The sequence below is a fragment of the Lissotriton helveticus genome, chromosome 9 (genome assembly GCF_964261635.1).
Source record: "Lissotriton helveticus chromosome 9, aLisHel1.1, whole genome shotgun sequence".
Classification (NCBI taxonomy): domain Eukaryota; kingdom Metazoa; phylum Chordata; class Amphibia; order Caudata; family Salamandridae; genus Lissotriton; species Lissotriton helveticus.
The window spans coordinates 686272344-686376869 of NC_136070.1; the positions used below are offsets into that span (position 1 = coordinate 686272344).

A 104526-nucleotide genomic window follows, 5' to 3' on the forward strand; every position below is an offset into this window, starting at 1 on the left:
GGTTTGTGTTGTTCCTGCCCCATTAAGTTGCCTTTGGATATATTAACTGTTTTGGCCCTATGCAATGGAAAATCATTTTCCAGTGCCTTTCAGGAAAAATGTTGATCGATGCCCTTGTGCTTCAAATGAGCGGTGGCACAAAAGAATAATAAATCTGAGTGATAGTTTGAAATCAGATCAGTCACAGTGGCGTTTGAGGAGGTGCATTCCTGATTGTACTGCATCATTAAAGTGACAGTTGTTTCTGTTGGCTTGTGAATCTCATAGCTCAATGTGTTAAAGAATCAGAGCAGTGGCTCCATATTTTTACTACAAATGGAGAAACAAATTTACAAAGTTTGTCTTTTAGGTAAACTTGGCAGCTCTTGAGATAAGAATTTCCAAGTTGCATTGGTTTTTGCATGCTGTCCTGGGTGAATCTGCTTGCCATAAGCTTACTTAAGTTGACAATTTTCATTCCACACCTGCATAGCTGCCACGGCTCCTATTGTCCGGTCTTCATGTCTACTGATGACTTCCATCAATGGCAATAGAGCTTCACTGACGCAGAGCAAGCAACAAAGCAAGACAGTCCTCCCAGGGACTTGCACACATGCTGGCCTCAACGAGGGTCAGATGAGCTGCGGCACCCAGTCTCGCAGATGGTGGATCTGTGGCCTTGCAACTGCTTATTGGGATACTCTGAGGCATGCAGTTAATGCCAAGCCTTGAATACAGGCATCCTACTAAGTGATGTAGCAGAAAGAATTTGGACAATCCAATGCAAAAACTTATTAAAGGAACAAGAAAAAAGCTGAGCTATTCTATTTAAATGCAATTTTATTATTTTACACAGATGGACATTTGGAATTTTAAGTCAATGTTAAAGAGTTCAGTCACTATGTTCATGTCATCTTCAGCTTTCAGAGCTCATTGGCACTCAACAAACAAAGTTTGTACATTTCCACATGCACAGATCCTAGGTGTCCCTTTACCAAGTGCAAACCAATGGGAACTAGCTTGCAGCCACTCTTGGATTTCAAGAATTTATGCAGATTCAAACACAGAAGAGGGAGAACAAAGTCTTGCATTTTAAGAAACTTGTACATCAACTGGCTGGAGGCCACAAACGAAATGAGTCAATTGGTCAGGAGATTGTCTCTAGGAAGGAATACGAGGGCATACGAAGGTATCCATGTAAGACAGGTACAGACTGTAGTTGCTCTCAGCATGACCAATTTAAAAGCCCTTGTCCATAAGCCAGCACTTCAGCTCCACATCAAAGTGACCCTTGATTCGAATGGTCCTGGTGACCTCATGCACCTGGGTGAGCGGTGTTTTTCCAGATGTCTGCGTCAGGTATTCCTTCACCTCTTTCTCTAGAGCCTAGGAGGATAGGAAATGGAGAGTCAAGAACGTGTAAACAGTGGCAGGGCAAAGAAGTTTCCCTTCAGTGACAAGTAATAGATTCCAAAGTGTGCACGCTGCAGCAGCACAAAAAATGCAATATGGGTCATGGAGGATTCTGCCTTAGTAATCTTTGTCTCCATAACTGAGGGGCAGAAAACATAGTTAGGATTACACACAGCAGCACCAGTGCCAATCAAGTAAGATGGGTCACAAAAAAGGCTCTCTTCATAGCATGGATCTCTTCATGACATGATGGAACTAGGGTCAGAAGCATAAATGAGTTAAGAATCAGCAAAGCGGCACAGCAATAAACAAAATAAATTGTTGGAGAAGGTTTGACAACATGCTCATCAAGGATCTTGGAGGGCAGATAGGTGGGCTAGAAATGTTCTTAAATACCTGGTTGTAATCAATATGGACAGCCCTACTTATAAAACGTAACAATAATGAATTTTAAAGCCTATGGCGCCAGATTGTAGAAGGTGTTAATCCATAAATTTACATAATGAGCCGAAGTAAACGGTCTGAAGATAGTTGCATCACTTCCATTTTAGGTTAAACTTGACAGCAAAGTCATCTTGAAGCCTTATTATTATCAATTGTTAAAAATATACATTGACTGGGTTTTGACTCCTTCCAAAGGAGTACTTCTCCTTCACTTCATTCTACTGACAGGTGCATTCTTGTGTTTCCTTTGAAGTGCCCAGGTTGAATGCATGAGGAACAATTTTACATCAAACTGCGAATTCTCTCATAAACTTGATATACAGGGAAATTGTTTTTTGTTTCGTGTTTTCACTACACCACATTTTTTAAAAGTTTTAATCAGGGCTCAAAATTCAAAGCCAGGCCTATTGGCTGTGGCAACTATTGTTTTGGTCTGGGCATTTACAGCTTTCTAGTCGTCATATTAGCAATGGTCTTACAAAGGTATAATGAGAAGAAGCAGAGAGAGAGTGGGCTTTGAGTCAGCCCCGTTCAGCCAACGGCTTCCATGCTTTACCACTGCTTGTAAAGACTGTCCATCCAGGCTATGGCATTTCGTAGATCGTTATATTGGTCAATTTGTGTTCCTATTAGGTTTTGGTGATTTGCATCAAACAGTCATTTTGTTAGACTGTGGATGCAACATGGCAGTCAGTGTGGGTTCCTTGACATACTCGGATTTGTTGACTCTATAACATTTTAATTTCTGATTTAGCGCTTTTTTGTTTATATCTGTACAGGATTCTCCTAAGAGTAGCTCATGAGCTAGTGGTAGCTCTCAGCAATCTGCAAGAAGCTCCTCAAGTGTAGACAACCTAGTAAATGAAAAGCTTGTTTTTTGTTTAATTGGGTATGTTTTAAAAATTTAAACCGAATACATTTAAAAGCAAAATGTGTTTATTTTCAGAACTGGTAGGCTGCTGTTTGGCAAAAACAAATATTGTAATTGTAACTGTAATTGTATTTATATAGCGCTTACTAGCCCTCACAAAGCATTGAAGCGCTTTTCGGCAAGTAGCATGCTACTCTGAAACCCAAAGGATTAGTTGTGGATTAGTATAGGGAAATATAAGTCGTTAATTTGAGCGAAAGACACGTGAGTCTGTTCGTTTGATTAAATAGAATAAAGGAGGGACAGAGGAGAGAAGAGTGATGTGGTGGTGTCACTGGGTGATGTGATGGTGCCCCTGAGTGATGTGGTGGTGTCCCCCAGTGATGTGGTGGCGTCCCCCAGTGATGTGGTGGCGTTCCCCCAGTGATGTGGTGGCGTTCCCCCAGTGATGTGGTGGCGTTCCCCCAGTGATGTGGTGGCGTTCCCCAAGTGATGTGGTGGCGCCCCCGAGTGATGTGGTGGCGTCCCCGAGTGATGTGGTGGCGTCCCCGAGTGATGTGGTGGCGCCCCTGAGTGATGTGGTGGTGCCCCTAAGTGATGTGGTGGTGTCCCAGAGTGATGTGTGGTGTCCCCGAGTGATGTGGTGGTGTCCCCGAGTGATGTGGTGGTGTCCCCGAGTGATGTGGTGGTGCCCCTGAGTGGTACCCCTGAGTGAGGTGGTGGTGTTCCTGAGTGATGTGGTGATGTCCCTGAGTGAGGTGGTGGTGTTCCTGAGTGATGTGGTGGTGTCCCCGAGTGATGTGGTGGTGTCCCCGAGTGATGTGGTGGTGTCCCCGAGTGATGTGGTGGTGTCCCCGAGTGATGTGGTGGTGTCCCCGAGTGATGTGGTGGTGTCCCCGAGTGATGTGGTGGTGTCCCCGAGTGATATGGTGGTGTCCCCGAGTGATATGGTGGTGTCCCCGAGTGATATGGTGGTGTCCCCGAGTGATATGGTGGTGTCCCCGAGTGATATGGTGGTGCCCCCGAGTGATGTGGTGGTGCCCCCGAGTGATGTGGTGGTGCCCCCGAGTGATGTGGTGGTGCCCCCGAGTGATGTGGTGGTGCCCCAGAGTGATGTGGTGGTGCCCCAGAGTGATGTGGTGGTGCCCCCGAGTGATGTGGTGGTGCCCCCGAGTGATGTGGTGGTGCCCCCGAGTGATGTGGTGGTGTCCCCGAGTGATGTGGTGGTGTCCCCGAGTGATGTGGTGGTGTCCCCGAGTGATGTGGTGGTGTCCCTGAGTGAGGTGGTGGTGTCCCTGAGTGAGGTGGTGGTGTCCCTGAGTGAGGTGGTGGTGTCCCTGAGTGAGGTGGTGGTGTTCCTTAGTGATGTGGTGGTGTTCCTTAGTGATGTGGTGGTGTCCCCGAGTAATGTGGTGGTGTCCCCGAGTGATGTGGTGGTGTCCCCGAGTGATGTGGTGGTGCCCCTGAGTGATGTGGTGGTGCCCCTGAGTGATGTGGTGGTGCCCCTGAGTGATGTGGTGGTGCCCCTGAGTGATGTGGTGGTGCCCCTGAGTGATGTGGTGGTGCCCCTGAGTGATGTGGTGGTGCCCCTGAGTGATGTGGTGGTGCCCCTGAGTGATGTGGTGGTGCCCCTAAGTGATGTGGTGGTGTCCCAGAGTGATGTGTGGTGTCCCAGAGTGATGTGGTGGTGTCCCCGAGTGATGTGGTGGTGTCCCCGAGTGATGTGGTGGTGCCCCTGAGTGGTACCCCTGAGTGAGGTGGTGGTGTTCCTGAGTGATGTGGTGATGTCCCTGAGTGAGGTGGTGGTGTTCCTGAGTGATGTGGTGGTGTCCCCGAGTGATGTGGTGGTGTCCCCGAGTGATGTGGTGGTGTCCCCGAGTGATGTGGTGGTGTCCCCGAGTGATGTGGTGGTGTCCCCGAGTGATGTGGTGGTGTCCCCGAGTGATATGGTGGTGTCCCCGAGTGATATGGTGGTGTCCCCGAGTGATATGGTGGTGTCCCCGAGTGATATGGTGGTGTCCCCGAGTGATATGGTGGTGCCCCCGAGTGATGTGGTGGTGCCCCCGAGTGATGTGGTGGTGCCCCCGAGTGATGTGGTGGTGCCCCCGAGTGATGTGGTGGTGCCCCAGAGTGATGTGGTGGTGCCCCCGAGTGATGTGGTGGTGCCCCCGAGTGATGTGGTGGTGCCCCCGAGTGATGTGGTGGTGCCCCCGAGTGATGTGGTGGTGTCCCCGAGTGATGTGGTGGTGTCCCCGAGTGATGTGGTGGTGTCCCCGAGTGATGTGGTGGTGTCCCCGAGTGATGTGGTGGTGTCCCTGAGTGAGGTGGTGGTGTCCCTGAGTGAGGTGGTGGTGTCCCTGAGTGAGGTGGTGGTGTCCCTGAGTGAGGTGGTGGTGTTCCTTAGTGATGTGGTGGTGTTCCTTAGTGATGTGGTGGTGTCCCCGAGTAATGTGGTGGTGTCCCCGAGTGATGTGGTGGTGTCCCCGAGTGATGTGGTGGTGCCCCTGAGTGATGTGGTGGTGCCCCTGAGTGATGTGGTGGTGCCCCTGAGTGATGTGGTGGTGCCCCTGAGTGATGTGGTGGTGCCCCTGAGTGATGTGGTGGTGCCCCTGAGTGATGTGGTGGTGCCCCTGAGTGATGTGGTGGTGCCCCTGAGTGATGTGGTGGTGCCCCCGAGTGATGTGGTGGTGCCCCCGAGTGATGTGGTGGTGCCCCCGAGTGATGTGGTGGTGCCCCCGAGTGATGTGGTGGTGCCCCCGAGTGATGTGGTGGTGCCCCCGAGTGATGTGGTAGTGCCCCCAAGTGATGTGGTGGTGTCCCCGAGTGGTATCCCAGAGTGATGTGGTGGTGCCCCCGAGTGAGGTGGTGGTGTTCCTTAGTGATGTGGTGGTGTCCCCGAGTAATGTGGTGGTGTCCCTGAGTGATGTGGTGGTGTCCCTGAGTGATGTGGTGGTGCCCCTGAGTGATGTGGTGGTGCCCCTGAGTGATGTGGTGGTGCCCCTGAGTGATGTGGTGGTGCCCCTGAGTGATGTGGTGGTGCCCCTGAGTGATGTGGTGGTGCCCCTGAGTGATGTGGTGGTGCCCCTGAGTGATGTGGTGGTGCCCCTGAGTGATGTGGTGGTGCCCCTGAGTGATGTGGTGGTCCCCTGAGTGATGTGGTGGTGCCCCCGAGTGATGTGGTGGTGCCCCCGAGTGATGTGGTGGTGCCCCCGAGTGATGTGGTGGTGCCCCCGAGTGATGTGGTGGTGCCCCCGAGTGATGTGGTGGTGCCCCCGAGTGATGTGGTAGTGCCCCCAAGTGATGTGGTGGTGTCCCCGAGTGGTATCCCAGAGTGATGTGGTGGTGCCCCCGAGTGATGTGGTGGTGCCCCCGAGTGATGTGGTGGTGTCCCCTCAGTGATGTGGTGGTGTCCCCTCAGTGATGTGGTGGTGTCCCCTCAGTGATGTGGTGGTGTCCCCCAGTGATGTGGTGGTGTCCCCCAGTGATGTGGTGGTGTCCCTGAGTGATGTGGTGGTGACCCTGAGTGATGTGGTGGTGTCCCTGAGTGATGTGGTGGTGCCCCTGAGTGGTACCCCCGAGTGATGTGGTGGTGCCCCTGAGTGGTGCCCCCGAGTGATGTGGTGGTGTTCCTGAGTGATGTGGTGGTGTCCCTGAGTGATGTGGTGGTGTCCCTGAGTGATGTGGTGGTGCCCCCGAGTGATGTGGTGGTGCCCCCGAGTGATGTGGTGGTGCCCCTGAGTAGTGCCCCTGAGTGATGTGGTGGTGTCCCTGAGTGATGTGGTGGTGTCCCCGAGTGATGTGGTAGTGTCCCCGAGTGATGTGGTGGTGTCCCCGAGTGATGTGGTGGTGTCCCCGAGTGATGTGGTGGTGTCCCCGAGTGATGTGGTGGTGTTCCTTAGTGATGTGGTGGTGTCCCCGAGTAATGTGGTGGTGTCCCCGAGTGATGTGGTGGTGTCCCTGAGTGATGTGGTGGTGCCCCTGAGTGATGTGGTGGTGCCCCTGAGTGATGTGGTGGTGCCCCTGAGTGATGTGGTGGTGCCCCTGAGTGATGTGGTGGTGCCCCTGAGTGATGTGGTGGTGCCCCTGAGTGATGTGGTGGTGCCCCTGAGTGATGTGGTGGTGCCCCTGAGTGATGTGGTGGTGCCCCTGAGTGATGTGGTGGTGCCCCTGAGTGATGTGGTGGTGCCCCTGAGTGATGTGGTGGTGCCCCTGAGTGATGTGGTGGGCCCCCGAGTGATGTGGTGGTGCCCCCGAGTGATGTGGTGGTGCCCCCGAGTGATGTGGTGGTGCCCCCGAGTGATGTGGTGGTGCCCCCGAGTGATGTGGTGGTGCCCCCGAGTGATGTGGTGGTGCCCCCGAGTGATGTGGTGGTGCCCCCGAGTGATGTGGTGGTGCCCCCGAGTGATGTGGTGGTGCCCCCGAGTGATGTGGTGGTGCCCCCGAGTGATGTGGTAGTGCCCCCGAGTGATGTGGTAGTGCCCCCAAGTGATGTGGTGGTGTCCCCGAGTGGTATCCCAGAGTGATGTGGTGGTGCCCCCGAGTGAGGTGGTGGTGTTCCTTAGTGATGTGGTGGTGTCCCCGAGTAATGTGGTGGTGTCCCTGAGTGATGTGGTGGTGTCCCTGAGTGATGTGGTGGTGCCCCTGAGTGATGTGGTGGTGCCCCTGAGTGATGTGGTGGTGCCCCTGAGTGATGTGGTGGTGCCCCTGAGTGATGTGGTGGTGCCCCTGAGTGATGTGGTGGTGCCCCTGAGTGATGTGGTGGTGCCCCTGAGTGATGTGGTGGTGCCCCTGAGTGATGTGGTGGTGCCCCTGAGTGATGTGGTGGTGCCCCCGAGTGATGTGGTGGTGCCCCCGAGTGATGTGGTGGTGCCCCCGAGTGATGTGGTGGTGTCCCCTCAGTGATGTGGTGGTGTCCCCTCAGTGATGTGGTGGTGTCCCCTCAGTGATGTGGTGGTGTCCCCTCAGTGATGTGGTGGTGTCCCCCAGTGATGTGGTGGTGTCCCCCAGTGATGTGGTGGTGTCCCTGAGTGATGTGGTGGTGACCCTGAGTGATGTGGTGGTGTCCCTGAGTGATGTGGTGGTGCCCCTGAGTGGTACCCCCGAGTGATGTGGTGGTGCCCCTGAGTGGTGCCCCCGAGTGATGTGGTGGTGTTCCTGAGTGATGTGGTGGTGTCCCTGAGTGATGTGGTGGTGTCCCTGAGTGATGTGGTGGTGTCCCTGAGTGATGTGGTGGTGCCCCCGAGTGATGTGGTGGTGCCCCTGAGTGATGTGGTGGTGCCCCTGAGTGATGTGGTGGTGCCCCTGAGTAGTGCCCCTGAGTGATGTGGTGGTGTCCCTGAGTGATGTGGTGGTGCCCCCGAGTGATGTGGTGGTGCCCCCGAGTGATGTGGTGGTGCCCCTGAGTGATGTGGTGGTGCCCCTAGTGATGTGGTGGTGCCCCTGAGTAGTGCCCCTGAGTGATGTGGTGGTGTCCCTGAGTGATGTGGTGGTGTTCCAGAGTGATGTGGTGGTGTTCCAGAGTGATGTGGTGGTGTTCCAGAGTGATGTGGTGGTGTTCCAGAGTGATGTGGTGGTGTTCCAGAGTGATGTGGTGGTGTTCCAGAGTGATGTGGTGGTGTTCCAGAGTGATGTGGTGGTGTTCCAGAGTGATGTGGTGGTGTTCCAGAGTGATGTGGTGGTGTTCCAGAGTGATGTGGTGGTGTACCAGAGTGATGTGGTGGTGTACCAGAGTGATGTGGTGGTGTACCAGAGTGATGTGGTGGTGTACCAGAGTGATGTGGTGGTGTACCAGAGTGATGTGGTGGTGTCCCCGAGTGATGTGGTGATGTCCCCGAGTGATGTGGTGGTGTCCCCGAGTGATGTGGTGGTGTCCCCGAGTGATGTGGTGGTGTCCTTGAGTGATGTGGTGGTGTCCTTAAGTGATGAGGTGGTGCCCCCCGAGTGATGATGGACGGAGCGTCACTCCGTCCATCATCCCCTTTTGTATCGCTTTGTTCGCCCTAAGTGTGGCAGGGTATGCTCAGACGTGAGTCCCTTGTTCACTTGGCCACTGGATTCAAGATAGCCTGGCTGATGAGGATTATGAATCCGAAACCGGTCCCAGGATGCTTGTTTCCGGTCCAGGGAAGACATGGCTTGGCAGTTCGGGCTGGACTGTTCCCATGAGGCACAGGGTCAGACTGATTTGCATATAGCCATGTCTGAACTGGGGTGGCTGAGTGAACTAAAGAATGGTGATGGATTAAACCCAGATCAGTTGACTGGGGGTGAGTGTTTGATTTGTTCAAACGCTCCGTCCATCATCCCCTTTTGTATCCCTTTGTTCGCCCTAAGTGTGGCAGGGTATGCTCAGACGTGAGTCCCTTGTTCACTTGGCCACTGGATTCAAGATAGCCTGGCTGATGAGGATTATGAATCCGAAACCGGTCCCAGGATGCTTGTTTCCAGTCCAGGGAAGACATGGCTTGGCAGTTCGGGCTGGACTGTTCCCATGAGGCACAGGGTCAGACTGAGTTGCATATAGCCATGTCTGAACTGGGGTGGCTGAGTGAACTAAAGAATGGTGATGGATTAAACCCAGATCAGTTGACTGGGGGTGAGTGTTTGATTTGTTCAAACGCTCCGTCCATCATCCCCTTTTGTATCGCTCTCTTTAAATGGACTCCATGTACTATAGGTACATAACCAAATTGGTACTGGACACCTTGTCAGCACCTGTACAGTGCACTATAGGTGCCCAGGGCATAGGTGCATCCAAGGCCTACCAGGGGCTGCAGCATATCTTTTGCCACCCCTGGCTGCTACTTAAATCGACACAACTGGCTGTTTACACAGCTGGGGCAAGGTGGTGTACTCACCCCTTGCTTAGATATAGTATACCTATGTCTAAACCTATATCTGGACACATATATACCTATCAGTCACTCCTATGGCAGGCCTTTACAATCCTGGAGGCAGAGTGCTTGGCTTTATGTGAGATGGTGCTCTAGCATGAGCTGAGCCTGTCTGCAGTGTTCGGAACCATTTCCTTACTGCTGTTCCAGTGATACTGCCATACCATATATAATCCTCGCGGTTAATGCTAACTTTGGTTTGGCTTTATCAAAACATGTCGTGTTTGGTGTCATACATTTTGGGATACTACCCCCTCGCCAGTTCTGGCGACGGGGGTAGCATTCCACCCTTCTAGAGGGAGAAGACATGTTACTTACTGCAAATGTGGTTAATCCTAACCAGAGCCCCAGCATCACAAAATGGATGCTGCTGCCACAGACACATGTCTGGCCTCCTGCTGCTGACCAAAACTCGGCAGAGGACGCCTGGACAAAGGGTTTCCTGTCACAGGGAGGTGTCACACCACCCCAGACAGGAGATAGTGGATTGTAGCAGGGAGGGTTGAATGAAACTAGACACTGCCTGGGGCGCACAAGGTGTCTCTGGGCAGATTCCAGTCAAACCGGTTCTGGGGCCATCCAGCCCCAGTCCTGGCGCGAAACTGGACAAAGGGAAAGGGGTGTAACCACCCCCTTCCCAGGTCCCACCCATAGGAGGGACCTAGCAGGTAATCCAGCCCCCAGATTTGGAATATAGGTGTGGGCAGTGCCAATGCACATCAGATTATCCGGACTGAAACTTATGAAACGAAACTCTGGACCCTTCGACATCCCACTCCTCGTGGAAGACTGAAGAATCTCCCTTGTGGTCAAGGAGTGACCACCCTGTGCAAACAGGCACCATCCAGCACCTCGATGTTTGCTTTGTTGCAGTTCCCGCCGGAACTCGAGCGACAGAGACCGACAAGAGCCAGCTATCCTGACTTCCAACAGCCCGATCCACAGTCCATGCAGAGCTGGGACCCGTGGAGGCGACCTGAAGTGTGGGAGCGGCCATCTTGAATAAACCACGAAGCGCTGACCGTGCAGCACCCGAGGCACCCTCGAAGCTGTGCATTGGAGTTTGAGAAGCTCCAGCCCCGAGCAGCTTTTGCACCGAAGCTCACCCCTCCACACTCGAAGAGTGCTGCGTGGGGCCCTTTTGCATTTTTCTGCTCGACGCGTTGGTCCGGTCGCTTGCCCCTTGGCTAGTGGCCCCAGAACCGACGAACCTTCAAACTTGAACAGCTAGTCTGGTTGCTCCAGACTGGCACTAGCTCCCCTGAAAAGGAGCACCCGCTCAGACCTTGCTGGTCCGAGTGTTAAGCCATCTTCGAATCCTGCGTGGGTTGCATTTGCCAAGGCCTGTTGACTCCGATTTTGTAGCCGACACCGCCGACAGCGAGAGCCTTCGTGGGACAGCTCGTGATTCACTCCAGGACATCCCAAGTGCCCCAGAGACCACGTGGCAGCGGAGAAAAGCTACACGACATCGACCTGATTGCGCCCGACATTGCCTGGTTCCTTCCTGGTCACTGGATAGTGACCCAGACTCTGTCCCCTCTGCTTTCAGGTACTCTACAACTTCGATCCACCCTTGGATCGCACCGGACACTTCTCTTCTGGACGCCTGCAGCATCTTCATCTCCAGGCACCCTAGATCTTCGTGACGAAACCCGACACATCTTTGCACCTGTGCACCCGCTTCCTGTGGGTGAGGTAACACTTGAACGCCGATGCTCCTGTAGAGGTTTACACCTCTAGTGTCTAACTCTAAAGTTTTGTCCTTCTAGTCCAGTTGGAAGACTCTTAAAACTGTAACTCGATAACTTTTACGCACCATTGACTTTGCATTGGTGCATGCCTGTGCTTTCTGCACTGCACCCGAATCCCGCGGGCTACTCCCGTCCTAACTGTGGTTAGTCCAGTGTAGTCCAAGCGATTCACAAGGCCCTAGGCCTTACCCCCGATCGATTAGTGATTGTTTGTTATACCACTTTTTTTATATATGGTTTGAGTGGCCACCGGCCTCATCCAAAACTTGCAACTTGTCTATGTTTAACTGTGCTTTTATTTAAACGCTTGTGCTTCATTGCTCATAAAGAGTAGTGGGGATTATTCTAAAGAATAAATACATATATTTTGATAATATATAACTTGTGTGGTGTCCTTTCATTTGATATTACAGGATTGCATATGGTAAAACAGCTGGCTTCACATGTCCTTTGGAGTTAAGCCTTTAAGGCTGCTTAGTCCATGCTACCCCTAGGATAGTTTGTCTATAAGGTTGACTTACAACCACCACCATAAGGGATTATTTGGACTGATACAAGGTGCCCACAGAACTGTGGACATCATATACCAGGCCAACTTCTCACATTGGTGAGCAGCGGTACGGATTTGAGCTTGCTGTTGTTTTACCTTTGCAATCTTTTATCAAATTGAAAGATCACATTAAGTACCATAGGTACATATAAATAAAAGATTAGCATATTTAAGTTCTACTGAACTTAGTAGTTGTAGGTAGAAGGGCTTAGCACACCCTGACTACAACTCACTAGCAAGGTACAGTAGGAAAACACAGTGTAGGTAGGTGCATCACTTACACCACACTAGAGTCATGTCTGGCACAGGTGAAGCTACAGGCTCTCTACCTGTGACGGTTGACCCTCCACAGGCAACCTCCAACTATGACACATTCAGCCACAGAGACTTGAGTGCCTTGTGCACTGCAAGGAAGCTGAGAAAGGGTCACAACCCTACCATTCCTATCATGATAGCCATCCTAGAAAGGGATGACCTTGAGAAAGCTAGAGTAGCTCCCTCAGGATCAGGAGATGGAGTGAACCCCATAGATACTGAGAACACCTCCCCAGAAGCAGAAAATTAGGAGGCAGACCCTGAATCAGAAGGTGAAGAGTCAGATCATGGTCAAGGGGTTAACCAGGTACCAGTGGTAAGGCTTAGCCAAGCCAGCTTGGACCTACATGGAAATGGAGAGGGCCAGCACCTCCCCAGAGTACATAACAGGATTCGCCCAGGCAATAGGAGAGAGAGAAGCCCTTCCAGGGATTCTCACATTTCTAGTGCCTCAAGAGAATCACAGAGAGGAATGACTTCCCCTCAAAGAAGAGAGCATAAGGCCAGGATCACAGCAGTGAATCTTGTGAGAAGTTGGCCTGATACATGATGCTCACTAGTTCTAGTGATCACCTTGTATCATGCCAAGCAACCCTTATGGTGCAGGTTGTAAAGTCAACCTTATAGACAAGCTATCCTAGGGGTAGCATGGACTAAGCAGTCTTAGGCTAAACTCTGTAAAGGCATGTGAAGCAAGCTGTTTTACCATACACAATCCCTTGAATACCAAATGAAAGGACACCACACAGATATATATTGAAAATATATATAGATTTATTACTACAAATATCCCTGATACTCTTTATGAGCACAGAAGCAAATGCGTTAAAACAAAACACAGTTTAAATACACAAAAGTTGCACAATATGGATGAGCCCTAGGGGCCACCTAAACCATATACTAAAATAGTGGTATAAGAACCACTATGGGGAAAGTGAAGAGGCCTAGGTCCTGGGGAATCGCTGGAGCTGTTCGGGACTAGCAGTGAAGAAGTCGGGAAAGGCCCGCGGGACTCGGGAGCAGTGCGGAAAGTGCACGCTTTACCAATGCAATGTCAATGGTGCGTAAAAAGTACAAAGTTAGTTAGGAAGGAACCTTCCGAGTGACCTAGAAAGCTGAAACTTGAGACACAGACACTAGAGGTGTGTACCAGTGTGGGAACACCGGCGGAGCTGAGTTACCTCACCCACAGGAAGCGGGTGCATAGGGTCGAAGTAGTGTCGGGTTTCGTCACGCAGGTCGATGGTGCTTGGAGCTGAAGATGCTGCAGGCGGCTCGATGTGAAGAGTTCCGGTGGATCCAAGGGTGGATCTGAAGAGGTGAATACCTGAAAGCAGAGGGGACAATGTTCAAAGTCACTAGCCAGTGACTACCGTGTAACCAGAGTGGAACCAGGCGATGGCGGGTGCAAACAGGCGTCGAGGTGTAGCTTCTCTCTGCAGCCACGTGGACACGAAGGGTCGAAGACGTCCCGGAGTCGGTCACGAGCTGTCCCACGCAGGCTTCTCGCTGTTGGCGGTGTCGGCGACTTGATAGAAGCAAACAGGCCTTGGCTAAGGCAAGCCACGCAGGAATCAAGAAAGGCTTGTCACTCGGACCAGCAAGGTCAGAGCGGGTGCTCCTTTTCACAGTAGCAAGGGCAAGTCTGGAGCAACCAGACCCGCAGTGAAAGTTGTAGATTTCGTCGCCAAGATGGCCACTAGCCGCGTGGCAAGTGGACGGTTAGGCGCGTCGAGTGGCACGATGCAAAAGGGCCCCACGCAGATCGTGGAGATGCTGGGGGGCTGATCTTTGGTGCAAGGGCTGCTCGAGGTTAGGGCTTCTCAAACCCCAAAGCACAGCGTCGAGGGTGCCTCTGATGCTGCGCAGTCAGCGTCTCGGGGGTCTTCCAAGATGTCCGGTCCCACGTCTCTTGGTGCCTCCACGGGTCCCTTCTTTGCAGGGACTGTGGATCGGGCGGTGAGAAGTCTGGGAGTTTGGGTCTTGTCAGGCTCTGGGCTCGGGCTCCGGCGGCGGCAAAGCAGACGTCGAGTTGCTGGTTGGTGCCTGTGTTCACAGGGTGGTCACTCCTTGGCCACAAGGGAGATTCTCTTCCGTCTTCTGTGCAGCAGAATGTCGAAGTCCAGTCTTCTTCTTTATTTAAAGTTGATTCAGGATGATCTGAAGTCTCAGGACACAGCTCCCACTCTTATTCGAATCTGGGGGGCCGGATCACCTACTAGGTCCCTCCTCTGGGTGGAACCAGGAAGGGGGGTGGTTACACCCCCTTTCCTTTGTCCAGTTTCGCGCCAGGACTGGGGCTGGAAAGCCCCAGCACCGGTTTGAACTGGCCTATGCACAGGGACACCTTGTGTGCCCCAGGCATGTCTGATTCTATTCAGCCCTGTCCTACCCAATACACAAAATCCTGTCTGGAGTGGTGCTAGCACCTCCCCAGGCAGGAAACCCTTTGTCCAAGCTGCCCTCGCTGGAAGGACTCCCAGCAGCAGGAGGTCAGACTTGTGTCTGTGGTGGCAGCATCCATTTTGGGATGCTAAGGCTCTGTTTAACTTTAACCGGGGTTCAGGCTAGGTACATGTCGTGTCCCTCTAGAAGGGTGGAATGCTACCCCCGTCGCCAGAACTGGCGAGGGGGTAGTATTCCAATTCGTATGACACCTTACTCGACATGTTTTGATAAAGCCAAACCTAAGATAGCATTTAACCGCGAGGATTATGATGCACTTAAGAGTATATGGTATGGCAATATCATGGAACAGCTAAAGGACATGGTTCCGAGAGCTGCAGACAGGCTCAGCTCATGCCAGAGCACCATCTCACATATTTCCAAGCACTCTGCCTCCAGGATTGATGAGGCCTTCCATAGGAGTGACTGACAGGAACATATGTGTCCATTTTAGGTTAGGTATAGGCATACTACACCTAAGTAAGGGGTGGTTACACCGACTTACCCCAGCTGAGTGATCAGCCAGTTGTGTCAAATATGGAGGCCAGGCCAGGGGTGGCACAATACATGCTGCAGCCCCTGGTAGGCCTTGGAAGCACCTATGCCCTGGGTACCTGGGTACACTGTTACAGGGGCCAATAAGGTGAACCAGTTCCAATTTCGTTATGCACCTAAGGTACATGAAGTCCATTTTAAGGAGAGAGCAATTAGCCTGGGGCCCTGAATAGCAGGATCCCAGGCCAACTATGTCAAAAACCAGCTAAACACCAGGCAAAAAGTTTGGGGGTAACCATAGTCAGATATCCACCTTCCTACAAATCTCCAAATAGAAAGAGAGGAATTAGCCCTGGCCCAAGCTAGACTAGCTTTTGCAAGAGAGCAGAAGTTAAGTGGGGAGATCCCCACTGGTGGCAGCATTATCCCAAGAGATAAGGACAGGTCCTATGATCATAGAAACCTGAGTAAGATTGTGCCCCCCTACAGAGATGGGGAGGATATCCACAAATGGATAACTGCTCTTGAGAGAGCCTGCATGGTACAGCAGGTTCCTGAAGATCAGTGGGCAGCAATCTTGTGGCTCTCCTTTTCTGAGAAAGGGAGAGATAAGCTCCTCACAGTTAGATCTGAGGATGCTAAAAATTACACTGTCCTGAAGAGTGCTCTTATTGATGGGTTTGGCTTAACCACTGAGAAATACAGGTTGTTGTTCAGAGATACCCAAAAAGCTCAGACTCAGGACTGGACTGATTTTGTAGATGGTGCTACTAAGGCTCTGGAAGGTTGGCTACATGGCAGCAAATTACATGACTATACAGGATTGTATAATTTGATTACGAGGGAGCAGATCCTAAGTAATTGTCAGAACCAGCTTTTACACCAGCACCTGGTGGACTCAGATCTGACATCTCCACAAGAATTGGGTAAGAGGGCAGACAAATGGGTCAGAACCAGGATTAGGCCTAAGAATCAGGGTAATGACCAAAAGAAGGATACTTCCAAGGCTCAAGAGAAGGGTCGGGATAAATCTAAAGACAAGTCTCCCACAGGGCCCCAAAACTCCAAGGGTGGGGGTGGGTCCCAAAACACTTCCTCTGACCAGAAGAAACCTTATTGCCATGTCTGTAAAGAGCCTGGCCACTGGAAAACTGACAGCAGTTGTCCCAGGAATAACAATAAGGAAAATATACCTCCAAGTAAAGCTCCAACACCTCCTGTTACTGTCAGCAGTAATCCCCCAGGTGGTGGGAGCACCCCCAAGAATTTGGGTGGGTTTACTTTTGGAGCTCAGGTGAATTCTGGCCTAACCAGGTCCCCTAGTCCAGATACTCTTGTCTATGAAAATGGCATGGGGTTTGCCAACTTCACTGATTGCCCAAACACTTTGAGCAAGTATAGACAGGAGCCCATCATCAATGGTCAAAAAGTTGAGGCCTACAGAGACACAGGGGCTAGTATCACTATGGTGACTGAGAACCTAGTCCCCTCAAGACAACTTTTACCTGGTGCCACATATCAGATTACTAACATTGATGGAGTTCAGAAAAATCATCCCATGGCAGTAGTAAATCTCAGCTGGGGAGGTGTCACTGGCCCAAAGAGAGTGGCAGTGTCAGCAAACTTGCCTGTAGATTGTCTACTTGGGAATGATTTGGAAATCTCAGCCTGGGCTGAGGTTGAACAAGAAACCCATTCTAAAATGGTAAATGTCCATGGAAAGGTTAGTGGGGCTGTGATGGCTACAGCCCCAATCCAAGATGTCCTTCCTGAAATAGGTTGGTAGGGCTGTGCAAGACTCAGCCCCATCTTCAGCAGAATGCCTTCCTGAACAGGTTAGCAGAGCTGTTATGGTAACAGCCCATACCCAAACTGAGTCCCTTCCTGAAACGGTTGGTGGGGCTGTGATGGCCACAGCCCAAGCTCAAACTGATTCATGTGTTGTGAAACCTGAAACTATGGATCACTCCACACAAACATGGAGGAGGAAGAGAAATCTCCCTCCCACCAGACACTAGGAAAGGATCAGCCTCCTCAGGGAACTGATCTTACCCCTTGTGAAGAAACTGCCCCAGAGGTAGTCAGGCATAGCCTGGCAGAGCCCCTGATGTCAGTGGACCCTTCCAAGGTGGGACCCAGTCTGGAGCAGGTAACCTGCCCCTCTCTACCCTGCCTCAGCCAGCCCAGGACTGCAGAGGTCAAGGAGGTCAGTGAGCCCCAAAGGGCCCCCTGTCAAATAAAACACCCCCATCAGCAGATTAGGGGCACCAAAGCTAGCAGCCCCAGCAAGGTAAAAACTTTAAAAGTTCCTGAGGGATCCCCCTTACAACTAGTTAAGGACCTCCCCCTCCAGTAAGCCAACAGAAGGGACCCCGCCTCCAGCTGTAGGCAGCCAGAGGTTGACCCTGAGAGCACAGTGCAACTCAGTCAAGGAAAGAAAGGCACACATGGTGGAAGAGGATTGGAGGAAGCTGAGCCCTACATTAGTGGAGCCTCACTTCAGTACTCCATCTCAACACCAGCCTTTTACTTTGCCAAAACACACCAAAGGTAGTGATTCCCTATGGTGGAGACCCTCTGATACCCCTATGGTGAGGGATTGCTTAGTGGACCATGAGACAGGGGGTACCCATGCTAGTGCAGGTACTTCCTTATATGGCCACTTAGGCAATATAGGCTTACCTGGTCAAGGATAGCCTTATCTCCTTTCGTTTGGGGGGGGGGGGGGGCTATGTAGGAAGGTGGATACCTGACTATGGTTACCCCAGATTTTTTGCCTTGTGTTTAGCTGGTTTTCGACTTAGTTGGCCTGGGATCCTGCTAATCAGGGCCCCAGGCTATTTGCTCTCTCTTTAAATGGACTCCATGTACTATAGGTACATAACCAAATTGGTACTGGACACCTTGTCAGCCCCTGTACAGTGCACTATAGGTGTACAGGGCATAGGTGCATCCAAGGCCTACCAGGGGCTGCAGCATATCTTTTGCCACCCCTGGCTGGTACTTAAATCGACACAACTGACTGTTCACACAGCTGGGGCAAGGTGGTGTACTCACCCCTTGCTTAGATATAGTATACCCATGTCTAAACCTATATCTGGACACATATATACCTATCAGTCACTCCTATGGCAGGCCTTTACAATCCTGGAGGCAGAGTGCTTGGCTTTATGTGAGATGGTGCTCTAGCATGAGCTGAGCCTGTCTGCAGTGTTCGGAACCATTTCCTTACTGCTGTTCCAGTGATACTGCCATACCATATATAATCCTCGCGGTTAATGCTAACTTTGGTTTGGCTTTATCAAAACATGTCGTGTTTGGGGGTCATACATTTTGGAATACTACCCCCTCGCCAGTTCTGGTGACGGGGGTAGCATTCCACCCTTCTAGAGGGAGAAGACATGTTACTTACTGCAAATGCGGGTAATCCTAACCAGAGCCCCAGCATCACAAAATGGATGCTGCTGCCACAGACACATGTCTGGCCTCCTGCTGCTGACCGAAACTCGGCAGAGGACGCCTGGACAAAGGGTTTCCTGTCACAGGGAGGTGTCACACCACCCCAGATTGGAGATAGTGGATTGTAGCAGGGAGGGTTGAATGAAACTAGACACTGCCTGGGGCGCACAAGGTGTCCCTGGGCAGATTCCAGTCAAACCGGTTCTGGGGCCATCCAGCCCCAGTCCTGGCGCGAAACTGGACAAAGGGAAAGGGGTGTAACCACCCCCTTCCCAGGTCCCACCCATAGGAGGGACCTAGCAGGTAATCCAGCCCCCAGATTTGGAATATAGGTGGGAGCAGTGCCAATGCACATCAGATTATCCGGACTGAAACTTATGAAACGAAACTCTGGACCCTTCGACATCCCACTCCTCGTGGAAGACTGAAGAATCTCCCTTGTGGTCAAGGAGTGACCACCCTGTGCAAACAGGCACCATCCAGCACCTAGACGTTTGCTTTGTTGCAGTTCCCGCCGGAACTCGAGCGACAGAGACCGACAAGAGCCAGCTATCCTGACTTCCAACACCCCGATCCACAGTCCATGCAGAGCTGGGACCCGTGGAGGCGACCTGAAGCGTGGGAGCGGCCATCTTTAATAAACCACGAAGCGCTGACCGTGCAGCACCCGAGGTACCCTCGAAGCTGTGCATTGGAGTTTGAGAAGCTCCAGCCCCGAGCAGCTTTTGCACCGAAGCTCACCCCTCCTCACTCGACGAGTGCTGCGTGGGGCCCTTTTGCATTTTTCTGCTCGACGCGTTGGTCCGGTCGCTTGCCCCTTAGCTAGTGGCCCCAGAACCGACGAACCTTCAAACTTGAACAGCTAGTCTGGTTGCTCCAGACTAGCACTAGCTCCCCTGAAAAGGAGCACCCGCTCAGACCTTGCTGGTCCGAGTGTTAAGCCATCTTCGAATCCTGTGTGGGTTGCATTTGCCAAGGCCTGTTGACTCCGATTTTGAAGCAGACACCGCCGACAGCGAGAGCCTTCGTGGGACAGCTCGTGATTCACTCCAGGACATCCCAAGTGCCCCAGAGACCACGTGGCAGTGGAGAGAAGCAACACGACATCGACCTGATTGCGCCCGACATTGCCTGGTTCCTTCCTGGTCACTGGCTAGTGACCCAGAGTCTGTCCCCTCTGCTTTCAGGTACTCTACAACTTCGATCCACCCTTGGATCGCACCGGACACTTCTCTTCTGGACGCCTGCAGCATCTTCATCTCCAGGCACCCTAGATCTTCGTGACGAAACCCGACACATCTTTGCACCTGTGCACCCGCTTCCTGTGGGTGAGGTAACACTTGAACGCCGATGCTCCTGTAGAGGTTTACACCTCTAGTGTCTAACTCTAAAGTTTTGTCCTTCTAGTCCAGTTGGAAGACTCTTAAAACTGTAACTCGATAACTTTTACGCACCATTGACTTTGCATTGGTGCATGCCTGTGCTTTCTGCACTGCACCCGAATCCCGTGGGCTACTCCTGTCCTAACTATGGTTAGTCCAGTGTAGTCCAAGCGATTCACAAGGCCCTAGGCCTTACCCCCGATCGATTAGTGATTGTTATACCACTTTTTTGATATATGGTTTGAGTGGCCACCGGCCTCATTCAAAACGTGCAACTTGTCTATGTTTAACTGTGCTTTTATTTAAACGCTTGTGCTTCATTGCTCATAAAGAGTAGTGGGGATTATTCTAAAGAAGAAATACATATATTTTGATAATATATAACTTGTGTGGTGTCCTTTCATTTGATATTACAGGACTGCATATGGTAAAACAGCTGGCTTCACATGTCCTTTGGAGTTAAGCCTTTAAGGCTGCTTAGTCCATGCTACCCCTAGGATAGCTTGTCTATAAGGTTGACTTACAACCACCACCATAAGGGATTGTTTGGACTGATAAAAGGTGCCCACAGAACTGTGGACATCATCTACCAGGCCAACTTCTCACAATATATAAAAGGAAAATAATAAAGAGATATAAATTTGGATTGCATAAAGTTCCATATGTGCAGGTACGGATAGATAGTTAGAAATTCAGACTTTCAGGTGCTCCTGCATGTAGAAACTCAATTTTCTGTGTGTGTATTTTATAAATATTTATATATATATTTGATTTTATTTTATTTCCCACAATATTTCAATAGTGAAGCACTCAAAGATACAATTGTTAAGATCATATGTACATATATTTATATATTAGAAGTAGATGCATGAATGTATTTCTTTCGAAACAAATCAATCTTGTTGCTTGCTCATACCAATATGTTAAAACATATGATGCTCTTCTGTTTGGAAAAGAACATCTTTTGGTTCAAAAATACTTTTGGGAGGTCTCTTGTCGCAAGACTCAAGGAGATTCAGGAAGAATCTTTAATGGAAGACGATGACCATTTGTACTTCCTGCGTACAAAGGGACCAACAGCCAAAGAAAAGGGTTTGGGAGGAAGTGCAAGAAGTGACTTTAGGTAAATGAGCTTCCACACCACAACATATTTGCTACCTCTCAACATACAATTAGTTCTCACGGGGTGAGCAGAGCGTGCTTCAGGTCCTTCCGTATGAATCTGTGTTCTGTCATGCTTAATTCCTAACAACATGGCTAGCTCTAAACATGATGCCCACACACGTGGCTTAGTATTTGTTTTAGTCATTTATTGCCAATACTCTACGAGGCCATGCTTTGCCCCCCATCCTTTCCTCGTCATAGATAATTGTATAACTTTAATGTGGTTTCCAACTGTTGTGCTAGGCAGTGTTGATATTTTGAAATCAGTTAATAATGAATGTAATTTTATTTTCTTGATATGAAGATGTTGTAAAGTTGTTTGCGGAGTGTTCTGTAGCGGCTTTCTTTCTATTTCATCATTTTACTGTAACTCTTTCTCATGAAGGGGAAATACATTAAATCAAGAGATTGTTTCAACCAGCTCTCTCTATTGTACAGCATGGGAATATCATTCTGAAACACCAAATGGGCCTAGTTACTTTTTCATAATTCTTATATTCTCCCTGATACACAATGTTGACAGTCCTTCTTACTTCGAACGTGCATGAAATATTTTAATATTTGCAACTGCAGCAATTCATTCGTCACCAAACTCATTGATCTGTCTAGACAACAGAAGAAGAGCCAACTAGGCTGACCTCCCACAGGGTAACAGTAGAGCAGCTGTCTGCCTGTCTAGATCTTCCCCCTCCAGTTGGCCTATCATCATTTTCAGAGGTCTGTTTATTATTCCTACAGTGGCTGCCTCTATGCAATCCCTCCTACCTATTTGAGATCATAGAGTGTGTTAAGTCTTGCCCTTCCAAGACAGAGAGAGGTTGCTCTAGCACTCGCAGCTCATTTTACGTGGAATGCATTATGCAAAACAACCATACTTAGTTCAATATCGTTTCTGCATTCAGTGAAATAGAGAAAAACATGTGCCAAAGGAAAGACATGGAAATTTGTTAAAATCGACTATTTTGTGGGGCATGCAAAACACTCAAAACTCCACAAAACGCCATGCTGCGTGTGTTCTTAACACCATTGCCTCAAGAGTATTACACCTACCCAAATGTCACCTTCGATTTTCCTGATCACTGTAGTTTTCCGGTTTCCGGTTGATATGTCATTGTAGACTGGCACATTATGCATTCGAGACCGTCTCACCATGTATGGGAGGTCTGGAGGTGGATCTGCAAAGAGACACATTTGGTAATTATGTCCGTCAGATAGGACAGTGATTGTAGGAAGAGAATACAACAGAAGGCATTAGCTAAATGGAAAAGTAACTGGCTGAATCAGAACTGGGTGTCATATGATGAGAACTCAGTAGAACGACAATAAAAGTGATGTTGCTATTTATGTTGTTTAAGGGTCAAGCTTTGATGATCTAAGGGATCTTAGAGTTAAATCTGCTGTACATAATCACTGAATTTTTATCATAATCTATACAATAAACCGGGACCTTTCATTCAAACCATTTAATACCAAATCATTTCAAACACCCAGTTCTGTGCAGAATTAAACATTATATTCCAGTGCTGGACTTTGCAACTACTGTCCAAGTATTAAAGTCCAAATGGGAGAGGTCCTATTTGGATCGTCGCAACAATAGACCAGCCAGTATACCATAATCAACTGAAGAGCATCTTGGATGCCACTGTCTACTTCAATAGTCTAAAGATGTATGACCACATGACTCCCACCCTGATTGTTCTGCAATGGTTGCACCCTTCTTTTCTCACATTATCTTCAAGTTAAACCTCACCAGCCTTTATGCATTAACAACCAGCTCACCTCCATACTGGCAGAACACCTAACCCTCTTAAGAAGTAAAATAAACACAAGACCTGCCTTATAACCAAAAAGTGCAAAATATTAGATCAGAAGACACATGTAATAAAGTGGTGCACCAAAGAATGTGGAACAAAATTCCCAGAAATACCAAGCTTGTCCAAATCAAAAGAACTCAGAGCAAACCTCTTCAAGAAGTACCTCATATTCCATCAATAATCTATCTGCTCTTCTGGACCAAAATCACCAGACTTCACTTTGACCACACATGGACATGATCTCCAATATTTACCACAATGTCTAAATCTCAATCCTGTGAAATGTGTGTAACACAAAGAGCAGTACTTCGTAGTCAGATGTTGCTGAAATAACAAGTCTGATGTATAGCTGTATTGTGCAAGGCTTGCACTAGTTTAACATTTCCGGCATCTTGGATGTCTGCGGTAAGAGCCTACAGAGTCTCAGTAAGGATAGATCTAGGCAATAAGCCATCTGTACAGCCTATGAAATGGGAAAACAAGTGGGTTATGTTTTTGATCCCTGTAGCAGCTTTCTACTTTGCAAGGAAGTATATTCTTAGAATTGGTGGAGATAAACCCATTGTGTAGTAAAATGCGTAAACGAATTTGCCTAATATTCCCCTGTATTCGGTGTACATTGTCACTGTTCCAATGACAGTGTGATCCTAGAGCCAACAGTGTTTTTAAGTCTTGTCAGTGACTTACACACCAACATCATTGACTCCAACCGGCTTTTATTTATTCCCATACTTGCCAGCCGCCCACTTGCTTTCCCTGGTGCATGTTAAAAACCACTCAGCCACCTTTTTTTTGTTTAAATCTCTTCATTGACATTAATGTTTTAACAGTACAGAACAAAAATATTCAAATAACCACAATTGCCAAGTGAGGATACAGCAGCAAACATATGACATGCCCCTAGCAGCGATGGCATGAGTGCACTGTGTCGGATATGGTATAGTGAGGTTATCCACAACATCGGATCACTTGAGAGGAAGTGTGAGCGAGTGCAGAACCCAAACGCTGCATATTGTGATGCTGTACTATGTGTGATATTGCAATTAACGGTGGGTGGAGGGTACAACTAAATGAGGACAAAATAACTTAACTAAGGGAAAGGGGGTAACCCAAGGCCCTGAAGTGTAGCAACAGCTAAGCAACTGCATGTGGAGTGCATGAAGACATAGTGCTTCGGCATGGCGTGTAAGGATTGCGTAAGGCAGCCCCCTTTATGGCGTCCCGTTAGTGGGAGTTGCGTACCCTCTTGGCTATGATGCGACTTCCGCCTCCTCCTGCGTGTCTGCTGTGGGTGTGGCTGACTTCTGCAATTCAATCACCATAGCTCCCCAATCTGCAGCAAGAGGTAGTCCCAGTAAGACCTCCCGCTGCAGCGCCATGCCCTCTGCCTTAGCCCAACTGAGCATAGAATGGTGCCAAGCCAGCACCTGAGGCGCCGCTGGAGTTTTCCATCTTTTGGTGATCAGGCGCTTTGCAGTGATTAAACCCAAATCTAAGAACCGTGCAGTAGCCTTGCGTTTCTTGCTTCTCTTGAAGAGATGTAATAAATACACCTCCCATTGGAAGGGAACTACACGCCTGTTGCAGCGGATCAAGGTGGCTGCCAAGTCTATCCAGTATTCCCCCTAGGGCAGGGCAATGCCAGAGCATGTGTAGGAGGTCTGCGTTGGTCAGACGACACCTGGAGCATACAGAGTCATCCCAGTGGAAGAACTTATTTATCTGGGCAGGGGAGAGGTATGCGCGATGGAGGATAAAATATTGGATCTGCCGGAAGCGCTGGTTGCGAGGGACACTTGTAGGACTTTCTAGTATAGCCATCCATTCCTTCTCCGATAGGGGGTGACCTAGGTCTTCCTCCCAGTATTGCCTCAGGGGGGACAGTGATATTGCAATATGTTGGCGGAGTGAGGAGGCGTACCAGCTTATCAAGTTTCCCCCTGTGCCATTACGTGTAGATATTGCAACAGGTGATGTGTGGAAGGTTCTGTTGCTAAATTGCCCCACCTAGCTGAAAGCGAGGCTATGAGTGGACTCTGAACTGTTATCCCACAAGTCTAGTTACCTAGTGGTGGTTTCCAGCCTGTCGGTGTCGGACCCTCATGTTTCGGAGGAGTAGGGATTCTGGTTGGTGGGATCAGCCTCTCCACAAACTTGTACTCTTCGGTTGACTCGACAATGCCTGGATACTCAGGAGGTATATTTTCAGCTTGGCCAACAGAGTGTCTCTGCAAAGGTAAAAATAATTACTGAGAAATGTGGAGGACCACCAAAATATCCGAATTGCAGTTTAGTGGTGAAACACAATAAACACATTGAAATATACAAATTTTCAAAACTCAAGTACAGGTCGTGGGATATGGCTGTGATGCACATCTCTCCAATGGACAACGTACGTGCAACTCCATATTGGAATCCACAAATACAGCCAATGCCTGGGAAACTCCTTTGTGTCTTCTACTATCCCAGCCTTATCCTGTCCTGCTTATAATGTCCAGTAAGCAACGGTAAAATAACTTAGCCAGTATTCAGTTTAGATTCGCTCAGTATTTGAGAACCTGCTAAGCATAACTTACAAGAAACAAAAACATTTATTATTATCTACAACATACAGAGATGGCAGCGAGTTTCTCCTGCGTGAGATAATCTAAATATCTCATGTTAGACTTAAACATTTTCATCACCAACATATATAATGTTTATGCATCATTGGGGCTTCCATTTTATGTAGGTCCTTACGGCATTGGAGACTGACAGACAATACTGTGAGTTCCACTCAGATAATGAAGAATGCTGTAGCAGCATGAAGACCAAAAGTGTGCATTTTGTGAGCGTTATAGGCTTTTCTGCCTATTGAGTTAATGAGAGAACACCTTACAGTCTCTGATAATAAAAGTGCATCAGGTAACAACATTTCAACTTGTCTTAAGTAATATGAAGCTCAAAATCAACATTTATATACATTTGTATTAGCTGCTAATATTGTTTCCTCTACTCATAAACACATTTTAAGGTGATGTTTATGTTCAAAGCCTGACTGACCACTATTCCATTGGGAGAAGCTTAATGTGCCTATGCTTCTATGGCAAAGAATACATACGATTGAATCAATCAAAACATATTTGAGAGATGTTTCCAGGTACAGCAAGGGACATGTCGCTCTGCTGAGATGCCATTAGACCAGGGAGTGCCTCAGGGCTCTGCTTTGAGCCCCACTCTTTTTAATCTTTATATGGCCTCTCTGGCGAAAGTGGTACAATCATTCGGGGTGGAATTGGTGTCGTACGCTGACGACACCCAGCTGCTGATCTCCCTATCACAGAACACCTCCAACACCCCGACCAATTTTAGAGCCTGCATGCAGGCACTGGGAGAGTGGATGGACTCCCATTGCTTAAAACTCAATGGCTCTAAAACAGAGGTGCTGGTGGTGGGGGGAAAAAGCGAAAATTGGTCAGCTGAGTGGTGGCCTTCATGCCTGGGTCCTACTCCTATCCCCTGTGAGGAGGCTAAGAACTTGGGAATCTGGATGAATCCCTCCCTCTCGTATGATGGCCACATAAGGCGTCTTGTGGGCAAATGTTTTGGAGTTCTAAAGACCCTAAATAAAACCTTAGACCTACTACCCCTAGCGGCCAGAAGGACACTAACACAGGCATTGGTGACTTCGCGGTTGGACTATGGAAACATTCTGTTCCTAGGGGCAACCGAGGGCAGCCTGGGCCGCCTACAAGTCATCCAGAACTCCGCCGCCAGGCTGGTGTTGAGAAGACCTAGGAGAGCTAACTCGCAGAAGGCGCTGGATGCGCTTCATTGGCTGCCTGTGAAGAAACGGGTGCGGTTCAAGTGCCTCCTCTTCTGTCATCGAATTGTTTGGGATAGGTCGCCCGCATACTTAAAGGATTTAGTCAGCCGATATGAACCTTCTAGGACCCTCCGCTCGGAGGGTGCCGGACTGCTGACAGTTCCCAGAATTAGGAAGGCCAGATTAGGTGGACGATCATTTGTGCTCCAAGCAGCTCAACAATGGAATAAACTTCCCTTGGCTATGAGACTGGAGAGTAGTGAAGCTCGGTTTAGGGCCTTGCTTAAAACACACTTATACACTGCATAGATCATAGGATCTCTTTCATGCTGTTTCACTGTTAGCTTTCAGCGCGGGGACATGCCGTGATGGCATTACTGAGCGCTTTACAAGCTCTTTATTATTATTATTATTTATTATTATTTTAATTACTGTAAAAATACCGAAAGAACAACATAAAAGGTGCTCCAAAAAATGTCGCACTGAAAATATGTGACAATGGTGCAAAAATTGTGGGGTGTTTCTAAAGAAGAACAACATTCCAAATGCATTGACAATGTAGTGCAATTATTCAATCCAAAATGACTCCCGATTCAAGTACAATCTCTTGACAGCACAAGGAATTAGTAATCAACAAGCTCACTAGGCAATGTTTCGACCCACCCATCAGTTCATACACTGGATTTCATCAGGACAAAAGGCGGGGGGACCCTAACAACAGAACATCCAAAACAAACTAAGTTAAAATCCCTTAACTATGTCTTACAGTAGAGGACGTCAGAGAGTAAACTATATAGTCTTGAAGGAATCTGTAAATACAAATATCAATACACATTCGTGGTTAGAAAAGTGGTCCAACAGCAAACTACGTATGCTATGGCTCACAAGTGAAAGTGTGCTGGAACTTACTCGGTAAAAGTGCATTTAGGTGAGTAAGTATCACAACCGACTATCTAAGAGAGGGCCACTTAAGAAGACTGTGGTGTGGTGCACCAGGAAGTAATATAGCCAGCTGGAAGAGAATTGTATGCTAGACAACTGACCAACCAGTGGCACCAAAATGTAACAAGCATTTGCAATGCACTAGGTCTCGCATTTGCGAGAGTTTAAGCTATTGGCATTGTAAATGGCAAGGCATTTTATTTATGTTTTAAAAACTAACACATAAATAAAAAGGCAGTCATTTACAATGCCAACAGCTGAAACACAAATGCGAGCCCCAAAATGCTTGTTTTAGGAATGTGCCCGCAAGCCCCATACATTTTTTTTTAACCATATTTTATTGCCGTTTGTGCTATAACAGTTTATACAATTGTACCTATACTGGTTCAGTCTTTGGCGTACTTTCATCCATAACCTTTTCGTAACAAACTATCCCCCCTTGAGTTGCTTGCTAATAGGCAAGATGTGGAAAGTGTGTGCAAAGAGGTGGTCAGGTTCAAGGGCCCAAGAAAACGGCTATTGTCTCGCTGTTTCCTTCAGGTGTGCGGGGCGAGTTGCTCCTTTTGCCCGTCGTCTGGGTTCGGTGTTGCCACCCTAGGAGTGTTCCCTTCGCAGCTAGCGTCTGCTGCCACTAGTTCCCCCACAAGATCCTCCCAGGCTCTGGCCTTCTCCATCTTGCTTATTCCCTTACTGGCCTCTCGGAGTAACAGTCTCCCTTCCGCCCCCGCCTATCTTTCGAGCTCCCTCCTCCAAGTAGTGAGTCTCGGCTCGCCCGGCGCCTTCCAGTTCCCAGCTATCACCCGTTTCGCTAAAATATAGCCAAGGTTTTGAAACTTCCATGTCACCCTGTTTCTAGCTATGTGAGGGAACCACCCTAAGAGGAAATGTTCTGGGGTCTGTGGGAGTTCTTTGTCAATCAGGTCACTTATTATATGTCTGATTTCCCACCAGAATGTTTGCAATATGAGGTAGCTCCAGAACATATGAAGTATGTGCGCCTTTCTTTCTCCGCACCTGGGGCAGGCTGTAGAGTCCGTGTCAAAATACCTTCGAATGCGAACCGGCGTTAAATATGCTCTATGCAGCACATAGTAGGTAATTAATTGAAGAGCGCATTCCGAGATACTTTCGGGGTGCGTTCCATGATTTTGTCCCCATCTTTCTCAGGTATTGGTTTACCGTTGTCCTCCTCCCACTGTGTTCGCAAGCGCTCTAGCGGTTGTTGCATTTTCCGCCGTATTACTTTATAGAGACAGGACACCATCTTGATCCTTCCTGGTGATAGTGCGGTGTTGCACTCCTTGGTTCCCCGGGAGGTCCTCTGGCACCGGCACCGTCTCCCCTCCCTGCTGGTCGTTCCGCAATCCCCTGCTAGCTCCGCTGCATTTGCCTCAATTCCTCGGTCTGGTTCGTGCCCAGGGGGCCGGAAGGGAAGCCCTGCACGTCTCAAGCCGCGCCACAGCAACTCCTCAGGCGCCTCCGCCTTTGCGCGCCGCCGGTTTGTCAAAATCCGGCTGCCGTCAGCAGTGCGTTCACTCTCCCTCTGCTAGCGCCTAGTGGGTCCCGCTAGACAGTACCTTGTGGCCGGTGCGGGGCCAGAGGGGGAACACGTCAGTCCTTCGCACTGGCTCCCTGCGCTCACTCCGTGTCCATCAGCGCCCGCCCGGCGCCACCATCTTGGCCGTGCCGTGAGGCGCGCTCGCCGCGTCCACCTCTCAGCGACCGCCCCCCACCAGCCTTACTTCTTGGGCTTCCAAGCCCTGTGCTGGATCTTGCTTGCAGGGGTGTGGAATTTATTAAAATATCTACTTGTCCATGGGGCAGGTCGATTCCTAAATCTACTTGTCCTGTAACAAAATCCACTTGTCCCTTTGGTGCCATGTTGTGCGGCGACAAATTATGGCAGCAATCTCATTATATAAGAGCTCTTGTATAGCCCCTATGAATATGCCAGGGATCATACCAAAGTAGTGTTTGAATACTAGCAATCCCTTTATGTTGCTACGTTTCCGCAGATCTACATGCTGGGACTGAAGGTAGTGGTAAACAATAGTTTCAGGATTGGAATGTCTTTTGAGTCTCTGCACACATACTAACTTGCATGTTTTAAGGGTTTTCAACAACTTTTCTCTAATCTTTTCCAATACTGAGAAATGTTGGAAATTTACTCTTGACAATGGTGTGATGTAAACCTTCTTCCAGAGTTGGGAAAAAAGTGGTTGGAGGGAAAATAAACTTGCCAACACTCAGGTTTTTGCATGAGCAAATCTACACATGCATATTTGCTCATGCTAAAATGCAGTTCCCAAATATTTTCTAGGAGTACTATTTCTTGCCCTACTTCTGTAAATTCTTGTGAATTCACGATAGCCATATAGCTGCCTTTAATGCAAGGACATATACCAAGGGGGCACTTTTGAGACTTTCTTTAATAATTGGGCTCATAATTTAGACTGGCGTTAACCATGACCTTTTGTGTTTATTAAAATTCTCTCTGTATCGGCTGGCTTCATGGTGAGTGACAGCATTCTGCTCTTTCACAAGGAGCATATCGGGACACAAAGTAGTTTTGTTCAGTGCCAGTAATTAATGTGGCAGGTGTGTGCATTTTGGAAACGAAAAACAATTTTTGCTTTTGCCAATGTTTATTATAATGGTGAGGGTCCGGCAGCTCTCACATCAATAAGGTTTTACAAAAACCATGCCAAAACAAGTCACACATTCCCAAAACTAAAAAGCAGACCACCATTTCAGACCTACTGGCTTTGCCAATGCTTGTTTATTTGTATGTTTTCCAAAATCTTATTGAAACTGGTTACACGGATTTTATGATATGAATATTTTGGGGAAATATTAGCATGCATCAACACATGTTACTAAATGATGCTGCAAAGAAATGGTACCTGAAATTTTACAGTAGTTTAGCAAAAAAAATGTTTTCCTACTTTCATTTTTTTGGAACATTTTATGTAGAAAGCAAAGAATCATTACTCTTGCTTTCAAGCTTCTGTAAATATTTGCATCTAGTCGGAGAGCATTTTGGGAGCATTATGCATAGCCTCATATTGCTAAACTTTGAAATCGTGTGTCCACATTTTTATACTGGAACCACTGTCAGTAGTGCAGACAGAACTTACATTTACCGATAGCGCTCAGCCTAATAACCAAAGGCTCTCAATTAATTAACCATGAATACAAGTTTAAACAGCATTAACATATGCACAGATATTAACTTAACTGCAGGCAGTGCCCTTCCCTGATCCTTAATGTGGTACTGCAAACTGGCAGCCAAAGGGTTTGTGCTGCAGGGGGTTGGGCCTGCTTGTCCCAAGGACAAAATGCACATTAAAACTTGTTGCCCTTGACCCCAAACAATATGTCCTGGGCGTCGGGCTATAGGAATTCCACATCCCTGTGCTTGGGGGCGGGAGGGAAGCACCACAGGCCCCTAGCCGCGCTGCAGAAGCCTCTCAGGCGCCGCCGTCCCGGCGTGCCACCATTTTGCCAGCTTCTGGGCGCTGCGAGCGCTGCGTTCGTTCCCTTTCCCTCTGCTAGCTCTCGGGGCGGGGGGTCCCTCCAGTTGGTAGCTTGATGTTGGCGCCGGGCTGAAGGGGTAGCCCGGCAGTCCTCCGCCTGAGGCATCAGCACTGGTTTTATTTTAAAGGCCCGGAGGCCAACATTATGCATATCCCTTTTATTCCTGCCCAAACACAGCAGCAACAACACTATAGAACTTAGAATATTACCAAAACATTCCAGAACTTAGAACATGTATAATACTCCAAGTAAAGCAGCCATCTTCCTCTTTTGTTGCTGCTCGAACATAAGATAAGTACTCTTTATAAATGCTGTTTATAAATTTGATTTAGATTAATATTTATACCCAGTGATAAATAAGGGTTTTGAATAAGATGATTTGAATCAGGATTTAAAGGAAATGTGTTATTAATGGGTATTTTATTTTATACGAAGGATTGTTTGAAAAAGGAAGAAAAAACGGATGTAAATCTTAAAAATATTTAGAATAATACAATGGTTTGATTAACAATTTAAACGTATGTTTTTCTAAACATAAGAATAAGTTTACCGTTTATTTGGTTCAGATGTTGACGGTTGATAAGCGCGTGGGTCCTCGAGCTCATATATGGGAGGCGTCGCATGACGGGAGGCACGCTCGAGCGCATCAGAAGAAATGTTGATGCAAAAGTTCTGACGCGATTAGAGACTCGCGCTGAAACTTAGGAAGTGTGTACTGTGGGGACCGCCGTACCTACGTTACGTGAGGCGGCCATTTTGTGTGTTTGGGAAACGTCAGGTTTTTAGAATGGGAAAGTGTTCGGCCATGATTTGGGGTGTTTTAATCGTCTGACTGATTATTGTCAGTTTCAGTCAGACGAAGTTCGTCGGTTCAAGTGGAGTGTGTCGCGTTGAGGTAGAAGTGTATTGGAGTTAAATTTGTGAAAAATTTTTGAGTATTGGTTAGGAATTCTTAAGGAAGATATAATTTATAATGGAGAAAGAGGAGTTAGGTTTCGAGGAAAGAATGAAAGGATACATGGAAAAGATGTTTGGCGAATTTAGTGCTTCCTTGGAAGAGAGGATAGAAAGCACTATTGGGAAGAGAAGTAAAGAGGGAGAGAAAAGCCAAAGGTCAGGAGAAGAGGATGGTTTTTATACCTCTGAGGAAGTGCAAGTAGTGGCAGGTACTTCTGGTGGTGCATCTAAGAGAAAGGAGAAGAGAAAAAATGTGATTAAAGGAAAGACATCTAAGGAGAAGGAGAATAGAGAGCAAAAGGAAACGGCTATAAAGGCCAAAGTGAGTGCTATAAAGGCACAAAGAAAAGGTCATAGCTCTGTGGCTTGCGATAATAGCTCTACTAGTGGGGATGTGGAGCTCACTTGTAGCTCAAGTTTGGAGGACTCGGATGTAGAAGAAGTAAAGGTTAAAAGGAGGAAGTTAGAAGACCAGATTAAGTTGGAATATGAGGATTTTGTTGACCCTCAAGGGGATCAAATGTTTGATCCTTTACTGATACAACATCCATTGTCACCTCAGTGGTCCCCAGTAGAGCATGTTGCTAAATATATTCGTTATTGGATAAGAAAAGAGATGCCAAAAGAGATAAGGACTCGACTGAGGTCTGAGTGCCCGAGACCATCCCTAAATAGTAAAGTGGCATTCACTCCGGAATTGGACCAAAAGATGCTGACATTTATTAATAACAAAGGGGGAAGAGACCCTAGAAGAGGCTTGGACAAAGGCCTGAAAAGTTGTCAGGATCGAATGCTAGATATTCTGGGTCCTTTGACAAAGATTTTTGATTTGTGCGAAGAAGCACATAGTAACAATACTGGTGTTGACGTAAGTGAAATGCGTCAATGGGTACAACGTGCAATTTGTTTGCTAGGGAATGCCAATACAGCTCTCTGTCAGGAGAGGAGAAAGAGTATCTTATTCAAGATCGATCCAAAACTTGCAGATTTGGCTGGCAAGGAGTTGGGTGAACAGAGCAATGGACTGCTGTTCGGTGACGATTTTGTCAAAGATATGGCAAAGTACGTAGGAACATTTAATTCTTTGCAGAAGGCTCAGAAAGATATGAGACGTGTTTTTGGTTCGGCCGGGAGGACAAGGGGTCGGTTCCCCGGCCGAGGTTTCGGATTTACCAGAGGATTTTATGGTAGAGGAAACAGACCCTTTGGATCAGGTTACGGATATGGATTTTTTTTTTTTTTTTTATTTTTTTTTTTTTTTTTAAAAACCTTTATTGAAAAAGAAGGGTAGAAGTACAAGCGCTGGCCTACAACCACAGGGGCCGGCCGCAAAGTCAGGAGAGTCAAAGAAGAAACATAGCAATGTATACGACAGGATGAATACAGGATGTATACAAAAATCACGACATCGCCAGCGCCAGGATATAGAGGTTTAATTTTACATTACTTAAAGGAGGTAGCAACCATATCTACTAGCGCGTCATGCAACATATATCGAAAAGAAAAACGGGGGGGGCGGGAGGAAGCAGCCCCCCACGCAAGCAAATGACACAGTTGGGCGGAGCCCAAAGACCACACGCGCCCACATCAGGAGCAAAATAGACAAAGGACACCAACAAACAAAGAAAGTGGACGCCATACGTACAGCCCACCCGCCCCGAAAAGGAGAAGGTGCAGACGCTGACGAATAAAGGAGCGAACAACAAGGGATACAGCCCACCCCCAAAGAAGGCAAAAAAGGGACCATAGAACAAAACAAACTAAAACAACAAACACCCCCCCCACCCTACATCACTGTAACGGCTACGGTCTACCCCATGGAACAGCGTGCCTGTCGCCCAGATGTACCCGAAATATAGAAAAAGAAAAAGAATAATAATGAGAAGAGAGAGGAATAAGAAAGGGAAGAGAGAGTAGAGATCCAGGAAGGCTGAGCACATAGAATTACATCACAGCGGGAGCAGGCAAGAGCGTATCAGGAAACCCAGCGTTAAAGCAATTCCAGGCAATATGGCGGGTACGAAGAAAACAACAAAGTCGCCAGTATAGCAATTCCACGCCAAGTACAGAGCAGCCCACTCCCTACACGTCCCTATCCTGGACCAGAGCAGAAATTAGATAAGAAAAGCGCAGAGAAATAATAAAAATAAGGCCCATAGAAACCAACATGAGAACTAAAACCTACCCCCCACCCTACACCATCGCAGAGGCTACGGCCTACCCCCCCCCGCAGTGTGTCTATCGCCCGCTAAAGAACCCGAAATATAGACAAAGAAAAATGAGAGGGAAAACCCTAAGAAAGAAAAAGAAAAAGGTCACGTTTGAAATTAGGGAGAAAGAATAGAAAATCCTAATCTATAACTCCCAAGAAAGAAAAAGGTGTGGGGAGGAGCCCATTAAACACCGAGTCTCTCGGACACCCCATCCATGTAGCAACTCCCATCCTATATAGCACCTAAGGAGTACAATTTGTGCAGTATGAAACAAAATAGGGAGAGATCACACGCAACATAGTAGTACGCATATAAAGGGCGTCTCATCCCGAGGCCCCACCCGCCTAACAAGTCCAGTCGTCCCATCCCCCATGTGTACCAACAAGAACAACGCAAGGAGAGTTACAGTCGCATAATGCAGGAATCATTGCAAACCGAGATGTAGTCAGCCAGGAAGACAAAGTCCACCAAGAAAGTCCGCTAACCCTGACCAGTACGTATTCGCCCCCACAGCCAAAACCCTCGCATGGCAGTCCAGACGGGCTGAACAAAGGGACAAGATGGCCGCTCTCGGCAGGAAGATGGTGTTCCACAACAAAATGGACGGGTCCGTCCACGATCAGTTCCATGTATCCCACTAGACAGCGCCAATGGTTGCTCACTGGTCAGCGAGAGAATGAATAGCAGCAACAGGGCCAGATGAACATGGGCAAGCAGATCTGCTAGCTGCCGCGCCCGCGACGGCATCACCAAGGGTAGCAAAGTCTCGAAGGAAATTGTGAGCACTGGTGGAGGTAGCAACATTGTAGCGCCGGTGAAATAAATAGGCATCAGTGTGCGTCCGCCAACACCGCCGGGAAGCTGAAGGAGAGAGCAATTGTTCGGCAACAAAGTAGCCTGGACAGGAGTAACGACAGACACAGCTTCCCAGCGAGAGAGGCAGACCGGTGACGTGCCGGTCACCACGGGCGCAGCAGCCCCAAGCCTCCCATACAGTGATAAAAAGCCTACACGCATCTCTGACCACAAGTCACGGATAGCAGCAAGAATGGAGCCATAAGTTGGGGCCGCCGGGGGTTCCATATGCGTCTCGATCACAGGCGCCGGATCCCAGACAAGACAGCGTCCAAGGGACCTTAACACAGTCCAAGGCTTATCCGAGGCAGCGTTAGCAGGAGATACAGCCAGGGTAGCCAGTGCATGAGCCCCGCCGGGGGAGCAAAGGGGCGCAGGGGCGCAAATGCCACAGAGAACACAGGGATGTAGGTCGCTGTCCGAACGCAGACATACGATCAGTGGGCGACCCGCGATGAAAGGCTCACGGTGGTCGGGATCAGGCTTGAGGGAGAGCTGCGGTGATTAAGTGTCCGCCATCATGGGGGTGACGCTGCGTACCTCACTTGCAGAGCTCGGCAGTGGAGGCGCCCGAGGATGTTCCCGGTCGGCAGGCACTCCGTGCATAAGTGAAGGGCAGGCGCAGATAATCGTAGGTAGAGGCGCCAGTCAGGGCGCTATAGGCACTCCGCCACCATAGCCTCGGCAGCTCCGGTAGTCGCCATGTCAGCGCGTCCGTCTGGGTCTCGGTCTCAGGGTAGAGATGGGCTCCGCAGTTCTCTAGGCCGTGCAGTGGGTTCCAGGCAGGCAGGAACCGCGGGAGAGCACCCGTCAATTCCGCACACCGTCTCCGTCCCCTCGTCAGCGTTTCGCAGCAGGATAACGTCAGGATTTCGGCGAGAGGAACAAAGGATCGGGGAGCCGAGAGACTTCACGTCCGTTCACATCGCCATCTTGGCTCCTCCTACGGATATGGATTTGGCTATGGAAGTGGAGGAGGATATGGATTTACAAGGTCCGATCAAGGAAGTTTCTTCCCGCAGAGACAGAGGGGGAGAGGAAGAGGTCCAAGGTCGGATAGGAGACAGAGAGGACTTTCAGGTAAGTCTCTTACAAGACCCTTTATTTATGGAAGTAAAATTGGGCGGCAGACTAGCCCAGTTTTTTTCCAGATGGCAGGAAATAACACAGGATCAATGGGTTTTAGAAACTGTGTTTGGTTACAGAATAGACTTCATCAGTACCCCGGTTCAAACGAGGGTTCCAAAGATATTAAGGTTTTCAGTGGAAATGGAAAGGTTGGTAACAAAAGAAGTATTAGAGTTGGAAAGAAAGGGTGCAATAGAGATTGCAGAGGAAGTACCGGGTTGCTTTATAAGCAACTTATTTCTTGTAGAGAAAAAAGACAAGAAGATGAGACCAGTAATCAATTTGAAGGAATTGAACGATTGGGTTGTTTACAACCATTTCAAAATGGAGGGGATTCATATGCTAAGGGATCTGTTGAGAAAGGGGGATTGGTTAACGAGACTGGATTTAAAGGATGCTTACTTAACAATTCCTATGTGCCAGAATCAAAGGGATTTCCTTCAGTTCAGGTGGTTGGGAAGGTGCTGGAGGTTCAAGAGTCTCCCTTTCGGTTTGACATCAGCTCCGTGGTGCTTCACCAAGGTGATGAGGCCGATTGCGGCTTGGTTGAGGTCCAGAGGTGTTCGTCTGATAGTCTATTTGGACGATATCTTGATAATGGCAGAGGACAGGAAGTTGGCAAAGGATCATACGGAATTTGCAGTGAGAGTAATAGAGGATTTGGGGTTTGTAGTGAACAAAGAGAAGTCGTGTGTGGATCCAAAACAGGAGATGACCTTTTTAGGTTTTCAGATACGGACGTTGGATTGTATGTTGAGGTTGCCAATGGAGAAGGTGAGGAAGATCAGGAAGGAAGTGAAGAGAGTAAAGTCGGCGGACTGGATTACTTTGAGACAGTTAGCACGACTGTTGGGTCTTCTATCTTCTTCAATTCAGGCGATATTCCCTGCTCCCCTACATTATCGTGCGTTACAGAGGTTGAAGGCAAGGTATTTGAGGAAGGATACGAGGTATTCTCAGAAGCTTGTGATAGATCAGGAGTCTCAGGAGGAGTTGGAATGGTGGTTGATGAGTCTGGATGCTTGGAACGGTCGAGCAATATTTGGGTCAATGCCAGAAATGGAGATAGAGTCGGATGCGAGTTTGAGCGGATGGGGAGCGAGATGTGGAGAGACATCAACAGGGGGGCAATGGTCGAAAGAAGAAGGATTAATGCACATAAATTGTTTGGAGTTGCTGGCGGGTTCCTTCGTAATAAAAAGTTTTGTGAAGGACAGAGTCAAATGTTGTGTACTTCTGAAGATGGACAATTTGTCGGCGGTTCAGTATGTAAACAAGATGGGTGGTCCTCGGTCAAAAGGATTAGCGGAACTTGCAAAGGAATTTTGGAAATTTTGTCTGGAGAGAGAGATTGTAGTTCAGGCTCAGTACATACCAGGGTTGAGCAACGTAGAAGCGGATTGGTATTCAAGATACCTGAGGGATGCGAGTTGTTGGAGGTTGAAGAAAGAAGTGTTTTTGAGTCTGGAGAGAATGTGGGGACCTTTGAGTGTGGATCTATTTGCAGACAGGTTGAACACTCAGTTGAAAGAGTTTTTCAGTTGGAGGCCGGATCCAGAGGCAAAGGGAGTAGATGCTTTTCTACAGACTTGGAAGGAAGGAAGGTGTTATGCGTTTCCCCCATTTTCTATGATTCAGAGAGTTTTGAACAAGGTCAGAAGGGAGGAGTCAGAGTTGGTTCTGATAACTCCTTTTTGGAAAGCTCAGGTGTGGTTCCCGGATGCGATGGATTTGTTGGTGGAGAACCCGATAATTCTCCCAGATTGCAGGGACATATTAATGGATGTTCAGGGGAACTTTCACGACCTGGTGGTCACAGGACAACTGAAGCTGATGGCTTGGTTGATTTCAGGAGAGTTTGGCAAGTGCAGGGTTTATCAAAAGAGGCTGAGGAGCTTGTCTCAAAGTCATGGTCTAAAGGGACATCTAGGGTGTATGAGTCGGCGTGGAGAAAGTGGAATGGTTGGTGTGTTGAGAGGGGTTTGGATCCCATTTCAGCACCTGTGGTAGAAGTAGCAAATTATTTGTCAGGTCTTTTTTGTAGTGGTTTGGCGTATAATTCAGTTAATCTAAGTAGATCTGCTATTTCAGCAGGGCATGGTCTGGTGGATGGAGTTCCAGTTGGACAGCATGTTCTGGTCAGGAGGTTGGTTAAAAGTGTTAGGGTGGTTATTCCACCGAAGGCTAAGTATGATTCACTTTGGGACGTCACTTTGGTGTTGAGGGAGCTTGAAAGTTGGGGGTCAAATTCAGGGTTGGATTTGAAATTCTTGACTTGGAAGATAACAATGCTGTTGTGTCTGATTTAGTTTAGGAGGGTGTCAGATATTAGGGCTTTGGATGTTAATTCTAGATTTTATCAACCAGAGGGAGTGTGTTTTGAGGTTAAAAGAAGGACGAAAACGATGTCAAAAACAATTTTTTATCCTCTTTTAGAGGGAGAGAGTGTTTTGTGTGTGGTTAGGTGCCTGAAGGAGTATGAAAAAAGGACTTCTGCTTTGAGGAAAACAGATTGTAAACAGTTATTGATTTCTTATGTTAATCCGTATAAGGCTGTGTCTACTCCTACTTTGGCGAGATGGGTGAGGAATGTGATGGTCAAGGCAGGGGTGGATACTACTGTTTTCGGGTCCCATTCGGTAAGAGGGGCTATGGCTAGTAAGGCCTTTGTTAAAGGTTTTAGTTTGGGCGAAATTTTGAAGGCAGCAGATTAGTCAAATGATTCGACTTTTCGCAAGTTTTACTTTAAGCCTGTGGAAAATGTTTTGAGTAAGGTTTTGGAAGAACTTTGAACATGCATAATGTTGGCCTCCTGGCCTTTGACATAAAATGCAGATTTTCCACAGTTTTAATGTAAAGAAAATCATGATTTTATTAAAAAAGGCACGGAGGCTAATATTATCCCTCCGCTATGCCCGCCCTGTATTTAATTATTGTTTGGTTTATTTTGAAGGATGAAGCAGAAGAAGTGGATGAAGAGGATGTTCCATGAGGAGAAGAAGTCGAAGATGAGTTTTAAGAAGTTTGGAGTCGGTGGAATTTATTTATGGACTTGTTATTTATTGTTTTTTACACATTCGCAGTCACAAAAGAGGAAGATGGCTGCTTTACTTGGAGTATTATACATGTTCTAAGTTCTGGAATGTTTTGGTAATATTCTAAGTTCTTTAGTGTTGTTGCTGCTGTGTTTGGGCAGGAATAAAAGGGATATGCATAATATTAGCCTCCGTGCCTTTTTTAATAAAATCATGATTTTCTTTACATTAAAACTGTGGAAAATCTGCATTTTCGGCGAGTTATCTGGGCTCATCAGCACCCGCTGGGCACCACCATCTTGGCTGCTCGCAGTGGCCGATTTTGCCCGATCTGGGCCGCAGGAGAGGCTTGTTTCACCTCCGGTATGTCCCTTCTGTGTTGGCTGTTGTGGGGATGCTTTGTGAGGGTTCGGGCTCCTCGTAGGGCATCAGGATGGCTGTGGATGGCGGCCGGCCGACGGGAGCTCCCGAGCAGTGCTGCTCACTCCATCGGCGTCAGGCCACGCCCAGTCCCTGCAAGGCCAATACATGTAGCTTGTTTCCAGTATTCAACCTCCCAAAAAATAATTGAGAGAGAACATATTTGCCATTTTTTTTTGTTGGGGTGGAAGTTGCTGAAAATATTCTCCATTGACGAAGGGAATGGCATTAAAAGTTTGAAGACCATTGGTCCAGGGCCTGTGGCTGTAAGTTATAAGTACACCAGTCAAGATTGTCAGGGGTACTCGTTTTCCTTAGGAGAGAGGTATATTGAGCGCCCCCTCCCGATGGCTTCTGATACACATGTACTCTGCTGGCTGCCGCAGCTCCTCCTACCTCACCGAGTTTGAGTCCTGAGTCGTTATCGTTCTTAACCGTTGCTAATGTGTCCTGACAGGTGCTCGGAATATGCGCTTCAGTCAGAGCTCCTCTTGTAGAGGGGGGGGGGGGGGGCATGGAGATTCATACGCACAAAAGGATTCGATATTTAGTGAAGATGATTGGGGGGGGGGGGTATTAGACCGGGGAGGGAACTCTGCGCTGACTTGCCGAGTGTTACCTCGGCCAGGTGTTTAACCACGGTCAGCGGCAAAGACCCCCGGTGGAGCTCTGATCTATACCGGTGAACATGGACGGGATTCCCCATCCCAGCCTGAAATCATGCTGGCTGATGAAAATTAACACACTTTTATATAGCGCTTAGTAGCAGCATTTAGCCTAGTTTCAAGCACCCGTAGTGTTCGCAGGTGAAATGTGTGTTTTTTTAGGATCACCATGTATTAAAGTATGAAAGCTGGGATCAAACTGCATGCCTCCTGGTTCGGATAAATATTTTGTGGTTTGTCAGCAGACAGGGGCACCATTGAAGATTTGATGTTTATTCTGGTTGGCATAATTTCTCCCATGCGGCCAAGTGTTGTTTTTATCCACCAAATCCTCTAGGTTAAACGGAGTTAGGAATGGCTTTCAGTTCCATAGCTCCCAACCCTTTCCTCAGCCACTTTTATGGACTCTGGATTAGCAGTGGTTAGACAGGACATCTTAGCTTCCTTGACTTGCTAGCGCTAGTCGTGGCCAAGCATAGACTTCGGGAGGTGAAGTGATGTTCGATAGAAGATGCAACATAACACAGACGACTCCTATTTCAATTCATGGTAGAGTTTTTTAACAGCTTTTTCTGATACACATGAAATGGTGAATTTCAAATAAACACTACAAAAACAAGCATTAAAGTTTGCTGTTAGACTATCAAAACTAGCCACTAGATGGCAATCTAACCCCACAGTAATAGACAGCATAAACTAAAAAATTAACAAGCGCAGCGGGAGCGTGTTAAAGCTACCATCGTTAGAGAGGAGACGCAAGAGAGGAGACGGCAGGTGCTTGCACATCGCCTGTCCGTGCGTGCACATGGTTTGTCTCCCTACGCTAGCAAAACAGACAACAATGTTCTCGGCAAGGCGAAGCAACGAATGCGCTGCATTCGCTAGGCGAGACCTAATAATTGAAAACAGCGCTAATGGGAGTATTAACATCAATGTGTCTGTGTGGTATCGCTGTCACGCTAGGGCTGGAGGGATTGGTGGGGGAACAAACATGAATCGACCAGAGTACAGCCATTAATAAAATAATTATATTAGATTATGAGGAGAGGATTTATCAAGGAATAAAAGTCTATTTGCCCCCCAAAGTGGTGTAGAGAAGTAATCAGAGCTACAAAATCGAGAGCTGAATTTAGCTGCATATGAAACAGGAGGCAGTAAAACTTACAAGCAACGCAGGACCAGTAAATGTTCAGATAACTCAATTCTAAAACAGTCTAAAGGGCAAAGAGAAAACAAGCAGTGGCAAAGCTAATTGGTCTTGGCACTCTAAGAGCTATAGCCGTTGTCAATGTTAAGGCGTTTGTGTACGGCGCTATAAATAGGATTAGTCCCAAAACAACACAGTCAAGTCACAGAAGTCTCATGGGGCACACTTTCTTTCTGTTCTGGGTAGGAATAATGTGAGAAGTTGGCCTGATATATGATGTTTCCAATTCTGGAACCACCTTGTATCAGTCCAAACAACCCTTATGGTGTCTGGTTGTAAGTCAACCTTATTAGACAAGCTATCCTAGGGGTAGCATGGACTAAGCAGCCTAAAGGCTTAACTTAAGAGGTCGTGTTAAGCGAGCTGTTTTACCACATACAATCCTGTAATATCAAATGAAAGGACAGCACACAAGTATATATTATAAAAATATATGTATTTATTACTAAAAACAATCCCCAGTATTCTTTATGAATAAAGGGGCACAAGCGTTAAATCAAAAGCACAGTATAACATACAAAGTTGCACAATTTTGGATGAGGCCTAGGGGCCACTCAAACCATATACTAAAAAAATGATATAAGAGATACCAATCGATCAGTGGTTAGGCCTAGGGCCTAGGGAATCGCTGGGAGCAGTCAGGACTAGCAATGCTGAAGTCGGGAAAAGCCCGCGGGATTCGGGTGCAGCACGTAAAGTGCGGCTTGCATCAATGTAAAGTCAATGGTGCGTAAAAGTTACAAAGTTAGAGATTAAGGACACTTCCGCTGAACCTAGAGGAACAAAACTTAAGACACAGACCCTAGAGGTGTGTACCAGTGTGGGAACACCGGCGTTGCAAGGTTACCTCACCCACAGGAAGTGGGTGCACAGGGTCGAAGTTGAGTCGGGTTTCGTCACGCAGGTTCTTGGTGCTTGGAGCTGAAAGGGCTGCAGGCGAGGTGAAAGAGAAGTGTCCGGTGGAGTCCAAGGGTGGACTCAAGTCGAAAAGTACCTGAAAGCAGAGGGGACAGAGTCTGGGTCACTCAGCAGTGACCAGGGTGGAACCAGGACGGAACCAGGCAATGTCGGGCGCAATCAGGTGGTTGTCGAGGAGCTTCTCTCCGCTGCCACGTGGGCTCTGGGGCATCTGCGACGTCCAGGAGCGGGTCACGATCTGTCCCACGTAGGCTCTCACCGTCGGCGCTGTCGGCTTCAAGATTGGAGCAAACAACACTTGGCAAGAGCAATCCACGCAAAACCGGGAGATTGCTTCTCACTCGAACCAGGAGGGTCAGAGTGGGGGCTCCTTTTCAGGGGAGCTGGTGCAAATCTGGAGCAACCAGAATCGCAAGTCGAATTTCAAGTTTCGTCGGTACAGGGGCCACAAGCCAGCTGGCAAGTGACCGGACCAACGCGTTGAGCCAAATGGAGCAGAAGGGCCCCACGCAGCACTCGTCGAGTGTGGAGGGCTGAGCTTCGGTGAAAGAGTGGCTCAGGGTTGGGGCTTCTCAAACCCCGGTGTACAGCTTCGAGGGTCACTCGTGGGCTGCACGGTCAGCGTCTCGTGGTCAATTCAAGATGGCGTGCCCCACGCTTCCGGTCGCCTCCACGGGTCTCAGCTCTGCAGGGACTGCGGATCGGGCTGTTGGAAGGCAGGCAAGCTTGATCTCGTCGATCTCTGTCGCTCGAGTTCCGGCGGGAACTGCAACAAAGCAGACGTCGAAGGCTGGATGGTGCCTGTTTGCACAGGGTGGTCACTCCTTGACCACAAGGGAGATTCTTCAGTCTTCTACGTTGAGTAGGATGTCGAAGGGTCCAGAGTTTCGTTTCTTATGTTTCATCAGGATAATCTGAAGTGCATTGGCACTGCTCCCACTCTTATTCGAATCTGGGGGGCTGGATTACCTGCTAGGTCCCCTCCTATGGGTGGGACCCAGGAAGTGGGTGGATACACCCCCTTCCTTTGTCCTGGGACGGGGGCTGGAGTGCCCCAGAACCGGTTTGGCCGGATTATGCAAGGGGCAGCCTTGTGCTCCCCATGCAGTGTCTGGTTTCTTTCAAACCTCCCTGCTACAATCCACTATCTCCTGTCTGAGGGGGTGTAACACCACCCTGCGACAGGAAACCCTTTGTCCAGGCCCCCTTGGCTGAGTTTCGGTCAGCTGCAGGGGGTCAGACCTGTGTCTGTGGCAGAAGCATCCATTTTGTGGATGTGAGGCTCTTTTAAAATTAACCGCATTTCAGCAAAGTAACATGTCTTCTCCCTCTAGAGGGGTGGAATGCTATCCCCGTCGCCAGAACTGGCAAGGGGATAGTATTCCAAATCGTATGACACCTTACACTACATGTTTTGATAAAGCCAAACCAAAGTTGCTATATAACCGCGAGGATTATAATGCACTTAATAGTATATGGTATGGCATTATCCTGAAACAGCTTAGGGAGTTGTTCCCGACAGCTGCAGACAGGCTCAGCTCATGCTAGAGCCCCATCTCACATTAAACCACGCACTCTGCCTCCAGGATTGATGAGGCCTTCCATAGGAGTGGCTCACAGGTTTATATGTGTCCAGATATAGGTTTAGATATAGGTATACTATATCTAAGCAAGGGGTGATTACACCACCTTGCCCCAGCTGAGTGATCAGCCAGTTGTGTCAATTTAAGAACCAGCCAGGGGTGGCAAAAGATATGCTGCAGCCCCTGGTAGGCCTTGGTGGCACCTATGCCCTGAGCACCTATAGTGCATGGTACAGGGGCTGACAAGGAGTCCATTTCCAATTATGGTATGTACCTAGGGTACATGGAATCCATTTTACAGAGAGAGCAGATGGCCTGGGGCCCTGATTGGCAGGGAACCAGGTCAACTAAGTCGAAAACCAGCTAAACACAAGGCAAAAAATCTGGGGTAACCATAGTGAGGTAGCCACCTTCCTACATAACCCCCCCCCCCCCCAAACGAAAGGAGATAAGGCTATCCTTGGCCAGGTAAGCCTATATTGCCTGAGTGGCCATATAAGGAAGTACCTGCACTAGCATGGGTACCCCCTGTCTCATGGTCCACTAAGCAGTCCCTCACCCTTGGGGTATTAGAGGGTCTCCACCATAGGGAATCACTACCTTGGGTGTGTTTATGCAAAGTTAAAGGCTGGTTTGGATATGGAGTATTGAAGTGAGGCTCCACTAATTTAGGGCTCAGCTTCCTCCAATTATCTTCCACCATGTGTGCCTTTCTTTCTTCAACTGAGTTGCACTGTGCTCTCAGGGTCAACCTCTGGCTACCTAAAGCTGGAGGCTGGGTCCCTCTGTTTGGCTTGCTGGAGGGACAGTTCAGGTGTGGGCCCTCTGGGTCCCAGGTTTGGCTGTGCCCAACAGAATCTATCTGTGGGAGGTCCCTAACTGTTTTTAAGGGGGCTCCCTCAGGAGTTTTTAAAGTTTTCACCTCACTAGGGCTACTAGTTTTGGTGCCCCTAATCTGTTGATGGGGGTGCTTTATTTGACAGGGGGCCCTCTGGGTCTCACTGTCCTTCTTGTCCTCTGCAGCCCTGGGCTGACTAAGGCAAGGTAGAGAGGGGCAGGTTACCTGCTCCAGACTGGGTCCCACCTGAGAAGGGTCCACTGACATCAGAGGCTCTGTCAGGCTAGGCCCAACCACCTCTGGGGCAGTTCCTTCATCAGGGGTAAGATCAGTTCCCTGAGGAGGCTGATCCTTTCCTAAAGTCTGGTGAGGGGGAGATTTCTCGTCCTCCTCTGTGCTCTCAGTTTGTGTGGAGTTATCCTTCATTTCAGGTTTCACAACACACATATCAGTTTGAGTTTGGGCTGTGGCCATCACAGCCCTACCAACCTTTTCAGGAGGGGACTCAGTTTGGGTTTCTGCTGTTATCATAACAGCTTTGCTATTCTGTTCAGGAAGAGCTTTTACTGAAGATGGGGCAGAGAGTTGCTCAGCCCTACCAACCTTTTCAGGGAGGACATCTTGACTTGGGGCTGTAGCCATTATAGCCCCACTAACCTTTCCATTGGAATTCACCATTCTAGAATGGGTTTCCTGTTCAACCTCAGCCCAGGCTGAGATTTCTAAATCATTACCAAGTAGGCAGTCTACAGGCAAGTTTGATGACACTGCCACTCTCTTTGGGCCAGTGACACCTCCCCAGCTGAGACTTACTACTGCCATGGGATGATTTGTTTGGATTCCATCAATGTTTGTTACCTGGTATGTGGCACCTGGTAAAAGTTGCTTAGAGGGGACTATACAGTCAGCCACCATGGTGATGCTAGCCCCTGTATCTCTAAAAGCTTCAACTTTCAAACCATTGATGATGGGTTCTTGTCTATATTTGCTCAAAGTATTTGGGCAATCAGAGAAGTTGGCAAACCCCATGCCAGTCTCATAAACAAGATTATTGGGTGATGGGGACCTGGATAGGCCAGGGTCCACCTGTGCTCCAAAAGTAAACCCACCCAGATTCCTGGGTGTGCTCCCACTTCCTGGGGGATTACTGCTGACAGTAACAGGAGGTGTTGGAGCTGGCTTTGGAGGTATATTCTCTTTATTGTTATTCTTGGGACAACAGTTGTCTGTTTTGTAATGCCCAACCTGTTTACAGGCATAACAATAAGGCTTTTTCTCAGTTGAAGAAGTGTCTTGGGACCCACCCCCATTCTTGGAGTTTTGGGGCCCTGTGGAAGTCTTTTCCTTACTTTTATCCTCCCCCTTTTCTTGAGGCTTGGTAGACTCCTTCTTCTGGTTACTGTCCTGATTCTTAGGCCTAATCCTGATTCTGACCCATTTATCTGCCCTCTTTCCCAATTCTTGGGGAGAGGTCAAATCTGAGTCCACTAGGTGCTGGTGTAAGAGCTGGTTCTGACAATTACTTAGGATCTGTTCCCTCATAATCAAATTATACAATCCTGTGAAGTCATGCACTTTGCTGCCATGTAGCCAACCCTCCAGAGCCTTAGTGGCACAATCTACAAAATCAGTCCAGTCCTGAGTCTGTGTCTTCTGGGTATCTCTGAACCTTAACCTGTATTGTTCAGTGGTTAAGCCAAATCCATCTATCAGAACACTCTTCAGGACTTTGTAATTGTTTGCATCCTCATGTCTAACAGTGAGGAGCTTATCTCTCCCTTTCTCTGAAAAGTAGTACCATAAGATTGCTGCCCACTGTTCCTCAGGAACCTGCTGTACCATGCAGGCTCTCTCAAGAGCAGTTATCCACTTGTGGATGTCATCCCCTTCCTTGTAGGGGGGCACAATCTTTGTCAGGTTTCTACTATCATAGGACCTGGGTTTTTCTCTAGGAAAATTGCTGCCACCAGTGGCATCTAAGCCACACAATTTCTGCTCTCTTGCCAAGGCAAGTCTAGCTTGAGCCAGGGCTACCTCCTCCCTCTCTATTTGGAGTTTGACAGCTCTCATCCTGGCCTTATGCTCTATCTTTTGTGAGGCAGTCATGCCTCTCTGAGATTCTCTGGAGGCACTAGAAATATGAGAGTCCCCTGATGGAGATCTCACTCTTCTGTTGCCTGGGAGAATGCTCTGGTGGGACCTGGGGAGGTGCTGGCCCTCTCCATTTCCCAGTAGGTTTAAGTTGGCCTGGTTAAGCCTGGCAACTACAACCTGGTTAACCCTTTGATCCTGATCTTCAGGTTCATCTAAGTCTGAACCATCCTCCTCCTCTTCCTCCTCTTCTTCTTCCTCCTCTGGAGTGGTATCAGTTACAGGGGGGTTCACTCCATCTCCTGACTCTAAGGGAACTGCATTCGCCTTTTCTAAGTCATCCTGTTCTAGAATGGCTATCAGGGAAGGACTGGTGGGACTTCTGCCCCTTTTAACCCTCTTGAGATGCACAAGGCAACCAAGTCTTTGTGGGTTAGCTTGTCATAGCTGGAAGTTGCCTTGGTAAGGTCAACTGTCACAGAACCAGACCCTGAGGCCTTTCCTGTGTCAGACATGACTCTAGTGTGGTGTAAGTGATGCACCTACCTACACTAAGTGTTTCCCTACTGTACCTTACTAGTGAGTTGTAGTCAGGGTGTGCTAATCCCTTTTATCTACAACTACTAAGCTCAGTAGAACTTAAATATGCTAAGCTTTTGATTTATATGTACCTAGAGGTACTTGATGTGATCTTTCAATTTGATAAAAAGATTGCAATGGTAAAACAAACAGCAAGCTCAAATCCGCACCGCTGCTCACCAATGTGAGAAGTTGGCCTGATATATGATGTTTCCAATTCTGGAACCACCTTGTATCAGTCCAAACAACCCTTATGGTGTCTGGTTGTAAGTCAACCTTATTAGACAAGCTATCCTAGGGGTAGCATGGACTAAGCAGCCTAAAGGCTTAACTTAAGAGGTCGTGTTAAGCGAGCTGTTTTACCACATACAATCCTGTAATATCAAATGAAAGGACAGCACACAAGTATATATTATAAAACTATATGTATTTATTACTAAAAACAATCCCCAGTATTCTTTATGAATAAAGGGGCACAAGCGTTAAATCAAAAGCACAGTATAACATACAAAGTTGCACAATTTTGGATGAGGCCTAGGGGCCATTCAAACCATATACTAAAAAAATGATATAAGAGATACCAATCGATCAGTGGTTAGGCCTAGGGCCTAGGGAATCGCTGGGAGCAGTCAGGACTAGCAATGCTGAAGTCGGGAAAAGCCCGCGGGATTCGGGTGCAGCACGTAAAGTGCGGCTTGCATCAATGTAAAGTCAATGGTGCGTAAAAGTTACAAAGTTAGAGATTAAGGACACTTCCGCTGAACCTAGAGGAACAAAACTTAAGACACAGACCCTAGAGGTGTGTACCAGTGTGGGAACACCGGCGTTGCAATGTTACCTCACCCACAGGAAGTGGGTGCACAGGGTCGAAGTTGAGTCGGGTTTCGTCACGCAGGTTCTTGGTGCTTGGAGCTGAAAGGGCTGCAGGCGAGGTGAAAGAGAAGTGTCCGGTGGAGTCCAAGGGTGGACTCAAGTCGAAAAGTACCTGAAAGCAGAGGGGACAGAGTCTGGGTCACTCAGCAGTGACCAGGGTGGAACCAGGACATGTCGGGCGCAATCAGGTGGTTGTCGAGGAGCTTCTCTCCGCTGCCACGTGGGCTCTGGAGCATCTGCGACGTCCAGGAGCGGGTCACGATCTGTCCCACGTAGGCTCTCACCGTCGGCGCTGTCGGCTTCAAGATTGGAGCAAACAACACTTGGCAAGAGCAATCCACGCGAAACCGGGAGATTGCTTCTCAATCGAACCAGGAGGGTCAGAGTGGGGGCTCCTTTTCAGGGGAGCTGGTGCAAATCTGGAGCAACCAGAATCGCAAGTCGAATTTCAAGTTTCGTCGGTACAGGGGCCACAAGCCGGCTGGCAAGTGACCGGACCAACGCGTTGAGCCAAATGGAGCAGAAGGGCCCCACGCAGCACTCGTCGAGTGTGGAGGGCTGAGCTTCGGTGCAAGAGTGGCTCAGGGTTGGGGCTTCTCAAACCCCGGTGTACAGCTTTGAGGGTCACTCGTGGGCTGCACGGTCAGCGTCTCGTGGTCAATTCAAGATGGCGTGCCCCACGCTTCCGGTCGCCTCCACGGACTGTTGGAAGGCAGGCAAGCTTGATCTCGACGATCTCTGTCGCTCGAGTTCCGGCGGGAACTGCAACAAAGCAGACGTCGAAGGCTGGATGGTGCCTGTTTGCACAGGGTGGTCACTCCTTGACCACAAGGGAGATTCTTCAGTCTTCTACGTTGAGTAGGATGTCGAAGGGTCCAGAGTTTCGTTTCTTATGTTTCATCAGGATAATCTGAAGTGCATTGGCACTGCTCCCACTCTTATTCGAATCTGGGGGGCTTGATTACCTGCAATGGTAATTGTATGGTAATGGTAATGGTATTGGTAATGGTAATTGTATGTATAATATATATATATAATGGTATATATAATGGTAATCCCTCCTATGGGTGGGACCCAGGAAGTGGGTGGATACACCCCCTTCCTTTGATCCTTGCCGCGCTGGGACGGGGGCTGGAGTGCCCCAGAACCGGTTTGGCCGGATTATGCAAGGGGCAGCCTTGTGCTCCCCATGCAGTGTCTGGTTTCTTTCAAACCTCCCTGCTACAATCCACTATCTCCTGTCTGAGGGGGTGTAACACCACCCTGCGACAGGAAACCCTTTGTCCAGGCCCCCTTGGCTGAGTTTCGGTCAGCTGCAGGGGGTCAGACCTGTGTCTGTGGCAGAAGCATCCATTTTGTGGATGTGAGGCTCTTTTAAAATTAACCGCATTTCAGCAAAGTAACATGTCTTCTCCCTCTAGAGGGGTGGAATGCTATCCCCGTCGCCAGAACTGGCGAGGGGATAGTATTCCAAATCGTATGACACCTTACACGACATGTTTTGATAAAGCCAAACCAAAGTTGCTATATAACCGCGAGGATTATAATGCACTTAATAGTATATGGTATGGCATTATCCTGAAACAGCTTAGGGAGTTGTTCCCGACAGCTGCAGACAGGCTCAGCTCATGCTAGAGCCCCATCTCACATTAAACCACGCACTCTGCCTCCAGGATTGATGAGGCCTTCCATAGGAGTCGCTCACAGGTTTATATGTGTCCAGATATAGGTTTAGATATAGGTATACTATATCTAAGCAAGGGGTGATTACACCACCTTGCCCCAGCTGAGTGATCAGCCAGTTGTGTCAATTTAAGAACCAGCCAGGGGTGGCAAAAGATATGCTGCAGCCCCTGGTGGCACCTATGCCCTGAGCACCTATAGTGCATGGTACAGGGGCTGACAAGGAGTCCATTTCCAATTATGGTATGTACCTAGGGTACATGGAATCCATTTTACAGAGAGAGCAGATGGCCTGGGGCCCTGATTGGCAGGGAACCAGGTCAACTAAGTCGAAAACCAGCTAAACACAAGGCAAAAAATCTGGGGTAACCATAGTCAGGTAGCCACCTTCCTACAAATAAGATCCAGAGTCAATAATGAACGTGCATTGCACGGAATTGTGTTTTATGTTTTTAGGTTTGACACACAACTGAGTTTATACATTTTTGAACACGCACAAGATAGTGCAGGTTTTACTAAACTGATCCCGGGTTTGTTAATAACCACTGAAGAGCTGATGACAAACGGTAGGATATGAAGTATATTTAAGTACTAAATAATTATCTGTGTTCAATTTTGCAGTTTATTTTAGATAGAAATCCACATTTTAAGACATAACTAGATTAGAGGGGTACAGTACAGACATGAAGTGCTGAGGTGAAAATCCGTCATTGGAAAATTATAGGATGCCATAGTGAACTACTCGACATATAGAACAGTTGTTATGACAAAAGAGAGAAATGTGGTTATGAAAAGAATAATGAACTATTGAGAGGAAAATAAAACTACATTGAAAATATAGCAGCAAAACACTCCAGGTGGAAATGTTTGAAGACAATGTAAACTTGGCCCTGGAAGCTGCTCTCCGTAGCTCTGTGGCCAGTTACTGGCCTCAGAATACCAACACTTATATAGCGGTTGAAGTGCATTACAAAAAGGAAAGGAACTCCAACGGTCCATGCAATGGGGGCGGGGGTCAGTGAGTGTGGGAGTGGAGTTATAGGTGTGGCTAAAAAACTAAATATTCTGTACTTTTTTGGGGTGTTTCCACGCTGCAGACTACTTTTTCAAGGCTGAATAACGTACAACTAACTGAAAGTCAAAAATGGTCCCCAAGGGTCCGGTAAGTAAACTGGAACCTGAATGCCAAGATACGTTTGCCACACTTTCCGTATTGTCTCCATCATGAGTCAAGTTTTAGCAAAAAGCTTGTGCCCTGAGGCCTACCACCTCAGGACACATACACGTTTGGCTAAAAGTTTACTCATTTAAAAGTCATCTAATGCAAAACATGTGTCGGCTATCTTCATATATACAAAATGCAGGCAAAGTTGGATCATTGAACTTTCACCATTAGCAGATCTTCAAAAGACTTGGTAGTGCTCTGGGTGTTCTTATAAGGAATGGGAAGGGAATGGGAAGAGATGAGGGAGGAGCTGCTATTTTACCAAGAATACACATTTCATCCAACCCGGGCCTCTGCCTGATATTTTGAAGGGATTATTTTCACTCAATGCCAGATGTTAGTAGCCTTCATAAAGAAAGTGGGGACATAATCCATTTAAAAACAGATATTGATAGAGATTTCTCCTTCTACACACAAGTCTCCTCCAACTCTAGAATCATTTGCCCAATTCGCCTGAAAAGCAGAGGCCTTCTGAAAAGCATTTTAAGTGGCGATCTCCTGCTGCCCCCTGCAGGGGGTCCAGCATGAACACCCGTAAATAGACCAGCGTGATCTCACGGTTTACAAATTGTACATTACATCTTTATCTGCCTACTGCGGTGCATGTAATGCTTAGAAACTCCCTTCATTTTTTTTTTTATAAACTTTTATTGAAAAGTAACAAACAACAAACAATACTTCACAAGGCAGAGAATATGTACAGAGCAATATCATGGATCCATGTGAGCAGAGCTCAAGATAAATCAACCCATGACAGTCAGTTAAAATAGGGGTAGGGGCAAGCGAGGAGACAAGCAACAAATGCATCAGTGATAACAAATGAACGCCAATTAGGGGGATAAGGACACATCAGTAGACAAATCGTGGGGGGGAGTGCATATATTACCCCGATATGCGTTCCATTGGGACCAGACATGACCCCATTTCTTGGGACGTCCCCGGGAAAGGTACACAGTCTTCTCTCGGGACATGCACCAATCCATGTTGCCTTTCCAGGCGGACAGGGTAGGTGGCCTATGCGAACCCCAAAGCTGGGCAATGTCCCTTTTAGCAACCATGTTACCAAGGGTCGCCCAGATAATTTGTGCGGAGGTGTAATCATTAGGCTCCCAAACATTAAGCAGGCAACGCCTGGCTTCGGGCAGCAGAGACACACCCGTAACAATCCTCATAACATCGTGCACTCGGGCCCAGAATCGTACCATCTCCGGGCACTCCCACAATATGTGAAGAAAGGTACCAGTCATACCACAGCCACGCTTGCATAACCCATCCATGGAAAACCCCATTCGAACCAAGCAAGGCCCAGTGACATACACCTTGTGTAGTATTTTCAATTGGACAAACCGCAAACGGGCAGGGATAGCGACCTCCTTAGGCGAGGACAAAGCCGATTGCCAATCCTCGTCGTCTAACTCCAGGCCGTCAGAGCACCATGCTTCTCTAAGGCGAATCAGTAAATCCGCTCTGTTGTTAATGAGCTTTTTGTAAATTAAGGAGATCGTACTATCAGGCACATATCCATCCAGAATGCGGTCCTCCAAAGGGGATGACTCAGGGATATCAGTACCCACAGGGAACACAGACAACAAAGCGTGACGGACCTGAGCGTATCGAAATAATTCAGTGCCGCCCAGGTCATACTCCAGACGCAATGCATCAAAGGACTTGACCGTCCCCTTCGACCACAAGTCACCCACTCTACAGATGCCAATCATGTCCCATTTGTCAAAGCCTTTCGTCCGCCACAAAGAACCCAAACATTCCGAGTCATACAGGGGGGTGGCCCGAGTGAATCTACCACTCCAGCCCAGGGCCGCAGTCGCATCACGCCACACTCTCACAGCAATCTTAGTGGGACCGGTCAGCGCTCCACGGCGACCACCGGAGTACAGCGTTCTACTAAAAGACCCTCCCGGAAGGATAAGCCTATCCATTGAAAAAGCCGGAGATGGGCCCGGAGCGTAAGTTGCGTGGTTAATTGCGCTGAGTTGGGACGCCCAGTAAGAACGTCTAATGTCCGGGAGGGCTATACCGCCATCGTACCACGGAAGTTTGAGCTTGGATAGGGCGATACGGGCACGTCCGTCCCAGATAAGTTGCCTCTGCAGATTTTCCACTTCACGAAAGTAGCTGGAGGCAATCGGGTCAAAGGAGTTCTGTAGCGCGTATAAGAAACGGGGCAAAGACATCATTTTAAAGAGCGCCGCTCTGCCGAGGGGCGACAATGGCAACTTACGCCAGCGAGCTACATCAAGTTTAAGCCGCTGAAGGGGGGGCAACAGATTAAGGTCATAGCGCAGAACGGGATCTAGGGAAATATAGATCCCCAAGTACTTAAAACCGGTCTTCGCCACCTGAATTGGGAATCTACGGGGCAAAGGAGGGAGATCTCCTGCCAAAACGTAGACGCAGGATTTAGCCCAATTGATAACGAGACCGGAGTTCTTGCCAAAGGAAGCAAGCACATCGAAAAGTACATTAAGGGATTTCCGCGGCGAGGTAAGATATAGGAGAATATCGTCTGCATATAGAGAGACTCGATCCTCGAAATCAGGGGACCATCGAATGCCCCGCATGGACGGTTCCCAACGGAGCCATTCCGCCAGCAGTTCAAGAGCGAGAGCAAAGAGCAGTGGAGACAACGGACAGCCCTGCCGGGTACCCCGTCCAAGCTCAAAGACGCCAGAAACTCGTCCGTTAACAACCACCTGGGCCAGGGGATGTTCGTAAAGAAGTTTCACCCAGGCTATAAAGCCTGGCCCAAACCCGAATTTCAGGAGGGCCGCCCATAGGTAGGGCCATTCGATTGTGTCGAAGGCCATGGTAGCGTCGAGAGAGACCAAAATGGCCGGTTCCGTAAGCGTCCCAGCTCCCGCGAGAACCCCGTGGAGTCTACGCAGGTTCAAGGCAGTGTTGCGGTGCGGGATAAAACCGGACTGATCCGGATGGATCAGGTCCCCGATCACAGTGACCAATCGATTAGCCAGAGTTTTCGCCAATATCTTGGGTTCGGCGTTGAGCAAAGAGATAGGCCTGTAGGAGGTACAACGGTCTCGAGGCTTACCCTCTTTAGGAATAACGACAATAGTGGCAAGTCGCTGGTCCACGGGGAGGGAGCCCGACTCCAGGGCCTCGAGAAACATGTCTCGTAAATAGGGCGCCATTTTGTCGGGCCGCAGTTTATAAAGCTCAATAGGTAAACCATTGGGGCCCAACGCCTTACCCGAGCGGAGCGATCGGATCGCCACCGCAATTTCATCCACCGTTAGCGGAGTATCCAAGAGATCCCTATCGGAGTCAGAAAGGCAAGGCAGAGCTATGTCCCGCAGCAGTAAACGAGAGTCCTCCTCGTCTCGAGCACAGACTGAGGTGTACACAGTCTCAAAGTGATCCGCGAAGCACTGAACGATCCCAACGTGGTCTGTGACACACTCACCGTCAAGCTTCTCAACCACTGGGACCACACGATTCACTCGCTCCTTCTTATCCAACCACGCCAACAACTTGCCCGCTTTATCACCCACGTCATATAATCGTCCCTGCTGCTCCCTATACATCACTTTCGCTGCATCCGTAACCAGGGCCTTATAGTCCGCCTGTTTCAAAGCAAGAGTGTGAAGCTTTACGCTAGATACATCAAGACTAAGATCCTCCTCCAAAGCAGCAATCTCAGATTCCATCCGAACAACCTCAACAGTGGCGGCCTTTTTCGCTGCGGTAATCATGGACAAGGACTGACCACGTATCACAGTTTTAAACGCTTCCCACAACGAAACAGACGAAGAGACCGACCCCACATTTTCATCAAAATAGTTCTCGATGGCTTTAACAAGGCCGGAGCGGGTCCGGGGATCATGAAAGTACCACGGGTTAATCGGAGCCACTCTACCCTCGACTCCCACACCAACCTCGTAACGGAGCCATAATGGGGAATGGTCCGAGATACCCCTGGGGAGCTGACGAATTTCCCTATTAGAAGTAGACTGAACTGCGGGCAATAAAAAGTAGTCCAGTCTGGACAAACTGCCATGGGCCCCAGAGTGGAACGTGTACTGCAACTGTGTAGGGTGTAGCAGCCTCCAAGCATCGACAAGCCCAAAAGTCTCCAGCAAGTCGTTAAGCCACCTGTGCGCCCTAGGCAGGTCTCTGGGTGGATGTCGGTCCGAAGCGCCAGATACAACAGAGTTAAAGTCCCCACCCAGGATCAGAAGCCCTTCCGGTAAACCCAAAAGGACACCACATAAGTCAGCGAAGGTTAAGGTCTGCAAGCCCGGGGGAACATAAACCGAAAGAATGGACAAGGTCTTCCCCTCCCATCTACCAGTGAGCACAGCATAGCGCCCCCTGTCATCAAGTGTGACGTCATCAACTGCAAAGGGAAGGGAGGACCGAAGAAGGATGCCAGCTCCCCTAGACCCAGAGGTAAACCCCGCGTGGGCCACTAGGCGGTAACCACGTCGATTAAGAGCCTGACAAGCGTTCCCTATTAAATGGGTCTCTTGCAAGAGGACAATATCGGGGGAATGCCGCTTAAGGTATCTCAAGATAATACCCCGCTTAATCCTGTCTCCCAAACCATTGACGTTCCAGGATAAGAGTCTCAATTCACCGCCCCCCATCCCCAATGCATGAGAGGAGCAGAACCCACATACCACAGTCAATACGATGCCTCATGAAGAAACAAAAACACACAAACTTACCCACGGTACTCCCCCCACCCTGCACCCCTGCGTAAGACTAAAAAGCCACCCCAACTTGCAGTGTGCCTGTCGCCCCATATCTAAACTAACTACGCTAAGAACCCAGGAGGAGGAAGAGTCCCCGTTTACCCCCCGCCACCCCCGGGCTGAACAGGGTCTAAAAGGTCCCAAGGACAAACTCAGCTGACAAAAAGTCCAGATGTCGGGATCCACCGGCAAAGTCCTCACTCGGCCACACCCCCGTCGGCACCGCCAGGGTGTCCGGAACGATCCTGTCCCTCAGGGAGTGCATCAAGCCAGTCACTGACATTATCAGGGCGGTCAAAAAAGAATGTACGTTCCAGATACTCAATCCTCAGTCTGGTGGGGAACAATAAGGAGTATTTCAAACCCAAGTCTCGCAGGCGCCTCTTGACCCCCTGAAATCCAAGTCTCTGCTTCTGAACAAGCGGCGAATAGTCAGGATAAAAGGAAATGGAGGCATTGTCAAATTTCACCGGTCCTTTGTCTCGCGAAGCCTGCAGCACAGCGTCCCGATCTCGAAAATGGAACAGCCTGGCGATGATGGGTCTCGGAGAAGCACCCAGCTTAGCCTTCCCGCCGGGAACACGATGAGCCCGTTCCACCGCAAAAAATTTACTAAGTCCCGCAGGAGCCAAATGGTTGGAAATCAAGTCTTCAACCAGGAGATCAGCCCCCTCGGTCTCAGAATCCTCCGGAACGCCAATAAGACGTACGTTGTTGCGGCGGGCCCTATTTTCGTAATCCTCAAGACGGCGGGCCAGTTGGTCATGGGAGGATCGGAGATTACCAAGGTCCGCTTGGGCGTCCGAGACATCAGTGACCAAACTGGAGGTCTTCAAGCCCAACGATTCCACTCTCTCGTTGGTTTTAGAAAGATCCGCTCTAATCAGCGTGATATCGATGGCCACCGTGTCGATCTTAGTTGCCAAGGCCTCATATTGTTGCCCCATAGAGGCCTGCATGGCGGCAATGGCTCCCATAACGTCCTTCAAGGACGGGTCAGAAGTCTCCGGAAAGAGGGTCTTCGAGGTGTCCGAAACACGGCTCACAGCGCCGGGCGAACCCTTGGCATGTGCATAGTGGTCCATGGTGTTGGTCTGATGTTGGCCGCCACGCAGAGGCGCCTTGGTCTTCCGCTTCTCAAGAGGCTGTCCGGTAGCCATCTTGGAAAAGGGACCCCGGAGGGGTCCCTGCGACCTGGTGAAAATGGCCGGGAGCAAGCGTCCAAACGATCAATAAGACCAAGTCCAGACTTTGCGGACCAAAGTAAATTGAGCCGTGGGCTGGTAGCCAGGGGGCCCCACACAGGAGAGAGGGCAACGGGACGATTGAAGCCAGTGAAAGGCTGCACCCCTACCAGTGGAGTCTGGGAATCGAAACAAAGTCAGGAGGGGTCGACCCAGCGGGGACCCTTGCAGCCGTTGTTGATCAACTGCTCCTCGGCTCGCTCCAAAACCGAACCCCCGGTCCGCCTCGGGGTGGGCCTCAGAATGTAGAAATAGCGTAAAAGTGGACCCCGATGTCCAATTTCGATGCTTCAAAGTGTCTGATGATCAGCGAGGATATGCGAACAAAAGCCCGTCGATGAAATCAGGATGTTGCCAGGATAATCGTAGGAGGTGGCACAGGTCCGGGGAGCTCTGTGCTCACGCGACCATCTTGGATGCCCGCGTAGCTCCTCCCACTCCCTTCATTTTTAACGCAACACCATTTTAGAGAAATATTGAATGATTTAGCTTAGATCTAGAGAGGGATGGGGCCTCCTTGCAAAACTGAAAATCAACACGCATGGAAGGGGATGGGGTCAGATATAGTCTTAATTAACCAGGCATTCAGCATTTCGCCAACACTTATTGTTTGGTTTCATTTGTTATCGTATTGACCTAAAGAGCTTTCAGATTGGTCCGATTGCATGATTTATATAGCGCTTAATGCCCTTGGTGAGCCTGTGAACTGCTCTAACTTTTACTGAGTTCCTGGGTGCCCTTGGCAATGGATGGTTAACATAATGTTTTATGCATTTTAGCCTAAATTCAAGGTCACTTATGCCCAGCCTGGTCTCTTTTCAACATAAGAAGCAGCCTGTTATTCTTGAGTGCTTTTAAGTGAGTGTTAAATTAATTTTCCTGATCCTTGGGCAGTGTTGTGTCAGGGTAAGTAAAACAGGCATCGAAGCGGGATGTGCTTGGGAGACAGAACAGGTGCCATTGGAAAACAGCGTCTGACATTTGATTTCGGGCTGTATATGCACATCAAATGAGACGAGATAAGAACAAGAATCACAGGCCTGTTTACAGAAACAGAATGGAGCTCAAAGGGAGGGAAAACAGGAGCAATCGTGTAAGTTGCTTTTCAACAATGAAAAAAGTTGTTTCAAAAACAGATACTAAAATGGTGACCAGGGAATTGATACGGTACTTGGTCGCTGCTATCGGGGAGGACTAAACACAGCAAGAGGCATGACAAATGCATGCCATGGAGAAACGGGATGAAAGAATAAGAGAGCGACCATGGAGTCAACAATTAGGAAGCCTAGGGTTGGGCTGAAACCCACAAAGTATACACAACATGTCTCGAAGAGACAACGCAAGCGCTGTCTAGAAGAGACTTAAACAACTGAATAACACTGGAGAGCAAAAAAATGGATTGCTCCTGCCATGAAGTGAATGAAGAGGAAACTTACACGCACTGGTGCAGCAGTTATCAGACGCAAAAACAACAGTGGATCGGTTCATGCTCAGTGCTCCATTATGTAGATGCACGGGTGAACCCGACGTGACATGCACACTTGTGTGACATGCGTGAACAACTCCAAATACAATCATCAGTTAAAGGTAACTTAAAATTAATAAATAATCTCCTCTCTCATGGCCACAATAGACGGTACTTAAGCAAGTACTGAGTGCCATGGGGATTAGCCCTCGGTTTAGCTCCTGAATATAGCTGCTGTATACGAGGCCTGTCACCAGAGTGAGAGTGGGTAAATTATGTTCCGAGAGCTGGGACACTGGCAGGGGAACACAACAGGGTTGCCCCGTGTCCCCGCTTCTCTTTGCCTTTGCTGTGGAGTGGATGGCGTCCTGGGTTCGGTTGAAGGTGGTGCCCTGGGGAATTACGGTGGGGGACACTACCCACCTTGTGTCCCTATATGCGGACGGCACTCTTATTTGTCCACTCCGAGACACTCGCTTGCGCGGTTGCTGGGCCTGTTAGACAGGTTCTCAGGGGTATCGGGCCTTCGGATCAATTATCGGAAGTAATTGCTCTTCCCGTTGGGTATACTGCGGTCTTAGGACCCTTCAACTTTGCCGGCCCATCTCCTGCGCTGGGAGACTGACAGGTGTTACTACTTGGGTGTCATGGTGGCGTACACCCCTCAGAAATGCTTCAAACACAACATTGTTACAATCAAGGAAGGCTTACGCTCATCTATATACTTCAGGAACACCCTTACGCTATCCCTCATGATACGTGTCGCCATTTCCAAAATGGTCCTTCTGCCATGCTGCCTTTACTGTATCCAACATTTCTTCGACTGTATCCGCTCTGCCATATTTCCACAACTAAACACCTTGCACTCCTCTCTGATATGGGCAGGGTACTGCTTCCGTGTTGCCAGAGACATCCTGTTTTGCCCCCTGATGGAAGGGAGATTGGCGGTCCCTTATTTGGAACAATATTACCTGGCCTCATAAATACGACATGCAGCACACTGGCTCACGCAGAGAGAAAACTGGAAGAAGAAATTGCTCCAGGACAACTCAAAGCTTGAAGATTTGTAGTGGGCCCGCAGGTGTGGGCTGATATAGTTTATTTCTAGTAAAGCTAGATTTAAACAAACGCACTTTCAGTATTTGCATTGAACATGTGACGCCATACATGTTGCACAGGATGAACCCTTCCAGGTCCCAGCCTTGCTCCCTCCAACATCATCATTCTTGAACCGCTCATGGTGAATCCCCTTTGTGAGTGCCTTTTGGAAGCGGGTGGTAGAAAGAGTGACAGCAGTAATACCGATCCCCTGCCCAGCAGACCCGATTACATGCCTCCTGGGTAACATTTGCTGCAAAAAGGGACAGATAATCGATTTTAAGTCCATACGTGTACTTCTCGTACTTGCTAAGCACTGTGTTGTGGGGGCCCAAACCTGCTGCACTGGGAACACGATGTGGCTGAATGAGGGCTGGCAATGGTAGTGATACTGAAAAAATATAGGACCGACGAAAAACTAGAACAGGATCTTGATACTTGAGGCAAGCTGCTGTCTGCCTTTCTGGATCCTTTGGGCTCAGACTGGGCCTCAGGGGATGAGACTAGTAACTCCTCCAGGTCCACCTCTGATTAACCGCATGCGCGCGGCGGCTTTTCCCGCTGTGCGCGACGTTTTTTAAAATCGCGTGTTACATGACGAGCTGAGCTCGTCATGAGCGTACGAGAGGCGTAACTCATGACGAGCTCAGCTCGTCATCAGCGTCGAAGGGGTTAAACCCAACATACTCACCATATTTCTTTGCGATTACCTGTGGACTCACAGGACAGGCCAATACTTATTCTGTATTGTATATTTTCACATTGTATTGTGGACCTGGATCTGCAACTCCCAGTTAATGATTCTTTTTTGGCCTATGTGTATGACTTACTTGTTATCTGTTTTTTTTGCTGATGTTATCAAAATTTAATAAAGAATATTTATAAAAAAACATGAACACTTTAATTAAAATTGATAATACCATTAAAATCTGTCTCAAATACTTCAAACATGTATGTTACCGAATAACTTAATGCGGTCACACACTCCTCTTGAAGCAAATACATACTGGGACCCCTTAGACCCCCCAAAATAATGGTCCTCCTTCACGCCCATTCAGGAAGCAGAGATTATCAACCTAATCTCCAAGGCTAAACCCTCATCCCACGCCCTGGATCAACTTCCCCCTCAAGTGACCAAGGACATGAAGTTCGTCCTAGCTCCGCTATGGTGCAAGATCATCAACAGCTCACTGAGCTCAGGAGTCGTTCCGGATTGCATCAAAGTTGGCCATGTCACACCACTACTGAAAAAGACTGGGCTAGACACTGATGATCTTAACAACTTTAGACCGGTATCTAACCTACTGCTTCTGTCCAAAATCCTGGAAAGATGTGTACTCCCTCAGCTAACCCAACACCTGGACAACATCAATCTCCTAGACCCCCACCAATCTGGCTTCAGAAAGGGCTGCAGCACTGAAACTGCAATCCTTAATGTCATAGACGATCTTCACAAATCACTGGACTAGGACCAATGCTGCCTTCTCATCCTCCTAGACCTATCAACTGCATTCGATACAGTCGACCACAAACTGCTCATCAAGACTCTACAAGAAAGGGCAGGTTTAGAAAAGACAGTACTCAATTGGTTCTCTTCCTTTCTCCACAACCGCTCACAAAGAATAAAAATTAAAAGCTTTGAATCCGACCTCCACCCCGTTAACAGAGGTGTTCCACAAGGATCAGTGCTCTCTCCTCAGCTTTTCAACGTCTACATCGAACCCCTTACCTCCCTACTCAGGAAATCTAACATCCCTTTCCACCTATATGCGGATGACACACAACTCTACCTAGAAACCTCCTCCATTGCTGACATCCAGAGACTCAACGCCACACTCAGGGAGGTACAAGACTGGCTCTCAAATAATCACCTAACACTCAATCAAGAGAAAACGGAAATACTCCTCATCTCCAATAAAGATGAAAACCCATAAATCGCAGAATGGCTCAAAGCTATCAATGCCCTTAATGGCAAACTCATCCAAGCGGAGTCGGTAAAATCTCTTGGTATCACCTTAGACTAAACTAAACTTGAATAAACATATCTCAAAATCCGCAAAAAGTGCCTTCCTCAATCTAAAATTACTGTACAAAATCAAACCCTTCCTCCCACCCAAAGACCTGCAACAAGCAACCCAAGCACTAGTGCTCTCCAGAATTGATTACGGGATTGCAGCCCTGACGGGGACTTCTAAATCTCACCTCACCCCCCTGAAACCAATGTTAAATGCAGCAGCCAGAATGGTCACTGGTACTAAGAAATTTGATCACATCTCCCCTGCACTCAAAGAACTCAAATGGCTCCCAATTGAACTGAGAGCCAGCTTCAGAACAGCCTGCCTCACCCACAAAGTCCTGCACACAGGCAAACCGGAATACCTGGCTGTCAAACTCAAAGAGGCCAGCCAGTCCAGAAACCTAAGGAGCTCCAACACTCTGCTACTCATCCCACTGAAATCTCGCAAGCAGAAAAACGCGACAAAATCGTTTGCCGGAAACGCCCCCAAAATCTGGAACTCCATCCCCCCCACATCAGAACGATACTCTCATTTCCCAAATTCAAAAATCTGCTCAAAATCCTCTTCCTCGACCGCTCTCGAACCGACCGATAGAAGCCAGGATGCGCTCCACCCTGCACCTCTTCTATCCTTATATTTTGACCAGTGTCATTGACTCGGACGAAGAAAATCTTTCGGGACTTGCGTCCGGTGTGAACTAAGCAACCTTTGGGGGGCGCCTTGTTCGAACTGCATCCTCCTTGTGCTATCGCGCCCCTGTTTGTCCTACTCTCGGCCTGATCCACATGTTTGACTATAACCTGTACTGCATACTTGCTCATAATTTACTTGTTGTAAAGCGCTCTGATACCCTCGGGTCCAGCTAGCGCTATATAAAACTCCTAAAATAAAAAATAAATAAATACTTCATTTATCATATGCACTTATTCCTCAACACAAAATAACCTTGCATAGTTTTGAATGTGCTGCAACCTTCCCATGATACTTTCAAGATTACACCTACACATTTTAAACTGCACTGCACGGCTGCTCCTGCAGTCGCTAATGGTAGTGATTAGGTGATACTTGACTTAAGCATATGTTTTAAAAACCGACTGAAGTATGTTCTACCTCAGAAAGGTACTTCTTGCTTCTCTTGTCCACTGGGAGACAGTAAATCAAATCTCAGCACAGCATACCAGCTTCAAAAAAGTTTGACAGCAAGCACTCAGCAATGAGGGCAGCATATTCAGGACACATTAGTCCCCTGCATCAGCTTTACTTGTCACCAAATATGTGAATATACAGAGTCGCCGCAGTGAGGAGAATCAGTTGTCACAGGTTTGGTCAATGTAGAATCAAGTTTGTTAGCAAATGAGAGGAGCCAGAAGGGGAAGGTGATCTATCTGTTGTCCAGGTGACTTCAATTGCTAAACCACTGCATTTGGAACCTAGAACTTGCACGAAACCAGCTGCTCATGAGAATACACGCAAGAGCCCTGTGCAATGACATGAGTACCAATAAAGTAAATACAAGCCTCCAAATAACTTCCACCTAAGATATGAAAGTTACAAGATGAGAAGCCTTCATCATATCACTATATGAACAGCCCAGTTTAAAGTCAACAGATGACCTTAGAATAAATCCAGGAATGTCATCATGTTTTGACTAGCGCAGGTTTCCATTTCTGGGACATGAATACTTTTTTGCGATTCGGAGTCTTGATTCAATTCAACTGAATCAAATTAACAAAACAAAAAAAATCTGCCTTTAACAATTAAAAGCCCTCGCCTAAAACGCTTGTTGCACAGGCAGTCCTTGCCATGTACAACATATCATGGGTTAAACTAACAGATTTCAGTGCATGTCCCCCCATCACCACAGTGAAATCCATTAATCTAGCAAACTAGACCTCCCTTGGTCTTTCACACTGCACGCAGAACTCTATGCCAGCAGTGTAACTTATAGCCATTACAAGCCATCGCCCTAAGAGCTGCTAGGTGCGCTACAGATCTTGGGGTTAAGACAAGGTGAGAGAGTGCCACATAGTTCAGCATAGGCTGCTGTTTGGATGGTTGGACGCTTTACTGAAATCCTGCACATGGTACACTGTTAGACATACGAATTTCTTATTGTTTGTTGGATTGTCCACTACATATATGCCAATGACCGAATTAAAGCGGTATACTCCTTATTTTTTAAGCAAAAATGGCTTTATTTTATCTGTATCCTGTCTTAACCAGCCCATGCTTCAATGTACAACAATAGAAATAATGAAGTCCCCTTATTTTTTTTCCAAATCTCCCTCTTCCTAGATTTAAAATGTTGCCATATATGCCAGAACAACATCAGCTGAGTCACTGATGGGCCGATGATTGATATGGTTAACAGATCCAACATACAATGTGATTAGGGTAGGTGAATATGAAAAAGCCGCTCTAAAAAAAAAAACTATAGAATAAAAAAACTCTGTTATAGAATATGAATGGGTGAGTCATAAAAAATGAAAATGCTGAATACTCTGGAAAACCATACTTTGCTCCGAGTTAATACCTTTCTCTTTTGCACACTGCAATTTTGACATTCAAAGCATGTGCCTCGTGATCCAAATCCCCAGTGGTTGCCTTCAAAGTTGACATGCTGCTTTGAACTATTTCATGTGTGTTGGGGGTCTCCTTACTCCATTTGTTCTGGGTACCGTGTTTCCTTTCCTCATCTTCCATTTAACAACCGTGTCCTGTGACATGAAGTGAAGTGCCTATCATACATAGGCATAACATATTTTTGTAAACATTCCTAGATACAAAGTAAACTGTTTAAGAGATAAAGTCTCAGTGAATTGTGCCTTTATGCACTCAAATTAGAAAAATTAAAACAATTATTGTTGTCGAGATTGTGTAGTTCATAAGCCCCTTATTTTTCATATACACCGGATTACAAGTGCCAAATTGCACATTCAGAATATAAACTGCATAACATAATATTAACACAGGACATAAGCTAACTTGAGATATATGTATATGGATCATGCTTGCTGAGAAGCCGGTAGGGAGCCTGTATTTACAAGGCAATTGGTAGAATTCGAGATTTCTTAGAACCTGAAGGATGTCAGTGGTTTCACTAGAGGACCAGGTGGGAGCCAAAGCTGGCAGGAGGCACGGAGGCTGGGCTCGCATGGAAGTCATGGTGAAGGAAGTAGTAAAGGATTCATGGTGCTGAGGACAAATGCGTCAATTGATGTTGAAAGTGGGATGTACTCATATTTGGGACCAAGAACGCAGTTTGCTACATAGTGTCACACAGACTCATGCATGCCAAAGGACCCGATTCAGGTGGAAAACTCCTAATTTATTAAGCCAAAAATTGCTTTATTTTAGCACTTTTGCCTGTGCTTCAATGTACATCCATAGGAAAAATACGCCCCACCCCCATTTTTTCCACAATCTCCCCCGTATTAAAATGTTGCCAAGTATGTAGACTGCAACTCTGCAAGTATAGAAATGGCAACTTGACAGCTATGTACAGGTGACATTATAGCTATATGCGAGCCCTACTTCTCTAACCTCTAAAACTTTCTAACCTTGAAGCTCTCCTCTTCTGGCTCCACATGACGGAAATTGCTGCTGTTACTCACTTACCTGCACTCTAAAACCCAGGCCGACCCTAACGCCAGTCTGAAGTCGCTGTAACAACCGCAATCCAGACATCGTGGCAATCCCCTGCATCAGACAAGAAGCTCAGCTACTATCCCAGCACTGAGCACTTATCATCAGTACCACATGTCAACCCTTTGACAGCGGACGACAGGACTGGCAGCCATCTTGAATTGTCGTGTATGCCGATGTGCTGCAATGCAAGTAAGCCTACTTCTCGGCTCTACATCATAAAAGCATAACGTTCGTACTAATGGCACGTCTCGGCACTAAGAAATACTTATGAGGCTAAACGTGTTAGTAACCTACTATTTTAACATAATGTTTGTACTGTTATGCCTACCAATTATTGCTCATGGATTTTATCTTAATGAACTAAGATCTTAAGAGTAATGTCAATGATTTAGTAGCGTTTGTAGTACTTTACGCTAAAGTGTTCAAGAAAAACCCCATTCTAAAATGGCCGCTAGATTTGCAGTTTTTGGTCATCAGACCTACGATAACAAAGATCAAATTGGTTTCTATCTAAGTTATGGCTCATTGAAACACATAATTTCTATTCCTAGTTAATATATGTTAATGCAATCAGAAGAGCATTTCGAAGCGGCCGTCACGGGTTATTAACTTCAACTTTAGCCTCTCCTCAACCGTCAACTTTAGCCTCTCCTCAACCCCTCTATCCTCAATCCATTCAGATCGAGCAAGACATAATCCATCGGGGAGTACTATAAAACTGAAAGCGTTTGTGATTGGCTGTGGTACAGCGAGCGCACAGTTTCCGTCTATTCGATTTGCTGGCATTGTGCTGCATTAAATATGCTTTGCTACTGTGTTTGTGACTGGCTCAATATCCCATGAGCAGCTGTGCCATTGATACAAAACTTTTGAGGAAGGACTGATGAGTAATGGAGGCTGCGGTTAACAATCGCGCTCCTAACTTTGAAGGGATGTCCTCCCCTGTAGGGGATGGCCCGTGTGCCCTGTGCTTGATAGCCCCTTCGCGCTATACATGCCCCCGATGTAACGTGACTTACTGTGGCTTGAGCTGTTACCGTGGCGTGCGGCATCGTAGTTGTTCCGAGGCTTTCTACCGGGATGAGGTGCTTCGGGGACTACAGGAGGCAGCTAGGAGCGAAGGGCGAAAAGGGGATATCGAAGGCATATTAAAAAGAATGAGAGAAGCCCAGCTCCGGGCTGAAGAGGAGGATGGGATAAGCCTGGAGGACTCGATCACAGAAGAGGAAGATGTGGAGTCTGCAAGTCCGCTGGATGAGGATGACACGGATACACAGGCGCTGTGGAAGAGGCTTACTCTGGCGGAGCAGAAGGATTTCCAAAGGCTATTGGACAGTGGTGGGCTTGGGGCTCTGGTCAGTCCCTGGAAGCCTTGGTGGGAGAGCCATGAGGGCCCCATCATGGTGCAGGAGGTCGAAGTGAGTTCTGAGAAGCAACAGACGATTGATATGTCCCATTTACAAAGACACACAGATGAGTCACAGTCCAATGGGGCAGTGACACCGATCAACTACAAACTCACAAGTGGCCACACAAACTCAGCTGAAAAGAAAGATACAGAGATTGCAGAAACCACGAGTAGCCAAGACAGAACTGCTGAAACTGCCAGGCAGAGAGATGTCCATGATAGAGTAGCGGAGCAGTGGACGGAGGCAACTTTAAATGTGGAAAATCCTCGCAGCTACCCAAAGAAGGCTGGAACAGGGGACACGGAAAACAGGAGATATAATACCCCTTTGTGTAAAGACCTGCTTCTTGAAAAATGCAACAGTAATGCTATCCTGTTGGACAACCCAACCAAACCAGTGACACCCTCAAAACAAAGGCTGATGAATAGTGTTGAAGGACAAGAGAAAAGTGAAGAAGCGCAATCCTTCAGAAAAACGCACACTGGTTACAAACAGGCCATGGGAGACTCAATGATGCTAGGAGGACAAAAAATTGACCCAATACCTTCTCCCAAATGTCTAGAAACTAATGGTGTGAAGGGGCAAGGACGGTGTGATGCGAAAATATTTGAATCACCTAAAGAAAAGAATGTTATATCCATTGAAGCCCAAAAAGAGCAGTTTAGCACAATCTTGAGCCAGACTCCAGGCCTCATTGGAGAGGAAGAAGCTGACTTCCCAAATCGAGTAAATGGCAACAATCTCTCTTGTGTTCCACCCACCCCCTACCGCACTTCCACCCCAACTGTTCCCAAAGCCATACCACCGCTGAAATCTCTGACCCGCAGCTATTCTCCACTAGTCCAATTCAGCCTGGTCAACTCTTTGTATGCGTACGCCTTCAGTCTGAAGCTCTACAATGGTGACCTTCATGAAGACTTTATTCTGCAAGAGTTTTGTGATGTTGTGTTGGGAATTTCTAGTGCCCTCAGCTCCACAATGGTCTTTGGTTCGACTGCTGAGGCACTGCAGGCTGGCATCCAGGCTGTCCTTGCCAGAGGTAGTCATGGTGACCCGCAAGGAGGTGCTCTGGCTGTTGCTCATATTTTGATGGGTGGAAGCAGCAGAGAAAGGGAGAATTACACTCTGGCTGCATTGTCTCACCTAGCCGGGCTTCTGGCAAAGGCCAGAAAGTTAGCCCCAAAGGAAAAAAAACTAATTATATTTAATGCCAAGAAGAAATGTCAATTTCTTTTGTCTTGGGCCAATGAGAACAAGGACGCTTTAACTCTACTCTCAGTAGAAGTTCAGACTGAATACAAAAACTACATTGACAACTTGAAGGAGATTGAACACCTCACACATGAACTAAGGAAATCCTGGAGCGGCAGTAAGCCACCTGAGAAGAAATCACTTATTCAGGAGTTAGACTGATATCATTAATAATCCATGGGTGACTTCAGATAACTAATGGTCACACAAAATATTTGTAGTCCAAACCATCATTCACCTTATTTGAGGTGTTTTATACTTATAAACATTAAAGATGCTTGTTTCAAAAGTATTGGTTCATTTTGTAGCAGTCTTTGACGATGGGCCACAACAGACTTTTACATTTGCTTTAGGCCATGCACATCTTCGGTTTTGAAACATTTACACATCTTTTAAAAGCCAGATTACTTTCACATATGATTTTCTATATTGTCACAACCAGTGCAGACAATGATCTTCATTAAAAATGGTTGTACATTTGAAAGCTTTAACTCCACACCGAACTACTTGTTGACATGGGAATTTTACGTAACATTTCCAAAAGGCTCAGTTGGGAAGTCTTATTCACTAATGCTAAATACATTGACCGCCATACTCCCAGTAGGCATAACGTACCTAAATTGTCTGCATTATCAGTTCCTTCATTCTAGTTTAATTAATAGTCAACATGATAATGCTGCCGTACTGCCAACTATTCATATTTTAAAAATGGGAAAACTAGACCTCTAGTGTCTCTTTGGGTGAGAATATTTTCCTCATGGATATACAAGTATGAATGATGAAATGCAGCTTTTCTTGAAGCAGCAGAATGTCATAAAAATTCTGCCTCATAAATAGGGCTCACGGTTTTATGGTATTTTTTTTTGTTGCCATTTTTGTCTATCCATATTTATTTTTTGCTCATTCAGCTGTATTGTGGAAAAATTAAGCTGAAATTGATTTATTGACATATTTATTTAACCGATAAATGTGCACTCATGCCTGAATGGCTGCCAAGTTTCAGTGCTGTGAACACCCACAGAAGATAAATCAGTTCATTTATAGCAAAATATGCACATTTCAGTATCAAATTTCAGTATCTACTGCTTTTAAAGCCTCTTTACTATTTTTTTTGAACACCCCCCCCCCCCACTGACTCTTACCTATTAATCCACACATCTGTTGGCCTGACAGGCAGTATTTAGAATTATTCAAAAAGCAACCCAATTTCCGTTTTAATAAATACAGTCAAGAAAATGATTGTTTTCTGTCTGTATTTATCTGTAAAAACTGAAAACTGGGAGCCTTACTTATAAGCAACCTGTTAGATCTCTGAGGAAGTCCAAGACAAGACCACACCTTTTTTCACTTGACGAAGGATAACATCACTTGCCTACAGTAAATTTTGTTTGTAGGTGTTCACAGTTTTAACAGTCCCTCTGAATTTAACATGACAACATCTTATGTGCAAAAGCTGAAATGTATTAGGTAAAAGAAATCAATTGAATGCAATAATATTCACTAGAGAAGCAAAAGGGGCTGAAAATGTTTTTTTTGTTAATGTCATTCACTGTGAAGTTGCAATTGTTTAATCAAAAGGAATATTGGGGGATTTGGGAGTGATCTAGATTGTTGCCTTCTTACAGATGGAGAGTGGGGATGACATGTTACACAGTCCAATTACAGTGGTCCTGTGGTAGAAAAAACCTCTTGTCAGTGTTTCCGATCCATACATGCTAGACATTATGTAATGGCTAAGTTTGTACTGGTTAGTGGGAAGGAAAAACCATTCCGATTGACCTGATTTTAGTCTTCCCTCATGGAAACCCATTCTTGTAACAAAAAATATAAAAGGTCACAACCCAGAACCCCCCCCCCCCCCCCCCCGCCCCGAGGAATGAATGGTGCAAGACATTTATATGCTAATGACAGCCAACGCTCAACTTAGTATTCAGACAGGTTAGAAGGAAGGCTGTTGTTCAGATCCTTTAACCTCTTCGCTACGGGGATGCGTTCGGCGGTGCTCATGACGAGTCCAGCTCGTCATGCTGCCCAGTGGAGCTGGACTCATCATGACTCCGCCCACTCCAATAGAACGCTCACACGGGCGTGGAATTCGGCGCGTGGGGGAGTGCCGCGGCCGTTATGACGAGCCCAGCTCCACTGTGCCTCATGACGAGCTTGGCTCGTCATAAGCATTGGGTGGTCAGTCATAAAACCTAAAAACAGATCCATCGCTGTGGCTCCTACTGCCTTCGTACTGATAAACAGACCTGGAAAACTTGATGAGGTAATCAGGAGTCTGTTATCTCAGATCAAACAGGATTTATCCATAGCAGATAGTTGGTCCCTGCTAATACTTTATGGGAGAAAACTGATTCTGCTACCATCCAAAAGATCCCTTTGGTGGTGGCACTGAATTTAGAAACAGCTTGTGACTTGGTGTACCAGACATTTGTGTCACTCATTCTTAAGAGGTTGGGACGGCAAAGTTCGTCAGGTCAGTAGGTACCTTCTGATGTGGCTCAGTTTGGTGCTACTATTCCTAAATACCATTGATCAAGGAGCCCTTTTTAGCATAACACTGATTCTAAGCCAAAGTATTTTATTATGTGATTTACTGAACAGTGTACTACGTAGTCTAGTGGAATTCGTGCTACCAGACACCTAGGACATGTTTCTGATCAAGGCTAACCAGATTCATGTTTATTTTGTCCACTGCAAAAGAAGGCCCAAACACTGCAGGACCCACCTTTTGTCTGCTAGTTTAAAGTACCACCGTGTGGATTTGTGAAAGAGGACTACTTTCTACTAAGGCAAGATGTGTATCCGTATGTATATGTTCAAACTTTTTTTTTTTTTTTACTATGATTACTTTTTAGAGAAGCCTTTACTAGTATGGTGAGTGACCTAAGGAAATTTGGAGAGCTGTGATCTCCGTTTGCTTCGGAAATAGTGGTTCCATTATAGACACGTACTCAAGTTTGGAAATGTAATAATTTGAACCTACTTCTAATGCTATGGGATTGCTTCTTGAATATATGTAACACTTCTAAAGCCCTCCAGGACCTCAGGGAAGGACGTAGAGACTCACAGGGTTTTATTCAGAGGCTAAACTGTAGGGTCCAGTTCAGGTCTGGTTGCCTACTAGTTAGTAGGGAAAGGCCTCCTGTGGTGTTGTGTCCCTGTAACTTTAACAGAAGGTTATCCTTCTGACCCTTGGAGTCCAGTTCTTTATCCTGGGTACAAGGAAGAGCTGGTCCAGTCCAATCAGGACTCTTCACAGTTGCAGACAGTAGGTTAATTCCTTTTCTAATCTTCCTCAGGTCTAGTACTGTTCTGAAGTGAGTGAGTAGAGATTCAACTTTTATGATTGGCAAAAGCTCATGGGTTGGAGTGACTCCTAGGCAGACCCCAACCAATGGGGTAAACGTTCCTGGGGCAAACTATCCATTTTTGGGTATTTTCAAGATGGCAGAAGCCTCTGGCCACTCTAACCATGAGCTCCGAGGGCTTGGGGTTTGTGTTGGAAGATTCTATAACAAGCATTGAAAATGCAATAGGTCTCGCCTTTGATTAAGTTAAAGCCATTTGCTTTGCTAATGGTATCGTATAGCAAAGCAAATTGCTTTAACTTAATAAAAGGCGAGACCTATTGCATTTTCAATGCTTGTTTTCTTTTTGGGGTCCATTTCACAGGGGTACAAATGGAGAGAATATTTAGGGTAAGAGTCAGTGGTTTTCACTAAGTGAGGAGCGAGAGAGAAAGAGGGAATGATGGGGAGGGAGAAAGAGAGGGGGCAGCTGCCAGCGGCAGAAGTGGAGACTGTCCTTGCCTGATCTGGGCAAGGAGGAAGAGACAGTCCTTTTCCTTCTCAGCCCTCCCCGCCAGTCCTCGAACGGCTTGGGACGGCTGAGTCTTATGTATAAGCCTTTCCTATTTCTGGGACGCATTTTAAAATAAAAAAAGGAGGAGACAAAAGAGTGATATGTCCATTTGAATGGGGAATTTAGGATTAGCTCTGTATTGTTGAGGGGGGTGGCAGACTGGACCAGGGGGCAGTGTTTTGACCAGAGCTACGTAAGGTTTGTGAATAAAAAGACCCTGCAGCCGAGCGTAGCAGGGATTAAACAGCAGACCTGGGTTCTGTGAACATTAGGGTGACCCACCCACCCACATCCTTGCAGACAATACAATGGCGACATGCAGGGCCCGACGAGCCCCTCTCCCCGGCGCACTTAGCCGTCTACCTCACCTGGCTTCCTCTCAGCTTACCGCCTCCTGCTTCCCTACAGCAGGAACCACGCATAGCACTGAGGCGGCCCACTGAGGCACTAAGAGATGCCTTCCACTGAGGTGCCCACGATCTTCACACCCCACCAGGGCACTAGGAGATGCCATCCTCTGAGGTGGCCATGATCTTCACACCGCTGTGGGGAAGCTACCCGAACATGGCGCTCCCACGCCCTCAGTGCACCGGTCTGTGCTCTGGGCCGATGAGTAGTGCTTCCTCATACTCGAAGGAGCTTGCTAGCTACTGTACTCCCTGCCCAGTCCCAGAGGCCTGCCTATAAGCAGGTAGTAGGCGCACTTACATGCATTAGGTGACAGGATAGCTGTAGTGCTACGCATTCAATTTAATGGAAACAAAATAGGGGCACGCCGTGCCCTGCTGATCCGACCACTTAGGACAATTGGCTGCTTTTCCTAACGAAGACTCTTCATGACCACAGGTAACACTGCCACAGGGAGCTTCATAATAAACAAATGTCATAGTGCGCAGTACCTGTAACAGCCTCTCGCGTCCTCTGGCTGTGCTTCTCGAGGGTTAAACGCCCGGGCCTGGTCCATGTTGCGTGATAACTCCACAATCAGTGGTTGTGGAGAGGTAATGCTGCCACGAGAGCTTCAAATTGAATATCAAATTACACAGTCAACATGTGCACAATGACACGCATGCGCACTAAAACGGTAGAAGACCGGGGAGCTTGAAAATACATGCAATGAAGAGAAAAAGCATAGGGCAGTTGCGTAGGATGATGCGCATGCGCAGAAACGCGGGGGAGCGCATACCGATCGGGAGATAGGAACGACGGAACACCGGCATGTTTAACAAGATGGCGGCGGACTGTCCCACGGACACGCGCATGCTGTCTGTCTGCTTTGGACAGATGGCGAGAGCAGCGATCTTTGTCCATGCTGGCGCGTGCATGAGCCCACGGGGAGAATTGATTCCAAAAGGTCCTCTGGCGAATTCAGCGCATGCGCTGCTTTCGCCAGGCGAGACCTAATAAAAATATGTGTACTCCCACATCTAACACTAAAATCCAGTTTGGGACAGAAGTCTGATAGAACAAGGCAGGGTGTCCGGCAAACAGACAGTGGGTACACAAGATTTGTTTTGACATTCTGTTTCTGCCCTTTGACATTACCGTGATTTGTCAAGTATGATTTGACACGGTAATGTCAAAATGAGACCCACTGTTATTGGTGCCTGCCTGGTCGGGGGGTACAAAGGAAGGTTCATGTCCAGGTGTGAGGAAATAGGCCTCCGAAGGCTTTATGCAGGGAAAAGGTAACTTTCTAAAAGTATCTATTTCTGAATATTTATCAAAAATCCAACTTCATCATCAAATTGGATTTCTAATCATTGTTTCTAGCTGTTTCTGAACCAAATTAGCATTGTTAAATGTAATTACGTAACACGTCGTTTTACTATGGAACAACCAGCCTTGCTACAGTGAAGCATGTTGGGACTTGGTCCTTCAAAGGACGTTTAACATTAAATTCCTATTCTACTTTTTTTTGATATTCAAGTTTTATTGATTTTTTTTTTTGTTCAGATAATTTTATTTTAAAACAAATACAAAGGAACAAAATACAAACATAAAATAAAGGAAGATAAGGAAGATAAATGAAAATAACAATAATAGGTCCGAATCAAACAATACATACATGATAATCCTTGCATACATGCTAACGTGCTCAAGTGCCTATCAATTGCAGCCAATGTTTACATGAAGACCACAGGATATGAAAACAGCAGAGGACGTATTTATATACCATGGCATATGGTAACATAATTAATATATACCATATGACATAATTATATATAGCAGTATGGTATCATACATGAAATAAGATAATCTTAACAGCCTATACCTTTATAGCAATGGCGATATATTGTAGTTACAAATGTAACCACAATAGGTGGAGTTCACGGAGGGTCAAATGAGAAAGATGAGGCGTCAAGGGATTTCCAGAGTTTCTGATGAGTCTTACGCCATGGAGAAGTGTGAAGTACCGGGTTGTCCGCGCCTTTTAGGAAGAACAGCCATTCCTGCCAAACTCTAAAAGATACATCTTTGGCATTTTTCCATTTGCATAATATAACTTTACAGGCTAAGGTTAGCATGAGATCCATCAAGTGTTGATCGTTAATATTGACCAGAGCCGGATCCAGGACGCCTAACAAGATATATGAGAATTCCCTGGGAGGATTGATGTTGAAAATGTGACCTATTGATGATGAAAATGTGACCTATACACCCAGTATAGCTGTAAGGTAGCGCAGGTGAAGAGCATGTGGGCGAGGTTTCCGATTGTAGAGTTACAGTTACAGCATGTCGGGCTTTCGATTAGGAGGAGTTTAAAAAGTTTTTCCGGGGTCCAGTATGACCTATAGAGTAACATATACTTAGTCTGTGATAAAATAGGGGATATTTTATTCGAGAAGGCTGTGCTATATATTTTATCCCATTCAAATGAGATATTAGTGAGATTTGGCCTCACTTTGTTTGTGCATCTTCCATGGGTTAGGAAATAGAAGTTTGTAAATTCTGAAGAGGGTGTGTGTCCTGCTTTCAGTATTAGTGACAATTGAGGAACTAATGATGGTTCGTAGGGTTTAAAAGAGCATGTTGAAAGGAGAGCTTTCAGCTTTAGAAAGTCATAAAAATCCATGGAGGTTAAATTGTGTTGGCTCTGAAGGGTTGAGAAAGGCAACGGGAGGGGCCCTGCAAAGAGATCTTTTACTAGGCTTATTCCTTTTTGAGACCATTGTTCCCAGTAGAGCATGGGTACTCACAGACTTTCTCGCGGGGGCCAAATTTACAGTGTGGTTTGTGTCCGAGGGCCGCACCGGTGGGGCCGGGCCAGTGGGGGAGGGGGAGGGGCTAGAGCAACAGAAAAAACTGTGACCATGAGGTTGAACCAGGTCCCTGCAGCGGATGCCTACGTCCACTGAGCCACCAGACCCGGCATACACATCTCTCTCTCTCTCTCTCTCTCTCTCTCTCTCTCTCTCTCTCTCTCCCTCCATCTCTCCCTCCATCTCTCCCTATTTCTCCCCGACTCCCTCTGTCTCGCTCACTCTGACTGTCTCACTCCCTCTGTCTCTCTCTCTGTCTCCCTCTCTCTCCTTCCCTCTCCGTCTCCCCCCTCTCTCTCTGTCTCCCTCTCCTTCCCTCCCTCTCTGTCTCCCTCTCTCTCCTTCCCTCTCCCTCTCTGTCTCCCTCTCTCTCATTCCCTCTCCCTCTCTGTCTCCCTCACTCTCCTTCCCTCTCTCACTCTGTCGCCCTCCTCACTCTGTCGCCCTCCCCCTCCCTCCTCCATACCTCTGTCTGTCACTCTCCCTCTGTCTGTCACCCTCCTCCCTCCCTCTGTCTGTCTCCCTCCCTCTGTCTGTCTCCCTCCTCCCTCCCTCTGCCTGTCACCCTCCTCCCTCCCTCTGTCTGTCACCCTCTGTCTCCCTTTCTTTGTCTCCCTCCCTCTCCCTTTCTCGGTCTCTCTCCCTCTCCCTTTCTCTGTCTCCCTCCCTCTCCCTCTCTTTGTCTCCCTCCCTCTCTTTGTCTCCCTCTGTCTGTCTCCCTTTCTCTGTCTCCCTCTCTCTGCCTCCCTTTCCCTCCCTCCCCCGCTTGCCCTCTGTCTGCCTCCCTTTCCCTCCCTCCCTATCTCTCCCTCTGTCTGCCTCCCTTTCCCTCCCTATCTCTCCCTCTGTCTGCCTCCCATTCCCTCCCTCCTTTCCTTCCCTCCATCGCCCTCTGTCTGCCTCCCTTTACCACCCTCCCTAGCTCTCCCTCCCTTTCCCTCCCTCCCTCGCTCTCCCTGTCTGTCTGTCTCCCTTTCCCTCCCTCGCTCTCCCTCTGTCTGCCTCCCTTTCCCTCCCTTGCTCTCCCTCTGTCTGCCTCCCTTTCCCTCCCTCCCTCGCTCTCCCTCTGTCTGCCTCCCTTTCCCTCCCTCCCTCTCCCTCCCCTTCCCTTTCCCTCTCTCACCCTTTGTCTGCCTCCCTTTCCCTCCCTCCCTCGCTCTCCCTTCCTTTCCCTCCCTCAGTCTGTCTGCCTCCCTTTCCCTCCCCCTTTACCTTCCTCCCTCGCTCTCCCTCCCTCGCTCTCCCTCCCTTTCACTCCCTTCCTCGCTCTCCCTCTGTCTCCCTCCCTTTCCCTCCCTCCCTCTGTCTCCCTCCCTTTACCTCCCTCTGTCACCCTCTTCATCTCACCCTGCTTGTGTGTGCCCGGGCTGAGACAGCTTCCTGGCACACACACACACACACACACACACACAGCTGCACCGAGCACTTCACAGGTCTTCAAAAGACCATTTGTATGTTAATGAGGCTTTTGTATTTCACCTCTTAGCCCCCCTGCAGCTGCACTCTGACTATCACTGGAATGCCCCGCCCCCACAGAGCATCAAGCAGCTGAGTCTCTCAGAGTCGCGGTGCGCAGTGTTTGATGACACTCTTTTTTTTTTTAAACACGGGTAAATTGTCTGCAAGGTCCGCGGGCTGCCAGGGAAGGCTTGCCGGGCCTCTGGCGGCCCGGCCCGCGGGCCGTACTATGAGTACCCCTGCAGTAGAGCATACTACCATCAATCCTTAGAGAAGGATTTAGCCATAAAGAGTTAATATTAGAGTTATTAACTTTTAGTTTATAGAGGTGGTCTACTTGTAGAAGGGCTCTCTTAGTATTAAGGAGAATGTATTGCGATTGAGGAAGGTGGGAGAGATCCATGGTGAGGAGGGCAGATAGAGGCATTTTATCGATGAGCGACTTTTCTATTTCGAGCCAGATTGGAGTATAGTCCGGGTGTACGGTCGACCAGTTGGCTCCCTGCTTGCATAGGAACGCTGTTTGATAATTCCTAAAGTTAGGAAGACTCAGACCGCCTTTTTCCTTAGATAGCTGTAGCTTATTCATTGATATTCTGTGTTTCTTACCCTGCCATAGGAACGTGTTGAAGAGCTTATAGACCTTGTTCAGGAAATCAGATGAGAAAGTCATTGGTAGCATGCTAGCTAGATAATTAACCAAAAGCGGTCACCATCCTTTTTAAAGTCTCGCCCTACCCCACCATGAGAGATACTTAGGGGACCACCCTTCCAATAATGTGGAAATCTTTTTATAGAGTAAAGTTTCATTAGTGTGGAGAGTAGAGATCAGGTCCTTGTCAAAGTCTAGGCCCAGATATTTAAAACATTTTGGTTGCCATGTAAGGCCGGAGTCTCCCATAATCTCTTTGCCACCGCGGTTATTTAGGAGTTTTACTTCAGTCTTATCTTTGTTTAGCTTATATGCGAACACCCTAGAAAAGCTTTCTATTGAGAACATGAGAGCAGGGATAGTCTTTTCAGCTTTTTCAGATATCACCAAGACGTCATCGGCGTAAGCGGTATTTTGACAGTGTAATCGCTAAAGTGGAACCCTGAGATACGGTCATTGATCCTAATGTGATATAAGAAGGGTTCAATGGCCAGTAAAAATAGTGAGGGAGAGAGGGGGCAGCCCTGTCTAGTTCCCTGTTTTAATTGGAATGAGAAAGAGATTGAGCCCCTGACCGGACTCTAGCCGAGGGGCTAAAATATAGGGACTTTACCATCCGCGTAAAATTTTCTCCTAGCCTAAATTTAGTAAGCGCCGCTTCCAGATACGTCCAGTCAACTTTGTCGAATGCTTTTTCGGCATCGAGCGTGATGGCCACTGTAGGCGAGCTAGTGAGTTTAGCCCTTTCCAATACGTGGGCTAAGACCCTGGTATTATCGCTGGACAGTCTATTCTTTAAAAAGCCAACCTGTGAAGGGCGAATAAGTTTAGGCAAGACTTTTTGTAAGCGATTTGCCAGAATCATTGCAAAGAACTTACAATGTAAGTTAATGAGGGATATCAGCCTGTAATTTTTGGGGAGTGTCGGATCTTTCCCGTCTTTAGGTAACACAGCTATGATGGCTTCAGCAAGTGTTCCGTTGACTTTGCCTGCATTACTAAATTCATGGAACAGGTGTAAGAGTGGTTGAACTAAAAGCTAAGGGAAACACTTATAAAATTTGGCACTAAACTCATCGGGTCCTGTGGCCTTTCCACATTTAAGCGATTTAATTGATTTCTCAATTTCTGAGGTGGTAATAGGGCTGTTGAGTTCTAACTGTTCTGGATCTGAAAGGGCTGGGAGGTCACATTCCTTTAGATAATCCTGCATTTTGATGTTATCTACGCTTTGTTCTTAGAGTATAAGACACTATAAAAATCTTTGAAAATGTTAGCAATTTTGTCTGGGTCAGAATGGACTGAGCCTTTATCATCTTTTATGCTATTAATCGTGTTCTTCTGTACTTTAAACTTTAAGTACGCAGCTAGGCTTTTACCTGCCTTATTTGATTCACAGAGCCTGAATTTCTTTTGCCTGTTAATCCATATTCCAGCTCTATTACTTATTTTTTATTATTTTCATATTTTTTGTTCACTAATTCATTCTTGGTTGTTGCATCTCTAGATGCTATGTGCATGCTTTCTAGGGTAGAGATCTCCTTCTCTAAATCGTCAAGGGCCTTGTTGAGATCCCTATTCATGACTGATCTGATTTTAATAAACTCACCCCTAATAGTGCTTTTCAGAGGCTCCCAGCGAGTGAGATCCGACGTGTCAGTTCTTTTGTTGTTCATAAGGTAGCTCTGAATTGCATTTTCTATGGTTTTCTGTGTTGTTCCTTTTCTAACACTTCGTCATTCATTCTCCAGGGGGAATATCGGGAGGTCGGTTTTACGTTTGATATAGAGAGGGAGATACATGAGTGGTCTGATACCACCCTGGGTTCTATTGACGTCTCCATGATTCTAGCAGTGGAATTACTGGTAATAAACAAGTAATCAATACGTGTGTAGGAATTGTGAGGTGTTAAGTAAAATGAATATTCCCTGCCTGTGGGGTTTTGTAATCTCCAAGAATCGGGAACAGAGGTTAGTAAAGGCTTTATGGGAGTTGTTACTGCGATAAGCACATTGCGAGTCCCTGTCCAGAGCTGGGTCCAGAGGCAGATTAAAGTCTCATGCCATTATATGCATAGCCAAATCTGGGATAGTTTCGATCTGTTTAGATAGGTCATTCCAGAAGTCTAATTCGATAGTGTTAGGTGCGTAGACATTGGTGATAAAGAACTCGGTATTGTCTTTAATCAATTTAGTTGTGATCCACCTCCCTCGCTGTGTATGCTCCTATTTTAATGTTTGATTTTTTCGCTATTAAGGTCAGAACACCGTTTTTCTTGCCCAACGCCTCAGGACCAACAACTTCATTGTAAAATCTATTTTTAAGGGTGTTGAATTGTTCAGCATCAATCTTTGTTTCCTGTAATAAGACAACGTTCCCTTTCTGTTTCTGGAGATAGTCCAGAATCTTCCTCCGTTTAACCGGATGGTTAAGGCCTTTAACGTTAAGCGAAAGTATTTTCAGGTTATTCCGCATGGAAATCCCTGAGGGGGATTTGGGAGCGGTGTGTGACATCATATGTATGTCGGAAGTATGATCCAACTAAACCAATACCACTGCTGTTCTTGTGGCCGCAAAACCTATGTCCCTTGTGTTTTGACAATGTGTACGGGTTGTATGGACAAAAGGTGGATATATAACAGTGAGTTTCCAACTTTACACTCAGTGAAATCATTAATTAAGATTCTACCGCAACTTCAGAACCAAGCAGGGCAAACGAGCTGTAGCTGGTTTGTGTTGGCGGTGAACTCGTATCAGAAGAGTGGGGGATTAGCATAGTAGGACACTAAAAATGAGCAGGAAAGCTTCTTTACATTCTTGCAACATGCCACATAACCTAAAAGCAGCATGTTTGAAATAGTCCTACACACTTGAATCAAACGGAATTGGAAGCTGGCACTTGAGCAAGGAAAACAATAACATACAGAAAAAAGAAAACAAAATATACTAGCAATACAGAAAAGTCACCAATTTAAAGTCAAATCCATAACCCTCCCTTCCCTCCCACCAATCCCTCCCATCCCACCCTGAGAGAAACTAGTAGACATGGTGACAAGGGGAAAATAGCTACCCCCCCCCCCCCCATGGGAATTAACAAGATCGTGTTAGGCTATTGAAATCAAATCCCATTTCAAGAACAGTAAACGCTAACTACATAACTGGATTTAACTAAATGTAAGTCAGTTATTGAAGTGGACTAGAGGCGGTACAGGAGGACCCTAATGTGTTTCCGCCACATTCTGAGTTCTGAAACTGTCAACTGCGAGTTTAACAAGAACATTCACAGGAATAAAGGCAAGTGAACGTTGTTAAGGCTATGATTGAAACCAAGAAGCTGAAAATGAGCTAACAGTGAGCTAGTGTTGGGTCGTTATTCACTTATGAGTGGAAAGCCAGTAATTAGTACTGTCCCCATCAGTAGATTAAACTAAAACACAGATACTTAAGTAAAACCTAAGTAAAACGTTGAGTGCAAATAAGTCGGGCGGAACATTTTACAAATAAAGATCTTACTTGAAACCCCACCAAGTTGATTCAAGCAATTGTGATATTGCTGCAACCGATCAGAATCATGAACACAATACAGAATAGTGGACCCACAATCATGTAGTAAAGTAATTAGAGAGATTTTCAGGTGCCTGTATTGGAGGGACCCCGTGTTGTTGTGTCCATTGAAAGTTCATCCGGACCATCGAGGAATCTTTTGAGTCTTTGGGGATCTGTGAAAACCTGGGGAACCCCTTGGATGACCACACGGAACCTTGCTGGGCCTGCAAAACCAAATTGGTAGTTTAAGGAGCGTAACCTGGGTCGAAGAGCGAGAAAACCTTTTCTGATGTCCACCGTCTCTTTACTGTAGTCTTGGGAGATAAAGATTATGTTGGATTTCCATAGGATATGGGTGTTTTTGCGCATGAAAGCCAAGATCTGTTCAACAAGTTGGTAGCACAGAGGCTTGCAGACGATTGGTCTTGGAACTTTTTGGTTAGGTGTAATTCTGGAGGGAACCCTATGAGCACGGTCAAATTCAAGCGGATTGTGGAAGGACAGGTTGGTTGCTTGTGAGAACCAGGATTCCAGGAAGGAGACGCATGAACTAGAAGCATCCTCTGATCCCTTTGGGATTCCAAAAATACGCAGGTTCCCTCTTCGATTTCTGTCTTCAAGCTCAGATAATCTCCTAGTCAGGGAGTCTGTCGTGGTGGACAGGTTTTTGAGGGATTTGCAAACTTTTGTCTCTGTCTCTTCCAGATGGCTTATCCTGTTCTCTGTTTCGGCCTGGTATTGGTGTCCCTGATGTCCTGTCTGATAGCAGAAATGTCCTCCTTCGTTGTTTTAGCCAGGTTGTGGACCTCTGCTAATTTGCTCAGTATTGTATCCATAGTTGCATTAGGAACTATGATCCAATAGCAAAAAGCCTGTACATAAAGCATAGGAATACTTATTTTGCAAACATTAAAACTGCCAAAAGGGCTTATTACACGAAACTCATTCAGGAAGCCCAGCAAAAACAGAAAACCATCTTCTCTATAGTAAAATCATTTACCCATCCGGCAATTTTGAAACAAGAAATCCCCCCGTCGCAAAGCCTCTGTGACCAGATTGCTGACTACTTTGATGACAAAATAAAACGATTACAGGATGACTTCTCTCCCACAAAACATCCCATCAGAGCGAGTACTAATGGCCCCGTGCTTTCCCCACCGAACACCATTGCGATGTTTAAGCCTGCAACCCTTGCACAAACCTATGAGGTCATCATGTCCTGTAAATCAGGATTGCCATCCGATGCCTGCCCTCCATACATTCTTCATCAAATAGTCGAGGTCGTAAACCCCATAATAAATCAAATAGTGATTGAATCACTTAGTTCCGGGACCGTGCCTCGGATTGGAAAAAAGCCATAGTCAAACCCCTGATGAAAAAGCAAAATAAAAATCCTTCAGATCTTTCCAATCTCCGCCCCATATCTCTGCTTCCAGTCCTTGGTAAAATTACCGAGCACATGGTCCACCAAGAGTTGTCTAATTTTTTGGAGACACATAATATTTTACACTCTCATCAATCTGGCTTTCGTCCAAAACACTCCACGGAGACGGCCCTTATGGAATTAGCGGAAGCCATCAAAAAAATAACAAGATGAAGGAAAGAACGCCGTCCTGATTCTCCTTGACTTATCGGCGGCGTTCGATACCATCTCCCACAAAATCCTCCTTGACAGGTTGAGACTAAGTGGAATAACAGATGGGGCTCTAAATTGGATAAGATCGTTCTTGTCAGAGAGAACTCAGACAATCGCCTTAGGGCCTTTTCGCTTGAAGGAAAAGAGTGTCACCTCAGGAGTTCCCCAGGGTTCCATCTTGAGTCCCCTACTCTTTAACATTTATATGGCGCCCCTTATCTATTTAATTGAATCCTATGGGATATTGGTAACATCATATGCTGATGATACCCAACTAATAGTATCCCTTGACAAAAATTCCAGACTGGCCGAACAAAACTTTCAGAATTGTCTTACCGACGTCTTCCGATGGATGAATGACAATTGTCTAAAATGCTATTCTGGAATTCATCGCTATCTTTCAACTAGCAAGGTAGGAGTTTGGCAGGTAGCTGTTTCAACATCATCAAGTCACTGAAAAAATTATTTGACTTTCTCCCCATTGATGTAAGAAAGTCTGTAGCAGCGGCCCTAATACTTTCCCGCCTCGACTACTGTAACGGTCTTATGGCTGGAGTAAAAAAATGACATTAAAAAACTACAAAGTGTCCAACATGCAGCGGCCCGTCTGGTACTGAAGCTGCCCAGAAAATCATCGGCCTCTGCGGCTCTTAGAAAACTACATTGGCTTCCCCTGCACAAAAGGATTCTCTTCAAAATCTTGTTGACCTCTTTCAGAGCTTTAAATAATATCGGTCCTAAGTATCTCTCAAAAAGATACTCCTGCTACTGCCCCACCAGAGCCCTGAGATCAGCAGGCTGTAACTTAGCCAACATTCCCGCCTTCCACTACAAAACTAAAGGGGGAAAAACCCTCAGTGTCCTGGCCTCTAGGGCATGGAATGGGATGCCAAAGGAGCTAAGGCTACTTGATCGAGAAGTTCTTTTTCGTAACCATCTTAAAACTTGGCTCTTTACCCTGTCAGATGCTTATGTACTGGCTGCCATATAGATCTCACGTCTGTTGATTTCCCCCCTCCACAGCGCCAGGATGCTCCTTTCGGAGCGACAGTTCGCGCTTTATAAATTCCAAATTAACATTAACATTAATGTCTCTTTTACCTTTGGTGGGTGAATCAGGATTCGGTGGATCGGCCTCAAATCTCTTGAGGTTTTTTGCTTCTTTTTCACCCATGTTGTACAAGTTGGAGGTAACAAGCTGTGGTTGCAAGCAGTAGGTTTTAGGTAGACTCTGTTTGCCGCTGGGAACTGGAGATGGTAGCGTGCAGATAAGAAATTGCGCAGCTAGGCCCTAGGGTTAATTACCTTAAAGGTATTAGTTTACTAGGAGAATATTGCGCAGATAGACCTTAGTGCTAGTTAACTGGTAGAATGATGATAAAGGTTGATCCGGCTTGTTAAGCTTTTTCCACACCGGCGGCCATCTTAGAGCCAGGCAAGGATAAAGTTTGAAATAGTCATCTTTAGGCGGCCGCCATTTTAAAGTCAGGCAACATGAGTTAAGATGATCAGGTAAAGCACCTTTCAATCAACAATAACTGCACACTAGCACAAGGCCCCCAGCTTAGCTTAGCTGATTCATATATGCCTGACAATTGGGGAGCACCAGAGGTCTGCGCAGAGCAGCTTGCAGGTGGTATGTGGATCACTCCCTGTGCATTACCAACAGATACAGCAATGGGGTATTATTACACAGTGACCTACATGTTGTCTTCCATTGATCAGGTTGGTAGTGACCCCAAAAGTGATGGTATGCTGCCGATTAAAAGCCGGATTTGATGCTACTTGCCAGTCAAGCTTCAGGTCTCAATTGAATGAAAGGAGGGCGCCGCTGCAACAAAGTGCATATCAGATGCATCGAGGGGCGTTTAAATGCGGTATGATCGTCGTGGCAGGTGCTTCACATTAGTATTCAAAGTGAAAATGTCTAAGGGCACTGCGGGTCTCCTACTACGTGCCAAGAGAGCTGAGTGCGTCCGCCATTTGCATGTAGGCGCACGTAACATACCAGCCAGCAGACTCGAAAATGAAGGTGATCCGAAATTCAACACCGGACCGTGGTTCTGTAAACCATAGAAACGCTGGGCATTTTCGTCGGTTCGATCACAGGTCACATTCCGCCACTTTCCGCCTCACTGCGACAACAAGCAGCTGCGGCGGACTCACCAGCATCGTTTCGTGCTCGTGCAAGCTCCGGCGTGGGCAGTGTGAATGGAGCACAGGCCGAGTTGTTCTCCGAGCCGATCTCCGTTTGAAGCAGTCAAACAGGGATCATCAAAATAGAGTCGAAGACGGACCCGCATTCCGATGTCGATTCCTGATGAAAGGAGCGTCGCTATCTCAGAATCGTGCACACAGAAGCGAAGGAAATCAGCGCCACGGGAGGATGTGAGAGTTCACGCCGCCATCTTCGCCGACGTCCAAACCACCAAGTTTTATTGATTTTAAACACAAACAAACAAATCAGCAAAATCACGGATAGCTGATATACATTTACATAACCAAAATCCATGTGACCCCAATTCTGCACCCCGCAGGGTGTACAACCACAGAAAGAATTAGAGTATCATTCACTTTCTTCGACAGCACCGAGCCATTTACCCCACACCCTCTGGTATTTCTTGGGGCATCCACGCGCCACGTATAGAGCTTTCTCTTGTGTCGCGCACCAGTCCACTCCATTGCGCCACTTTCCCAGAGCTGGTGGATCGGGGCAAATCCATGCTGCCGCTATGTCATGCTTGGCAACTATCCTAGCTGTGTTAAAGAAGGTCTAGCCCATCTGTTTTCCCCAATAATGAATGTCGTGGATCGTAAGGAACTGTCCACTCCAAGACCTCTGTAAGTTCCTCTTTAATGGCTCCCCAAAAATTTGCCAGCCGGGGACAGGTCCAGAGCACATGAAAAAAATCTGCTCGGGCGTGGCCGCACCTAGTGCAGGACGCATCAGAGCATAGGCCCGCTCGGTGAAGGCGTACCGGAGTGAGTGGCATGTAAGTAATATCATTGGATGAGTCTAAGTTTTGCGGAGTCAGTAATTGTTTTGGGCACCATGAGCGCATCGCGCCAGTCAACCTCATCCAGTGGCCCCACCAAATCTGTCCATTGGCCCTTCAGTTTGTCCAACGAGGTGGGAGTGTTGTTGATTAAACTGCAGTATATACGGGAGATGTCCCTCCTGCCCAGGTCCCCCAATAACGTCTGGGCCTCTGTAGAGCTGTATTCTGGGAGCCGAGTGTTGTCTATGATGTGTATGTGAAGGGCGTGTCTACTGTAAATATTTATAAAATTGGGAAGGGTGCAGGGAATAACGGGTGCATATATCCTGGAAGGAAAGCATGTGGTACCCAACCCAGACGTCCCCAAGCTGTATTATGCCTATGAGGTCCCAGGTTTTGAACCCCCGTAGGCGACTCACTTCCTGGAGCCAAGCCCCTTGCCAGAGTTGGGTGCATTGGGGCAATTTGCCAGTCGTGCCGGTATGGCGCAGCAAAACCCGTCAAACCAGGAATACCAAAGGTGTCACATCTGGCAGCTGGATCTGGACAGGTCCCCCATACAACATGGCCTGTACTTTAGAAAATCCCAGCTCGCACAACTCCAGCCGGTAGGCCAGGGCAGACCACCCCCGTTGAACCAATCATGGACCACCAGCAAACGTGTGGCTATAAATTAGAGGTACAGATGCATCGTGCCCATGCCCCCATCAAAGGAAGGGATCCGACACGTGGAGAGAGCCAGACGCGACCACCCGCCTCCCCATAAAAATTTGGTAAGTAAGTCGTCCAACTCCTTAAACCAGGATCTGATGAAACAGAACGGGGTGTTCTGGAGGACATAGAGGAACCTGGGGAGGATCAACATTTTAAACAAGGCAACCCGGCCCAGAGGGTTCAAGGACAGTGTCTTCCATTTCTGAAGGTCTTCTTTGGTCTTTTTGACCAGTGGGGTTACGTTACCCAATCTAGCTATTATAACAAATGAGAATCTTTTCAACAAAGCAAGAAGCTTGTTAATGACCTATAGCTATGTATGTTCATAACTTGTCTCCAGTTCTCTGCCTTCTGCCAACTGAATGAACTAACAATCCATCATACTTTTATTTTGCCTGTTTACAGTTCTACATTTCCTTAGAATATATGTTCCTCATTTAAACAACACAAACTGAACCATCTTATGTCTTGGAGCAAGAGTCTCCAACCATTTCTAAAATGAGCAATACTTCTGTTTAATGAAGATACTCCGAACACGAATAGCTTAGACCTTTGTTACAATAGTGAACACACCAATTACCAATATAATAGTGTGAAGATATTGTCAAGCCACAATATATCTACAATATTGACTAAGACAGGATCATTTAAGTAAGTGTATTAAAGTTAAATATACATTTACTACATATAACTTCACATCTACATGCATTGAATATACATATATCTGCAAGATAAATAGATGTGGACTTCAGAATGTAAAATAAATTAAACTGACTTGTAAATACTTACCTTTATGATATTGTGGTAGTCAAAATTCTGGATACAGTTGGGGCGTGGCATTAGCTGTCCAACATGGCTGACCCTGTTTAGGCGACCTCTGGGGGCCCTGATAAATATCCTCTTAGTTATCCTGTCGCAACAGCCTGGAAAATAATTCCCCTTATCCCCAGACTACGGCATGTGCACAGATGACATCAGCCTCGGTGGAGGGAACACCGAATAGGGGCCGATGCAGCTGGGTAGGGACATCGCCTGGGGACCAGAGCAAGGGATCCTGTGCCCACACTGCGGAGAAACAACCTTAGCCCCTACGCAACACGTGAGTGCTGGATCGCGGCGGGCCAGGGTGCTGGTCTGTGGGGAGGAAGGCAGATCAGCGGTAGTCCGGGGTGAGCTGGGGGATCCTTGCCCTGGATGAGACGGGCTGCCTGGTGCCTTCTGAGTGAGGGGCCGGTGCAGGGTACGGCATGCCCCAGAGTGCCCGAAGAGGGGGTTGCGGCGATGTCCGAGCGGGGACGCCCAGACCTTGTTGCAAGCCTTAACCCAATTTGTTTGCGGTCTGGCGTGTCTATGACTGAGATTCCTTCTTTCATCTTCGTGAAAACCTAATGGTCTTCCTCTCACCGATCAGCAAGTATTGGATACTTTGTTGAACATTTGAAATCACTTCAGCTTATAACACGAGTAATTCTGGCACAAAAGGATTAATTTCTTTGCTTCTCATCACCAAAACCATTGGAATTGCTGTTGTCTTTTTGAATAGAGAGAGGATTTATCTCTACTTGAGTAAAAAGGGTCATCTACTGTATGTAGAATTTCTTTGTCCTGATGATGGTCTTATGAAAAATTCCTTAAAAGACCGAAACGTCGACTATCCAGTCCAATTCTGCATGTGATCCATTGTATCATCTTTGATTTTCTTCTGATTTTTAGTTGAAATCATTGTGTTATTTTGTGTTAGCAGTCTGGACTTTTTACTTAGATATATCAAAGGAGGAAATAACCTACACCTTGAATATCTAACTAATACCTATGTATGTACCCTATTTTATAAGAATGTTTTCTTCTTTTTTATAAAAAGATTCTTTGTCTTGAAAACAAATAATAATCTTCAGACAATATAAAACCCTGGTCTTTGCATTTATTTACTGTGTTAGTGTGGTAACACTGTATTTATTGATCTTTTGTGACTCTTTGCCTGAAGTTAATGATTTACTACAGCTACTGACTAAGAACAGTTTTAGGAACCTTGATTTTCATAACAGGCCCTAACAACGCTGACAAATAGTAATAGAACAAAATCCCTTGCTGGCCTTTTTCTTATAATAGACCTTGTATCAGCAGAGCTGCCCCGGCCCAACCTTGGTGGATAAGTCATCAGCGGCCGCGGGTCCTAGAGCCAGTACGCGCTGGCTGAAGCCGCACCAGCTGCGGATCCAGGCCGCGTGGAGCGCTGCTGGGCTGGGGCGGTCTGAAGAAGTGCTGCAGCCTACAAGTTGAGGAACTGGCAGCAGGACGGCACCTGCGCCTGTTGGACAACGGAGAGAGCGCAGTCCCTGAAATACACCCTAGGGGCGATGGAAGAGTGCACTGGTTTGCCATAGGCCCCTGACCATTGACACCCTGCCTGCGCCACCCTGCCGGAGCTTTGGGTCTGCGCCGTGCCAGTGTAACCTGGTGGGCGGCCTGCGTTTCGCCCCGGACTTGTCCTGGCTCCCTGCTAGGCCCCCCCGAGGGTTTGTGGTGCTGGGGTCCACAGTTCTTTCTAGTCCTCAACACCCCTGAGAGCAGCCTAGCTATTTGCATCAAAGAACCTGGAGGCTGAGGCGGTCCCTGTGGCTGAAGGGTTGCAGTGATGGATCGGGCCACAAGAAAGACCGGGGCCCTGGCGTGGGCCTCCTTGGACAGCGTGGCCAGTGCATGCCAGCTACATACTCACCACGAAGGGGCAGAAACACCTGAAGACTACGGGCGTGAGGGTGAGTGACCAGGCAGGGGCACCCATTAGGGGGGTGGGGATGTGCCTTTTCATGGAGGTGGCCAGGCCCGGTCCTGGTGCAGCTTGTGTGTGGGCCCAGGCACAGGTCCGGGCCCAAGACAAGGCAAACGGCGCCCCCCATTGAACATTGCTGCAGCTGCCAGCCCGTCTTGGATCATACTGCTTATTGGTCTAGTGGTCCTCCCCACAAACACTAACGCAGAGGGTCTTGTCCCAAGGGGCCCTCATATTCACAATGAGGATGACTTGGGATAACCCGCAGGGTACCAAATAAAGCACGATGGACTGGTACATGAGCATGGGGACCCCAGCAGCGGAACAAGCGAGCCAGGCCTCCGCCATCCCAGATAACGCTGTATTGATGGCGGCAATAACTCAATCTAGATACGCACTGGAGGCCAAGATAGGGGCCATGGGGTCGGTTGTCACGCTGATCCGCCAAGATCTGCGCAAGGCGATCGATAGAATAACAAGCCAATACCAGAATTTCGACCGTGGAGGACTCCGTCGCATCCCTGCAAAAAAAGATGTCTTCCCTAGAGTCTAATACAAAGGGACCTGCGAGAAGGGTAGAAGATGCGGAAGGAAAGGCCCGCAGAAATAACCTTCGATTTGTAGGCTTCCCGGAGCGATGGCTTCCATCAAATTCCATGTCTCAATGTTTTATCATAGAATGTGCACATCATGCTCTGCTGCAAAAACCGCCTCTGGGAGCCAGGCCACGACCAATAATCGACAAGCTCTTACATTTTCATGACCAAGATGCCATCTTAAAACAGGCCAGATTAATGGACCAGCTCCAGTATGACTCACATCATATCTAAATTATTCCAGACTATACTAAATTGGTACAGCAACACCGGCAGTCCTTCATGGCCGCTAAAACCCACCTACGGGACCTGAAAATCGCATACGCTTTGCTGTTCCCGGCCCGGCTGCGAGTCTCTTATCAGTCGCGCTCGCTTTTCTTTGACACATCGGCGGAGGTGTTTGCATGGACTGATGAAAGAGTGAAAATCAAACCACATACCCCACTAGAACATGATTCAGAGTCATCTTCAGGAGAAACCACTCACAAGCTCATTAAAACCAAAGGGAAATTCAATACAAATAGTTTTAAAAACCACAAAAAAAAGGGAAATCAAGCCGCAGATCACAATCGAGACACTGATCTAGAACACGAGAGACATCCAGCTCCAGAGCAACCAAGAACGCGACTCTCCGAGGGCCAATACCACCACCCCCACAAGAACTTTTCTCAGTATCTGATAGATTAATTTATTGTTAAGAACTCTTTAATGGGGATCCATTGGTGTAGGGTGGTCTCCTGCCCCTGTTGGAGTAGGAGCAGAACCCCAACTGCAATAGATGCTTCAACCGTCTGAGAGGTATGTATTGGCTAACTATCTAGGCATGTCAAGACTGGCCAAGAATAAGGGGCATATTATCAAAAACGGTGTTAAAAATAATCGCCAGTTTAGTGGCAGAAAACTGCCGCTAAAGCGGCGATAATGGGTTTGATATTATGCCCTTGAGAATTTCAATAGAAATCCATGCTCTGGTGTGAACATGGGCTTCTATTGGAATTCTCCAGGGCATATTATCAAGCCCATTATTGCCGCTAAACCGGCGATAATTTTAACTCCGTTCTTGATTATATGCCCCTAAATCTGCCAAGCTGACCAGGAATATGCATTACATCAAGATCTCACATGCTGTGAGATCGGGGCATTTTCAAGAAACCTGTCAGTTGAGATACTGGATAAGGGTGGGTCGGCGTACTGCCGCAGGGAATGCAATGGTATCTTAGTCATTCGTAAGGCTGTTGACAGTTGTTCAGAGAGACATAAAACTATTTAGGCTAGAGGCAATTGTCTCGACACTTGAAACACAGATGAATTCGTTTTAAGCTTGTATGAAAAAAATTAAGTGTCATCTGAGGCTTGTTATATTGGACATGGCGATAATGAATCCAGTGATGGCGATACGGAGGAGATGCATCACCTGGAACATGGTGGTCCTGTACAGCCAGGCGAAACCAAGGCAGATGAGCGCATATGCAAAAACTAAATGCAAACATTTCAGTGCTGTAGTACGCTTAATATCGGAACATCATAGAGTAGCACAACGTGGTGGAAAATAAAGATATGCTACAGAACACACCTTGGGATCTTGTGGAATTATCACAATGGTGCAGTAGTCATTTGATGTAACCTGCTGACCTGTGCTGTCTGACTCAGAAGAGCTCTCCGTTAGTGTGAAAGGGGCAATATATAAAAACAACATAGGCTTGGCAAATTTTTACAGGCACATAGTTGACTGTCATGAGTTTTATTAATTAATATTTTGACATTCATTGGGCTATTTATGGATAGTAGGGCACAGTCTGAATAAATGCCCACATACTGAGGGATTGTTCCTTTATTAAGGCACAGTAACTATCCCAAGTAGGAAAATATGAGGAAATATGTCTGATGCTTGACATCATGTTCAGCCCAATGAGAAAGAAATAATATGCTAGTCCGTGATCCATTATTAATTGTGAAAGACAATATTTTCTGGCCTCACAAGACATGTTGAAAGCCATAAGGGATTGAAAAATCCATCTTCTTGTTTTCTTGAGCCACAGACCCAAATGACAGTGGTAATGACGGTTCACCAAATACAAAAATTATACCAGAATATATATCACAAGATCTAGTTTTAAAGATTCTTTCCACTATTGTGGTTTTGTAAACTTTGAGAGATCAAGTAAAAATATAATTTATGGCAAGACCTGAGGCTCCTATTATGCTTTCTTATCTTGCATTTATTCCAATAGCAGCCAAGATAAGTACTAAAAACTACAGTTCCCAGAGGGCCAAGCAAAGAACTGGCCAAAGGCAACGCACAACATGAGAACCTCATAACCAATCAGGTCGTAATAACAGGTATAACATCATAACAGACTGTGAATCTTCCTCTTTTCTTGCTGCTCGCAGTCAGATAAGTGCCTTCTCTTCATTGTTCCATTGTTATATGCTTCAATTTTATCGTTATCGTTTTAACGTAGCAATTGCTGTGCATTGTTTTACTCTATTCTTAATATTGTGTCCTTAGCGCTTACCAATTTGAGGCTGTTAGCGTTTTCTCTCCGTTTACAAACTCAGCTGTTCCCCTCTTGCTAGCTCGCTCGCGTTGACTACTGTGTCTAACAAGTCGCGCGGCGGCTGTTTTCAGCGCGCAACGGCTGTTTTGAAGTTATTTATACCGTTTTCGCCGAGTGTCTTCCTTCCCATGATGCTTCCGGCTTCTACTGCCTCACGGAGCTGCGTGCTTGCTTCCCTTCGGCACCGCCTTTGGGGGAGTGACTTCTTCTGGTTTCTGCCTTGTTTCCATGCCCTTCATCTCTCTTCAATTTTAACCCTTTTCTCCCCGTGTTTCACACAAAGAAATTGCGATAGCTCTGCTACTTCAGACATGAATAATGAGGAAGGCGAGGCTTTCAAAAGCGATTTAAATGCGTTTATCAACAGTTCTGTAGAGAATGCTGTGGAAGCATCAATGAAACGTTTTTCAATGCTCAGTCTGTTGTCCAAAGCCTTGGCCCATTCTGCGGGGGATAGCAGAAAAAGAAAGTTGGTACTCTCTGTGTCTTCTAATGTCCCCAAAAGTGTGTCATGTTTGATTGGCAAAACTTCTTCGCTCCAGACTGAGGACTCTGTTCCTCCCAGGCCTCCGAGGAGGGGTTGACATTTGCTGATGGTAAAAGAAAATCAAAATCCAAACACGTTGAGGTACCTAAAAAGTTGGTGATATCCACCATTATGGACACAGACCATGATATGGGTGACGCAGACGATGATTTGTTAGATGTCTTTGATGTTTCAGACCCTCCCTCTCCTTCCTCTAAGAAATTCAAATCTGACTCCTTTGCTTTTACCCTGGTTTAAGACTCGGAAGGTGCCCCCATGTTTGATCCTTCCTCTATCCGTCACCCTAACTCCACGAAGTGGTTTCCAGCTGCGCATGCTGGCGATTATATCTCGGCCAGGCTTCAGGTTTCCCTTGACAAGTCAGCCCGATCCAAGTTAAAATCTGAATGTCCTAAACGTTCTTTACCTTCCAACATTACTGTTGTTCCTTCCTTCTTACCTTATTCTCAAAATTTGGCAAAGACCCCCACAAAGGGGTGGATAAAGCTTGGTCCACCTGCCAGGACAATCTTTTGGATATTGTGGGCCCTTTGGCTTGCATTTTTGACTCGGCAGAAGCTGCTCACTTGGAAGGACAGGACTTGAATGCTGAAGATATTTCTTTGTGGGTCCAACAAGCCTCCTGTCTCTTAGGTAACCCCAACGCAGCTATTACTCATGAGCGCTGTAATGGGCTTCTTATTAAGCTTGATCCGAATCTGGCTCCTCTTGATCCCGGCCTCAAGGCAGATGGACTTTTGTTTGGGGATTCCTTGGTTAAGGACCTCAGTAAATTCGTTACTACCGTCACCTCTTTGGATAAGGCTCAACAATCTATTAAAAAAGTGTTTTCCCCTTGGGTTTTTGGGTGGGCCGGCAGAGGCAGGAGTCGCTCTGCCGGCCGCTTCTATCAAAATCAGGGCACCAGAGGCTCCTTCAACACAGGCTACCAGGAGTACAAGCCTCAGTTCTACCCACAAAGAAGGTTGTGCATACAGAGGTCATGGACAGAAGAATTTCAGTCACAACGACAACAACCAACAAGGTAGGTCTTCCCCCGGTGGGGGGTCGTTTGAAACTCTTCATCCAAAAATGGCGCACTCTAACCGCAGACCCCTGGGTTCTAAACACTGTCCAAGGTTATCTTATAGAGTATTACGCATCACCTTCCAAAACAGTTTTTCCTCCTCCTCTAGTCTTTTCAGAAGACATGTCTCACCTAATTTCTGTGGAAATCCAAAACCTTCTCCAAAAACAGGCCATTCAGATTGCCCCTCTAGATCCTTCAAGTTTTCTCAGTTCCGTTTTCATTGTCCGAAAGAAAAAAAAGAAAATACGCCATTTTATAAATCTAAGGTGGTTCAATCAATTTGTGGTGTATCGCCACTTCAAAATGGAAACCATCATTCATTTGTGAGACACTCTTCGCCCAAACGACTGGATGGTCAGGTTAGATTTGCAAGATGCATATCTTACCATTCCTATTCACGCTTCTCACTCCAAGTTTCTTCAATTCCAATGGTTAGGCGTCACCTACAGATTTTGCTCCCTTCCTTTCGGCCTATCGTCAGCACCATGGTGCTTTACAAAAATCATGAAACCGGTGGTGTCTTATCTACCATCCCTCTGGATCAGGCTTATCATTTACCTAGAAGGCATTCAGCTCATGAACACGGACAAACAGAACCTTTTGTAAGATTTGAACACCACTCGGTCTCTTCTTCTAGAGCTAGGTTTTCTCCTCAATATCGAAAAGTCTATGCTCATTCCTTCCCAGAGTATCAAATTCTTCCACGGCGTCTCTTCTTTTTCCACAGTCAAAGGTCTCGACCATAAAGTCAGAAATTTCTCATGTCCTTCAGACCTCTCTGATCTCCCTCAGATCTCTTGCTCGGATCGTCGGCCTACTCTCTACTTCCATCCAGGCCATTTTTCCAGGGCCTCTATATTATCACGCCCCCTTCAACGTCTAAAGATCCTGGCATCTTCGCCAAGGTTTGGCCTACTCCGAACTCATCGCTTTGGATCAGGAGTCTCGCGTCGAACTCCAATAGTGGATCGACCATTTAGTTGCTTGAAACAGGCAAACTATCTTCGCTTCGGCCCCAGATCTTGTATTAGAATCCGATGCAAGCCTATCGGGTTGGGGCGCCCGTTGTCGTTCAATATCGACTGGTGGTACATGGTCGCACGAGGAGTTGGAATTGTACATCAATTTTTTAGAGATGCTGGCAGGCTCCTTTGCAATCCAAAGCCTCACGAAAAACAGAGTGCGCTGTTCCATTCTCCCTCTGTAGAAAATAGAAACCTTCTCAGGGGTCTCACTGATACACCTGGTCTTTTTAAACCGCATAGAAGGGATTGGCACAGAAGCTGTAATATCAAAAGACATATTTATTAACCTCAGATGAGGGAGACTACGTCACACAGTACCCTCAGGCAACTGTAGGAGGCATTCTAAGGAGTACAGAAAACAGGGGCCTTGTATATGCTTAGGTTACATTAGTCAGCATAAAACCAAGGGGAGGTCCTTGCATGTACCATCATGCAAAATGACTAATATGGGTATACAAGATTTGGTTGCTCAACAAAGTGGGAGAAAAATTATTTCTCCTTTCATCAGCAAGAATAGCCTGACAGTTATAACATAAGAGCAGGTGCATTCTACTAGCTATGTCCCTCTGAGCATGTGCAAGGTTCTGGAAGAGGGAGAAAGCACATGGCAAGCACATGGCTAACTAAGATGGCTGCCAAGTACAAAATGGCTTTCAGCTCATGCTAACAGATCCCTGCAATCTTTAACACTTCGTATCGACAATGTTTCTGCAGTCCGCTACATAAACCATCTAGGTGGCACCAAGTCCAAACCTCTAGCAGAGCTAGCAAAGAGTCTTTGGGAGTACTGTCTGACAAACAAACTATCGCTCAAAGCAGAGTATCTTCCTGGAGATCTCAACTCCATAGCGGATTGGCATTCTCGCTATCTTCGAGATTCCAGCGATGGGAAGCTTCTTCCATCCGTCTTCCGATCTCTCTCTCTAAAGTGGGGCCCTTTCCATATCGATCTGTTTGCTTCTCACCTCAACGCCCAATTACCTTGTTTCTACAATTGGAGGCCGGACCCCCTGGCTTTAGCGACGAACGCCTTTCTCCAGGACTGGTCCCTTCATCTCAATTATGCCTTTCCTCATGATCAACAGAGTACTTTCTCAGGTTTGTCGCCAATCAACCTCCCTAGTCATAGTAGTTCCCTTCTTGCAATCACAGATTTGGTTCCCGTCTCTTCTGGAGATGACGGTGGACTTTCCGGTCTTACTACCTTATTGCAACAATCTGCTTCTGAATCCTTGGGGTCATCCTCATAGCCTCATCCTGGACAACTCCTTGGTTCTGTCTGCTTGGAAAGTCTCTAGCCTGTCCCTCCTGACCTCCTCATTTCGCAAGAAGCTTCTCTCTTCATCAGTAAAGCCTCGACTCTGGGTACCTCAAAAGCCTACAAGTCCGCTTGGTCAAGCTGATGTCTGGAAAGACATATAGATCCCTTTTCAGCCCCTCTAAACTTTGTATTTAATTTTCTGGCTTCCGAAGCCAGTGCAGGTAAGCCTACCGAACGGTCAACTTGTATGGATCAGCCATTTCCCTCAATCATTGTCCTATTGATGGCAAGCCTGTCAAAATTCATCCTGTCATTTGCCGCCTTCTTCAAGGAGTACGATTTTCCATACCTCCGTTGGCTAAGTATTCTAATTTATGGGATTTTAATTTGGTCCTTAAGTTATTTTCTGATTGGCCAGACAACACTGCTCTTTCTCTGAAAATGCTCTCTGCTAAGCTTATCATGTTACTTTGTCTTGTTTCCATTAAACGTGTTTGATTTGTTAAAGCACTAGATGTTTCCTCTTGCCAGTTTTCTCCTACTGGTGTATTGTTTCAAGTTAATAAACTTACTAGACAAATTTAAACTCGGTTTTTTATCCCTATTTCCCTTCCCATCCTAAACTATGTGTAGGTCAATGTCTCAAGGTTTATAAGCAAAGAACCTCTGATCTCAGAATGTCTCCTCATTCCCAACTTCTCATTTCTTTCCGTAAACCCCACCTTCCCGTTTCCTCTGCTACTCTGGCCCGTTGGGTTCGTTGGGTCATGTCCCTTGCGGGCATCGATGTCTCTGTGTTTGGAGCCCATTCCACCAGGGGAGCCATGGCCTCCAAAGCTTTTTGGGCAGGCTCTCGCTTGGAGGACATTCTGAGATCTGCGGATTGGTCTAACGACAATGTTTTCAGAATGTTTTATTGTAAACCAGTTGTTTCTGCTGTGTCTTTGGTTGTTGATATGCTTTGAACAAGCATAATAGGAGCCTCTGGTCTTACCATAAAATGTAGATTTTCCTAGTAGATTATGACAGAAAGTCTTAATTTTATTAAAGACAATGAGGCAAGTATTATCCCGCCTCAACACTTCTAATCTGTGTTTTTTCTCCCTCCCTACAGCGGCTCCAGCGTTGCCTCCCGCTTCTTCGTGAGAGGGTTCATAATCGGCAAGCGTGTTCTTCTCCTCTTCATGACGCCTCTTCTTCCTGTTCGACGCCCTCTTCTGGGATTCCGGCCGCTCGCGTGACCTGGTTGGATTTTGGTCAAGAATTTTGTTCTGGGACTTTGGCCTTTTGTGTTGTGTTATCAATTGTTTCTTTATTTATCGACAATATCTGAGCTGCTCGCCAGTGAAAAGAGGAAGGTTCACAGTCTGTTATGATGTTATACCTGTTATTATGACCTGATTGGTTATGAGGTTCTGATGTTGTGCATTCCCATTGGCCAGTTACTTGCTTGGCCCTCTGGGAACTGTAGTTTTTAGTACTTATCTTGGCTGCTATTGGAATAAATGCAAGATAAGAAAGCATAATACTCGCCTCCATGTCTTTAATAAAATTAAGACATTCTGTCATAATCTACTAGGAAAATCTAATTTTTTTTAGAAGAATACTGCTTTGAGTTTGGGAAATTATCTTGAACATGTTCAAGGAGCAATCCACAATCATTGGAGGGTAGTTCCTAAAAACCGACCTGGAGAGTGGTTTTGTACGAAGGGGAAACTTATAATGCTTGCGGGATAGTAGGATTTAAGTAGAGATTGAACTGCAGGAGATTCTGAAGCAGACTATGAATTTGGAGGATGCCACCACTAGGGAGATTGGGTTTGTGTTGCCCGAAAAGTTTATGGTGCACAACTCAAAGGCCAAGAAGCATAGCATCTGAAATACCCTGGATATGTCTACAGCGTAGCTGATAAAGATTAAACTGGATGTGGTAAAATATAATTCGTAATTAAATGTGATAATAATTAGACTGAAGAAAGTGAGAAAGTAAATAATTCTTCAATACAGTATTATAGATGGCTGAACACCCGAACAATCTAAAGTTTTGTGCAGAGGAGACATGATTAGATTCATGAACTTGGGAGGCAGATTAATAGACATGCAAGATTCTGCTCTTGTTTGAGGAAATTATGAAATTGGGTATCTTATCTCTGCTGACGCTCCAAGCCTAGGAGATCATGTAGTAATGCAGAATGACCAAAATGTTTGAGGTTCAAATGGACATCTGCTCCGCCCTCCATGATAAGCAGTGAGTGATTTCCCTCTCTCACTGATGAATATTGATAGTGAAATAATGGCCAAAGTGCTCACCAATTGTCTTACTCAGCTGGTTTCAATTTTGCTAGATCCACAACTTGTAATTTGAGCAGACTACCTAATAGCCCTGCCTAAACTGACACAGGCTCTACTGTAGCTACAAAGCCATCGGGCCCTGGTAATTCATTTGAGTCTGTAACATACCTGATTGAAGTCCTAAAACATCTTATAACCAGAGTCTTACCCGATTGCTTTTATGAGGCTCTGGTATGAATCACCAGTATCCATAATGATTATGAATTCGGTCAGCTGAGCGAACACTAAACTGCAACATAGCCCTCATTATTTGTGCTGCTGATAAGTGGAAAAGTCTAAATGCTACAGATAACCGGAACCCTGCTGATGATGATGGGATGAGAGATGAGGGGTGATAATTAGTGTGGGAAGTCCCCACTTTACGGTCCGCAAAGAATATAGATTTCTACCTGGGGAATACTATTGTTTGTGTAAAACATTCATATACTGTGGTGGTGCACAGCATGAAGCAAGTCTACATGTATACTGCTGTATTATACTGCTGCTAGAATTGACATGGGGTCTAATTTAAAGAATTTGTAATTGCTAATACTTTTAATGACATTATCGATGTGAGGGGAACGCCATTTTGAAGTGCGGCCTAGTCTTTCTGTAGTCGTCCAGCCCGGTACAAAAGGCACACCGCTGTGCGGATGAGTTCTGCACTCTCCCGGTACTGTATGTTGCCATTCACTTTTAAATCTTATTGCTGCCAAGGAATATTTCTAATCTTTTATACTGCTGTATTATACTGCTGCTAGAATCAACTTAGGGAATGTTTTAAAGCATTTTCAACTGTTAATACTTTCAATGACATTAGCAATGTGAGGGGGAACTCCTTTTTATTGGCGCTTGTATTTTAAGGGCTTTGCTGTGTTTATCTGTGTGATTGTTTTACTGGCTCGGATTGTGAATCATAACTGTTGTTGTGTTCAGTGCCACTTCCTGGGTGTCATTATTTCAGTCTTGAACTTCCATTTTGAATTGTGTTCTAGTCTTTCTGCTGTAGTCCGGCCCTGTCCAAAGGCACACAGGTGTGCAGTGGCACAGTGGGTGCGCTAAAGGCAAGCCCTTCTGCACCCGTCCGGGGCTAGAAGCCAGAAACTCTGTTTATTTTGAAAATTAGACTAACCTATAGCTCAGAAAAGCTGCATCAAATGAATAGGTGCAAGGTAAATATTTGTAAAAAAGTAATATTGGTGCTCAATATTCCTACAACCTGCACAAAGTGCAACTGGAAGATAGGACATCATTTTACACCAACAACAGGCATTAAACATCCAAACAAATTGTGCACTGCTCATGCGTTACAGATGTACCTACTCAGGGCACAAGTCGTAAAAAAAGAAGTGGGGGGACGCTGTCACCGGAAGTGACGTCATGACAGGAAGTGACGTCACGAAAGGTGCCAAGCTCCTTGTCCCACAGAGGCCAAAGAGTGAAGTCCAGCTGTTTGGCAGGGGGGACGGTGTCCCCCCGGTAAAATAAGTGGGGGGACGCCGTCCACCCGCATGTTACCCCGACTCGAGCCCTGTACCTACTGAATTGTAGATCTCTCCCTAAACACCGGGCAGAGCGTTTTTTTTTTTTCTGGAAATTAGATCGGAAACCGGGTTTCTATATGAAACATGGCAAAAAATAGATCTATCCCAGACATAGTTATGGCCCTTTCTCCTGGCTACTCATTAGCTAGCAGGAACAGAGACGAGAGAAAATGAGGAGGGGTGGCTATAATTGTTTAAGAAAGAATGTGAGACTACCTTTATTACTTTTGATATGGTGGGTTGCGAGAGCCTTCAATTCCCATAGGGGATCTAAATATGCACTTTGAACAAAATGGCTGTGAAACTGCAAAAGCTTCAACCCAAGGTTTAGAAGCTCTGCTTTTATGTCAAATTGTAAAGATACCTAGTCATAGAGACGGGCTCCTTTTAGACCCTGTCTTTACAAATCTGAACAACCTTACTACAAAGGAACCAATTTCTATTCCATGGTCGTACCACCATATAGTCCCCTTCTGGCTCAAAGTTCCTGAAATAACAATCAAACACCCCCCCCCCCACACCCCCCCACACGTAGTCGTTCATGGTCCAAGCTCAACACAAGAGAATGGACGGATGCTCTCATCAAATCGGTTCCCACTCTAAAGGGTGGCACGATGGAAAGATATGACTCATTTGAGAAATGGCTAAACAATACTCTTGAGCCCAAAGTCCCCTTTAAGCTTCCTAAACCTAATCACACAAAAGGCAGGGCCGCATGGTACACCCCAGAGCTGAAAAAAAGAAGCTAAAAAGAGGGAAAGAAAATGGAGAAGGGTGTATAACAAAAACAGCAAAAACTGCTATAGAATAACTATAAAAACTACAAGCAAACCATAAGCTGGGCCAGAATTGCCTACTGTGAGGAGAAAATAGAGACTGCCCCCAACTCCTCCAAGGAATTGTTTAAGGTAGTCAACAACCTCATGACTTCATGCTCCACGGGCCCTCCCCCTCCCCCATTCAAAAGGACGGTGCAACATGGTTGTTAACTTTTTTATTAACAAGATGAAGAAAATCTAGAATCTGCTACCACCAACCATCATACCTAACGTTAAAACTCTGAGAAGGCTTTTTCTTGCTTTGAGCTGTGAAACCATGGAAGCCACTCTTAAGGCAATCAAATCAGGATTTCCTTTGGACCCGGCCCCTCCTGATATAGTAGGTCAAGCTGGCAATTCTTTATTATCCCTCTTTATGGATATTCTCAACCATTCACTTGAAACTGGCCATATCCACCAAACATGGAAACATGCGACAGTGACGCCGCTCCTAAAATAAGCTACAGCTGATCCCCCCCCTTGCAGACAGCTACAGACCCATCTGTCTGTTTCCGATAGTGAGTAAACTACTAGAAAAGGGTGTTAATAAACACCAGTCCAGCTTTTTGGAGACTCATGATGTCCTCCACACAACCCAGACAGGTTTTAGATAGGGCTGTTGTACAGAGACTGCACTTCTGGTAGCCACTGAGGAACTCCGCGTTATCTTAGACCAAGGTGGTTGAGCGCCAATGAAAATGTGCGACCTAAGTGCAGCTTTCGATATGGTATCGGAAATCATGCTTATCCAGAGGGTGATGGAAGTTCGCATCACTGAGGACACCATCAAGTGGCTGGTAGCCTTCCTGGAGAATAGGAGCTTACAAGTCTGTGAAGGTCCGTTTTTTTCATCTACCCACCCTCAGCAGTGTGGAGTCCCACAGGAGTTCTCACTGAGCCCCACACTTTTTAATTTGCATCTACTCCTCGCAGAAATTGTAGGGTCTCGCATTGGTGTTGTATGCCGATCATACGCAGATCATCATGGCCCTCACACGTAATGTCAGCTGAACCTCCAGCCAACTCAATTCATGTCTAACGCATGTCACAGACTGGATTTGTGTAAGCAGTCTGAAACTTAATGGCAACAAAATGTAGGTACTGGTGGTAGACAACAACAACCTTAGGTGGAAGGAATTGTCTTGGTCAAAACAACTAGGCGAGCTTCCACAGCCAGCCAACGCAGTAAAAAGTCTAGGCATCAGGATAGATGACAAGCTCACAATGGAGACTCAGGCCAAAATATTGGTCAGTTCCTTGTTTGGGCATCCTGAGATCTCTCAGGAAAGTCTTACAGATTTTACCGGTATTCACCAGAACGGTAGTGGTACAGAGTCCAAAAAATTCACGTCTAGACCATGGTAACTTTTTCTATTTAGGGAGTCCTAAATATGTGATAAAAAGACTTCAAGTGGCACAGAACGCTGCTGCAAGAATCCTACTAGAATACCCAAGTACTGCTGCCGGTTGTGGAGATTGAGCGGCCTGTGCTGGGCCAGCGGCCCTCGGGAAGATGGCGGCCTGATGGGCCCTCGGGCCGTGCCTGGGGGTGCTACGGCCGTGCGGTGTGCCATTGTTTGCCCCCTGCATGCCAAGGGGGAACAGTGACACAGCTGCTGAAGGACTTCTGGGGGAGGCAGAGGGCCCAAGCCACCTTGCAGTCGGTGCGAGAATCTGCGCCAACGGGCCAGTTTGACAGGGAGGGCCAAAAATCATTGCCTGGAGCGGATGAGGACGGATGACAGGGGGTACCTGAAGATCGGATCAGTACATCAACGAGGCGATGCAGAAACCCAGCAGCAAGACCATTGTCAGGGTAAGACCCCATTGGGGAAGTGGTGGCATGCTCCAGACTGCAGAAGCAACCTGGCCAGGTCTCGGTGCGGCTTGTGAGAGGGAGTAGCCCTTCTGGTCTTTGCCATTCACTACTGTTGGCCACCATTTACCCTTCCTATTCCCACAGGCCCCCCTACACCGTGGTCAAAAGGACCCTGCAGCTTTTGGCAGCTTACACCATGCCTGGGGGACCCTTCACTGACACCCTGGGCAGTGGGGTGCTGTATGGTCCCAGAACTCTGCTATTGTGACCCTCTTGCTGGCTGCGCCCTGACAATGATAGATAAACCCTCAGGCGCTGCCACTAAACAGAGTACAATGGGTTGCTTTGCTGGAGCGGCAGGGGCTGATACCAGGGGTGCTCAAAGCAATGTACCTGATAATGCGGCGTAGCTGGCCGCCATCACCTAATCCTGTGATATGATAGATGAGGAAATCAGGGAAGTTGGCTAAGAAGTAAGGCTGCTGCACCAGGACCTTCAAAAAGCTGTGGAGCGTATCATGGAGGCCGAGACTCGTGTCTCCAACGTCGAAGACGCAGTGACCACGCTACAACACAGAGTTAATACCTTCATGAGGGTGACCAAAGGGCTCACAGCGAGAGTGGAGGGCGCTGAGGGTTGAGCCTGCTGCAATAACCTCGGCTGTGTGGGCTTTCCTGAGGGTTGCGAGGGTGAGGACATGGGCAAGTCTCGTGCCCATTAGATTACTCAGTGGGTCCCATCAGATTACCTCTCCTCATGCTTCACTATGGAGAGGGCTCACAAAGCGCTAGTAAAGAACAGCCCCTCGGCGTCTGACCAAGGCCCGTCATTGGCACGATCCTTAATTTCTATGAATGTGGGGCACCATCCTTAAATTGGCTAGAACTAATGACGCACTGCTATTCAACTTCCATTGCTTCATGATTTTTCCTGATTATCAAAAAAGGGTCCGGCAACAGCGCCAATCCTTCACAGCAGTGAAACAGCGCCTCCATAATCTCAAAATTCAGTTCATGATCCTATTCCCCTATTTAGAGTGGTCTATAGAGTGGTTCATAACTCCTGCACCCTGTTATTCAATGCCCCTGGGGAGGTGTTCATGTGGGCAGATAAAGCAATCACCGTCAAACCTCAAACCCCGCTGCGCCTTGACTCTGATTTATCCTCCAGCAAGTGACGCCGACAGAAGTCCAAACCTAAGGAGAAGAGCCGCAACATATGCCGCTTTTCATGGCGCTCGAGGCCCCACACAAGGGAACTTGGCGACTCATGAGACTTTTAGAAGACAATTGGCTGAGCCCAATAGACCTCCATAGCCGTCGCTGCTAGGGAAGGTGGCTACATTTGAAAACTTGTATATCTAAGTGTGATGATGGCATACTTTCACCCGCTGCATCGCTGGTTGGTATCATGTCCGGGCCCTCCAGAGAGACTACTGGTGGATGGGTGTGCATGGGGATTCTTTGGAAGGGCCTAGCTGCCAGCCCCCATTTGGGTTGGTTCAGGGCTCCTTTCCCCAACAGGTGCTTCAATGTTATTGAGGTATTGGGAGGGGGGGTTAAGTTGCAAAGGTGTGATTAACCGGTTTATGCACAAGTCGAGGTTCTCCTAACAAATATCCTGTTCGTAGATTGTTCGCCTCCCCCCAGCTCGC

General features: G+C 47.1%; 2 protein-coding genes across 2 annotated transcripts; one reads left to right on the forward strand and one right to left on the reverse strand.

Annotated features, from left to right (window-relative positions):
- Positions 1 to 801: 801 nt before the first annotated feature.
- Positions 802 to 65894, reverse strand: MRPL49 (mitochondrial ribosomal protein L49). Its single transcript, XM_078660774.1, has 4 exons — positions 65706 to 65894; positions 25044 to 25206; positions 22215 to 22339; positions 802 to 1365 (listed from the first exon to the last, which is right to left on the reverse strand). Exons 1-4 carry the CDS (start codon positions 65790 to 65792, stop codon positions 1219 to 1221), a joined length of 522 nt encoding a protein of 173 aa, XP_078516900.1. The 5' UTR covers positions 65793 to 65894; the 3' UTR covers positions 802 to 1218.
- A 603-nt stretch (positions 65895 to 66497) lies between these two features.
- On the forward strand, positions 66498 to 68687 carry ZNHIT2 (zinc finger HIT-type containing 2). Its single transcript, XM_078660773.1, has one exon. It carries the CDS (start codon positions 66626 to 66628, stop codon positions 68555 to 68557), a length of 1932 nt encoding a protein of 643 aa, XP_078516899.1. The 5' UTR covers positions 66498 to 66625; the 3' UTR covers positions 68558 to 68687.
- Positions 68688 to 104526: the final 35839 nt, after the last annotated feature.

Coding starts and splice junctions, on each gene's coding strand:
- ZNHIT2 (XM_078660773.1), top strand. CDS start 66,626: ATGGAGGCTGCGGTTAACAATCGCGCTCCTAACTTTGAAGGGATGTCC.
- MRPL49 (XM_078660774.1), bottom strand. CDS start 65,792: ATGCAGGGGATTGCCACGATGTCTGGATTGCGGTTGTTACAGCGACTT. Junction 25,207..65,705: donor GCCTGGGTTTTAGAGTGCAG/GTAAGTGAGTAA, acceptor TTACCTTTGCAG/AGACACTCTGTTGGCCAAGC. Junction 22,340..25,043: donor AGGCTGGAAACCACCACTAG/GTAACTAGACTT, acceptor GTCTCTTTGCAG/ATCCACCTCCAGACCTCCCA.